Source organism: Chiloscyllium plagiosum, unplaced genomic scaffold, assembly GCF_037043375.1.
Source record: "Chiloscyllium plagiosum isolate Xiang-an unplaced genomic scaffold, Cpla_swu_hap1 HiC_scaffold_27, whole genome shotgun sequence".
Taxonomy (NCBI): Eukaryota; Metazoa; Chordata; class Chondrichthyes; order Orectolobiformes; family Hemiscylliidae; genus Chiloscyllium; species Chiloscyllium plagiosum.
Genome location: NW_028270165.1, coordinates 67,909,969 through 68,054,147, shown reverse-complemented (window position 1 = coordinate 68,054,147; position 144,179 = coordinate 67,909,969). Strand labels below are relative to the sequence as shown.

General features: G+C 46.0%; 1 protein-coding gene across 4 annotated transcripts; it reads right to left on the bottom strand.

Annotated features, from left to right (window-relative positions):
• Nucleotides 1-80,782: 80,782 nt before the first annotated feature.
• Nucleotides 80,783-125,006, bottom strand: LOC148144531 (uncharacterized). 4 transcript variants are annotated; one of them, XM_087974813.1, is made up of 13 exons: nucleotides 123,874-125,004; nucleotides 115,803-116,117; nucleotides 113,730-114,032; nucleotides 108,654-108,956; nucleotides 108,246-108,563; nucleotides 101,597-101,899; nucleotides 101,188-101,505; nucleotides 96,004-96,306; nucleotides 95,600-95,917; nucleotides 89,629-89,931; nucleotides 89,221-89,538; nucleotides 83,846-83,985; nucleotides 80,783-81,241 (listed from the first exon to the last, which is right to left on the bottom strand). In XM_087974813.1, exons 2-13 carry the CDS (start codon nucleotides 116,068-116,070, stop codon nucleotides 81,230-81,232), a joined length of 3,207 nt encoding a protein of 1,068 aa, XP_087830939.1. In that variant the 5' UTR covers nucleotides 116,071-116,117; nucleotides 123,874-125,004; the 3' UTR covers nucleotides 80,783-81,229. The 4 variants fall into 4 exon arrangements, with proteins under 4 accessions (XP_087830939.1, XP_087830942.1, XP_087830938.1 ...); XM_087974812.1 differs by lacking the exons at nucleotides 80,783-81,241; nucleotides 83,846-83,985 and adding exons at nucleotides 84,382-85,987; nucleotides 87,032-87,352 and having other exon boundaries at nucleotides 123,874-124,682; XM_087974816.1 differs by lacking the exons at nucleotides 89,221-89,538; nucleotides 89,629-89,931 and having other exon boundaries at nucleotides 123,874-125,006.
• Nucleotides 125,007-144,179: the final 19,173 nt, after the last annotated feature.

The window sequence follows — 144,179 nt, the reverse complement described above, 5'->3', positions numbered from 1 at the left end:
CGACAGCAACGCCTGGCCCAGAGAGGTCATAAATCAAATAGCTAACCCTGGCCTGCCTAACTCAAACAGAACAGGCAATGCCACCCATAAACATGAACAGAGGCAGTTCCCTCCCTGGACAATCCCTAACTCAAACCCTGGGTCAGCAGGACAGGCTACCAGACATTTACACCCCCTGGAAAGCCCAAGAGATGTGCTTGATTATGTCCCACGCTCCCACACCCCCCCCCCCCCCCATCCCCAACCGAAAGACGAGTCCAGAGGATTTCATTGATTATGTTACAGAGATAATTCAAATGTATCAAGCCACACCTCAGGACCTCTTCAGTCTGTGCTGCTTGGCTTTGACCCCAAGCGAGGGTTCGAGATGGAAACCCCAGCTGGGGGTTACAATGATTGGGAGGCCTTTTCCAGAGCCGTTCACCAGCTCGGGGAACAAATCCAGGCGATAGGGGGGCTCTCGAGAGAATCCTGCAACAACTGGGAGATATAACCAGGGTATTGGAGTGCTGTCTAAAGCAGGAGGAGGCCAGTTCAGACTTTTTGAGATCGGCTTTGCTCCACATACTCCAGCCATGCAGGCGACACCACTTGTCATGCAGGAAATCCCTCCCCTCAGGTTTAATGCACTCCTATTACAATGTATCCCAGAGCGGGTAGCTACTGCTATTCAAACCAATAATATGGATTGGCCGGATAACACCCGCCAACAAATGAGGAGAGCGCTCACTTATTACTGACATAGTCTGAAAGACCCTAAACAAGCAACAGTCAAGCATGAAATTATACAGCACCCTCCCCCCCCCGATCACCCCCTCACAAAGATTCTAATGTCCCTGTTACAGGCCCTGACTCCCTCAGGAACCACCCAATGGACCCCCACCATTGTCCCAGGGGTGGGTCGATGGATATGACCATGCACATACCGCTCACCCGAATGGCCCCAGTGCAACGTTTCATCGTTCCCCTGACACCCCTCCACCCCCTTTCCACAAGTAGCACGGTTGACCTCAACCCCGTAGTGGTCTGCCACCATCCCCCCCCCCCCCTCCACGGACAATGACACGGCCAATGCAGACCTGTTTTCACTGTGGTGTGGATGGTCATTGGTGGTGAGACTGCCCACTGTTACACCTGCGATACGGGACCCCAGATAGGGGTTGAGTTTGCTCTGCTGCCCCCTTTCCCAGCCTGATTATCCTCCTTTCAGCTCTACCCTGTCCTGTCTAAAGACCCCAAGGATGGACCGGTAGTCTGCTTGACTGTTGAGGGTAAAGAAATCCCCTTCATGATTGATACCGGTACCACTGCCTCAACACTTGAGACCTCCTGTGTGCGCCACATGGGTTTGGGCTCACATACAGCTCTGTACACCTGAGTGGTCTAACTGGACAGGAAAGGCAGTGTCCCCAAACAGCACCACTCATGATTCAGTTTGGCCCCTGTACCTGTGCTGTCCAATTCACTCAAACCCCTAGTTTCGGCATTAACCAAGCAGGGAGGGATTTGTTGTGTGCCCTTCGTTGAGATTCTCTGCCTTAATGAGGGTGTTACAATTAGACAGAATTCTACCAACAGACAGTTCTGGGTCTATTGCACCCCCTAATGGTGGGCTGTCACATTACAGCCAAAGGATTTTACACCAAGTCCCTGAACCCCACGTAACCCTTTGTTACGATTCCACTGGAGCCTCCACTGAACAGCCAGCTTTTCCCCCTTCCTCGAGTCCACTGTCACTGTTACTGTAATGGGACACATTGAAGGTAAGCAGGGAACCGCCTTCTTAGTAGACGTTCCTGTCCACCTCTGGTACCAACCAGGGCTGGTTTCTCCCCACATTACCTTATCTGTAAACGAGGGCAACAAAGTAAAGGCCCTGGGATTTTTAGCACACGGCAACAGTCAGACCCCGGGATCACTGACCAGACCCAAATGCTGACCAACAGGAAGTTATCTTGTTTCTCTAGCCCTTACACTGTGGCGGGTTTACTTCACCACTACTAACCCCGACATGACCCCTCAGAAGGACCCTTTCCCGACCTCTGGTCAGCCTCTATGCATGATGTGGGGTGCACCCCTGTGGATCCTATCAAGATCCAAATTACACCAGGAGCAGAACAGCCTTCAATACCTCAATACCCCCTCAGACCAGAAGCCAGAGAGGGGACATCAGCTTTGATAGACTCGTTCCTCCAACAGGGTGATCTAGTCCCCTGCCAATCGCCCTGAAATACCCCCATTCCACCGGTCCCGAAGCCAGAGTGGAGGTTAGTGCAGGATCTCCAACAGATCGACAGAATAGTGCAGCCACTACACCCGGTTGTGTTGAACCCTGTGACCATTCTCAGCAATATCCGTGTCAGTGCCTGCGTTCACCATCACTGACCTGCAGCATGCTTTCTTTGCTCTCCCCCTGGCAGCTGAGTCTCAATATGTGTTTGTTCTCACCTTTAAGGGTCAGCAGCACATTTGGACCTGAGGAGCTGCAGGAGAGTGCACAGCCTAGGCAGGGGCTGGGTATGGAGTTAGTACCTGAGCTCTACAAATAATTTGCCTCTGTGGGTAAAATTTACTCAAAGAACAGGACGAGAAGGGCAAGAAGTTATAATTTTGAGAGATACAGAATCTAACCAGTCGCTGATAGTAAGAGATAAGCTAATTCGCACTTTGTTCATCTGTTCACCCGCGAATGTGGTCATTTGTGGGATAGATGGACAGATAAATGGAAAGACAAGACGATAAAGGAGATATACAGTGGAAACTCGACTATCCGAACGAGATGGGTGGGCACTATTTCGTTTGGATAATCGAATATTCGGAAAATCCATTAAATGCCTTTCCTCAGGAGCTTGGAGTTTTTAAAGTCTGCTCCCACGTTCAGGAGACGAGCAGCAGCACACAATGCAGCCCCCGCCCGCCCCCAACACCACTCTCTGCCTGCTCCCCCGTCCAACACTCCCCCATCTGCCCTCCAGTCCTGCACTGCCCCCAACCCTGTCCAACCCCACTTCCCGGCCCCCCCAACCCCACCTACCCCAGAGCCTGTCCAACCCCGCCCCTCCAACCCATCCAACCCCGGCCCCACAGAACCATGTCCAACCCTGCAACCCGGTCCAACCCTGCCCCCAGCACAAAGTGCATGAGCTCCGCCCCTATCACAGCCCCCCTGCCACTGCCCCAACCCCCCCGTCCACACCCAGCCCCTCTCCGGGGCATCCGGAGTGCACAGCAACAACAAGACTGTTGCTGCTGCAGTTGCCTTTGTGGGACACACACACACACACCATTTGACTGCGAATTGTGCACCAGTTCCACGTTTGCCCAGCACAAGACAATGTCAGAGAGATTATTCCTGGGAAGCGGGGGGATGGTTAGGGTACATCCCTCTGCAGAACTCCAGGGAAAGTGTGGGGAGAGAGAGAGAGAGAGAGAGAGAGAGAGAGGGCATGATGTCAGTCATTTAGAGACGGTGCCTGTTTAATCACTGTAAACAAAAGACACAGTCACTGCTGGAAACATGTCTTTCATGTAATATTTCCATCGGGACCTCGAGATCTCCTTCGGTTAATCTGATTTTCGGATAATTGGTATTCGGATAGTCGAGGTTCCCCTGTATGTGGATGCGTACTCCGAAAAAGATGCAGAGAACATTCCTGAGGGTTATTATCTGAAAGATAGAATCCTGAGATGGAAATGGAGACCACAGCAGATTAGTGCAGAGGAGAAATGGGCTGAAGTGCACCCGATTGTGATGCCGGTAGCATACAGAGATGTGGTGTTACGGGTAATACTTAAACTACCTTTCGGAGGTCACCGAGGGGTACGAGAGACTCAGGCTGAGGTACAAACACATTTTTAGTGGCCTCAAATGCATAAGGAGGTGGTTAACTGTAGCCGTGTATGTCATACATGCCAAATGGGGGGTAAGCCACAGGCGGTAATAATACAGCACCTTTGTTGCAAATTCCCACATTTGAAGAACATTTTACATGGGTTATAATTGATTGTGCAGGTTCCCCTCCCAAGAACTAAAAGTGGGAACCAGTAGTTGTTACCCATAACGGATGTGTCTACCAGATATCTGGGGGCAATTCAAATATGGAATATCAAGGCAAAAAGGGTGGTAGAGGAGTTAGTAGCTTTCTTCACACAGTATGGGCTGCCCAGAGAGATTCAGTCGGACTAAGGGTCAAATTTTACTGCTCGGCTGTTTAAAGAGGTTATGGATAGATTAGATTTACAGCACTTTAAATCCTGAATCCCAGGGAGCTTTCGAAAGGTGGCATCAGACCTTGAAGACCATGTTGAGAGCATACTGTCAGGATTACCTGAATGATTGAGATACCTTTCTCCCACTCATATTGTTTGTCATTAGAGATGCCCCAAATTAATCGACTCAGTTCAGTCTCATCAAGTTAATAGTCAGGCATGGAGTGAGAGGCCCTTTGAAATTAATTAAAGAAAAATTGACAGGACCAAAGTCAGAGATCTCATCCTTAGATTATGTATCGGAGGTGAGGGAGAGATTAATCGAGTAGGTGAGTTAGCTAAACAGCACCAAAAGAGGGCACAGCATAGAATGAAGCAGGTGGTAGATACAAGCTCCGAGACTCGGATGTTTTCCTGAGGGGATGATGTGTTGGACTGTTACCAGTGATAGGTGTTCCCTTCAAAGCCAGGTTTCGTAGTCCCTATCAAATTGAGAAAAAGTTGAGTCAGGTGGACTATCTACTAAAGATGCCAGATAGGAAAAAACAGTATCAGGTATGTGATGTGAACATGTTGAAACCATATTATAGGAGAGAGAAAGAACTGGAGAAACATGTTAGTAGCTGCACTGCAGAGTAAAGAATCAAATCCAGATGGGGTGGATTGGGATGTGCCTCAAAATAGATGAAAATGAAGAAGTCCTTGAGGAGTGGGATAAATTAGTAAACTATCTGTCTCAGGAGCACAGAACGCAGTTAAAAGGTTTGTTACTGCAGTACAAGGACATATGTAAGAATCAGATGAGGAGGACTCATGCTTTGTACATGAAATAGACGTAGGGAATACTGCTCTGATAAAACAACACCCCTATTGACTGAATCCTTTCAAAGCCAGACAGGTCCAGAAGGAGGTGGAGGCCATGCTCGGTAATGATATCATTGAACCGAGCCAGAGCGAGTGGAGTTCGCCAATCGTCTTAGTTCCCAAACCGAACGGGACTCGACGATTTTACGTGGATTATCAGAAGGTCAACGCTGTTACAAAATTGGATTCATATCCAATTCCAAGATTGAAGGACTGTATCGGGAATATTTGCAAAGCCAACTACATCACCAAGTTGGACTTACTGCGCTGTTATGGGCAGGTACCTTTACCAGAGTCGGCAAAAGAAATGTCTGTGTTTGTAACCCCAAATGGGCTGTATCAATTTAACATGATGCTCATTGGAATGAAAAACACACCCGCCACATTCCAAAGACACATGAACAGAGTTGGGGCTGGGTTAACAAACTGTGTAGTCTGTGTGGACGATGTAGTAAATCCTGGAAAGTGCACATGGTACAGTTGGCAAAGCTCTTTAAATGACTACGAGAAGCAAAACTGATAATAAACTTCAACAAAGCTGAATTCACGAAAGTAGAGGTGACGTTCTTGGGAGATAACATTGGTCATGGAAGGTTGATCCCACGGAACACAAAGACAAAGGACTTTCCATGACCAACCTCTAAGAAAGAGGTGCTTCGAGTTTTGGTACTCAACAGATTGTATCGGAAGTGTTTTCCAAACTTCAGCACAGACGTGGCACCGTTAATTGATTTGATGAAGAAGAACACACAGTTTCAGTGGACAGAACAATGCCAGGAGGCATTCAACCGTTTGGAAGCAATATTAGCTACCGCACCAGTTTTAGCTACACCAAACTTTTCAAAACCTTTTAAAGTTGCCATCGATGCTAGTGACGTAGGTGTTGGAACCATACTGCTACAGGAAGATGAGGATGGGATTGAACTGGCAGTTGGTCACTTTTCAAAGAAACTCAACATCCACCAGAGGAAATGCTCCATGATCGAAAAAGAAATATTAAGTTTGGTACTGGCCTTCCAACATTTTAATGTGTATGTCACAAACAATGTGTTGGAGGCAGTTGTGTACACGGATCACAATCTTCTTATGTTCTTGGAGCACTTTAAAAACAAGAATATGCGACTATTTCATTGGGGTCTTATGTTACAGACTTTTAATTTACATATCGTACATGTTGCGGGTGGGAAGAATGTAATCGCAGATGCTTTATCGCTGATTGAACTGATAAAGTATAGATGAGATTGATATTTATTCAATGTTATATTTATGGGGGAAGAAGTTAATCTGAACTTTAATCAAAGTCATATGTATGTCATGATATTGTAGTTAAGCATTAGAGAAAAAAATGAAACCATTCTTTCATTGTGATGGTTCATTTTTTTCTGAAGGAGGGAGGTGTTACGAAGGTGTAGAGGTACTGTACCTTTCAGAGTTGAAAGGCTAGCAAAACTGTCTGACACAGCACAAAGTGTTCTGAACAAGGTAACAATGTAACACACAGTCGACACAAATAGAGTAGCTGGGTTGCCATGAGACAAAAATAAATTCAAATTCGGCCAATCAGTTTAAATAATGCTCCAAGATACCAAAGTCCAATCAAGTTTGAATTTTGTATTTTGATAATATTAAAACCAATGGAATGATCCAATGTTTTCGGGTATGAAACCAGACATTTTGAACAGTTGAGAGAGAACTGCCAAAAGACCAACAGATGTAGGCTGCTAGTTTAAGAGGTCTCTGAGAGGTACCTGTCTGGGGTAGGAGTTTGCACAGCAGAACATCAAAACTGACCTGGAGAGAATCTACAGAGGAAAATCTACGGAGGAAACTCAGCAAAGCTGAATGGTTTTGTAACATGATTGTTTTTGTGAATCTTAATCAGCATTTTCTTTATCAGACCAGCATTGTAGAGTGGGAGGTAAAAGATTGGTTTAAGAGAAAGGAGTTGGAAATAGTTGTTAGTGTCAATGTTCTCTGTTGGACTTCAAGATTAAAGTTGTTAATTTTTACTTTGGGATAACTCTTTGTCTCTCGAATTTTAAGATTACAGCATGGGGTGAATCTTCTCTGTGTTGCTGGTTTGAATTAACAGAGGGGTTTATCCCATTTCATAACACTTAAAGGAAGTTCTGGGATTTACATATTAAAGAAACGAAACTAGCAAACCCATTCTAAAAAATGAAATACTTAATCTAGGTTTATTCAATCTATCATTTTAGTTAGATGACACTGTAATCTTTTGCTATAAATTCTGTGTCTTATCATCCTGCTTCACAACCCCCTGATGAAGGAGCAGCGCTTTGAAAGCTAGTGCCTCCAGATAAACCTGTTGGACTATAATCTGGTGTTGTGTGATGTTTCACCCTGACAGGACTCCTCAGTGAAGTTGACTCTTACCCATCTAAACTACAGCCCCAATCTGTTCAATCATGATAACACCTGCCAATTCCAGGTGTAAACTGTCTCCAGAAGGCTTCAATGGCGTTTACATCCTTCCTTGAATAAGATGACCCATGACCATCAAAGGTAGGGCAGGCTCAAGGAAGCTGTTCCTGGTGCTGGCTGGTCTGCAGCATCCCAGGGAGCCCACCTGAGAAGCTTTCCCCCCACAGGTTGGGTGGTTGGTCAGCCACTGGCGGGAGAGGGGGCCACACAAGGGAGGCTGGGCCATCCCACAAGGCCCCACATGGAGGAAAGGACTCTATCTGTTCCGTGGGGAGACAGATCTGCATGTTTTCTGCCACTGCCCTGTCCCTTCATTTCCTTATTGACCCTGGACCAGTCGCCTCGAGGTGGGTTGGTCGTGGGAAATGCAGGGTTACAGGGATAGGGGAGGGGAAATGGAGGTCTGTGTGGGATGCTCCTCAGAGGGTCAGTATGAAACCATTGGGCTGAATGGCCTGTTTCCACACTGTAGGGATTCTATGATTCTATGATGAAGAGTCAACTCAACTCGAAACGTTAGCTTACTCTCTCTCTCTTTCCATGGATGCATGTCTGACCCGCTATTTTATCCAGCATTTTTCTTGTTTTCAGTCCAAGACAGATTGTCTGTGTGAAAATCTGATAATACCCTCGCAGATCGGGCAGTGGTTACCACCTGGCCACAGATGGACGGGAGATTTGCGGTCATTGTGGGAAGTGGACCGTAGCCCTGTCTCCTGAATGCTGCCCAGACCTTTGGGAAAGAAACAGACCATTTAAACCCTTATCTGTTGGAACAGACTCTGGGAGACTGCCTGCAAAACCTCTTCCTGAAGAGGTTTTGCAGGGAGAGAACAATCACACCATCTGTCCTCTACAGCACTCTTGTGAAGTCCCAAAGAGACATTTTGTGTTCTTGTGAATTTGATGATCTGCTATCCAGAACATGGGTCACAGAATCCCTAATGTGCAAGTACAAGCTATTAGACCCATCAATTCTGCACCGACCCTGCAAAGGGCATCCTACCCAGGTCCACTTCACTCCATAACCCACATTTCCTATGGCTTACCCACCTAACCTGCACATCCCTGGATATGATGGACAAATCAGCATGTCCAATCCACCGAGACTGCACATAGTCATAGAATCATGGAGATGTACAGCACAGAATCAAACCCTTCAGTTCAACTCGTCCATGCTGACCAGATATCCCAACCCAATCTAGTCCCACCTGCTCGCATCCGGCCCATATCCCTCCAAACTCTTCCTATTCATATACCCATCCAGATGCCTTTTAAATGTAGCAATTGTACCAGCCTTCACCACTTCATCTGGCATCTCATTCCATATATGTACCACCCTCTGAAAAAGTTGCCCCTCAGGTCTCTTTTATATCTTTCCCCTCTCACCCTAAACCTATGCCCTCTAGGGACAGAAAATAGACTTTATCTATTTATCCGATCCATGACCCTCATGATTTTATAAACCTCTATAAGGTCACCTCTCAGCCTCGAATGCTTCAGGGAAAACAGCCCTAACATATTCAACCTCTCCCTATCGCTCAAATCCTCCTTGTAACATCCTTGTAAATCTTTTCTGAACCCTCTCAAGTTTCACAACATCTTTCCAATACGAAGGAGACCAGAATTGCACGCAATAATCCAACAGTGGCCTAACCAATGCCGGGTACAGCCACAACACGACCTTCCAACTCCTGTACTCAATGCTCTGATCAATAAAGGAAAGCATACCAAACGCCGCCTTCACTATCCTATCTACCTGCGACTCCACTTTCAAGGAGCTATGAACCTGCACTCCCAGGTCTCTTTGTTCAGCAACACTCCCTCGGACCTTACCATTAAATAAAAAAGTCCTGTTAATATTTGCTTTCTCAAAATGCAGCACCTCACACTTATCTAAATTAAACTCCATCTACCACTTCTCATTCCATTGGCCCATCTGATCAAGATCCTGTTGTAATCTGAGGTAACCCTCTTCGCTGTCCACTACACCTCCAATTTTGGTGTCATCTGCACACTTACTAACTATACCCCTTATGCTCACATCCACATCATTTATATAAATGATGAAAAGTAGTGGACCCAGCACCCACTCTGTGACACTCCACTGGTCACAGGCCTCCAGTCTGAAAAGCAATCCTCCACCACCACCCTCTGTCTTCTATATTTGAGCCAGTTGTATATCCAACTGGCTAGTTCTCCCTGTGTTCCATGAGATCTAACCTTGCTAACTAATCTCCATTGGGGAACCTTGTCGAACGCCTTACTGAAGTCCATATAGTTCACATCTACTGCTCTGCCCTCATCAATCCTCTTTGTTACTTCTTCAAAAACCTCAATCAAGTTTGTGAGACATGATTTCCCACGCACAAAGCCATGCTGACTATCCCTAAACAGTCCTTGGCTTTCCAAATACATGTACGTCCCTCAGGATTCCCTCCAACAACTTGCCCACCATCGACATCAGGCTCACTAGTCTATAGTTCCCTAATTAGATCATGGCTGATTTGCATCCTGATTTCCACTGCTTGGTTCCATTTCCTCTCCCTTGATAACATCAGTCCATGTAGAGAAAGATCCAACTCACTTTGTTCAGGTTTGTCTCTGCTAACCAGAAAATGCCCTTCACCCTGGCACTGGGCAGGCAATACAACTTTCTGAGCTCCTGGTCCCAGCTGTAAAGTTATAATGTCCTGAGTCAAAGTCTGGGCATTGATCCAAAATACAGCTTGATAAAGACATTTGTAACAATGCAGCTATAATCAGATTTGGTAGACTAGGGCCTGTAACTGGCCCGATCGATCAAAACCTGATACTAAAAGATCCATCAGACCTTGCAAGGAAGCCTGCTGTAGTGGTATGGACACTCCATGGAGACCAGAAGGCATTCAACCTGGCTATGAGACAGTGAGTCACATTAAACAACTGATAGCAAAACTGATTTGTCTGACTTGTAATCTGTGATTGAGACCTTTCTTACTCACTCATGTAGCATGGGCACCATTTATTACCCATCCCTAGTTGTCCCCTTGAGAAGATGGTGGTGAACTGTCTTCGTGAACTGCTGCAGTCCACGTGATGTTGGTTGACCCACAATGTCCCTTCGGGAGGGAATTCCTGGATTCTGACCCAGCCACACTGAAGGAACGGTGATATATGTCCAAGTCAGGATGGTGATTGGATTGGAGGGGAACTTGCAGGGGCTGGTGCTCCCATGTATCTGCTGCCTCTTGTCCTTCTGGATGGAAGTGGTTGTGGGTTTGGAAGGTGCTGTCAGAGAATCTTCGGTGAATTTCTGAAGTGCATCTTGTAGATGGTGAACAATGCTACTTCTGAGTGTCATTGGTGGAGGGAGTGGATGTTTGTTGATGTGGTGCCAATCAAGCATGTTACAGCACTTATATTGAAAGCAGTTGTGGTCCCCTATTCTCATAAGACAATGTATGACAGGATTGAAAATTGTGACAGGGGTGGGGTGTTGGTCAGGGCAGTGGGTGGGGGGTGGTGTTGACTAGTCAGCACAACCCTTTCAGCAGGACTTGAAATCAGAGAGCAACTGGCTGGAGCTACAACCAGACAGACAGTTTGTGTTTGACTTCCTCACACTATTCTCACTGAGGGTCACTGAACGGTTTAAACTGGAAAGATGAACACCAAGTGCAAAGTCTTTCAGGTGGACATAAAAGGAGCAAATGGCAGAAAGAGGCAGCAGTTTGATCAGCATGACTGACCACATTCAGCTAGCTGCAGTGCGACTGTCAGCCACACTCACTCTAAAGTTCATACAATAAATTGAATTTTGTAAATTACCTGGACTCGGTCAGTTTTATAAACCCAAAGCGAAAGAACTCATCAGATCACTGTCATGGATTTACCTCGCATGTTGATGTGTCCTTTGTTCTTCTGTAGCCCTTGGCACCATTTCAGCATTGAAGAAGGATTGACTGGAAGCTTGTATCCTCTGCAGCAAATGCAGCCAATGTTTCCAGGTCAGGGGAGGGGTACTGAGTAGGACATAGGAGCACAATCAGGCCATTTGGCCCACTGACCCTGCTCTGCCATTCAATGTGATCACAGCTGATCTGATAACCCTGAACTCTATTTTCCTGCCTTTTCCCCATAACCCTCAATTCCCCTTCATGATTAAAAAATCTGAATATCTCAGCCTTCAATATACTTAACCACACAGTCCCAAAAACAGCTCTGTGATAAAGAATAACCCCTGATTCACTCCTCTCTGAGGGAAGAAATTCCTCTTCATCACTGTCTGGTAATCCGAACACACACACACATACACACACACACACACACACATACACACACACACACACACACACACACACACAAAATCAACACCCATCATCATCTCATGAGGTCGAGGCCTTAAATAACTGATACCCAAAGTTGATTTGGGCATCACTTAAATTAGAAATTGAAACTGCACAGCTTCGTGCAATATGCGGTTTCCTTCCTCACTGTCAGGACGATGTTATGGGACCAAAGCCTTGATAAAATCTATCTTGGCTACATCCAACACACCAGCCAAGTAAGCCTTGTTACCTCATAAATTCAGTTCACTCAGTCAGACAGAACCTTCCTATAAGTTGTTGCAGAGAATTTGTTTCCCATAAATTGTTCACAGCAGCTGTTAATCTGGCTGGCCTGTAATTATTCAGTCTATCCCGTTTTAACTAAAGGTAAAACATTGTCAGTTCCCTGGCACTTTGCCTGTACCCTGAATAGGTGGGACAATCATGGTCAGAGCCTCCGCTCTGTACTCTGTTTTGCTAATAGCCTGGGGTATAGTTTATCTGGGCCTGGTGATTTATCTACTTTCAAAGATGGAAACTGCAATAGGATTTGTTCTCCAACCACGCTTCACATATTGTGGTGTCTCAGCCGTCACATGGTTACTGACGCAAAGTATGCATTAAGGACTATATCCATGCCTTCCAGCTCTGGGTTCAGGTGAGCCTTTTAGTCTCTAACATACCCGAATCTTTCCTTAGTTGTACAAGAAACAGGAGCTAAAGGAGACCATTCACCCTCCTCAGGCCTGCTGCCTGATCCTGCTCTGCCATTTAATAAGATCATGACTGACCTACCTCAAGACCACCTTTCTGCACTGTCCCCATAATCCTTTCATTCCCTTCATACGAAAAGACCTTTGACCTTTGTCTGTATTATGCTTGATGACTGAGAACTCCGAACATTCAGTCCCATCTCCTCATCTCAGTCCGAACTGGCCAACACTTTATTCTGAGCCTGTGATCCTATTTTCTGGATTCCACAGCCCAGGTGAAATATTGCTCAGTGTTGACCCAATCAAGCCCCTATAAAATGTGGCTGAGTCAACAAGTTTTATGGCATGGAACAGGCCTTACCATCCATTGAGTGTGTACCTGCCATCAACCATCCATCTATGTTAATCTCATTTCCAGCACTTGGCCTGTAGCCTAACATGTTAGGGGCTTTCAAGTATCCATTGTATATTTTGAGAGTTCCTGCTGCGTTCTCCCTTTTAAGCAGGGAATTCCATTTCTGCAGCATCCCTCTGGGTGAAAAGTCCCCTATAAAACCTCTTGCTTTTTACCATAAAACTGTACCACTGCGTTACTGACTCTTCTTCAAACAGGAAAAGCTTCTTCCCATCTCCACTGTCCAAGCCTCTGGTACACTGCAATCAGAAGGCCATTCAGCCCTTTCAGATCGAAAGGAAACAACCCCAGCCTGCCACATCTGTGGGGTTTGGTTAGCTCAGTTGGCTGGATGGCTCATTTGCAAAGTAGAGTGATGAGGACAATGTGGGTTCAGTGCCTACATCAGGCTAAGCTCTCCCTTCACCTGAGATGTGGCGACCCTGAGATTAAACCACCAACAGTCATCTCTTTCAAATGAGAGAGTAGCTCTGTGGTGACTTTCCTTTTACCTCTGCATAGCTGAATTGCTTCAGCCCAAACAACATCCTGGTGAATCTTCTCTGTATCCTCTCCAGTGCAATCACATTTTCCCTTTAGCATGGCAACCAGAACTGTACACAGTATTCTATCTGTTGCCGAACTAAAGTTATGTTTCAATTAGAACAACTCCCATTCCTCTCAGCTCCTGGAATTATAACCTTATTAAATCTCTGCTCATTGGACAATACCCTTATCCCAATCTGTTGCTCTTCCTTTAGTCTGGGAAAGTCCTTCTTGAGGTCAGGAGATTAACATATATACTGTACTCGAGGTGGGGCCTCACCAGGGCTCTGTGTAATTGGAGCAAGAATTCTCCACATTTACACTAAACATTCGAAAGGGGAAATGGTAGCATAGTGGCCATGTCAATGTAATCATATGGTTATGGAGAGAGTTAGGTGCGTGCAACAGGGTAGGTTTTACAATTGGGGGAAGGGTAAATACGATGCTGTAAGACAGGATCTGAGGAGCATAAGTTGGGAGCATAGGCTGTCAGGGAAGGATGTCGTGGAAATGTGGAACTTTTTCAAGGAACAGATACGACGGGTCCTTGATATGTATGTACCTGTCAGGCAGGAAAGAGATGGTCGTGTGAGGGAACCTTGGTTGATGAGGGAGGTTGAATGTCTTGTAAAGAGGAAGAAGGAGGCTTACATAAGGTTGAGGAAACAGGGTTCAGAGAGAGCAGTGGAGGGATACAGGATTGCCAGAAGGGACCTGAAGAAAGGGATTAGGAGAGCTAAGAGAGGGTATGAAAAATCTTTGGCGGATAGGATCAAGGATAACCCCAAGGCATTTTATGCGTATGTGAGAAACATAAGAATTACGAGAACGAGGGTAGGTCCGATCAAGGACAGTAGTGGGAGACTGTGTATTGAGTCGGAAGAGATAGGAGAGGTCTTGAATGAGTACTTTTCTTCAGTATTTACGAACGAGAGGGACCGTATTGTTGAAGAGGAGAGTGTGAATCGGACTGGTAAGCTAGAGGAAATACTTGTTAGGAAGGAAGATGTGTTGGACATTTTGAACAACTTGAGGATAGACAAGTCCCCCTGGCCTGACGGGATATATTCTAGGATTATGTGGGAAGCAAGAGAGGAAATTGCAGTACCGTTGGCAATGATCTTTTCGTCTTCACTGTCAACGGGGGTGGTACCAGGAGACTGGAGAGTGGCGAATGTTGTGCCCCTGTTCAAAAAAGGGAATAGGGAGAACCCCGGGAATTACAGGCCAGTTAGTCTTACTTCGGTGGTAGGCAAAGTAATGGAAAGGGTACTGAGGGATAGGATTTATGAGTATCTGGAAAGACACTGCTTGATTAGGGACAGCCAGCACGGATTTGTGAAGGGTAGGTCTTGCCTTACAAGTCTTATTGAATTCTTTGAGGAGGTGACTATGCATGTGGATGAGGGTAGAGCAGTGGATGTAGTATACATGGATTTTAGTAAGGCATTTGATAAGGTTCCCCATGGTAGGCTTATGCGGAAAGTCAGGAGGCATGGGATAGAGGGAAATTTGGCCAATTGGATAGAAAACTGGCTAACCGGTCGAAGTCAGAGAGTGGTGGTAGATGGTAAATATTCAGCCTGGAGCCCAGTTACAAGTGGAGTTCCGCAGGGATCAGTTCTGGGTCCTCTGCTGTTTATAATTTTTATGAATGACTTGGATGAGGGAGTCGAAGGGTGGGTCAGTAAATTTGCAGATGATACGAAGATTGGTGGAGTTGTGGATAGTGAGAAGGGCTGTTGTCGGCTGGAAAGGGACTTAGATATGATGCAGAGCTGGGTTGAGGAGTGGCAGATGGAGTTCAACCCTGCCAAGTGTGAGGTTGTCCATTTTGGAAAGACAAATAAGAATGCGGAATACAGGGATAACGGTAGGGTTCTTAGTAAGGTGGAGGAGCAGAGGGATCTTGGGGTCTATGTTCATAGATCTTTGGAAGTTGCCACTCAGGTGGAAAGAGCTTATAAGAAGGCCTATGGTGTATTAGCGTTCATTAGCAGAGGGATTGAATTCAAGAGTCGTGAAGTGATGTTGCAGCTGTACAGGACTTTGGTTAGGCCACATTTGGAGTAGTGTGTGCAGTTCTGGTCGCCTCACTTTAGGAAAGATGTGGAAGCGTTGGAGAGGGTGCAGAGAAGATTTACCAGGATGTTGCCTGGAATGGAGAATAGTCCGCACGAGGATAGATTGAGAGTGCTAGGCCTTTTCTCGTTGGAACGACGAATGATGAGGGGTGACTTGATAGAGGTTTATAAGATGATTAGAGGAATAGACAGAGTAGACAGTCAGAAACTTTTTCCCCGGCTACAACAGAGTGTTACAAGGGGACATAAATTTAAGATGAAGGGTGGAAGGTATAGGGGGGATGTCAGGGGTAGGTTCTTTACCCAGAGAGTGGTGGGGGCATGGAATGCGGTGCCTGTGGGAGTGGCAGAGTCAGAATCATTGGTGACCTTTAAGCGGCAATTGGATAGGTACATGGATAGGTGCTTAAGCTAGGACAAATGTTCGGCACAACATCGTGGGCCGAAGGGCCTGTTCTGTGCTGTATTGTTCTATGTTCTATGTTATATCAGTGTGCTGATTAGGGGTCAAATCCTACAAAGGTGGAATTGTGCAAGGAAAGTGGTGAGATTTTCCCAAACACAAGCTGTCCCGTGCAGAGATGTTTTACTTCTGGGAACTGTGGATTCAGAAGAGAGTGAATGAGGGAGGCACATGTCGGTTCATAGATTGCAAATTTCAGCAAATGAACCAACTCTGATTGCCCTTAACAGCTCTGATAAGCTGTTGAGAGACTGGATGAAATAGGAGCCCAGGCACAAAACTACATCGTCTACTGTTGTATTGGAAAGAGTGAGTGAAAATCTTTCTGGATATGGGAGAAGAAAACAAACCAGAAACAATTTCAGACAAGGAACTGCAGCAACACAACAAAAGGAATATTTTACTGGAAAGCAACACCTACAAGGGGTGTGCGTTATTTTGCACTTCCTTCAGACAGATCATACACATTGAAGGTGGGAAGAAGAGGAAAGATGGAAGAAAAGAACTTGACATCTGTATCAAAAGCTAAAGTACCATTTAACTCCCTATTCATTTAATGACCTAAAATTGAGCTGCCAAACCTTGAGTGAAGAAGTTCCTTCTCAATTCAGTCCTAAATCTGCTCCCCCGAATTCTGAGGCTATGCCCTCTTGTCCTAGTTTCATCTGCCAGTGGAAACATCCTCTCTATGCCTGTCTTATCCAGTCTCTTCATAATTTTATAGGTATCTATAAGATTCCCCCCCACCCCACTCATTATTCTAAATTCCAAAGAATATAATCCCAGTCTACTCAGTCTCTCCTCATAAGCCAACCCCTCAACTCCAGAACCAACCTAGAGACCCTCCTCTGTATCCCCTCTACTGCTTGTACATCTTTCTCAGGTCAGGAGACCAAAACTGCACACAGTATTCCAGGTGTGGCCTCACTAGCACCCTGTACAGCTGCAATATAACCTCTCTGTTTTTAAACTCAATCCCTTTAACAATGAAGGACAAAATTCCAATTGCCTTCCTAAATAGCTGCTGTGCCTGCTGTGATTCATGCACAACCCTCTGTGATTCATGAACAAGGAAACCCAGGTCCCTCTGCATAGCAGCACACTGCAGCTTTTTAACCATTCAAGTAATAGTCCTTTTTACTGTTACCCTGACCAAAATGGATGACTTCACATTTATTAACATTGTATTCCATCTGCCAGACCTTTACCCACTTACTTAAAGTATCTATGTTCGTCTGTAAAGTTTCACAGTCCTCTGCACACTTTGCTCTGCCACTCATCCTCGTGTCATCTGCAACTGTGACACACTACACGTGGTCCCCAACTCCAAATGGCCTATATAAATTGTAAATAATTACGGTCCCAACACTGATCCCTGACGCACACCACTAGCTACTGATCACCAACCAGAATAGTATTCATTTATCCCCACTCCCTGCTTCCTGTTAGTCAACCAATCCTCTATCCATGCTAATACTTTGCCTGGAATGCCATGCATCTTTATCTTATGCAGTAGCCTCATGTGTGGCATCTTACCCACCTTGCTCGTAATGTCTTCATAGAATTCCAAAAGAATAGTTAAGCAAGACCTGCCCTTCATGAACCCATGTTGTGTCTGCCCAGTGAGACAATTTCTATCCAGATGCCTTGCTATTTCTTCCTTGATAATAGATTCAAGCATCTTGCCCACTACAAACGTTTTGCTAACTGGTCTATAATTCCCCACCTTTTGTCTACCTCCCTTTTAAACAGTGGCGTCACATTTGCTGTTTTCCAATCCCCCAAAGTCCAGCGAATCTGGAAAATTACCACAAGTGCACTTGTTATTTCTCCCACCATCTCTTTTAGTATCCTGGGGTGCATTTCATCAGGGTCAGGAGACTTGTTTATCCTTAGTTCCATTGGATGCATTCCATAGCTTTCCCACCACGACCTCTTCTGTAATACTGATTGTTTCCCAGTCCTCACCTACCTTCGTCTCTTTGTCAATTACTGGCATGTTATTCGTGTCCTCCACTGTGAAGACTGACACAAAAACCTATTCAATGCCTTGGCCATTTCATCATATCCCAGAACTAAAAACCTCTTCTCATCCTCGAAAGGACCAATGTTTACTTTAGCCACTCTTTTTTGTTTTATATATTTATAGAAACTTTTGCTATCTTTATATTCTGTGCTAGGTTTTTTCTCATGTTCGATCTTACTTACGTTTGCACCTCTTTTTGTGACTTTCTACTCACCTTTAAAGTTTTCCCAATGTTCTAGTTTCCCGCTGATCTTGGCCACTTTGTATTCCTTTCCTTTCAATTTGATAGCCTCCCTTAATTCCTGAGACACCCATGGTAGATAACCCCTTTTCTTACAGTCCTTCCTTTTCACTGGAATATACTTTTGCTGAGCACTTTGAAAAATTGCTTTGAAAGTCCTCCACTGCTTGTCAACCTTCCCTCCATAAAGTCTTTGTTTCCAGTCCACTTTAGCCAAGTCCTCCCTCATCCTATTGTAGACTCCCTTGTTTAAGCACAGGACCCTGGTATTGGGTTTTATCTTCACACTCTCCATCTGTATTCTAACTTCAACCATACTGTGATTGCTCTTGCTAAGAGGATCCCGAACGATGGGGTCATTAATTATTCCTGTGTCATTACACAGCACCAGATCTAGGACAGCTTGCTCCCTCATTGGTTCCATTACATATTGTTCAAGAAGACTATTGCGGATGCACTCCATGAACTCCTCCTCAAGGCTACCCTGACTGAGCTGGTTCGACCAATTGACATGTAGATTAAAATCCCCATGGTAACTGCCATACCATTTTTACAGGTATGAGTTAGTTCCTTGTTTACTGCCTGCCCCAACGTGATGTTATTATTTAGTCTACGCCTATCAGTGTCGTTTTCTTCTTAGAATTTTTAATTTCCACCCAAATGGATTCAACCTTCTTCTCCATAGAACCTATGTCATCTCTCAGCACTGCCCTGATGTTGTCCTTGAATATCAGAGCTATACCACCTCCCTTACTTCCTGTCTGTCCTTCCGAATAGTCTGATACCCGGGTATTTAACTCCCAGTTGTAACCATCCTGTCACCATGTCTCCGTCATGGCGACTAAATCATATTCATTCCGGATTATTTGTGTTGTTAACCCATCAACCTTGTTAAAAATGCTACAACCATTCGGGTAAAGTGCCCTCATGATAGTTTTCACACACCCAGGATTTCCACCATCTCTAATAATGTCTCCTGAGATTTCCCTCTTTTTTCAATATTTCATCGTCTGCCTTGTAGTTGCTAAGAGTCATACAGCACGGAAACAGACTCTTCAGTACAACAAGGAGAAAGTGAGGACTACAGATGCTGGAGATCAGAGTCAAGAGTATGGTGCTGGAAAAGCACAGCATGTCAGGCAGCATCCAAGCAGCAGGAGTATTGATGTTTCAGGCAAGAGCCCTTCATCAGTTGAAGAGGTGGGTTTCGAGGGCGGAGGTGCAGGAAGTGGATGAGATGCGCTGAGGGCATCATCGGTACAACTAGTCCATGTCAAGCAAGTTCCTAAACTAAACCAGCCCCACCTGCTTGTGCTTGGCCCATTATCCCTCCAAACCTTTCTTATTCACTCACTTAGCCATCACTGTATCCCTATACAGCACTTTCGCAGACAGTTCATTCCACAAACAAATCATTCTCTGTGTAAAAACGTTGCCCTTCATATCCTCTATAAATCTTTCTCCTCTCGTCTTAAAAATACGCCTGCTAGTTTTGAACAACACCACCCTAGGGAAAAGACCCTTGTCATTCACCTTATCTATGTCCCTTATGATTTTATAAACCTTAAGAAGGTCACCGTTAACCTCCTCTGCTCCAGTGGAAAAAATATCCAAGCCTTTCCAGTCTCAACCCTCAATTCTTGGCAAAATCCTGGTAAATCTTTTCTGACCCCTCTCCAGTTTAATGATATCATTCCTGCAAATGAACGATCAGAAATGGACACTGTCCTCCAGAAGAGGCCTCACCAATGTTCTATACTACCTCAACAAAATGTCCCATCTCTGATACTCAAACGTCTGAGCAATGAAGGCAAAGGTACTAAATATCTTCTTAATCGCCTCATTTATCTGTGATACAAACTTCAAAGACTTATGTACCTGAACCCCGAAGTCTCTCTGTTCTAAAACACTACCTATGGCCCTATTATAGGTAGGGCCCTATCAGTCCTTGTCTTCCAAATTCATAACCTCCACCATGAAAAGGAGATGGCCAGCTGATACATGGGAACACTATCATCTGCAAGCTCCCATTCAACCCACACACCGTCCTCACTCAGATTTCTTCACTGTTGCTGGGCCAAAGTCTTTAAATCCCCTCCCCAATGCCATTGTCTATCAATGTACACCAAATGGACTACAGCATTTCAATAAGGCAGCTCACTATCACCTTCTCCTGGGAAATTATGAATGGCCACAAATGCAGTAACCCACAGAGGTATTAGGGTTACATTTTCAGGATTTTAACCCCACCACTATGAAGGAACAGTGATATAATTCCAAATAAGCATGGTCAGTGACAGAGAGTGGAACTTGCAGGTTGTGGTGTTCCTCAGTAGCTGTTGCTCCCTGTTCTTCAGGGTGGTGGAGTTTGTAATGTTTGGAAACCACTGTTGAAGAAGTCACGGAGGAAGTCAATGTTTCAGGTGTTGGATTGTATATCAATGAAGTACAGCTGCTTCATCCTGGACGATGTTGACCCTCCCCAGTGCTACTGGAGCTGAATCCATCCAAGCAGGTGTAGAGTATTCCCCCATCACACTCCAGGTTCGGGACTTGTATATTGTAGAAAATTTTGAAGAGTCAAGATACGAGTCACTAATTGCAGTGTTCTTGCCAAATAAATTCTGTTGTAGCCACAATTTTTATGTAGCTGCCCTTTACAGTTACTCTTTGCAGTTGGTCGGCACGGTGGCAAAGTGGTTAGCACTGCTGCCTCACAGCGCCAGAGACCCGGGTTCAATTCCCGACTCAGGCGACTGACTGTGTGGAGTTTGCACATTCTCCCCGTGTCTGTGTGGGTTTCCTCCGGGTGCCCCGGTTTCCTCCCACAGTCCAAAGATGTGCAGGTCAGGTGAATTGGCCATGCTAAATTGCCCGTAGTGTTAGGTAAAAAGGGGTACATGTAGGGGTATGGGTGGGTTGCGCTTCGGCGGGTCAGTGTGGACTTGTTGGGCTGAAGGGTTTGTTTCCACACTGTAAGTAATCTAATCTAATCTAAAAAAAACTCTTCATTACAACAGACAATGCTGTGAAAAAATGGGATTTACGCTGAAAAAGAGGTGGGGTTAGTGGAAGGGAGAGGTAAGCCGGTCAGTGAACATGCAGACCAGAGAGAGAGAGAGATATGAAAGGGGTAGACAAACAAGGGGATTATTGACAATAGGCCAAGACAGAAGGGAGCTGAATAAGTGATAATGAGAGCTGAGAGCAGGAAAGAATGGGTTGGCTGTACTGAAAACAACCCGTGTCATGACAGGACCAGGGGGTGGAGATAGGTAAAAAGCATGGAAAGACAAAATCAGACTCTAAAGTTATTCAACTCCATGTTGAGTCCTAGTAGAAAATGACTTGTTGTTTGTTGAGCTGGCACTAAGGGTTACTGGAACACTGCAGCAGGCCTGTGACAGAAATGTTGGTGTGGGAACATGGCATGTAACTGGAGCTCCACCTTTTTTGTCCTTTTTTGCTGATTGCTAAAAGCTACCAATCCTCAGGTTGCTGCTTTTTCTGGTCATTTTATATGATTCCTCTTTGGATCTAATACTGATCCTCATTTTTTATGGAAGCTATGGCTGAGCTGTCTTTTCTCTATTATTTTTGTGCCAGACAGGAATGAATGATTATTGTAATTCATGCGCAAGTTGTTTAAATATTTGTCATTAATTCTCCACTATCAAACCTTTCAGTAAGGTTCTTCAATCTGTTCTTGCCAGTTTGCAATTTATACCCTTGTATTTCCCTTCAATTTAGAATCAGGACCATAGTTTCAGATTCGACTACTTTACTTTCCACATTAATGAAAAATTGTATTATGATTCTCTTCCCCAAGAGATCCTGTGCAGTTATTTCTTTCTCTTTGGACAATATCCAGTTTAGAAAAACCTGATTTCGAGTTAATTCCTCAACATACTAGGGTAAAAACATCCATCTACTCATTCCAGGAAATCCTCCCTCACAATATCATTGCTAATTTGATTTGTCCAATCTACATGTCAATTTGAGTGGACCGTAATTACAGCTGTTCCTTGTTGTATGTATCTCTGATTTCTTGCTGAATGTCTTCCCTTACATTTCTGGGACTGGATGGGGTCCTGTATGTAGCAGGCACCAATATTTTCTAACCCTTGGCATTTCTTATCTTCACCAATACATGTTCCACCTTGTGAACTGTGCGTCCTTGTGTATGAATCACAAAAAAGTCAGCACGTAAGCATACAAAGTGATTGGGACAGGAACTGGAAAGTTGTTTTTTTTTAATTGCAAAGGAGATGAAGTGTAAAAACAGAGACGTTTTGTAATGACTGTACAGGGCATTGGTGAGACCACACCTGGAGTACTGTGCACAGTTTGATCTCCTCATATCGGGAGGGATGGACTTGTAGTTGGAGCAGTGCAGAGAAGGATCACTCAGCTGATTCCTGTGATGAGGGGAGTTTAGTTCTGAGGAAAGATTAAACAGGTTGAGACCTTATGGTTTGAAATTTAGAAGAATGAATGATGATCTTCACGAAACCAATAAGATTCTGAGGGGGTTTGGCAGTATCGACTGATGGTCAGAAGATGTTTGACTCTCCTAGGGGATCACAGCTTAAAACTGAGGTGTTTGTCCATTTAAGTTGAAGATAAGGATGAATTTCATCATGGATTGAGGATGATGAGTCTGTGGAATTCTCTCTCCCAGAAAGCAGTGGAGGTTGGGCCACTGAGCACATTCAAGGCTGAGTTGGACAGAATTTTCATTGAAGGAGTTGAGAGTTGTGCCTGACAGAAAGGAAAGCAATGCTGAACCCAGGTCAACCACGACCTTATCGAAAAGTGGAGCTGGCTCAAGGAGGCAAAGGTCTTTCTCCTGCTCTTATTTCCAATGATCTTTTAATTTTAATAATCACTGTAGAAGGAGCACTGGAATACCTGCCATTTAAATGAGTGGATTCCTGGTTATGGAACACATTAATGTTGTATGTGTATAGAATCATGTAATGTTACAATACATAGGCCATTCAACCCGGTGCAGAAAGAGCTACCCAGCTGGTCCCATTCTCCAGCCCTACTCCTGCACCTCTCGAAATTCATCACTTTTAAATATATATCCAAGTCTCTTTTAAAACATCCTGAAAGAGAATAAGGAGAGAGTAAAAAGGGAAAACCCAGGGAAAGTAGCAGAATAGAAAATAAACTTGTGCAAGCAGTAGGTGGTAGTGCTGAGTGAAATATATCCATATAAGGAAATAGTTAGTGCATGCTTTGACAATCTAACAGCAGGGGCAGAGAAAGGGAACAATCTAACTGAAGGAGTAGCTGTTACTTGTGTTGGGCAAGATGGCCATGCTATATTGATCCCTGGACCAAGGGTTATTGGCATCACACAGTACATCAGTTAGGAACAGGAATACAGGACGTGGAGGACAAATGGGGAAAACAGATTAGCCATGCAAAGAAAGAAGGGAATCGGAGGGTCTGGTGAAAACGTGAAAACCACAATTGGGAACTGACAAGCAATTGATTGATGTGGTACTTAATTTATACTGACGTTGCATGTAACCATTGTAACTCAAAAAAGTATAAATATGCTGCTCTGGACTGGAACTTGCAAAACTTCTCTGAGCCAGACTTTGAGGCTCTCCCACAAAAACATAGTATGTGTTCTTAAGAGCAACTTGGGACTGAAAACCTCCTACCAGTTGGGGCTGTGAGCAGGGTGAGGAGTGGATATGTGGTGAGTACATTCATTTCACTGTCCGTAGTTAGAGGGGATAACCGTGTAGTTACTGAGTGTAAGTTGTGGTACCAAAGGACTCATAGAATTATAGAATCCTTACAGTGCAGAAGTGGGCCATTCTGAATAGCATCCTATTCTATCCCCATTATCATTGCTAATCCAGGTAAACTGTACACCACAGTACAATTTACCATTGAGCACATTTTCAGAGTGTGGGAGCAATCTTGGGCACTCGGAGGAAACCCAGGCAGGCAGACGTGGAGAATGTGCAAACCTCACAGAGAGAGTCTCCCAAGGCTGCAATTGAACCCAAATCCCTGACACTGTGAGGCTGACCACTGTACCGCCCTATTCGAGGCTGAGTCGGACTGAGTAGAATGAAATACAAATTTATTTTAATCTAGGGGTGCGGCCTAGTAGAATATCTGGAAACCTCGAAGTAAGAGATGAGGATTTGTGGGGTAAACTTAAAGCCATCTGAAAGCGAATAAGGTACATCAGGAAGCCATACAAAACCCAATGGAACGTCTGAGGCCAACCTGCGAAACCAATCTGAAGCCCATCTAACCTACACTGTTTCATTCTCATCCATATGCCTATCCAATACACATTAAAACGCCCTTAAAGTTGGCATGTCTACATCTGTTGCAGGCAGGATGTTCCACACCCTTACTAGTCTGAGTAAAGAAACTACCTCTGACATCTGTCCTTTATCTATCACCCCTCAATTTAAAGCAATCTCCCCTATGCTAGCCATCACCATCCAAGGAAAATGGTTCTCACTATCCACCTTATCTAACCCTCTGATTATCATATATGTCTAAATTAAGTCACCTCTCAACCTTCTAACGAAAACAGCCTCAGGTCCCTCAGCCTTTCCTCAGAAGACCTTCCCTCCATAACAGGAAACATCATGGTAAATCTCCTCTGCACCCTTTCCTCGGCTTCCACATCCTTCCTGTAATGCGGTGACCAGAATTGTACGCAATACTCCAAGTGCGGCCGCACCAGAGATTTGTACAGCTGCACCATCGCTCTGATATGTGTGACACCAGTGACCCTCAAGAAACCTGACACCATCCAGGGCTCAGCAAAACACTTGGTTGACACCACATTGCAGCTCCGTCAATGATGTACAGTAGCAGCAGTGTGTACCAACTACAAGATGCACTGCAGAAATTCGTCAAATGTTCCTGACACAGCACATTCCACAATCTGTTCAGAGCCTGCTGAACAGATTTTCAAAAGCTGGTATCGCAATTAAAGATGCAGGTGTATTGGTGGTTGGGGTTGGCCTTCGACCTGACCTGTAAGGAATGTCTGGCAAAATGTAACCACATCATTATGAAATAAAAATGTTTCGTTATTTTAGTTTGGTTATTGGAATTTTGAGTCACGTGTAAAATATTGTTCCAATACTCACACTGAATGACCACCCAGTGAATGACTGCCCATTCCTTACTGGCTTCTATGTGAGATGGTTTCCATTTCCTCAAGGTACTTTTTGTTTAAGTCATGACATTCAGACATTGATTTTGATCCAGTTTTGGTGTAGCCTGTTTGATACAGATCTCTCAGTTAGGATCTGCCATTTTGTTGCATTTCAAGAAGGTGGTCTAAATATGTCAGCCTCATTCTCTTTGCCTTTGACCCTGTTGTACAAGTTTTCAAAAATTGCAACTTGGAACATCATTTCCATGACATCTCCCATTTCATTGACTCCTCTTTCTCTCTAAATCTGAGAGACTGAGATCTAATCACAACACAGTCAGAAAACAGCCCAGAATGTTCCTCCTGTAGCATCTCAGTTGCTGTTACTTTTTCTGGTTACTGCACCACCCTCAATGAGACCAATATTTTTGAACCAGACAGGTCGTAAACTAGGATAAAATCAATTCCTCCTCTTCACAGTTGGTACACTATTCCAATTCCAACGTCTCAACATTTGCTCAGTCATTCTTCAATCCAGCTCTCCATTATGGGACCAGTGTATACCTCCAACTTATATTTCCCTTTTACTGATTCCTCTGGAAATCCACTTGCATCATCATCATCATCCAGCATTGCTGACTGATCAGTTCCAGTTTCTCTCAAAAATCGTAATTCGTTGACATCATTGATTGGAAGAATAAGAAAATACTTCTCTTCTTTGCTCTCCCCCTAAATGAATCCAGGATTTTGAACTGGACTGAACTACAATATATGGCTTTGGGGGTTATTGAGTTCACTCGATGAGAGCAACTTGTGCATTTCTTCATCTTCATCTTCAGCGCCACCGGCACGAACCCGCCAATCACAGCCTCGCTTTGCCGCTCGCGCTCCGGCCGTTGAGATTTAAACCCCCAATCTCCCGCGCCACGCGGCCGCCCCTCCCCCGAGAGCGGAGCGGCCCCGCCAATCACAGCCTCGCTTTGCCGCTCGCGCTCCGGCCGTTGAGATTTAAACACCCAATCTCCCGCGCCACGCGGCCGCCCCTCCCCCGAGAGCGGAGGAGTGTCCGCCAATCACAGCCTCGCGTTTCTGCTCGCGCTCCGGCCGTTGGCGGTTTGAAAAGGCCCGAGCTCGCGCGGGCTGAGGGTGACGCTGCGCGATCTTTCCGTCTCCTGCCGTCAGTCTGCGGAGGGAGGGCTCAGAGGGAGGTCACTCACCCATACCACACAGGGACAAGGGGGTAAAAAACACACAGGGGAATGAATTTGGGGGTGGGAAGGGACATGCCATCGTCATTCCTGGTCAAAACTAACAGTAAAACCCCCCACAGAGCTGGAGGGAAAGACCCCTTTGGGGGGCTGTCTGCAGGACCTCTGGCTGACGACGTCGCGCTGCTTGGCATCTTTTCCCAATTTCTGCCAACACTGTGCATGTGGTGCCCAGGTAACCATCGATCCCACCGGATTGTCCAGCACACACACAAATACTGCTGTTGAAGTTAGTACCTACTGTGACCATCGATAATTGATGAAGTTTATAATCTACTATTGTTGTTTCAGACCTCGGGTTCTAAAGTGTACGAGTGATGAATCGTTTTAAATTTGATCTGTATTTCTACGTGGTTTTAGTTACATTTTCCATTTGTTCTGTGAACGCTGCATGGATCCCTGGAGTTTGTTTACTAGTTTGTGTAGTGCAACGGTTTAATCCCGAGGTGAACAGTTCAGTACATCAGGAAACAAAGTGATCGATATGGACTTGAAGTGATAACTTTATTTCTGTCTCCCCAGATGCTACCAGACCTGCTGAGTTTCTTCAATATTTTCTGCATTTAATCCAGGACGTTAGTTTGGGATTCTGGAATACTAATCCTGTGGCATTACCATAACACCACAACCTCACCTTGCTTTACTGCTGACCAACAACTGTGCAAAGACACCATGGGTTTACAGTTTTAGACCTGGGAGCCCTGACCTCTCGCAGTAGTAAAGCTGGAGGGATAGATGTATGACAGATGGATCCTCCAGCATTCATTCTCATAGTCTCTTTGGCGTGCTGCGCACTGTTCCAAATCCTGAACAGATCATTGACCTCATTGCTGTTTCCAATCACCTCAATGTACCTGGTAAAAAATCTCATAGAGATGTACAGCCACGGAAACAGACTTGTCCATGCTGACCAGATATCCTAACTTAATCGAGTCCCATTTGCCAGCACTTGGCCCATATCCCTCTAAACCCTTCCTAGTCACATACCCATCCAGATGCCTTTTAAAAGCTGTAATTGTACCAGCCTCCACCACTTCTTTGGCAGCTCATTCCATGCACACACCACCCTCTGTGAAAACGTTGTCCTGTAGGTCCCTTTTATATCATTCCCCTCTCACCCGAAATCTATGCCCTCTAGTTCTGGACTCCCCCACCCCAGGGAAAATATCTTGTCCATTTTTCCTATCCATGCCGCTCATGATTTTATCAATCTTGATAAGATCAACCCTCGGCCTCTGATGCTCCAGGGAAAACAACCTCAACCCATTCAGCCTCTCCCTGTAGCTCAAACCCTCCAACCCTGGCAACATCCTTGTAAATCTTTTCTCCACCCTTTCAAGATTCACAACATCTTTCTGAGATCAGAATTGCACCCAATGTTCCAAAAGTGGCCGAAACAATGTCCTGTGCAACCGCAACATGACCTCCCAACTCCGATATTCAATGCTCTAACCAATACAGGAACGCATACCAAATGCCTTCTTCACTATCCTATCTACGTTTTCAAGGAACTATGAAGCTGCACTCTAAGATCTCCTTTTTCAGCAGCACTCCCCTTGACCTTACCATTAGGTGTATCAGTCCTGCTCTGATTTGCTTTTCCAAAATGCAGCACCTCGCATTTAGCTAAGCTAAACTCCATCTCCTCAACCCATTGGCCCATCTGATCAAGAGCCCATTGTACTCTGAGGTGACCTTCTTCACTGTCCATTGCACCTTCAATTTTGGTGTCATCTGCAAACTTAGTATCTACAACTCCGATGATCATATCTACATCATTTACATAAACGACAAAACGCAGTGGACCCAGCACTGATTCTTGCGCACACCACTGGTCACAGGCCTCCAGTCTGGAAAGCAAACCTCCACCACCACCCTCTGTCTTCTACCTTTGAGTCAGTTCTGTTTCCAAATGGCTAGTTCTCCCTATATTCCATGAGATCTAACCTTGCTTATCAGTCTCCCATGAGGAACCTTGTTGGATGCCTTACTGAAATCCATATAGATCACGTATACCACTTTACCCTCACCAATCCTCTTTGTTACTTCTTCAAGAAACTCAATCAGGTTTGTGAGACATGATTTCCCATGCACAAAGCCTTGCTGACTATCCCTAATCATGCCTTGCCTTTCCAAATACGTGTAAATTCTGTCCCTCAGGATTTCCTCCAACAGCTTTCCCACCACTGATGTCAAGCTCACCAGTCTATAGTTCCCCAACTTTTCTTACCACCTTTCTTAAATAATGGCACCATGTTAGCCAACCTGCATTCTTTCGCCTTTGACGTGAGCGATATCATGTTGGACAGATGAATGGTCACAATGTGGTTTTATTGCAATGACAGTGAATACAGTGGTTCCACAGTGAAGATTAAAAGCGATGTCCCATTACCCTTGTCCTAGAAGTCTTTCAGACATTCCAACTATCCTGAGATGTTTTTGAACATTGTTTTTCTCTGGTGGGCAATCCCTATTGGCAGAGGATATTTGTAGAATGAAATTGATTGCATTTGAATAAAGAAGACTCAGTTCAGTGGCATGAATTCTTCCGTCTTCTTCACAGGGATGTGAACCCCTTGGCTTGGAGTTTGGGTTATTTCTGGTAATTCTGGATTGTCAAGCCTTTTTTGTATTGGCATTAGGTGTGAACTGGAGGGAACATTGACTAGTCAGAGAAGAACTCAAATGTTTTTGAAAAATTAGGTTGAAGACGCAGGGAGGTGGGGGTATATTCAAAATAAAGTAAAAGAGGATTCAGCTCAGATCAGACGGGTATCACAGTTGATCATAGCCGAATGATCAAGTTGCTGCTGTCCATTTAGTCGTGCTGCACTCACAGTATAGATAAGGTGGGAGCTCCAGGTCCTTGACCTCACAACACTGAAAGAGTGGCAGTATAGTTCCCAATCAGAGTGATGTGCTCCTTGGAGGGGAATATTTTAGTACACATGGCGTTTGTTAAGAAGATTTTGCTGGAGTGCTGCCGGTTCGAAGCAGCGGATGTGTACTGCCTGCAGGATTTCCCTGGGGCAGGCCATTTTGATGTGACCTTCAGGAGCGTGAAGAATTGTGAGCAGCTCCTGAAGATCTTCAAGGAGAAGGAAGGTTCTCCATCTTGTCAGCAGTCCCGTTGTGTGTGCTTCCTGTGCAGAGGAGTTGAGTTGTTACAATCCATATGTACAACCCCCACGTCCCAGCAGCAGATGTCCTCACCTTCCTGAGAAGATACGTCCAGGTCAAGGGAGAAAGCACCGATGTGGTCAATCCTTTCAGGATCTGGACCAGCAAACGACAGGTCAGGGTAACCCTGAGGGTCAATGCCAGTGGGAACATCTACCACCCACACTCCAGCTTTGCCATCGGAGGAAGCAGAGGTTACCTGACATACGCAGGGCAGCTGAAAGTGTGCCGAACCTGCAGGAGGTCAGGTCACATGGTGGTGGATTGTAAGGTGACCGTCTGTCGAAACTGCAAGCAGGAAGGCCACCTGACCAAGGAATATAAAGAGACCAAGAACTGTAATCTGTTCGGAGAAGCGGACCACATGTACAAGGCCTGCCCAAGACAAGGGGCAGCCACTTATGCACAGATGACCAGAGGTGGCAACACGAGCCGTGGACCGCATCAGACCAGCAAGGTACCACAAAACCTCTTGGGAACGGTGTCTTTGGGCACCCAGAAGGAAGGGCAGGCTGGAATGGATCAGATGGCAGACAGCGGGGAGGTGCAGCAGCTGATCCAAGCTCCTTCACAACAGACGGAGGAAATGGAAGAGGCGGGAACAAAGGTGGCAGAGATTGGATTACTGTCAAAAGCAGGAAGAGGAAACCTCGCAGAGGGATTGAATTCAAGAGTCGTGAGGTGATGTTGCAGCTCTACAGGACCGTGGTAAGGCCACATTTGGAGTATTGTGTGCAGTTCTGGTCGCCTCATTTTAGGAAAGATGTGGAAACTTTGGAGAGGGTGCAGAGGAGATTTACCAGGATGTTGCCTGGAATGGAGATTAGGTCGTACGAGGATAGGTTGAGAGTGCTAGGCCTTTTCTCATTGGAACGGCGAAGGATGAGGGGTGACTTGATAGAGGTTTATAAGATGATCAGAGGAATAGATAGAGTAGACAGTCAGAGACTTTTTCCCCGGCTACAACAGAGTGTTACAAGGGGACATAAATTTAAGGTGAAGGGTGGAAGGTATGGGGGGGATGTCAGGGGTAGGTTCTTTACCCAGAGAGTGGTGGGGGCATGGAATGCACTGCCTGTGGGAGTGACAGAGTCAGAATCATTGGTGACCTTTAAGCGGCAATTGGATAGGTACATGGATAGGTGCTTAAGCTAGGACAAATGTTCAGCACAACATTGTGGGCCGAAGGGCCTGTTCTGTACTGTATTGTTCTATGTTCTTGCCAGGCCCTCAAAGCCACCCAGCAAAGGGGAAAGCGACACCTACACGACGAGGATGCAGGATAAAGAGGATGGGTGCAAGGGGGGTCGGCACCAGAGGAAGAGTCAGAGCGCCATGGGAAAAAAGGAGGGCAGCACCGCCCAAACAGGGAAAGATGATCCCTCTGAGGGGATGGGTAAAGACCGCCCCCTACCCGGTGAGAACCAAGAGGTATCCACTGACCCACAGCTCCAGGTAACTGGGAGCAACGGTCCTATGACAGCCCCGCTGTCATACAGAGAACTGGGCTGTGCAGACCCTGGGCCCGTCCCGAAGGCACCAGAGCGGGGAAATGGCCCCAGCGTGGAGCCGGACAGCTATCTCAGCCCTGGGAGGGTCCAGCAGTTTGCCGTCATCACGGGGATGCACACAATACACCAGAGAGGCAAGACCAGCAGCAAATGTACACTGGTAACCTCGTAAACTGTTAAAATGGGGATAAGAATTGCCAGCATCAATGTGCATAGCATCAAATCGGCTACGTGATGTGTTTCTACGATGGCCTTCCAGGCCAACGTTAAAGCCGATGTCCTGTTTCTGCAGGAGTGTGGGATACCACACCTCAGTAGCTACAGGAGATGGTCGAGCTTGTGGGCCCATGGGCCATCAGTTTGGTCGTGGATACCCTCCGGCCTGGGTATCCTGTTGGGAGGAGGCAACTTCACCATCTCCGAGGTTAAGGAGGTAGTGGGCGGGTGCCTCCTCCTCACCGACGTCATGTACAGGAATGCTCCCCTGAGACTGATTAATGTGTACGCCCCAGTGGGTAAGAATGAACGGTTGGCCGTCCTGCAGCAGCTTCCACTGTTGCCGGCTACATCCAGGCCGGTCATTCTGGCTGGAGACTTCAACTATATCATTGATGCAGATGGACAATCTGGCGGGGGGACAGTAAACTGGTTGCCACGTATGAACGTGGCAACCAGTTTACTGTCCCCCCGCCAGATTGTCCCTGATGGACACTGATGGACACGGTAAAAGATGCCAAGCTGCACGACGTCTTCAGCGCCCCTGCAGGTGGAGCGCAGCATAGATACATCTGGTCACGGGCAGACGGGTCTATCCGCTCAAGGATAGATTACCTGTTTGTGTCCCGAACGTTCTCAGTCAGATCCACCGACGTCAAGCCGGTGTTCTTCTCTGACCACTGCCTCCTGCTGGCTGACTGTCACCTAGAGGACGAGCAGCAGGCTGGTAAGGGAACATGGAAGCTGAACACAAAGCTGTTGACCCCGGGAGACATTGAGGAGCTCAAGAGGGACTACACAGGTTGGAGAACCGTGAAGCCCCTCTTTGAGTCCCCAGCGGACTGGTGGGAAACAGGAAAAGGGAACATCAAAAGGTTCTTCATCCTCAAAGGTGTTCAGGAGGTGAGAGAGACGCGGGGAAAACTGTTCCAGCTCCAGGAAAGTATGCAGAGCCTGTTCCTGCTGCAGGCGATGGGATTCGATGTCACGGAGGATCTCAAGGAGGTGAAGGGCCAGCAAGCCTCGCTCTTTGCCTTGTAGGCCTCCAAGATGATCTTCCGGTCCAGGGTCCGCTCGGTGGAGCAGGATGAGACGTGCTCATGTTTCTTCTTCCAGAAGGTGCACAAAGAGAGCTCAGTACTCAGCAGCCTGAAGGAAGAAGATGGCTCGGTAACGTCATCTCAGGCTGACGTCATGAGAATCAACAAATCCTTCTATGCCAGTCTGTATAACACAAAGCCAACCGACAGCGCGGCCTCCCAGTCATTCCTGTCCTCTACAACGGAGGTCTTAGATGACAAAACACGGGAGAGGCTGGACCAGCCGCTATCTCTGGACGAGCTGACCAAGGCCCTTGAGTCCTTCGAAAAGAATAAAACTCCTGGAAGGGACAGCTTACCGGTCGAGCTCTATTCTGCTCTGTGGGACTTGATTGGCCAGGACCTGCTGGAGGTGCATGTCAGTATGCTTCGGGCAGGTACCATGAGTGAATCCATGAGAAAAAGCATCATGACCCTCATTTTCAAGCGGAAGGGGGAGAGGGAGGAACTCAGAAATTGGAGACCAATCTCACTATTGAATGGGGATTACAAAATTCTGTCAAAGGTTATCGCCAACTGGGTCAGGTCTGCTCTGGGGTCAGTGACTTACCCTGACCAAAGCTGTGCTGTACCGGGCAGGAAGATCACTGAGAGTCTCGTACTCCTCAGGGATATGATCGCCTATGTGCAGGATAGAGGGTTGGACACCTGTCTCATCAGCCTGGACCAGGAGAAAGCATTTGTCAGAATATCACACACGTATATGAGAGATGTTCTCTCCAAAATGGGCTTTGGGGAGGGAATCTGCAATTGGATCAGACTGCTGTACACCAACATTGTCAGTGCAGTCTCAATTAATGGGTGGGAATCAGATAGCTTCCCAGTCAGATCTGGAGTCAGGCAGGGCTGCCCTCTCTCTCCTGCCTTGTTTATGTGCTGCATAGAGCTGTTTGCAGAGTCCATCAGGAAGGATGCGAGCCTGAGAGGTGTGACTATTCCTGGCAGTGGGGGTCTGCAGGTTAAGGCCTCCCTGTACATGGATGACGTCGCCGTTTTCTGCTCAGATCCGCTGTCAGTGCACAGACTCATGTGCATAAGTGACCAGTTCGAACGGGCCTCGGGGGCCAAGGTAAAACGAGGCAAGGGCGAGGCCATGCTCTTCAGGAACTGGGCCGACCAATCCTCGTCCCCTTCACTGTCAGGACCGACCACCTGAAGGTGCTGGGTATTTGGTTCGGTGGGTCTGGGGCGTGCGCCAAGTCTTGGGAGAAGGGTATCAGCAAATTGAGGCAGAAACTGGGCAGATGGAAGCTACGGTCGCTCTCCATCGCGGGAAAAAAACCTGGTCATCAGGTGTGAGGCACTGTCATTGCTGTCATGCCTATTCCCAGAACCTGTGCCGCTGCAGTCTTTCACACAGATCTTTATACATCGAGTCCCTTCGGACCTGGGCCATCTTTCAGTTTATATGGAGATCAAAGATGGACCGGATCCAAAGGGACTCGATGTATAAAGATCTGGGCAACGGGGGAAAAAATATACCCAATGCCACCCTCACCCTGATGGCCACCTTTGTGTGTGGCTGCATCAAGCTGTGCGTGGATGTGCCTATGCAGAAGAAGTCTGGAGAGGAATGCAGTGGTTTTTGTCGAGGTTCGTCCCGAGCATGTATGGCATGAACAATTGTACAGATCACCAAAATATTTTATGAATAAAGTATATTTTTGAAATTTAAAGAAAGGGGATATGCAGGTGATATTGGACCGTTCCGTACCACCTGTCCTTCATGGAGAAATTTATGAAGAAAAATACCTTTGACCACAAATCCATCAGGAGGTGGTCAGCACGTAGTGTCCTTGAGACCCTTCAGGGAAAGGAGAGGGCGGATCCTATCAAGCGGTTCCCTGAGCAGACTATCAAAGTCATTTGGCAGAATGCCTCATCGCCAGAACTTTCCAACAAGCACCGAGACATGGCTTGGCTGGCTGTGAGAAGGGCTCTGTCTGTGAGATCCTTTATGCACGCCCGGACGCTCTGCCCCACCGCACGCTGCCCTCGAAGCGGCTGCAGTGGGGACAAGACTGTCACGCACCTCCTTCTGGAATGTGCCTATGCAGAAGAAGTTTGGAGAGGAATGCAGTGGTGTTTATCGATGTTCGTCCCGAGCAGTGCTGTGATGCGGGACTCCATGCTCTACAGCCTGTTTCCCGGGACGCACACCGACACGAACATCAACTGTGCCTGGAGGATCATCAACTTGGTGAAGGACGCTCTCTGGGTGATCCGAAATCTGTTGATCTTCCAGCTGAAGGAGTTGACCCCGACTGAGTGTTGCAGCCTGGCATATTCCAAAGTCCAGGACTACATGTTGAGGGACGCGCTGAAGCTTGGGGCAGCTGCCACCAAGGAGCAGTGGGGAAAGACCACCATGTAACGTTTGCCTGCCTAAGCACAGGGAGCCTACGCGGTAAGGGGGCTTCGCTGACCCCCAGCTAAATATGTGGGTAGTAATCGTACAGACCTGTATATATGAATGATTACTCTGTCTCTGTATGCAACAAAATGGAATGTTTACGTATGTATGGCATGACCAATTGTACACATCATCAAAATATTTTATGAATAAAGTATATTTTTGAAATTAAAAAAGTGCAGGTGATAGTGTACTTGGGAATCTGCTGCCCTTTCTCTAGGTGGTAGCCTTTGCAGGTTTGGGAAGTGCTGCAGAAACTTTCTTGACAAGGTGTTGCAGTGAATTGTGCAAATAGTACACATTGCTGCCACTTTGTATAGTTGTTTAAAGAACTGAATGGGATATCAATCAAATGTATTATAAATTCCTGGATTGTGTGAAACATCTTGATTGTTGGGTGGAGCTGCACTGAGCATGTAAGTGCATGCAACTTTCTTTTTCTGGATGACTGCACCCTAAGTACCCATTCAGCAAAAGAAATCCAGAATTGATTAGATTAGATTACTTTAGATTAGATTAGATTACTTACAGTGTGGAAACAGGCCCTTTGGCCCAACAAGTCCACACCGCCCCGCTGAAGCACAACCCACCCATACCCCTACATTTACCCCTTACCTAACACTACGGGCAATTTAGCATGGCCAATTCACCTGACCTGCACATCTTTGGACTGTGGGAGGAAACCGGAGCACCCGGAGGAAACCCACGCAGACACGGGGAGAACGTGCAAACTCCACACAGTCAGTCGCCTGAGACGGGTATTGAACCCGGGTCTCTGGCGCTGTGAGGCAGCAGTGCTAACCACTGTGCCACCGTGCCGCCCCAATTGCACGGATCATTCTGACTGATTGCGTCACGGACTCTGCATCCCACTTTCTTCCACAGTTTAAAAGCAGGTAGGAGAGCACATTGCTATTTGCCATAACCATAATCTTTCACAGTTACTTTGATTCAGGAGTTGGACCTCTGGATTAGAAATTTGCTCATGTCACCCTGCTCTTTCAGAATGGTGGCAGAGGGAAAACAGGGTTTTAAAACCAGTTGTCCTAACATCTCTGATGGGAAGATTGTTGGAGTTCACAGTCAATGATAGTGAAACTGATCACCTTGAAAAATTTTGGTTAACCGGAGAGAGTCAGCATGGACTCATGAAGGTTGGTCGTGGAGATTTTGAAAGCTGGTGGAGAAAGGTGAGTCAACGAAAGTTGTTTCTGTTGATTTTCAGAAGACTTTATCAAATGCCCTACACAAGAGTCTATTACTGAGGTGGAAGCCAGCAGAAATGAGCATAAATTAATGACTTGCATTGGAAATTGTTTGAGTGACAAGAAACAGAGAATAATGGGTAAGTTCTCAAATTAGAGCTGAAAATGTGTTGCTGGAAAAGTGCAGCAGGTCAGGCAGCATCCAAGGAGCAGGAGAATCAACATTTCGGGCATGAGCCCTTCTTCAGGAATGAGAAAAGTGTGTCCAGCAGGCTAAGATAAAAGGTAGGGAGGAGGGACTTGGGGGAGGGGAGTTGGAAATGCAATAGGTGGAAAGAGGTTAAGGTGAGGGTGATAGGCCGGATTGGGGGTGGGCGCGGAGAGGTCAGGAAGAAGATTGCAGGTTAGGAAGGTGGTGCTGAGTTCAAGGGTTGGGACTGAGAAAAGGTGGGGGAAGGGGAAATGAGGAAACTGGAGAAATCTGAGTTCATCCCTTGTGGTTGGAGAGTTCCTAGGTGGAAGATGAGGCGCTCTTCCTACAGCCATCGTGTTGCTATGGTCTGGTGATGGAGGAGTCCAAGGATCTGCATGTCCTTGGTGGAGTGGGAGGGGGAGTTGAAGTGTTGAGCCATGGGGCAGTTGGGTTGGTTGGTCCACGTGTCCCAGAGGTGTTCTCTGAAATATTCCGCAAGTAGGCGGCCTGTCTCCCCAATATAGAGGAGGCCACATCGGGTGCAGTAAATGATGTGTGTGGAGGTGCAGGTGAATTTGTGGTGGATATGGAAGGATTCCTTGGGGCCTTGGAGGGAAGTAAAGGGGGAGGTGTGGGCGGAAGTTTTGCATTTCTTGCGGTTGCAGGGGAAGGTGCCGGGAGTGGAGGTTGGGTTGATGGGGGGGTGTAGACCTGACGAGGGAGTCACGGAGGGAGTGGTCTTTTCGGAATGCTGATAGGGGAAAAGACCTATATCTGGTTGGCATGGAAAAGTAAGCATGGGACAACATATGCTGGCCTTGCCAGTGACGCCCATATTCCAGGAAAGAATAAATAAAAACATTATGTCTTTTCTCAGCTGTGCTAGGAAGATTCATTCTCCTCTTAACACAGAGAGCAGTTTAATTGTTTAATTGTTCACCATCACTTCGGACAGGTTGTGGCAGGATTGCAGACTTGGTCTAATCCATTTGTTATGGAACTGCTCAGTATGTCCATTGATTACTGCTTCTGCAGTTTAGCATGTACTTGGAGGATGGTGAATCTGTGGAATTCTTGACCACAGAGGACTGAGTCACTATGTGTATCCAAGGCTGAGATGGCCAGATTTTTAATCAGTAAAGAAATGAAGGAGTTTAAGGAAAAGGCAGGAAAGTAGAGTTGAGGATTAATGGATCAACCATGATCTCAGTGAATGGTGAACCGGACTCAAGGGGCTGAATGGCCTCCCTACTCCACTGTCTTAGGGTCTTATTTCAGCCTGTCTTGGAGTTGAGTCCAAGTGTTACAGAAAATGTCTAATGCGGGAAGATAGATGAATGACAGATGAATGTTTGAGTTCAGTGTTTCATTGGGACTTGAATAAAAGGAAATAAATAAAGGCATGGCAAAGCAATGTGAGTGATACAGTGCTTGTCCAACAGAGGGAGATAGATGAATGTTTGAGTTTGGTGATTCATGCTGACTCCAAGAAAAGGAGAGTGAATGACAAGGAGTGGTTAAGTGCAGGTTTGAGCAGAGGGCTTCACAACTTCAGTGGCCAGAACACAACTGTTTTCAGTAGTTGATAGAAGATAAGAGGTGAACTTGGGGGATACTATTTTAAGAATTGTGTTGTTACAATCTTGACTACACTGCCTGAGAATGTGTTGGTGATTGATTCAGTTGTGGTTTTCAGTGGGGGATTGGGTAATTATTTCAAGAGGTTTGCTGCACTGTGGGGAGATGTATGAGCTAAGTTGCTTGCAGGATAAAAAGACCAAGTCAGAGTCACTTCACCTGACAAAGGAGCATCACTCTGAAAGCTTGTGATTTTAAATAAACCTGTTGGATTATAACCTGATGACTTATAACTTTGTTCATTCCAGCCCAACATTGACATTTTGATACCACTAACACTGGCATCAAAAAAGGGAATTTGCTGGACAAATACAGAAGACCTGGCAGTGACCTTTCTTCATTGGACTTGAGGCGTTCACTTTGTTTTTCTCTCTCCATTCATGACTCTAGATCTGCTGAGTTTTCCCAGCAAATTCGGCTTTAGTTGTCCTTTGTCAAACTTGCTTATTACCTCTCCCAAGAGTTTTCAGACATAACCTCCCTTTGACCAAGCCGTGCAGACCCAGCCCTATTTTGCCTTTTACTTTCAAGTCCTCCACAGTCTCATTCTTAATAATGGATTTTAAATCTTCCCAATGGCTGAGGTCAGGCTAACCGACTTATACTTTTTTGTCTCCTGCCTCCCCCCACCTTCTTAAAAACGAGTGTTACGTTAGCTAATGTCTAATCCTGAACGTGCAGAGGAGATTTACCAGGATGCTGCCTGGACTGGAGGATCTGGTTTATCAAGTAAGTTTGAGAGAACTAGGGCCTTTCTCACTGGAGCAAAGAAGGATAAGAGGTGATTTTTTAGAGGTGTATAAGATGATGAGAGAAATAGATAGATTGGATAGCCAGAGATTTTTTTCACAGACCGGAAATGACGATCACAAGGGGGCATAATTTTAAGGTGATTGGAGGAAGGTTAAGGGGCAATGTCAGCGGTAGGTTCTTGACACAGAGAGTGGTGGGTACATGGAATGCACTGCCAGCAGTGGTAGTCGAGTTGGATACATTAGGGCCATATAAGCGACTCTTGGATAGGTACATGGAAGATAGTACAATGAAGGATATGTATTTTAGTTTGATCTTAGTGTATGATAAAAGGTTGGCACAAGATCGAGGGCCAAAGGGCCTGTTCTGTGCTGTACTGTTCTGTGTTCTATGTTCTCATCCGGGTCAATCTCAGGATATTCATAGTGGAGAATTCCAATGAAAGTAATGTCACTAAATACCAAGGAGTTAATGTTCATTTCTGTTTTGTTGAAGATAGTTATTTCTTGGCACTTGAGTGAATACTACCTCTAACTTACCTACTGTTTTGGATTTTTTTTTGGTGTAGGGAGACCGACCAGGTGAAGACCTCAGCGGCCAGGTCTCTGGCACTGAGCCTGCCTGTGTGGCTCAGAAGGGAAGGGAGAGAAGAGGAAAGTGATAGTGAGAGGAACAGACAGGAGTTTCTGTGGTTCTGAAAGAAACTCCCAGATGGTATGTTGCCTCCCAGGTTCCAGCTTCAGGGATGATGCAGATCGAATCTACAGGATTCTTAAGGGCAATGGTGAATGGCCAGAAGTCGTGGCATAAATCGGTGCCAATGATATATGTAGGAAAGGGGAAAGGAGATGGGGATCTGAAAAAAGAATATAGGGAGTGAGGTTGGAAGCTAAAAGGCAGGCTGAGCAGAATAATAATCTCAGGATTGCTACCGGTGTCACGGGCTAATGAGGCTAGGAACAGAGAGTGAGTGCAGATGAACACGTAGCTGCAGGGCTGCTGTAGGAGGGATGGCTTCAGATATGTGGGTCATTGAGATACTTTCTGGGGAAGGTGGGACCTGTACAACAAGGACGGGATCCACCTGAACTGGAGGGGCATCAATATCCAGGACTGGAGGTTTGCTGGAGCTCTTTGGGAGGGTTTAATCTAGTTTGGCAGTGGGGTGGGAACTGGAGCTACGTATCTGAGGATGGAGTAGTTAGTGAACAGCCAGATATAGCGTGCAGAGAGTCTGTGAGGAGGGATGGACTGTTGTTAGGGCAAAGTTGCAGTCAGTGTGATGGGTTAAAGTGTGTCTATTTTAATGCAAGAAATATCAGGAATAAGGATGATGAACTTAGAGCATGAAGCAGTACTTGGAACTATGATGCGGTGGCCATTACAGAGGCTCGGATATCACAGGGGCAGCAATGGTTGTTGGATGTTCCGGGGTTTAGATGTTTCAAGAGGAATAGGGGGGAGGTAAAAGAGAAGGAGGAGTGGTATTGCTAATCAGGGATATTATTACAGCTGCAGAGAGGGAGGTCATTGAGGAGGGTTTGTCTACAGAGTCAGTGAGGGTGGAAGTCAGAAACAGGAAAAGAGCAGTCACTTCATTGGGAGTTTTCTACAGACCCCCAATAGCAACAGAGACAGAGAGGAGCAGATGGGAATGATGCAGAAGTAACAGGGTTATTGCCATTTAACTTCCCGAACATTGATTGGAATCTCCTTAATTCAAATAGTTTGCATGGAGCAGTATTTGTCAGGTTTGTCCAGAAAAGATTCCTGACTCAACTAGAGGGGAGGCCATACTGGATTTGGTGTTTGGCAATAAACCATACCAGGCGTCAGATCTCTCGATGGGAGAGCATTTTGGTGATAGTGATCACAACTCCTTGACCTTTATTATAGTCACGGAGAGAAATAGGAGCAGACACAATGGGAAAGTATTTAATTGGAGGAGGGGGAATTACAATGCTATTAGGCAGGAACAGGGGCACCTAAATTGGGAACAGATTTACTCAGGAAAATGCATGACTGAAATGTGGAACTTGTTTATGGAGCACTTGCTGATAGTACTGGATAGGTTTGACCCTCTGAGGCAGGGAAGGGCTGGTTGGGTGAAGGAATGTTGGGTGACGAGGGATGTGGAACATCTAATCAAGAGGCAAAAGGATGTTTACTCCAAGTTGAGGAGGCAAGGGCTTGAGAGTGTTACAAGGTGGCCAGGAAGGAACTGAAGCATGGACTTAGGAGAGCTAGAAGGGGGCATAATAAAGCTTTAGCATGTACGCTTAATGAAATCCCAAGACCTTCTACACTTATGTGAGGATCACGAGGATGGCCATTGTGAGGGCGGGGCCAATCAGGGATATTGGAGGGAACTTGTGCCTAGAGTCGGTGGAGTTTGGGGAGGTCCTCAATGAATATTTTGCTTCAGTATTCACTATTGAGTGGGACTTTGACATTTGTGAGGACAGCGTGAAACAGACAGATATGCTTGAACAGGTTGATGTTAAGAAGGAGGAGGATGAACATTTTGAAAAACATAAGGATCAATAGATAAGTTCCCTGTGCCAGGCAGGATACACTCAAGGTTTCTACAGGAAGAAAAGGAAGAGATTGCTACACCTTTGGTGATGATCTCCACTGTTTACTGGTGTAGTGCCAAATGATTGGAGGGTGGCAAACATTTTTCCCTTGTTCAAGAAAGAAAATAGGGATAATCCAGGGAATTATAGACCAGCCAGTCTTACATGTGGTGGGCAAACTATTGGAGAGGATTTATGATTACTTGGAAATCCATAGTTTGATTAGAGATAGTCACCATGACTTTGTGAAGAGCAGGTCATGCCTTACAAGTCTTATTGAATTCTTTGAGGATGTGACAAAATACATTGATGAAGGTAGAGCAGTGGATGAGGTGTACATGGAGGTAGAGGGGTGTACATAGATTTTAGCAAGGCATTTGATAAGGTTCATGGTAGGTTCATTCAGAAAGTAAGGAAGCATGGGCTACAGAGATATTTGGCTGTCTAGATACAGAATTGTCTGGCTCATAGAAAACAGAGGGTGGTAGCAGATGGAAAGTATTCAGCCTGGAGCTCGGTGACCAGTGGTGTTCTGCAGGGGTCTGTTCTGGGACCTCTGCTCTTTATGATTTTTATAAAGGGCTAGGATAAGGAAGTGGAAGGGTGGGTTAGTCGGTTTGCCAATGACACTAAGGTTGATGGAGTTGTAGATAGTGTGGAGGACTGTTGTAGGTTGCAACAGGACACTGACAGGATGCAGAACTGGTCTGAGAAGTAGTAGATGGAATTCAACGTGGAAAAGTGTGAAGTAATTCATTTCAGAAGGTTGAATTTGAATGCAGAACACAGGTTTAGAGGCAGGATTCTTGGCAGTGTTGAGAAACAGAGGGATCCTGGGGTCCATGTCCATCGATTCCTTAAAGTTGCCACCCAAGTTGATAGGATTGTGCAGAAGACGTATGGTGTGTTTTCTTTCATTAGTGGGGGATTGAGTTTAAGAGCTGCGAGGTTGTGCTGCAGCTCTATCGAGCCCTGGTTAGACCGCACTTGGAATATGCTGTTCAGTTCTAGTCGTCTCATTATAGGAAGGATGTGTAAGCTTTGGATAGAGTGCAGAGGAGATTCACCAGGATGCTGCTTGGACTGGAGGGCATGCCTTATGATGAAAGGTTGAGAGAGCTATGGAGTTTCTCATTAGAGCGAAGTAGGATGAGAGGTGATGTGATAGAGGTGCACAAGATGATGAGAAGCATAGATAGAGTGAATAGTCAGAGACTTTTTCCCAGGGCAGAAATGACTATCACCAGGGGCCAGAATTTTAAGGTGATTAGAAGAAGGTTTAGGGGAGACGTCAAAACAAAGAAGATTTAAGCACAGGAAGAGGTCCTTCAGCCCTCCAAGCCTGTGCCAATCCAGATCCTCTATCTAAACCTGTCACCTATTTTCCAAGGATCTATATCCCTCTGCTCCCTTCCCATTCACGTATTGTCTCGGTACATCTTAAATGATGCTATCGTGCCCATCTCTACCACCTCGGTTAGCAACATGTTCCAGGAACCCATCACCCTCTGCGTAAAGAACTTTCCACGCATATCTCCCCTGAACTTTTCCCCCCACCCCTTGAACTTGTGATTCGTAATAATTGAGTCCTTCACTCTGGGGAAAATGCGTCTTGCTATCCACCTTGTCTATACCTCGCATGATTTTGTAGACCTCAAACGGGTTCCCCCATCAACCTCCATTTTACTAATGAAAATAATCCTAACCTACTCAACCCCTGTTCACAGCTAGTGCTCTCCATACTAGGCAACATACCGGTGAACCTCCTCTGCACCCTCTCCAAAGCATATAAATATTTTTGGTAATGTGGCGACCAGAACTGTATGCAGTATTCCAAATGTGACCTAACCAAAATCCCACACCACTTTAACATGATCTGACAACTCTTTACTCAATACCCTGTCGATGAAGGAAAGCATGCCGTATGCCTTCTTGACCACTCTGTCAATCTGCGTTGCCACCTTCAGGGAACAATGGACCCGAATGCACAGATCTCTGCACATCAATTTTCTCCAGGGCTTTTCCACTAATCATACTGTTCATTCTTGAATTGGATCTTCCAAAATGCATCACCTCGTATTTGCCTGGATTGAACTCCATCTGCCATTTCTCTGCCCAACTCTCCTATCTATCTACATTCTGCTGTATTCTCTGTCAGTCCTCTTCACTATCTGCTACTCCACCAATCTTAGTGTCATCTGCAAACTTGCTAATCAGACCGGCTATACTTTCCTCCAGATCATTTATGTATACCACAAACAACAGTGGTCTCAGCACAAATCCCTGTGGAACACCACTGATTACAGGTCTCCTTTTTGAGAAGCTCCCTTGCACTACTACTCTCTGTCTCCTGTTGTCCAGCCAATTCTCTATCCATCTAGCTAGTATGCCATGGAGCCCATGCGACTTCACTTTCCCCATCAGCCTACCATGGGGAAGCTTATCAACGCCTTGCTGAAGTCCATGTATATGACATCTATAGCTCTTCCCTCACCAATCAACTTTGTTACTTCCTCAAATAATTCTATTACATTGGTAAGACATGACCTTCCCTGTAGCAATCCACGATGCCTATCACTAATAAGCCTATTTTCTTCCAAATAGATCCTAGCCCTCAGTATCTTCTCCAACAGCTTCCATACCACCGACATCAGACTCAACTAACTGTAATGACCTTGATTATCCTTGCTGAAAAATATGTTGCTGGAAAAGCACAGTATGTCAGGCAGCATCCAAGGAGCAGGAGAATCGACGTTTCGGGCATAAGCCCTTCTTCAGGAATCCTTGCTCCCCTTTTTAAACAAGGGGATAACATTAGCAATTCTCCAGCCCTTCAGGACCTCACCCGTGTTCAAGGATGTTGAAAAGATATCTATTTAAGACCCGGCTATTTCCTCTATTGCTTCCCTCAGATGAGATAGATTCCATCCCGACCTGGAGGCTTGTCAACCTTAATGCTTTTTAGAATAGCCAACACTTCTTCCCTCCTTATGCCGACTTGACCTAAAGTAATCAAACATCTATCCCTCACTTCAACATCCATCATGTCACTCTCCACAGTTAATGCTGACACTAAATATCTGTTAAAAATCTCACTCATTTTCTCTGACTCCACTCATAACTTTCCTCATTTGTCCTTGAGTGGGCCAACCTTTTCTCTAGTTACCCTCTTGATCCTGAGATACGATTTGGGATTTTCCTTAACCCCATTTTAAGCTATTTCATGACCCCTTTGAGCCCTCTTAATTCCTGCTTTCCTGATATCCTTCCAAAACTTCATCTGTTTTCAGTCACTTAGACCTTACATATGCTTCATTTTTCCTCTTAGATAGTCTCACATTTTCACCTGTCATCCATGGTTCCCTCATCTTGCCTTTTTTATCCGTCATTTTCACAGGGACATGTTTGTCCTGTACCTGAATCAACCTTTCTTTAAAAGCATACCACATATCAAATGTGGATTTACTTTCAAACAACTGCTCCCAATCTACATTCCCAGCTCCTGCTCAATTTTGCTCTAGTTGGCCTTCCCCCAGTTTAGCACTCTTCCTTTAGGACCACTCTCACCTTTGTCCATGAGTATTCTAAAACTTACAGAATTGTGATCGCTATTCCCAAAGTAATCCCCTACTGAAACTTCAACCACGTGGCCGGGCTCATTCCCCAACATCGAGTATGGCCCATACCCGAGTTGCACTATTTACAGACAGCTCTATAAAACCCTCCTAGATGCTCCTTACAAAATCTGCTCCTTCTAAACCTCGAGCACTAAGTGAATCCCAGTCAATGTTGGAAAAATTAAAATCTTGCTTCACCACCAACCTGTTGCTTCTACATTTTTCCATAATCTGTCTGCATGTTTGTATCTCTATCTCATGCTCGCTGTTAGGAGGTCTATAGTACAGCCCCGATATTGTTACTGCACCCTTCCTATTTCTGGGCTCTGCCCAGATTGCCTCACTGCTCAGGTCCTCCATCCTGCCCTCCTTCAGCACAGCTGTGTTATCCTCCCTGACCAGTACAAATCCTCCATCCCTTTTACCTCCCTCTCTATCCCACCTGCAGCATCGATATCCTGGGATATTTAGTTGCCAATCATGCCCTTCCCTCAACCAAGTCTCAGTAATAGCAATATCATCACCCTCCCATGATAAATGATTGGGGAAATAATAGCTAAAAGCCTCCAATTTGTAAGTCTCAATTTTGGAATAACAACTTGCCTTACAAAATGGCCGTGCACAGTGACCATGAGAATGAATTGAGAAATGCATGAATCTTGGCATAACCTTGTGTCTGTCTTTTCCCAGACAGTTTCCATAATGTAATGACTAGAATGCTGATCATAGCTTAGGTATTATCTGCATTGCTGTAAGTGGAACCACATTTAGGAAACATTTTTAGCTTTGTTTTAATCTATGTGAACAACAGTAAATGCATTAATTACCTAATTCAAATTATGGGAACTCAATTAAAGTCAGAAACATTGTATTGTGGGAACTGGAAATAAAAACAAATTTGTTAGGCACATCAGGACTATAAAATATGCTGCCTTTTTACTAGATATCAGAGACCTATCAGAGATATCAGAGACCTATCAGAGATGCCTTTTTACTAGATATCAGAGACATTCAGAGATGTCTTGATTGATACTCTGGATTTCAGATTATTGATCTCTCACCAGTTTTGTTACAATAAAGTGGGTTTAATTTGTAACTTATGTGTGGTCCGAGAATTTCTGAGACAACACCCAGGTACTAATCCAAGCCCTAAGTTCATCTGCCTGACCTACTACACTTCTTGCATTAAAACAAATGCACCTCAGACCATCTGTTGCTTTGTGTTCATCATCTACTCCCTGTCTACTCTTCCTCTTAGTCACACTGACTTCATTATCTAGTTCCTTACAGGCTTTAGTTACTACCTCCTTAATGACCACTAACCTCCTCATTTGGTTCCCATTCCCCTGCCACATTGGTTTACACCCTCCTCAACAGCGTTAGCAAAAGCAACCCCGAGGACATTGGTTCCAGCCCTGTCCAGGCATAGACTGTCTGATTTGTAATAGTCCCACCTCCCCCAGAACTGGTCCCAAAAATTAGAATCCTTCTCTCCTGCACCATCTCTCAAGTCATTCATTCACTACTATTCTTTCATTTCTTCCCTGACTAGCACGTGATACTGGTAGCAATCCTAAGATTACCACCTCTGAGCTCCTGCTTTTTAACTTGGCTCCTAACTCCTTAAATTCTGCTTGTAGGACCGCATCCTATTTATTACCTACATCATTGTGGCCTATACGCAACACGACAGCTGGCTGTTCACCCTCCCCCTTAAGAACATCCTGCAGCCGATCTGAGACATCCCTGACCACTGCACTTGGGAGGCAAGTTACCATTCAGGAGTCTTGTTTTCAGCCACAGAAACACCTATCTGCTCCCCTTACAATTGAATCTCTGATGACTACCACCCTTCTGGACAGCAGAGTCAGCCACAGTGCCATGAACCTGGCTACTACTGCCTTCACTTGGTGAGCCATTCCCTCAAGAGTATCCAAAATGGTATACCTGTTTTGGAGAGTGATGACTGTCGTGGAAATTAAATTGACTTGACTTATCTGCTGGCAAGAGCAAAGAAAGAGCTTTATTTAAAAACTGCATGCAGGGCCAAAACACTTGGCAAAAATGACTCGTGTAATGGCAATGAACATAATTCACATACTCTTATACCATTCTTATCACACTCTGAAGGACAAGGACTAGGAAGACTCGAGTTGTTACTTTCTCATTCCCTTGCCGTGGACATAACTGTCCTTATGGTTTCCCTTAGCTTTTCTCTGAATTCGACTGTTCGCAAGGTCAGGTTGAATGTTTACAAAGTTCAACAAAGTCAAGTTGTCTCCTCGACTGCAGGGAGGAGAAAGTGAGGACTGCAGATGCTGGAGATCAAAGCTGAAAATGTGTTGCTGGAAAAGCGCAGCAGGTCAGGCAGCATCCAGGGAACAGGAGAATCGACGTTTCGGGCATAAGCCCTTCTTCATTCCTTCTTCATATTAAAACAGCATTAGGTAGCTAACATTTTGAAGACGCTCCCTCTCTCGGCCGTCAGTATGTCTACACTAATCGATTTTGTATCAATGCTTCCCTAACTGCTGTTAACTCAGTATTAATGAGTGCTAGGCCTTCCTCCATCTCATTTGCTAACAGTAATACACTGTATGCAAGGCCATTAATCTTGTTTATTGGCACCATTGTCCCTGCTTCTAAGAGAATGGACCACTCAATATTCGCTCCTGGTGTAGTCCAGGGGTCTGTGAGTGTGTACCCTTTCCAATGCCGTGGGACGTCCCTTCGGGTGCTCTGTTACCGGGCCTTGGGACAAACACTGTTGTGCCAGTGGACAGTATCGCAGGGTAGCAGCACCCCTTCCATCCTAGAGGAAGGTGGTAGTATCCTTTCTCTCCACAGGCCCATATTATACCTACCATCATGGTCTGATTATTGATAAAGGAACAAGCAATGTTTATGATCGTACCATTTGCATAGGTTGCTGAGCAAGAATCGTTATTCAAGTACAGCGTCGTAGTACACTGGGAGATCCCCAAGTTGAGTCTCGCCCGGTTGGTGCAAATGCACGTTTCTCCCCTGCCTTCCACTATTTGGAAAGCTGTGGTCGGGAGCGTGTCAGCCTTGGGACTGCAGTTAGCCTTGAGTTCGGGTGGTGGCGCGAGATTTGCCCTAATTGCTCCCCCTATCAGGGTCAGGGTAGTCGCTGCCCGCGGAAGCAGACAGCTAGCATTTCTTGCCAGGCTCTCTGTGATTGGTTCAGCATCCATCATTGGGTTGTGTGCAAACACGTCCAACAAGGATAGCCAATGTCTAATCTCTGGTGTTGTATTAGGGCCAAAGCACATGCTCTGTTCCCATCACATCTAGCAATGGCCCTTTGCACCTCACAACCTACTGGTGTTGCATTTACGCCATTTATCTCCTGCAGGGCCAATTCCACCACTGAGTTAGACTCGCTCTCGAGCCCCGGTCAACTCCCTTTGGATTTGAGCGTGACATTAATGCCCTCTGCCCTGCTTGGGGTTAGGTCCATGATCTGGTTTGGTTGGTTGCCATGCCCCGGTGCTACTATCTTCTGTAGGACCTTCTGCACTGCATCTTGGTGGGGGGGGGGGGGGGGGGGGGGGGGTGACTGTACCACTACGTTCACCTGCCTATAGATGTCAGAGAAGAGTCTATCTATTCCACACCACCAGACTCCCTCATCGCTCTTCTGAGTCTTGGATATTATCACCCATCCCCTGACACCTCCAACCTGATCATAGAATATCTATTTCCCGTATCAGGTGTCCCTTTGACCATGGTGGCTACTACTAAGTGCCAGTCACCGGCACCACAAGGATCCCTGCATAAATATTTATTATCCCATTTATAGTCGTCCTGGTTTCTAAACAGCCAAGGGTCGCATGTGAAGGTCCACTTATCACCCTCAGTTAAGATTACCATCTGCGGCTGTATCCCAAATGCCCCTGCCCTTATGAAAAGTTCTACCAGGGTGCTTGCCAACAATGTGAGCTGGGGAAGCCCCATATTCGTATGAGGCATCTAATAACTACTTGCACTTAATGGGTTCCGGTGTTGTCCAATGTCTCCTCAGGCCCAGCTACACGCTTGCAATGGCTGGCGTGTAACCACGTGATTCTTTCAGCGATCTTAAAAGCTGTCTGTGTTGTAAGGAGTGCTTGAAACGGTCCCAGCCACCTCTTCACCTTCCAGTTTTTCCTCCTGAAGTCTTTCACCACTATCCAGTCTCCAGATTCTAGATCATGGAGCTTCCCTTCTGCTGGTTGGGGTCGTGCTACTTTCACACTGGCACCACCTCCCACCTTTTCCTCCGCTACATCGATGACTGTATCGGTGCTACCTCGTGCTCCCATGAGGAGCTTGAACAGTTCATCCACTATACTAACACCTTCCACCCAGACTTCAAATTTACCTGGACCGTCTCAGACTCCTCCCTCCCCTTCCTAGACCTCTCCATTTCTATCTCGGACGACCGACTCAACACGGACGTTTATTATAAACCGACTGACTCCCACAGTGACCTAGATTACACCTCCTCCCACCCTGCCCCCTGTAAAAATGCCTTCCCATATTCCCAATTCCTTCGCCTCTGCTCCCAGAAGGACCAGTTCCAATACCGAACAACCCAGATGGCCTCCTTCTTCAAAGACCGCAATTTCCCCTCAGACTTGGTTGAGATGCTCTCCTCCACTTCCCGCTCCTCTGCCCTTGAACCCCGCCCCTCCAATCACCACCAGGACAGAACCCCACTGGTCCTCACCTACCACCCCACCAACCTCCAGATACATCCTATCATCCTTCGTCATTTCCACCACCTCCAAACAGACCCCCACCACCAAGGATATATTTCCCTCCCCTCCCCTATCAGCATTCCGGAAAGACCACTCCCTCCTCGACTCCCTTGTCAGGTCCACACCCCCCACCAACCCAACCTCCACTCCCGGCACCTTCCCCTGCAACCGCAAGAAATGCAAAACTTGCGCCCACACCTCCCCCCTCACTTCCCTCCAAGGCCCAAGGGATCCTTTCATATCCGTCACAAATTCACCTGCACCTCCACACACATCATTTACTGCATCCGCTGCACCCAATGTGGCCTCCTATACATTGGGGAGACAGGCCGCCTACTTGCGGAATGTTTCAGAGAACACCTCTGGGACACCTGCACCAACCAACCCAACCGCCCCGTGGCTGAACACTTTAACTCCACCAAGGACATGCAGGTCCTTGGCCTCCTCCATCGCCAGACCATGGCAACACGACGCCTGGAGGAAGAGCGCCTCATCTTCCGCTTAGGAACCCTCCAACCACAAGGGATGAATGCAGATTTCTCCACCTTCCTCATTTTCCCTCCCCCCACCTTTTCTCAGTCCCAATCCTCGGACTCAGCACTGCCTTCTTGACCTGCAATCTTCTTCCCGACCTCTCCGCCCCCACCCCCTCTCCGGCCTATCACCCTCACCTTAACCTCCTTCCACCTGTTGCATTCCCAACGCCCCTCCCCCAAGTACCTCCTCCCTACCTTTTATCTTAGCCTGCTTGGCACACCCTCCTCATTCCTGAAGAAGGGCTTATGCCTGAAATGTCGATTCTCCTGCTCCTCTAATGCTGCCTGACCTGCTGCGCTTTTCCAGCAACACATTTTTCTGTCTTGGGCCAATTCCTGTGTTGGGCGGCCTACCAAACAACATCTCAAATGAGCTAGGATTAGCTTTTCCTCTCCTCCTAGATCTCATATGCATCAGCACAATCAGAAGTGCCTTTGTCCATGTTACCCCTAGTTCCCTGCAATATTTTGTCAATTTATTTTTAAGGGTAGCATTTTCTCTTTCCACTGCCCCACCGCCCGCTGGCTGGTAGGCACAGTGTTGTCTCATGTTTATTCCCAAATAATCACTGATCTGCAGTAAGGCATTATTGACAAACGGTGTCCCATTATCACTACTAAGCTTTTCAAGGATGCCCCATCTCAGAACTATCTCAGTTAGCAAAGCCTTGGCTACTGCACTGGCATCCTGTTTTGACGTGGGGAACGCTTCCACCCATTTGGAAAATATATCAACTATTACCAGACAATACCTTTTCCCTTTACTGGGCGTTAATTCAATAAAATCCGTCTGTAAATGTTCAAAGGGTCTTTGGGGTTGGGGTGTGCTGCCTGACTCATCTGTATTCCCCTCCCCACATTATTAGTGGCACAGATAACACAACATTCACAATATTTCTGGGAGTAATGCGTAAATCCCTTAGTGACCAGTGTGACGAAATAATGTCATACATCCCCCCCCTTTTGACACATGGTCCTTAATGTGTGTCAGTTTGGCATAGAATGGAAATAATGATCATGGTAGGCAGGGTTTACCATTGGGGCCACACCACACTCCTTCCCGCACACTGCAACCTGCTTTTTTCCGCTCGTGTTTTTCTTCTGGCATGGCCTGTGACTGTAACTCCTTATGTCTGCTGTTGGGGTACAATTTTTTGTCGTACGCATGTCAATCTGATCACTTGACGGCTGCTGGGCTGTCGTTCTTGCCGCTGAGTCTGCTCTCACATTGCCTTGAGTAATAGAATCATTATTTTTCATGTGGGCTTCATATTTACATATAGCAATTGATTTAGGCAATAGGACAGCTTCTAGGAGGTCAGAAATCAGGCCATGGTGTGTGATGGGCTTTCCGGTGGATGTCAAGAAGCCCCTGTGTTTCCACAGGGTTCCAAAATCATGTACAACCCCGAATGTGTATCTGCTATCGGTGTCAATATTCACTGTCCTTCCCTCAGCCAATTTACATGTCTCAGTCAAGGCAATCAGATCCACTTGCGCTGACAGATGAGAAGGGAGTGATCCCGCTATGACTATCTTGTGGGTAGTCACTACAGCATACCCAACCCAATTCTGGCCTGTCTCCTTGCTCCTGAATGCTGACCCATCCACAAAAAAACTCCATATCTGGATTCTGAAGTGCTGAATCCAGCAAATCTAGTCTAGGGCTGCAAATGTCATTAGTTACAGCGACACAATCATGTGGGTCCCCACCTCCTTCTGGTGGGGAGAAGGCTGGCAGGGTTAAGGACACTATAAGACTTTATTGTAATGTCAGACATCTCCAATAACACAGTATTATATCTGAGCCAATGTGCTGCCGACATGCGTGCGGTCTTTTGCTTGGAAAGCAGTAAGGATACTGTATGTGGGACCAGAGGGTTAATTCACCATAGCCAACTATATCCCTGGATGCTACAACAGCCTTTTCAGCTGCGGCCACAGCTAGCAAGCATTTAGGCAATCCTGCCACTACGGGGTCTAGTTTAGCCGAAAAATATGTTACGGCCTCAATTTTCCCCCATGATCCTGCAACAGCACAGATGTCATGCAGCCACGCTTCTCATCTACTGTTTTACAAAAGGCTTGTTTGGATTCAGAATTCCCAGTGTAGGTGTAGTTTGGAGCACCTTTTTAAATTCAACAAAAGCACTCTCGGCTTCTGGGGTCCACTGCAATGGACTCTGATTCTGCAACCCTTTGCCATGGGCAATGTCACTTAGGGGCGCCTCAAGGGTTGCATAATGTGGGATAAACATTCTACAATCGGAGCATATGCTCAAAAAGGATAGTATTGTTTCTTCATGCGAGGCTTTGGATTGCTTGAACTCTGTTTTGACCAATGGCCTTCCCGTGTTCAGATATTAAGTGACCTAAGAACTTCACCTGTTGTTGCACAAATTGTAGCTTTGCAAGTCTGGCTTTGTGCCCTTCCCTCGCTAGATGGCAGAGCAACGCAAGGGTATCCTTCTCACATTGTTCCTCTGTCGGTGCTGCTATCAACTAATTGTCCACATACTGCAGAAGTGGGCGGTACGGTGGCACAGTGGTTAGCACTGCTGCCTCACAGCGCCTGAGACCCGGGTTCAATTCCCGCCTCAGGCGACTGGCTGTGTGGAGTTTGCACGTTCTCCCCGTGTCTGCGTGGGTTTCCTCTGGGTGCTCCGGTTTCCTCCCACAGTCCAAAGATGTGCAGGTCAGGTGAATTGGCCATGCTAAATTGCCTGCAGTGTTAGGTAAGGGGTAAATGTAGGGTTATGGGTGGGTGGCGGGTCGGTGTGGACTTGTTGGGCCGAAGGGCCTGTTTCCACGCTGTAATGTAATCTAATGTAATCTAAAAAAAAAAGTGCTGACCCCGGGGTTAGAACAAGAGTCTCCAGGCTCCTGCGTAGAGCCTCATTATATATGGTGGGGGACTCACAGTAACCTTGACAAAGTCGTGTGAAGGTATACGATTTCCCTTTGAATGAACAAGCGAACCAGAATTGACTATCTGGGTGCACCGGTTACACTAAAGAAGACATTTGCTAAATCCACAACAGAGAACCATTTATTATCCAGTGGAATTTGAGCTAATACAGTACAGGAGTTGGGAACATTTGGGGCACATGGGACAACAGCGTTATTGACTGCCTGCAGGTTTTGAACAAACCTCCATTCCTCCGGTTCACTGGGAATGTTTGCCTTTTTGACTGGAAAAATGGGGGTTCTCACCGGTGAGTTTTCACAGGGGGATTATCATTCCAGCCTTTAGGAGGGATTCAAAGACTGGAGTATTTCCTTCTATGGCCCTCGGGTTTTAACGGGTATTGTGCTCTGCAAGTATAATACTCAGACTTCGGGGTTATCCTTATGGGTTCACAGCCCTGTATGAGCCCCACATCATGTTTGCCTTTAGCCCACAACTCAGTAGGGGCCTTTTTTAACTTTGGGTTCTAGACTTCTATCTTAGAGAAACACCAGGCTACCCTCCTAGGCTTTTCAGGGCTAGTGGGGTTACCTAGACTGTCCTATCTGCCTGAGTTAGCCTATTTAGTTTCTTCTTATATGTTCACATATCTGCATTGAACCAGATACCCACATCGTCCCTGAAGACCCAATCTGTCGTTCTTTGTACCTTTAGCACCCATGATACCAAATCCTGCCACTTGTCACTGGATGCCTTCGCCAGTGACACGTGAGGAGCGGAGTCTTCCACATCAAAAAGATAGGGTCTGCTTGCTGTTACAGATACCTTAGATAAGTTCACACTGACTGCACATCTGTGATCACTCCAATAAAATTCCCACAATAACAACTGATCTGGTTTAACCAATCTCCTGAACCACTCCTTCTCATATGGTTCGTCAAGGCCATCAGGTGTATGTGTGCTGTGCAGTGCAGCATGCCCCCAGCAAGAAAATCGGTGTTAACAGGATTAACATGGTTGCTTTCTTCTAGGGTGAGTGAATCGCTCACAACCTATTGCTCTCTGGCTTAGTCGCTACTCATAGACATACATCAGGGGTCGTGGGTTGTATTTTACAGCCTGCACTGGTAAATCTGCCCTTTGGATTACCTGCAAGCCCGTCGGAGTAAGGAGCAAATCCAACCCCAGTCTCCCTATGAGATCCCGATCCATCAGATTGAAAGGACAGAATTCCGATAACAAGAATGGGACTTGGAATGTTTCCCTATTACTAGTTTTGCACAATAGGGGTGCAGAAAATCTCTCTCGCACCACAACTCCTGATGCACCCATTGTGTTCAGAACCTTCTAGTCATCTTTATTTGCATCGATTGTCTAAACTGGCTTAATTTAAGGACTGAATATGTTGCCCCTGTATCTACCAAAAAGGTGACTGGTGTACCTTCCGCATATAACATAGAGGAAGGCATCGACTTATATGCATCATTGTTATATTGAACATATTGTCCACACTTCGCAATCTCAGTGCTCAACGTAGAGGTGGGACATGTCTCAGTGCCCATAAGGTTAGTAGAAGAGATTAGCATAAGCGAGTCTTCGTTGCCAAGCATAAAGGAAAGAGGCTTACCTGTATCTTGCGGGCTGCCCACCCAGGGCTGATTGAGGCTGTCTTTGCGGGCACTGTCTCACCCAGTGGTCCATTGCTCCGCAAGATCTACCTCTGCCAGTACCTCTTCCGCAACCCCTTCCTCTTCCTCTTCTGCGACCTCCACCTCTGCCTCTCTCTCTTCCTGCAGCACCTCCCTCCAACGGCTGGGTGACCATTTGCATCATAGTAAGCTGGGCTTTATGTGCTTGCTGTTCCATCTTTAGTTTCCACTTATCCTTCTCTTGAGTAAGCAATTTTTCAGCATGGATCGCGTGTTGTTCTATCAAGTTCAGCTTTTCCGTGTCCCAAGTGTGTCTTTTACCTTTTTCGCTATTTCGTCCTTCATTCCATTGATGAATCTGTTCCTCAGGTGTACCTCATACGGTCTGATTTCTGCTGTTGTTATGTCATCGGGTGGTCTCAGTCCACTATAGATGTTATGGACTTCAGTGAGGCGCGTAAGGTACTGGGACACTGTCTCACCTTCTCGTTGTTTACACATTGCTATTTTGGTCATGTCCATTCTCACTGGGAATGCCTGGCTACAGGCGGCTGCCAGCGTTGCAAAAAAAGCATTGAAATCTCCGTTCCCTTCCGCTTGCAGGTCGGTTGACCTGGCATGAACATTTTCGGCTGACCAGTTATACTTGATTTTGGAGACATCGACACCCAGTTTTCGTCCCAGGAGACATCTCATCTCATGTGACGTGGGACAGAAACCGGTGAACTTTGTCACCTCGTCAGCGAACCTATTGCCTCCAACCTCACATGGGTCAGGCAACTGCCCATAGGCACTTTCGAAATCCTTCATGATCCATGGGCGGTGAACCAGCACTGGGCGTCCTTCTGGATCTGCAACTTCAACCATTGGGGCTTGCAGAACTACCTGGTTAGATGATTGTATGCCAGTATTCTCACTGTCTGATTCATCATCCGTCGGGGGGTGATCATGGATAGACCCTGAATGCCTTTCCATTTTGGAATGGCTGTCCTTCTTTTATGCTTCTTGCTTCAATTGATTGTAGGTATGGCGTGCTATCTATCTTTTACTTGAGATTTCCTTTCTCTGATATCAGCCTCAGCCTTCCACATGTTATTAGCACTCCAATTCACAGGTTCTATCTTTCCCTTCCGTTTCTCCTTCTCTCTCTCCTCCAACCTTGACCTCAATATTTCCAACTGCCTTTTACTAAAACCTCCTCCTTCTGGAAATCCACATTCCATAATCCACAAATCTAACTGCTTTACAGACTCTGGGCCGTAATTATTTTGCATGTATTGTAGTTTTGGTTGGCCATTCCAAGTTCTCCGCGGACCCTCTTTTTGTTTGCTCTTGCCGGAGCCCATTTTCAGCGTTACTGGAAAAGTGTTCAGCTCTCTCTCTCTCGCGGTACCGTTATCTTTTCCCTTTGACTTGCTTTTTACCTCCGGAGGTCCCCTCTTGCATTGGGCGTGTCTGCCTCAATGCCTTGGTTTTTGTAAACCAAGAAATCACGTACCCGGTATGTCTTTGGCGAGTCCAACTCAGCCAGTGGTGGCTCCAAGTCTAAAACCATCCTTAGACTCGCTGTCTCTTAAGCACTCTAGAGATGGCAATCCTTTCCCTTGAAGTTTGCTCAAATACTGCGCGAGAATTTACTGAAACCCTCTTCCTGATTCATTTATTCTCTTAGAATGAGTTTCTATGTAGGATTATTTAACCACGAATCTTACCCCGACCCTATTCAAATCGAACCTGGTGCTGGGGCAGATGCCCGATTCCCAGTCCTCTCACGCAAAGGGGCCAATTCAGCGCTTGAGATGAAGCGAAAGACCTTCAAGGTGTTGGCGCTTGCGCCTCCTGGGAATCTTCAGAATCTCACCCAGTCGCGGGTCCCGGGACGAGCCCCCAAATTTACTGTCAGGGAAATTAAATCGACTTGACTCATCTGCTGGTAAGAGCAAAGAAAGAGCTTTATTTAAAAACTACATGCAGGGCCGGTACACTTGGCAAAAGTGCCTCGTGTTAGGGCAATGAGCATAATTCACAAACTCTTCTTATACCATTCTTATCACACTCTCAAGGACAAGGACTGGGAAGACTTGAGTTGTTATTTTCTCATTCGTTGCCGTGGACATAACTGTCCTTATGGTTTCCCTTAACTTTTCGCTGAATTCGACTGCTCGCAAGGTCAGGTTGAATGTTTACAAAGTTCAACAAAGTCAAGTTGTCTCCTCGACTGCAGAACTCAGCAAAGTGTTTGCAAAGCTCAGCACAGTATTAAATTTAGAAAAGCATTCTCTTTCAGATTTCACAGTAAATGTTAAATTTGTTAATTTTCCATTACAATGACTGCAAGGGACACGTGCACTGCCTTTCTGCTCTTTGTCTGCCTTTTCTGTTTCTCCCACAGCAATCTGCAGTGTGACCAATTGGCTAAATGTACGCTCCACAACCTCCTTAGCATCAGAGATGCTCCAAAGTGAGTCCATATGCACCTCCAGAGCCATCATGTAGTCTCACAAGAGCTGCAGCTGGACACACTTGCTGTACGTGAAGGAGTCAGGGATATCAGCCGTGTCCCAGAGCAAGAGGAGCACAACACAGGTCTGGGTTCCTGCCATTTTTATTATTGAGCTTAACTTAGCCCAATTATAATATCAAATAATAGATAAATTAAATAAAATAAATAAATCACAGTATTTACCAGCATATGATAAAAGAAAAAAAAGAAAACCCTTCCCTAACCATACACCAGAGTCTTTTATTTTCTGTTAGAGGAGGAGGGTGGGTGAGAGGCACTGCATGTGTAGTGTCTCAGGGTTTCACCACTGCCCAAATATATCAGTTCACTCACCTTCCCAAAGTGCAATTTGACCACTCCCACTCAGCTCTGCTGCCGAAATGAAAGCCGAATGTTAGAGGTTGGTTCTTTACACAGAAAGTGGTGGGTGCATGAAATGCACTGTCAGCAGTGGCAGTAGAGTCAGACACATTAGGGAGATTTGAAGGACTCTTGGATGATAGTAAAATGAAGGGTATGTAGATTAGTTCGATCTTAGAGTAGGAGATAAAGTCGGTACAACATTGAGGGTCGAAGGGCCAATGCTGTGCTGTATTGTTCTATGTACTGTGTATCCAAAACTGGATTTTTGTTCAGGTCTTGCTGCAAATGAACACAGGCTGCTTCTGTATCAGAGATGGTGTGAATGCTGCTGAACATCATGCAGTCATTAGAGAACATTCCTACCGCTGGCCTTATGATGGAGGACAGTTCTTCAGTGAAGCACTTGAAGTTTGCAGGCCGAGGGGATTAGTGTCCATACCTAGATGGCAAGACATCTGAGTTCAAGTGTCACATACTCAGAGGTGTGTAATAACATCTCCCAACAGGTTTATTATACATCATCTACTCTGAGAAACTTCAATAATCAAGTCCTCGGAATGTGGTGAATGGCTTCCAACAACCATTTATCCATTTTCCTTTGTGCTAATGATGACTCCAACTCGTGGAAGAGATTGCTTACTTTGAATCCCTTTGACTGTCGGTTTGACACCAATGCTTGATATCACATTCAGTAAAATGCAGGATTAATGTCAAGGGCAGACCCCATCAGTTTCCCCTCTTCTTTTCAACTGTTTTGTGAATGTTTGAGCCAAGGCTGCAATGAGATCAGAGCTGAGTAGGTCCAAATGGAAGACAAATTGAGCAGGGGTGAGGCTGTTAGTGTTGAGTCAGTGTGACTTGGTCGAACTGTTGACCACACCTTCCGTCACCTTGGTGATGATTGAGAGTATATTGAAAGGGCTTTATTTGTGTGAGTTGGATTTGTGCTTTTTGTGATCAGGATATACCCATGCGACTTTCCACATTGCTGGGGGATGGCAGTACTGTAACTGTGCTAGAAAAGCTTGGTTAGGGGCAGATTAGTACTGGAGCACAGGTCTTAAGGTACAACTGAATGTCTTGCTTGGTCATTTCAGAGGGCATTGAAAACTCAAGGACAATTCTATGAATCTGCAATGACATACCAGTCATTACAGAGGATCACGGATATTCATTCCCAAATGGTCATTTGTGAACCAGATGAATTTGTATGATAATCATCAATCTATGGTCACTATTAGCCGAGCTTATCATTATTAGATTAGGTTACTTACAGTGTGGAAACAGGCCCTGTGGCCTAACAAGTCCAGACCGACCCGCCAAAGCGCAACCCACCCAGACCCATTCACCTACATTTACCCCTTCACCTAACACTACGGCAATTTAGCATGGCCAATTCACCTAATCTGCACATTTTTTGGATTGTGGGTGGAAACCGGAGCACACGGAGGAAACCCACGCAGGCACGGGGAGAATGTGCAATCTCCAACCAGTCGCCTGAGGCAGGAATTGAACCTGGGTCTCATCTGAACACACTTCACAAAAATGATGATATTTGAACTTGTCTCCCAGAACATTAAACTGGGTTGTTGAATGATTGAGTGGCAACCCCACTATCTCAACATGACATTAAAGAGGTTAGAATGAGGAATCACAGGTTAAGCTTCAGGAGCTGTTTATTTACAACTGAGGTGAGGTGAAATGTCTTCATCTGAAGTATTCTGATCTTTTCAGTTGTCTTCCTGAGAGTGCTGTGCATTCTGAGTTATTGAATAAATTCAAGATTGCTTCAATAGGTTTACGGGTATGAAGGGATGTGATGATAGTGTGAGAAACTGAGATTTGGGAGAAAGCAAACAGGTTTTTGTTGCAACATGAGACAAGCTCTCAGGAGTCAATGGCTGACTCCTTACAATATTTCATACTTTCTTAGGTTTGAATTTTTTTTCTCCCTGTTTCCATCTGTCTGCCACTTAATCTGACACACAATCTGGCTGCAGTGTATACAAACAGACTGCCATTTCTCCCACTTTCTCCCTCCTCCCTCTCCATGTTGCACAGAAACAGAAGCTGGCACTTCCAGGTTCTCTGTCCATTGTTTGAGCTGACAGCCTTTACAATTGACTGAGACGAGAGAAACAAGCAGCTCAAACAGGAAGCAGAGGACCAGCCTGTTCCTTATGAGCAATTGTGTGTGTAAGGTAACTGTATTAACTGAATTTACAGATGGGTGACCTCAGGGGTGGGAGGAGCTTCTGTTGGTTAGTAGCAGATTCTGTTTTCTGGTAGAAATTCTGCAGCTGCATGGTACACAGACTGCTGTGATAAACAGGAGAATATGGGGGCGAGAGAGAGAGTGTGAAAAGAAAGAGGGACAGAGTATGTTCTGGAGTGGGAGAGAGACCGGGGTAATTGGAAAAGGGGTCAAATGGAACTGCATGTGGAGAGCAAGAGAGGAAATGTTGGGTAAAAGTGCGTTTTGAAATGGGACAGAGAAAGAACAGGAATTGTAGTGACATTCTGTAATAAGTGGAAAGGAGATAGAAGGAGAAATGAATTAAACAGGAAAAGAGTAAGTGTCGGAGAGAGAAAGATTCAGTGATGACATTAGGAGTTGAAAAGCGTTGAGTTGTGCATTTTCCAGAGTGGTTTGGGAATGTTCTTTCTCATGTGATGTGGAATCTCTGGTCTGTGATTTATGCCTCAATTTCTTAATTCATACTTCAGTCTTAAATGACAGTAAAAATCCCCTAATAACTGATCTAACAATTGTGTTCCCCCAGGTATCTACTTGTGTTCCTGGGATGTACTCACATAATGTCTTGTCCTGGGATGTACTCACATAATGTCTTGTCCTGGGATGCATGTCTTCAGTGTCCAGTTCTGACATATTTCCAAAAACTTACATTCAGGATGTTGCCCCGACTGTAGAATCAGTTCCCTAATAACCTGGCAGAAGAAATCTCTTCAATTATCTGTTCATATTCCCTCAATATCTAGTCCTGGGGTGTAAATTCTTACAGAAAATTTACTGGTGTTGTAGCTGTCAGTAACCAGGGAACACACAGTTTACCCACACCCTGGGTATGCTCTCCAGTATGAAGCTCTCAGGCACACGGAAACAGAAATTGCTGGACAAACTTGGCAGGTCTGGCAGCATGTATAGAGAAAGAGCAGAGTTAATCTTTGAAGTCCATTGATCCTACTTCAGAACTGATAGCTAGGGAAACCTGACTTTTATGCTGATCATGAGGAGTTAAGGTGGGGCGGGGAGGTGGAGGAGGGAGTGAATAGGTGGAGAGGGAGGGCAGACAGTGACAAACAGTGGACAAAGGCTAAAAAAGGGGAGTTGATGGCCTAGTGGTCTTATCTCCCCACATCTGATCCTCAATACTCTGCCCCGTTCCCACTCTATCTTCCGGTTCCCCTTTCTCTCTCCTTTCCTTATTCCGCTTTCTCCCTTCTCCCTGCTATCCCAGCTGACCCTACACAGGGTAGACGCTGTCTCTCAGATGCTGGCTGCACTTTGTGCAAACAGGCTGCCTGGACAATGACTGATGGGAGAGAAGCGAACAGTCTCAAAACAGGAAACAGAGGCCCAGGCCGTTATTTGCAGTCATTGAGTGTGAAAATTATACTGAGGACAGAGGGTTTCAGCATTCGCTCACTGAAGGAGAGTTAAAGAAAAGAACTGTCCATGCCTGGGAGCTGACTCAAATATACTGCAGTGACACAGTCAGGGAACCATTTATTCCTCTCTGAGAGTGGGTTTGTCGATGGGCGAATTGTGGAGCAGTGGGCGGGGTATTGTTTCTCGCTTGGGAACATTGCTAAAGCTGCATGTATGCACGCAGTACAATGAGGTGGAGGGGAATAGTGTGTTATAAAGCAGGAATAAGGGCAGGAATGTGATAGATTGGGAGAGATCACAAGCGGAAGTGAATTGAATGTGGTGTTACAGAGTAGAAGAGGTGGTGATTGAGAGAAGGGAGATATATGTGCCTGGATTGCACTGCCATGAATTTACACAGTATATTATATCTGATTTATGATTTCATAGGATGTGGGCATCACTGCCAAGGACAGCATTTGCTGCCCCCTTCCTCATTGCTCATGACCTGAGTGGCTTGTCTATCCATTTCACATCAGAATCAGTCACATTGCTGTGGGTGTGGAGTCACGTGTAGACAAGAGCAGGTAAAGAGAGCAGATGCCCTTCCCTGAAGGGAAGTTGTGAACAAGATGGGATTTTACAACTATACAACAATACCGTAACTAGCTTTTAATTCCAGATTTAACTCACTGAATTTGAGTTCCATCAGGTGCTGCAGTGCAACTTGGAGTCCATGTCCCCAGAGAATTAAAAACAGAAAATGCTGGAGAGACTCTGTATCTCAGATTTTAGATGTAAACTCTGTTCATTTTCCACAGATGCTGCCAGACCTACTGAGTTTCTTCAACTCTTGCTGTTTTATTTCAGATTCCTGACATCTGTATTATATTACTTTTCCTCCCCCAGTGAATTAGCCTGGACACCTAGATTACTAGTCAAGTGACATTATCACTCTGCCACTCTACCGGATGAGGTCAGTTACTAGGAATCTCTCCTGGCTCCCCAAGGCCTGTCCACAATCGACATTGTTGATAAAGCGTGGTGCTAGAAAAGGCACAGCAGGTCAGGCAGCATCCGAGGAGCAAGCAGGACCCTTCTTCAGGACGTTGCATAAGTCAGGATTAGAACAAAGAACAGTGCAGCACAGGAACAGCCCCTTTGGCCCTCTAAGCCTGCTCTGACACACTTTGCCCTTTCGCATTGAAACTATTTTCCCTTACAGGATCCACATTGCTCTACTCCCTTCATATACGTGTATTTGTCCAGGTATTTCTTGAACGCTGCTGTTGTGTCTGCTTCCACCTCCTCCACTGGCAGTGCACGCCAAGCACTCACCACACTTTGTGTGAAAAATGTGCTTCACACATCTCTTTGAACCTTCCCCCCCCAGCACCTTGATCCCTCCACCTGGGAAGACGCCTCATGCTTTCCACTCTATCCATGCCATTCACAATCTTATAAACTTCTTTCAGGTCGCCTCTGAAACAAACCTTGTCATCCTTTCTTCAAAGCTAAAATCCTCCATTCGAGGCGACATCCTGTTAAGTCTTTTCTGTACCCTCTCTAAAGCATCCACATTCTTCTGGTAGTGTGGTGACCAGAACTGCACACAATATTCCAATTGTGGCCCAATTAAAGTTCTATAAAGCTACAGCCTGACTTGTTTATCCTTATACTTGATGCCCCTTCCATGAAGGCACGAATGCCAATGGTCTTTTTAGCTACCTTGTCTACCTGCACTGCCACCTTTAGTGATCTGTGGACCTGTACATCCAGATCTCTCTGCATATCAATACTTCGAAGGGTTCTGCCATTCACTGTATAATTTCTACCTGTACTTGACCTTCCAAAATGTATCACCTCACATTTGTCCAGATTAAACTCCACCTGCCATTTTCTGCCCATGCCTCCAACTGATCTGTGTCCTGCTGTATCCTCTGACATATAAGAATGTGATAGAATACTTCCCATCGTCTGATAAGTGCAACTCTAGTGGCACTGAAAAAGCTCGACAACATCCAGGACAAAGTAAAACACTTAGCTGACACCACATTGCACCCTCTGCCTATGATGCACAATCGCAGCATCTACCACGGACAGGATGCACTGCAGAAATTCACCAAATGCTCCCTTCACAGCACACTCCAGATTCCACTTACCATCCTGGTTTAGGATTATATCAGTTTTCCTTCGGTGTTGCTGGGTCAAAATCCTAGAATTCCCTCATTAACACCATTATGGCTGCTGTATACTCAGAAATATCACCCTCTTTTTCTGGGCTATGGGAATGTTTCACTCATGACCGTACTTGAGAAATGGATAGAAATGGAATGCAATCATATGGGAAAAGACAGGAGATTAGCTGAAGACTTGTGCTCCAGAACTTGCCACTCCCCTAGCCAGGTTCTTCCAGTACGATTACATCACAAGAAGCTAGGTCAAAGCCAACCCAGCCCCAGCCTAATACTGCCCCATTAGTCTCCCCAATCATCAGTAAAATGATGGAAGTGTCACCAATAGTGCTATCAAACTAACCTTTGTAGCAATAACCTGCTCAGTGATGTCCAGTTTGGGTTTTGCCAGGGCCACTCAGCTCCTATCCTCGTTCATGTCTTGGCTCAAACATGGACAAAGGAACTGAATCCCAGAGGTGAGGTGAGAGTGACAGGTGTTGCCAGCAAGGCTGCATTTGACAGAGTGTGGCATCAAGGAGCCCGAGCAAAATTGGTATTAATGGGAATGAGGGGGTTAAATTCTCCACTGGTTGGAGTCATACTTGGCAGGTAAGAAGATGGTCGTGGTTGTTGGAGATCAGTCATCTCAGCTCCAAGACATGTCTGCAGGACTTCCTCAGGATCGTGTCCTAGCTCCAACCATCTTCAACTGCTTTATCAATGACTTCCTTCCATCATAAGGTCAGAAGTGAGGATGTTTGCCGATAATTGTCACAATGTTCATTACCACTCATAACTTCTCAGGCCCGCACCCCAGCAGCCCACACCCCACTCCTGGCACCTTTCTCTACCACCGGAGGAAGTACAAAATCTGTGTCCACACCACTCGCCTCACCTCCTTCCAAGGCCCCAAGCTACCCTTCCACATCTATCAGAAATGTATCTGTACCTCTACAATGTCATTTACTGCATCCGTTGCACCCGGCGTGGTCTTCTATACATCGGGGAGACAGGATGCTTTCTTGTGGATCGTTTCAGATACCCACACCCACCACCCCGTGGTTGAACACTTTAACACCCCCTCCCACTCCATCAAGGACATGCAGGTCCTGGGTCTCCTCCACCACCAAACCATTACCACCCGACGCCTGGAGGAAGTGCGCCACATATTCCATCTTGGGACCCTGCAACCACACAGGGATGAATGTGGATTTCATCACCTTCGTCATTTCCCCTCCCCCCACATTCTCCCAGTCCTCAGCTTCCAACTCGGCACCGCCCTCCGGACCGGTCCATCACTCCCCACTCTGACCTATCACCTTCTCCCTCACCTCCATCCACCTATCACTTTTTCAGCTACCTTCCCCCAAACCCCATCCCCTCCCATTTATCGTTCAGCCCTGACCCACAAGCCTCATTCCTGATGAAGAGCTTCTGACCGAAACGCAATTCTCCTGCTGCCTGACCTGCTGGGCTTTTCCAGTACTCCACTCTTGACTCTGATCTCCAACATCTGCAGTCCTCACTCCCCTCTTGTTTAACTGCCCCAGACAGGAACTGATATACTATGAGTTCTACCTGACTGACCTCATTTTAAATCACAACATCCCTCCCCTTCTGAGTGCAAGGACATAAGTCAGTCTTTTTTTTGTCGTGCCTCCTTGGGTGTCTGAGCACCGGGTTCGGTTCCTCCAACTCTGTGTCAGATCTGAGTGCAGTGTGTAATGCACAGGAACTCGCCTTTTTGCCCAGAGCACTTCGAGAGAATTCACTCTTCTTCTGATAGCAAAAGTGTTGATGGGGTGAGATTCACCGTGTCCATCTCAGATTCAGAGGTCTCTTCAACATTTGATGGAGAGGGAGAATCTAAGGTTTCTGACAGTCTTCCTAACTGTTCTGAGGGAGTTCGTAGCTCAGATCCGTCACTCCTATCTGAACTTTCTGCATCATTGGTCCTGACCTTGTGGTTCCTACACTGAACTTCATCTCCTGTGGTAAACCGTCTCTCACTTATTGGAGTCTGGCCCAGGATACTGGCATTCCTCCTGCTGTTTCACCATCCCCAACTAGTCCGGGAAGATCAGATTTAACCTGTTGTGGAGTCTTCTCCCTATTAGCAACTTTGCTGGTGTTATCCCTGTAGTTGCATGACGGGTGGTCCAATAATCAAATAGGAAGGAGGACAGTTTGGTATCCAGTGAAGCTGTAGGCTGTTTACTTAAGCCTGTATTCAAAGCTTGGACTGCTCCTTCCACCAGACCATTGGACGATCGATGGTATAGAGCTGTATGCCGAATGCCTTTCAACTTGAGGAAATACATGAATTCCCTGCTGCTGAATGACAGCCCATCGTCTGTGACCAATACTTCCGGGGGCCTGTGTATTGCAAAAGCTGCTTGTGACATTTCAATCATCTTCCCCATGGTTGACGAATGAACTCTATGCACATCCAATCACTTTGAATGGGGCATTCACAATGACGAAGAACGGTGAGCCCATGAAAGGCATTGTTGACATGTAACTGAATCCAGAGTTTACCCGGCCATTCACATGAATATGGGGGAGCTTCTGGGTGTAACGTTTGTCCTTGTTGGCATTCTGGGCACTGCCCACCAATTCAGCTATGTCTGCATCCACTCCAGGCCAGCAGATTCACCAACATCTTCATTGTGGACACCTCTGGATGACCTTGGGGTTCAGCCAGCATTTGATGTTCCCTTTGCTCGGGATAATCACTGGTGCTATCCATAATACAATGCTGTTCCCCACTATGATCTGGTCTCACCCCATACCTTGAAAGGTTTCAATGCTAGTTGTGTTTCCCCCATTTTCATCAGCTGTTTTAGCTTTGCCAGGAATGAATCTACAGTCTGATATTGTCAGCATTGACCAGACTGATATCCAGAAAGTAGGGGGCTCAAGGCATCTGCATTTGCTACTTGGCCTCCCAGTTGGTATTCCAAATTTTAACTGTATGCATTTAGAATGAAAACCCAGTGCTGAATTCAACCTGAAGCAATGGGGAGCACAGCCTGGTCCCCACAAAAGCAAACCGATCCATTGGGCTTCATAATCGATATGACCGGTGCTGCCCATTCCACAAACTGGACTGGTTTGATGATTCCTTCACTTTCCAACCTCCTGATTGTTGCACGTAAGGCAAATGGCACTGGCTCGGCCTTGCAAGTTTGTGGAATTGCTTTTTGGTCAATATGCAAGGTGGCCTTGGCTCCTTTTATGGTCCCTCGACATTCCTGAAAAACCTCTCGGTGTTAGTAGGATTTCACGCAGGCAGCCATATTCTAATCAAAAAATGTTGAATCAATCTGGGTGAATCTTTCTCAACCAATTTCACCCCATCAAGCTTGGGGACTGAGCTTTTTACTACAATCATTGGGAACTGAACCAGCTGCTTCTCATAAGACACCGGAATGTAAGATGTCTCCTTAATCTATAAAGGTTCCCATCTGCAGGGTCTCTGTATCACCGAGGTCATACATAACCTTAAGGGATGGAGGAGAGAGTGAATTTTGTTAAAGACTGGTTCTGCAATCACTGACACAGCTATGCCAGTATCAACCTGCATTAGAACTGGGTGACCACTTCACTAGATGTTCATTTTGGTGAATCCTGATTTGGATGTTCCGAAGTAATTTAACTGTTCCAAGCCAGATGTAGGTGGACTTTCCAGGGTGTGCACTCTCCCAGGTATCATACAATGATTTCTCTTATTCAGATCAGGCCGCGTAGGACTCTTTTGCTGTCTTGAGTCTGTATGTTGGCAGCAAGTACAATAGCTTGCTAGCCCAGAATCTGAAGAAATCCACTTTCCAGTAAATATATCACTAAAGCAGCAAACTGTACTTGCTTAAACAGGTCCTTGACCTGACTCACATGTATCACTTTATACCACAATATCATTTAAGGATGGCACGGTGACTCAGTGGTGAGCACAGCTGCCTCACAGTGCTAGGGACCGCGGATTCGATTCCATCCTCAGGTGACAGTCTGTGTGGACTTTGCACATTCTCCGTGCGTCAACATGGATTTCCTCCACAGGATGTGTTTTCCTTCCATAGTCCAAAGAGGTGCAGGTTTGGGGTGGATTGTCTATGGGAAATGTTGGGTTACAAGGATAGTGTAACTGGTTAGGTCTGGGCGGGAGATGCACTTGGAGGGTTGGTGTTGACTCAATGGGCCAAATGGATTGCTTCCACATTGTAGGGATTCCATAATTCTAAATCTGGAGTTATGAACTTTAGCTCCAATTTGCTTCATGTGCCTCAGCAATGTAAACAGGGCATTAGATAAATCTTCAAGAGGACTGAGGCACTCTCAGCCCATTCAATGCAGGCTTCCAACCATGGACTTTGGTGTGAATCTGTCCTTGTGACAGCATTCACATTTTTATAATCTATACACAAAGTCGAGCTAATCCATCCAGTTCAGGAAAGAACACTACTGGTTTGCTCTGATTGAGTTCAATCATGGGTTTTCCAGCATGTACTGAATCTCTGTTTCCATGTGAGCTTCTTTTTCTTGGTTCAAGGATGTAGTTTCACCAGTCCTGAATTTCCTGCACATCCATGTCATGTCCAGCTATTGTGGTACATCTGGGTTGATCTCTACAAATTACCTCACACGTCATTAGCAGTCTTAAAAGATTTCCCTGTTGTCCTGCCTGTAAATGTGATAATAAGCTAGTTCATTTGTAGGAGGTTTGATTTGAGAAATATCTCCTTCTAATTTTATCATCTTCCACTATCCTTGTTATCTGATACACTTGTTCCTCTTGTTTACATGTGGAGGTTCGTCATCTCTCGGAGCTCCTCCTCCCGAGGGGTATCGTGGAGTACCAATTTCGTTGGAGGTTTTCCATGGTAACACTCGCTGCTGGCACAGTCAGTAGCACCTTACAGCAGAGCTTTAAGCACCCGAGGCGCACACATAATACCAGTATGTGTGCAATGAGGAGAACTATCCCGTGTGCCAAATTGGGTACCCAAGATTTACCTATCAACCAATTTAACCGGCTGTCTGTAATTGTGGCTCCCTGTCGAAAATGTTCGAGCTGGTCTCGGATATTCTTGATGGTTTCTGTCATGTTCTAAGAGGCATCAATAACATGGGTGATACATTGTCACCAATAATTGTACAAACTCTCCCTTGCTGTGCTAGTTGATAATCCAGCGTGTGACTTGTCTGCTGTGTGTAGAGTCTGAGTTCAGCCAGCTCTGTATTAATTGTTTCCAGAACTTTTGAGCTATTATTGCCTAAGATAGTGAGGCCACATACAAGGTAATTTCGGTTTTTAGCACTGACGACCCCTGCTGTGCCCCCAAAGATAGAGATCCCAAGGATCAATATCCCAATGATGACCCCAAAGTGGTGGGGACCTGCCAGTCAGCACAGAAATCCTTCTCTGAACATATCCCCCTCTGGGGAATGGTACAGTGAGGGGTGCAATTGTCCCCACCGTGAACAGGTTGGGAGGTGTGGGGTGTCTGTCGCATATGTCCCCTTAAATAGAAAAGCAAAACCCTTCGCCGCTCAGTAACATACATTGTCCTGTCTTTCCGCCTGTCTGTCCACACATGTCGCCCCGGGTGCCCCCCCTGCTGGTGAGTGTCGAAGGGGTATGTCCATGTGGCAGAGGGGTCCACACTGGGGTGGCCACAAATAGGGATTCTACTGATTGCGCCAGTGGGTAGCAGGCAGTTCAGTTCCCATGTAAACTTAGGTGGGTTTTATACAAGAGGTTATCTTCAAATCCTGACAGGCTCCCGATAGTCGCGACACTTAAACACATTAAAATATGTACAGGTATTAACATTTGGCAGTTAAAATAAAATTATCAGTCAAAGTCTTTGTTTTTGTCAGGAGGTGCAGTCGTGCTTCTGTGTGGTTTGTTCTATTGTGTTTTCGGTATTCCCCCAGGGATGACTGTCTTGTCCGCCATTCCTGTCTGTACCTGGGGAATGGTCAATGACATTACTTTGGTCGTAGGAGTCTTTAACGGTTTTAGTTGGGTCCAGTGCTTCCATGTGCCTTTTCCTTTAATATCTATACAGGTACAGGTGTCCTCACTTATTACCACGTTCTATGGCCCTTTCTGTTTTGGGGCAAAGCTTGGTTTGTCGGGCAGTACCCAGGACACGGCTTCCTGCTGCTGGGACCTCAGGGAAGATTTCAAGTTTCCCTGCCTTGTTCTTTTTACCCTGTTTATCAATTATAGATTTCCACATCCCTTTGAAGTGGGTGCTTAATTCTGTCACAAATCACCGAATTTTGTCTTTTAGTGGACCCACACCGGTGCCACCTGGGATTATTGTCTCTGGGAATTGTGTTGCTTGCCCGGTCATTAATTCTTATGGTGTTGGCCCGGTTGCCTGATTCGTGGTGGCTCTTAATTTTATTAGTTTGGCTGGCAGCACTTCAGCCCATGTTCTGTCTGAGGGTTGCATTGTCTTAGCTGAAGTATTTTTGAGCGTTCTATTCATTCTCACCACCATCCCTGAGCTCTGGGGGTGATAGGGAAAGTGAAATTTTTGTCTAATGCCGAGTAATTTGCAGATGGTCTTCATGACCTTGCCTGTAAAATGTGTCCCTTGGTCAGAGTTGATCTGGAGGGGTACCCCCTACCTCCTACCTTGGGATTACCTCCTCCACTAATGTTCTGGCTACAGTGGTCGCAGTGCAGCTTTTGGTCAGGAATGCCTCTACCCACCGGGTAAATTGGTCTGTGATGACCAGGCAGTATGTTTGCTCACGGGCAGGTGGTAGTGGCCCTGTAAAATCTATCCGAAGATGTCTCCAGGGTCCCCTAGGTCTGGGATGGTGTCCCATCTTAACTTTTATGGGTCTCCTGGGTTATATTGTGCACAATCCATTCATCTGCGGCAGTACTTGGCCACGTCTCTTCCCATTCCCTTCCACCACCACTTTCTCCCTGGGCTTGCTATCATGGCCTCTCTACCTGTATGGGAGAGCCCATGGTGCTGTTCAAGCAATATGTTCTGTATACACGCTGGTGCTACCACCTTGTCTGCTCGCCTCCAGACACCATTCTCCCCTTTGAATGCCCCCTGCAGTTTCTATTGCTCTCTCTCTTTCTGTGGTGTCCTCCCGTAGCTGCTGAATTTGGATAGCGTCTTTTGCTAATTCAGTAGTGGCTATTGCAGCCTTGACAATGGCTTCTTGTTTTAGGGCTTTCTGAGCTGTTCAGTCTGCTGCCTGGTTTCCTTTGAATTTTAGCCAACCAGGACTCGCTTTTGCTGGTTCCTTTTGATGGGCTATTATTTTTATAACTGCAGCCTCTTCAGGCTGTTCACTGGCACATAATAGTGCCTGAATTCTTAATTGGTATCTGATAGGGTTCTCCTACGGTGGTGAACCCTCTGCTACCTCATGCCACCATGTAGTCATGTGCTACACAGAAGGCACATTGACTGTCCATATATATATTCACGATTTTTCCTTTTGCTAGTTCCAGTGCTTAGATGAGTGCTATCAGTTCTGCTACCTGCGCTGACTGACTTCCATCAATCCTTCCGGACATAACTGTTTCTAACTTATAATTTACCACAGCCCATCCTATTTGGGGCGACCCTGCTACATATTTTCATGACCCCTCCACGAAGAGCGTCTCCCCCGCTGTGTCTCGGGGGGATATCCTTTATTCTCCCCCTATCTTCATCCCCATCTATATCCCCACAGTTGTGCAGTTCCCCTATGTCTAGAATTCCCTCAGCTGGGTTTTCTCCCATATCCCTAACTGTTACCACGGACTGACTTGGGGATAAAAGAACTGCCTCCCACTTTGCCCTTCTCATATTGGAGACGGCCCTCAGTTTCCCTGTGTTTAGCATCTCTACTAGGGTGTGTTTGGTGTGGAGGATGACATTCCCTGTCATTACGATGGGCTCACTAACCCTAATGGCCCAAGCAGCACAGTCAAAGGCTGCTATGCATCTGGGCAACCCGGTGACTGCTGGCCCTTCTGTAGTTGAATAGTACCCTACGTGCCTTCTCCTGCTACTGTGGTCTTGGATGACCACTGCAGAGTAAAATCCTCCCTCATTATTACAGTGAATGTGAAAATCCTTGCTGGGATCTGACAGTCCTAGCCCAGGGGCTGATATGAGTCAAGTTTTAAGCTGACTGTATGTCTCCTCCTGTTCTGGCCCCCAGGTTATAGGTTCCAAGACAGGCTTGCCTCTTTTAATTAACCTTTGGGTCAGTTCAACCAATTTTGTGAATTCGGGTATAAAGCTCTGACTGCAGTTAATAGCCCCAAGACCTTTCTGACTCCCCTGACAGTGGCAGGTTGTGGCATCTGTTGGATTGCCTTCTTGGGCATTTCTTTGAGTCCCTGGGATATAAGGTGTCCCAGGCATAAGACTTGTGGTTTGCCAATTTGTGCCTTTGTGAGGCTAACTTTTAACCCTGCAGTTGCCAATTCCTGTAATACTAGACATAAAGCTTCCTGGTGTCCTGACTCAGACTATGAGGCAATTAGGATATCATCTACATATTGGAGGGCAGTGCTACCCTCTAGTAAATCTATTCTCTTCAGAATGTCGCTCATCCCCCGGTGAAAAATAGTGGGGCTGTCGTGGAACCCTTGTGGCAGGCGAGTCCATGTATACTGTCTGTCCCTTCCTGTAAAAGCAAATTTATTCTGGGACTCAGGGTGTAAAGGGATAGACTCGAATCCGTTGACTACATATAAAACAGTAAAAATCTTGTGTTTGGCGGGCAAGCTGTTTAAAATGGTGGAGGGGTCTGCTACAATAGGGTGCAATTTGGGGGTGACCTTATTTAGTCCTATATAATCAATGGTGAGTTAGTACTCATGGTTGCTTTCAGGATGTTTCACTAGTCCTGTCACTATCTCCACAACTGCTTTTTCTGCTTCAGGCTTTATTGGGTTTTGTGGTAGGGCCTATGCTCCGCACCAGGAACCCTTATCATCCTGTGAAATATAGGATGTCCCCGTGCTCCGGGGATAGAGGTGCAGGTCACTCCGAATCTCCCCTTTTTGAGGTTTGAGTCCCTACTGGTGGCTGTAGCTCCTTCATTAGTTTCAAGGTGACTTGTAAGTTTCCCAATCCCAGGCTTTCGACAGTCCTGTCTGGGCCAAACCAATTTCTCTTTTGCATAATCGATTAGAACATTATATTCCCTCATGAGCTCATTGCACATTTTGGTACATTCATTATTTTGGCATACATAGAATTTCATGGAGGTGTATGTATTGTTTATTTCTACCAGGGTAGTGTCACTTAGGTAAGCTGATGTTTTAACCCCTCCTACCCCATTTTATTTGTGTGGGGTCAGGGTAAGTTTGTGATGAATGTGTCTACTAGCATTTCATATTTCCTCCCTCCTATCACTGCGGGCACGTAAATTCTCCCCTCTCCCTTATCCTCACAAATAGGGGCAGCTGGTTGTCAGCTCTGCTGACCTCGGATTCCCCATGGTTCTGCAGTGTTTTGGATGGTGTTTGGGAATGTCCCATGCTTTTCCTAGCACATTGCTGCTATGTGTCCTTTTCTGTTGCAGTGGCTGCAGTATTTTACATTGTTCCCTGCTCTATTCCCTACTCGTGCGACCCTACATTCTCGAGCAAAGTGACCCTGTCGGCCACAGTTGTGGCGGGATAGTTTTATTCTGCTCTTGCCTCCATTCTGGTTGGCTGCTTTGTCAGGTCTTGCCTTTATCAGGAGCTCCTGCCTCCTGGACCCTACTAGCCCACTCAACTAGATCTTCATAATCCTAGGACATTATTACTCCCATTTTCAGGGAGTAGGGTAGACGTCGAGAGGAGAAAGTGAGGTCTGCAGATGCTGGAGATCAGAGATGGAAATGTGTTGCTGGAAAAGCGCAGCAGGTCAGGGAGCATCTAGGGAACAGGAGAATCGACGTTTCGGCATTAGCCCTTCTTCAGGAATGAGGAAAGTTGGTCCAGCAGGCTAAGATAAAAGATAGGGAGGAGGGACTTGGGGGAGGGGCATCGGAAATGTGATAGGTGGAAAGAGGTCAAGGTGAGGGTGATAGGTCAGACTGGGGTGGGGGCGGAGAGGTCGGGAAGAAGATTGCAGGTTAGGAAGGCGGTGCTGAATTTGATGGATTTGACTGAGACAGGCTGGGGGGAGGGGAAATGAGGAAACTGGTGAAATCCGAGTTCATCCCTTGTGGTTGGAGGGTTCCTAGCCGGAAGATGAGGCGTTCTTCCTCCAACCGTCGTTTCGCTGTGGTCTGGCGATGGAGGAGTCCAAAGACCTGCATATCCTTGGTGGAGTGGGAGGGGGAATTGAAATGTTGAGCTACAGGGTGGTTGGGTTGGTTGGTCCGGGTGTCCCAGAGGTGTTCTCTGAAACGCTCCGCAAGTAGGCGGCCTGTCTCCCCAATATAGAGGAGGCCACATCGGGTGCAAAGGATGCAATAGATGATATGTGTGGAGGTACAGGTGAATCTGTGGCGGATATGGAAGTTTCCTTTGGGGCCTTGGAGGGAGGTGAGGGGGGAGGTGTGGGCGCAAGTCTTGCACCTCCTGCAGTTGCAGGGGAAGGTGCCGGGAGTGGAGGTTGGGTTGGTGGGGGGTGTGGATCTGACGAGGGAGTCACGGAGGGAGTGGTCTTTACGGAATGCTGATAGGGGAGGGGAGGGAAATATATCCTTGGTGGTGGGGTCCGTTTGGAGGTGGCGGAAATGACGGCGGATGATGCGCTGTACATGGAGGTTAGTGGGGTGGTAGGTGAGGACCAGTGGGGTTCTGTCCTGGTGGCGGTTGGAGGGGCGGGGTTCAAGGGCGGAGGATCAGGAAGTGGAAGAGATGCGGTGGAGGGCATCGTCGACCACGTCGGGGGGGAAATTGCGGTCCTTGAAGAAGGAGGCCATCTGGGATGTGCGTTTTTGGAACTGGTCCTCCTGGGAGCAGATGCGGTGGAGTCGAAGGAATTGGGAGAATGGGATGGCGTTTTTACAGGGGGCAGGATGGGAGGAGGTGTAGTCCAGGTAGCTGTGGGAGTCGGTCGGTTTGTAGTAGATGTCCATGTTGATTCGGTGGCCTGAGATAGAAATAGAAAGGTCGAGGAAGGGGAGGGAGGAATCTGAGACTGTCCAGGTGAATTTGAGGTCGGGGTGGAAGGTGTTGGTGAAGTGGATGAACTGTTCAACCTCCTCGTGGGAGCACGAGGCGGCGCCGATACCCTATCTCTAAAAGCTTCGATGAATGCCTGGGCCCCCCAATCTGAGTTTGCTTGCCCTGGGCATTCCTGATAGACCCTAAATAATCATTCCCCATATTCAGAGACTCCTTCCCCTTTAAATTGCTCAGTGGTTGTGATCTTGCTCCAGTTTGTGGGAGCATTTCCTAGCACCCTCTGGATTTCTTTATTAAAATCAGCAAAGGGGCCTGCTGGGCATCTATATCAGCTGTAAGGGAAACGGCATGTGCCCACCATCTTCCCCTAAAGTCTCAGGCTGCTGTGGCATCAGGTCCACCAGTTACCTGTCTCCACTTGTCTGCTGGGCAAGTTGTCCAGACCTGCTGGTGTATTTCTCTCAGGTGTAGTTGGTGCCCTACCCATACACTATCCAGCTCATCTCAGAACCTGGTGTTTGTGCTCCGGGGTTGTAAGTTGCCTTGGGAGGCCATAATTTGCAGCCTCTCCCCTGGAGTGAAGGGTTTATAATTCGCTTTGGGCTGTGAGTCTGTTCCTCCTCTGGTAACGGGCGCTCAGTTATACTCTTGCATGGTTCATCCAAAAGAGGGAGCAGTTGGTCCCTGCTGGTTGGTTTTGTAGGAGGGGATAGAGTCAATCTCCCTTTCCTCCCGTACTGTTTCTAATCTTTGTTCTAGCTCCTTTATCCTGTCCTCCAGATCCCCAATTCGTTCTTGGCCTTTTCTCCACCTGCTAGTGGAGGCACCTACTTGTTCAATTAGGCCTGTAATTGGTATACTAACATTACCCCTATCTTTTTAGTTTTATTTCATTTTTGTTTATCTAGCCACATTCTCTGTTATACTAATGTTTGGGATGGATCCCAAACCCTTTTCTTCATATGCTCTGTCAAACCCTTGTCTGTCTGCCTTGTATTTCTCAATAAGGGAACCTGCAGTATCCCCCTTAAAACTTTGATCTGCCATTTAGCAGATTGTGTAGCCTGGATAACACCAACAGTAAAGTGTTCCTAACCAGTGGGGACTTCTCTACCCCCTGGCCAATAATACTGTCCCAGTACCATCCGTACGGCCGTAACAGCCTCCTAGCAAGGTGTGCTCCCTATTCGTGGGACTCTTTACCCTCCCGGCCACCATCACTATTCAAGCTCTGTTGTTCTACCATGGACTGACAGAGTATCATAGTTACTCACAGTGTCCATGCTCCTCAGCTTGGTAACATGGGCTCCACTGAGATTTGGCTCTTGGTCAGAGTGATCAGCTCCTCTTCCTCACCACATTGGAAATTGCAAATATAAACAGCACCCAACTTTTAACTTAAACTCTAACTGGACTCTGCGTTGCTCGTCCCTACAGAGTCCAATGTTACCTGGATTTGCCACTTGTGCTTCACAACTCCGAGTACCTTTGACGCCACAATTCCCACTTCAAGTCCCAAACTTCACGTGGGAGGGGCGAGCCCTCTTAACAACTGGTTTAGGACAGGATTTTTGAGACAGGCGCTACCTTGTCCTCTGGCTGTTTCAGCGCAATCAGCAGGTTCTTACAACAGTTAATACAGTTACCACTTATTCTCCACGGACATGCACTTAATTTTGTTTTAACTCAGTACTGTAGCAAGTTAGACATTGCAATTGGTATACCTTTTAAACTGTATCCTTAACCTGGTCACACACTTCCTGTTTGCAGGTACAAATTGGTTCTTACCCCGGTTCCCTGATTGTGGCCTTTGACCAGGGCACCTGCTTGCAGCGCCAATTATTGTGGGGAAAATCACCAGCCTCAGCATCAGAGTCAGGGCTCAACGACAGAGTTTATTGTACAAGGAAATACTGGAGCTCCAGGGAGAGAAAGACACCAACAGCACAGTGGTCAGCTGTGAGTCTTCTCTCAACCCGGAGCACAGGTCTAAATACTTTTATATATTTTGTAATATAATAGGTCAGTGATGAGGTCCTTGTCTCTGTAACATAGTTAGTATATTATAAACATTGCAGAATCGTTGTCAGTTTCAGTGCAGACATTGTCAGTTTCAATGTCTGAGCAGAAGTCCATTGCTGTAGTAATTGCCGCTAATTGCTCTTCCTGAGAAGGACAATTACTGCAGCCCTGGCTATTAGCACTTTGTCTTGAGTCTGTATCAAACTGTTAGCATTTCTATCAAAGGTGTTGGCTGGACCCAGACACTTCGGCGGGGACTATACACTACTCGTGTATTCTCTCCCCAACCTGCCTTAAACTAATCAGATAGGTTGTGAGTGCATTGTGCTGGCATTCTGGTGGCCCCAGGCAGTGTCTGTGTTTGCTCTGCTGTCTCTCTCCATATTGTGGTCTAGTGGCCATCTTGTGTGTTAAGTGGCCAACTTATGGCTCAGCGGCCATCTTGTGTGTCCATGTGCCTAGTGTCACACTGCACCGTGCCACCTCCCACTTCACTTCTTATTCTTTTCCTAATGATAATCCCATTTCAGAATGTTTGTGTAACATAACCAATTCTTCTTCCTATGATCAGGATTATTTATCCAATCAATTACTTTCCTAATCCTCTGAACATTTTTATATGAACCACAGAATTTTGCTTTCAGTTGTTCATTTTGTAACAGCAGCGATGCTAAACCTTCGCCATCCTTGAAACATTCCAATTGCTGAATGTTTCCTTGGCCTTTCTTTCATTTTCACCTGTCAAACATTCAAATACCTTTGTGCTACCCAACATGCTCTTGGCAGTCTTTCTTGAACCATAGACACATTAACCATTATTGAGGAATCATCTTATTTGTTCAAGAATTTCTCCCCAATTAACTTCAATAGACCTCTAATCTCATGACCAGAAACCAACTCAAACCAATTCAAAACCAGTGGATTGATCTGTGACCCTCTGGGAGCAAATAGCAAGAATCTAATTCTTTATCCTAATCCTGTGAGTATCCATGACAGTATGCCTTGATTATGCTTTTGAGGGTCTGGCAAACATTGTCTCCGTGTTGTTCCTGACAATTTTATTGCATGACCTATAACTTTCCTCGTAGATCTGTTGTGTGTCACTGTTTGAACTATCTTCCAAAAGAAAAATATAGAAATTGTTGGAAAAGCTCAGAAGGTCTGGCTGCATTTGTGGAGAGAAATCAGAGCTAATGTTTCAGGTTGAGTGCCCCTTCCACAGAAGAGATAGTCGCGAGGAAAATGTTGGTTTATATGGCAAGGATAGAGTGCAGGGAGGGGGTAAGGAGTATGCAATAAGTGGGGACAGCGCCCAAAGAGAGAGAAGAACTGTAAGCCAGACAAAGGAGTTGATAATGATCTGGCTCGGAGGTTTGTTAGTGGTTAACAATGGGTGGTGTGTAATAACAGGCTGTGTGATAAGGACATGGGAGAGTTAAAGCTTTAAAATTATTGAACACAATATTGAGTCCAGAAGGCCACTGGGTCCCCATGCTAAAATGAGATGCTATTCTTCTGACTTGCAGTGAGTTTTGCTGGAGCACTGCAGCAAGCCTGAGACAGAAATGTTGGCAATGCTACAGGGTGGTGTGTTGAAGTGGTTGGGTCTTTTTTGCAAGCAAAACGCCAGTATTCTTCAAAGCAGTCAGCTAGTCTATGCTTCACTCCCCCAAGACAGAGGAGACCACATTGTGATCAGTGAATGCAGTAGACTAGATTGTGTGAACTGCTGGTAAAGTGCTGCTTCAGCTGGAAGGTGTGTTTGGGCCTTTGGATACTGAGGAGGGAGGAAGTAAACTGACAGATATTACAGCTTCTGTGGATGCAGCGGAAGATGCCATGAGGCTGTGGAGGTATGGTGGGAGTAAAAGAAGTGTAAACCAGGGTATCCCAGAGGGAACAGTCCCTGCGGAAAGCTGACAAGGGAGGGGAGGTGAGTATGTGTCTAAAACTCTCTTCTACAAGTCTATGTACATCACATCAACAGCATTACCCTTATCAAATCTTTCTGTTCCCTTTCCAAAACCTTTCCCTTCAGCAAGATAGTTAAACATGATTTTCCCTATGGGAATCCATGTTGACTGTTCTGGTCAACCCATGCTTTTCCATGTTTATTCCATTTTCCCAAATATCTCTATTTTGGGAAATTAGCTCTTTCATTTAACCAACTTGTCCATGCTGCCCAGTTTTCACATTTCAACAAGTCCCATTTACTTGCTTTTAGTCCACATCCCTCCTTGCCTACCCCTTCCATGTCCTTGGCTAAATGTTTCTTAAATGATGAAATTGTATTCACTTCCACCACTATCTCTGGCAGCCCATTCCAAACACTCACCACCCTCTCTGTGAAAAAACTGTCCCTCTGGAGCCATGTGTATCCCTCCTCTCTCACCTTAAACCTTAGCTTTCTAGTTTTAGACTCATGTAACCTGGGGAAATGCTGTTAGCTCTCTACCTTATCTGTGCATCTCATGATTTTCTCGACCACTACAAGGTCAGCCATCAGTCTTCTATGCCCCAGGGAAGATGCGTCCCAGACTATCCAGCCTGTCCTTTTAACTCAAACCTTCCAGTCCAGGTAGCATCTGTGTAAATCTTATCTTCACTCTTTCTAGTTCAATAATATCCTTTCAATAGTAAGGTGACCAGAACTGCATGCAGTACTCCAAATGTGGCCTCACCAATGTTTGTACAGCTGCAACAAGATGTCCCAACCCCTACACTCAGTGCTCTGACCAATGAAAGCAAGCATACTGAGAGACTTCTTCACCACCTTATCTGCTTGTGACTCCACCGTCAAGGAGTTATGAACCTGTATCCCGGATCTCTTTGTGCTATAATATGGCCCATGATATCTATTTCTTCATTATGTTCCTCCTGTCACACATAGATGAGATTTTCCCAGATTTTCTTCTGTTCCATAATGCCTACCAATACTTGGCCTTGAAGTGGGTGCCACAGACATCCAGATCTTGAGTCTAACTATCTGGACCAGACTAACGATCAGGACTGCATACAATCTAGTCGACTGTATTCGCTACTCACAATGTGGTCTACTCTACGTTGGGGAAACAAAGCGTAGACTGGGTGACTGCTTTGCAATACATCTGAGTCCTGTTCGTGAAAAACGCCCTGATACTGGATTCTTTTTCCCCGAGTTCATAGCTTTCCTGGTTTTCATTCTAACCTTAATTCTAGTGCCTGCCATGATAGGATTCAAACCCATACCCTCAGATATGGATTCTGGCTTAATACTCCAACGATAATACCACCGGGACAATACCCTCCCTCCTCATCAGCCATCTTCAACCTTCATTCCCTTCAGAACCAACACACAGTGGCAGCAGTGTGTACCATCTACAAGAACCATTGCGGCAACCCACCAAGGCTCCTTTGACAGTCCCTTGCAAACTCACAATCTCTACCAGCTAGAGGTACAAAGGCAGCAGAACCATGGGAGTGCCATCACCTGCAATGTGGTGACCAAGGTGCACACCATCCTGATTTGGAGTCAAAGCACCTTTCCTTCACCGTCTCTGTGTCCAAAACCTGGAACCGACTTACAAACAGCTCTGATACTCAAAGAATTGCAGTGGTTCAAGACGATAATTCATCTGCACCTTCTCCAGAGCAATTAGTTCGGCAAAGAACACCGACCGAGTCAGCATCAGCCATACCCCATTAACAAATGAATAAAGAATTCACCAAATATCTATTTCTGGGATATAACACTCCTGTGGTTATAAAGCTGTAATATTCCCATAGCTTTTCTTAACAGGGGTTTCCCGCCAATATCTTGCCCTGGTTGTGTGACCTTGTTTACTGCATTAGACACAAACCCTCAGTCTGTCACCTACACTGTAGAATATTCACTCCTTCATCAGTTTGTGGATCTCCGATACCTGGTTCTGGGGACTGTGTCCCTCAATAACTGGGGTATTTGCTCATACACTGGGTTTTAGTTCTCCTCCAAAATCAAGTCCTTGGGTATATTTGCCCAGTGACTGTAGTCATTCAGTCCAGTACTAATTTCATTTCACCTTTCATTTTTATTGATTTCATTTCACATCAAAACTTTTACATCAATGAAAAGACTTTTTAAAAAGCTGCAGGCCGTAATCTGAATAACTTTTATTTCTACAATATTTTTCACAAGACCCAAGGGATCAGCCCTCCACCATCCATCCCATTCTTCCACTCCATCCTGATTCACCTTCCACTCTCCCCCATTCCTCATTCCATGCTCCCAATCCCCATTCCCTCTCCTTAATGTCAACTCTCCTGTTTTCTCCCAATTCCGCTTTTCAATTCTCCTGAGTCCATTGAAGTTTTATCTCCCTGAATGAGCTGTTGCAGTGCAGTAGCTGAGTATTTTCCATTGAAAGTTGGAAAGCACCATTCTCAAACATGACAGTGACATTTCTGGACAATTCACATCTTGAATTCGTCTGAATGTGAGTCTTATCCATCTGTTGGTCACTGCTGAACCTGTAATACAGACAGCAGAGTAAGGTACAATTGTGTGCCTTACAGGCAGTCTGAGCCAAAAATACAGATAGACACAAAAACACAGGTAGACTTTCAGACCCCAAAGGCGAGATAGTCGTTCCTTATTCTGGGAGATTGTCCCTAAAGGAGAGATGGTCATTCCTTATTCTGGGAGATTGTCCCTAAAGGAGAGATGGTCATTCCTTATTCTGGGAGATTGTCCCTAAAGGAGAGATGGTTGTTCCTTATTCTGGGAGATTGTCCCTAAAGGAGAGATGGTCATTCCTTATTCTGGGAGATTGTCCCTAAAGGAGAGATGGTCATTCCTTATTCTGGGAGATTGTCCCTAAAGGAGAGATGGCCATGGCTTATTCTGGGAGATTGTCCCTAAAGGAGAGATGGTCTTTCCTTATTCTGGGAGATTGTCCCTAAAGGAGAGATGGTCATTCCTTATTCTGGGAGATTGTCCCTAAAGGAGAGATGGTCTTTCCTTATTCTGGGAGATTGTCCCTAAAGGAGAGATGGCCATTCCTTATTCTGGGAGATTGTCCCTAAAGGAGAGATGGTCTTTCCTTATTCTGGGAGATTGTCCCTAAAGGAGAGATGGTCATTCCTTATTCTGGGAGATTGTCCCTAAAGGAGAGATGGTCTTTCCTTATTCTGGGAGATGGACAAATTAGCCCACAAAAGGTTAGGTCATAAAATAAGTGCCCATCGTGTTGGAGATAGTAGATTAACATGGATAGAGAGTTGTCCAAGGGACAATAAACTGCAAGTGGGGATAAAGGTTTCTTTTTCAGGTTAACAACTTGTGACCAGTGGGGTCCTGCAGAGGTCAGTGCTGGGGCCACAACTGTTTACAATATATATTCATGACTTGGAAGGAGAAAGCAAATGTAATGTAGCTAAATTTGCAGGTGACACAAAAATGGGGAGAAAGGCAGGTTTCAAGGGGGTTACAAATAGTTTAAAGAAAAGTATTGATCGGTTAGGTAAATGGGCAAATAAAGTGTGATCTGACAAAATGTGAAGTTATTGTTTTGGAAGGGACAACAAAAGATCAAGCAAATGGAGAAAAACTGCAGAAAGCTGCAACACTGAGGGACTTGGGGATATTTATGCATGAAACACAGAAAGTTAACACAGTCACTCCTGATGAAAGGTCCCAACCCGAAACATCATCTCCCCTGCTCCTCCAATGCTGCCTGACCTGCTGTGCCTTTCCAACTCCACATTTCATTGACTCTGACTTCCAGCATCTGCAGTCCTTACTATCTCCAAACCACCACACAGGATTCAACAGGTAATCAGGATGGCGAATGAAATATTGGCCCTTATTTCAGGAGGGGGGTTAAAGTGTAAGGGTAGGGGCGTCTTACTGCAACTGTACATGGTGCTGCTGAGGTCACATCGGGAGCAGTTTGTATGGTTTTACTCTCCTTATTGAAGGAAAGAGATTATTTCATTGGAGGCCGTTCAGAGAAGGTTCACTTGGATGATTCTCTTCTGAGCAAAGTTTAAACAGTTGGGACTCTACTCGCAGGAGTTTAGAAGATTCAGAGGTGATCTTATTGAATCATGTAGCATTCCTCTGGGGCTTGACAGGGTAAATGCTAAGAAGATATTTCCCCTCATGGGACAGTCTAGGAGCAGTGGACACAGTCTCAGATTAAAGTGATGCCAATTCAAGATTGAGATGAAGAGGAAATTCTTCTGTCAGAGGGTTGTGTGTCTTTGGAACTCCTTACTGCAGACAGCTATGGGGGCAGAGTCCTTGTATGTACTTAAGGCTGATATAGATAGATTCTTGATCAGTTAGGGAATTGAGGATTATGAGGAAAGGGCAGGAAAGTCAACGTGAGGGGTGTTGGATCAGCTATGATCCTGTTGAATGGCAGAGCAGGTTTGAGGGACCAAATCCCTCGAGTTCACTAATGCTCTTTAGGAGAAGAAACTAGTATCCTGACCTGGTCTGGTATAAAAGTGAGTCCAGGCCTGCAGCATTGTGGTTGATATTTAAGTGCCCTCTGGGCATTGAGGAATAGTCTAGCCAGCGATGATCAGATCCATGAAGTTTTTTTAAAAATGTCTGTCAATTCAAGAATTTGATGGATAAATTTGAGACCATCTGCCCTTATCCGAAGAGATGATGGCTACAGAATAAATTCTTGGTTGTGATCAGGGCCATAATTATGCAGGACTGTGTTGTTCAGGTACATAACTGCTGACTTATCTTTCAGATGATGGAATATGCTGTGTAACCCAACAGAACAAGCTGTCCTTATTCTCAGAGATGGGTTCTTTAGGTCAGATCATCTGACCTTATTGTGGGAGATAGACTTAAGTGCTGTGATGTCTGAGCTTATTCTGGAACACAAGGCCTATGGGCCTGACCCCCTTCTATGGGGGATGAAGACCCCGGGACCCAGTGATCAGAAAAACTTCAAAGTATGAAAGGATCGACATTCAACTCTTAGTTTGTTTCTAATGTGTTAGCGAGAATCTCAGAGTCAGGTCAGAAATTATGGTGATAAACTGAACATAAACCTTACACATATAGGCAGTATATGTTATTGTTCATTTGGTAGTGAAAGTTCCAATTACCTTAACAACAGTAACAAAGGTGCTGTAGAGAAAACTTAGAATAAAGAGAATGGCAAAGGCAGCAACTGTTAGTGCGTTGTCATCTCCATCCATATCTTCCACTTCTTCCTTCCCTTCTTCTCCTTTCACATCGGGAGGGACTGCGAAAATAGAGAGATATTGTGGCTGTTAAGGTTGACTGTGAACATATCATTAAGGTCACCAGCATCTCAATAATCTGAGGATAATACAATTAAGGAGGAAACCATGGTACAGCTGCACTCGGAGCAGGAAACCTTTAGGAAAGCTTTCTCTCATTCTCAATCTGTCTGATTTTGTCTCGATCATTGCCTCTATCTTCCTCCCTCTTTCACTGCCTTCCATCTGGCCTTCGCTGATTCTCTCCCTTCTTTGTTTCATTGTCACTCTCATTGTTTCTCTCTCTCTCTCTTCGTCACATTCATTGTTTCTCCCAAAGGAATGCAGAAATAAACAACATGAACATTAAATTGTTTCCAAAATCGTAATCTTTCCAACTTTGTCAGTTCTCTGTTTCTCTGGTGCATTATCTAATCTACAGGCTGTAACACTCAAGTTTCTGCCTCCTTGGCACTAATAACACTCAATGACCAGCAAACAAACAAGTCTCTTGTGCAGCACTCTGAGATTATCCCCACAGTCAGGATGATATCCTTTATAACTTCAAACACGTCTTTCTTTTTGATTCTATAACTACCTTGTAATATCAATTGTAGAATAGAACATCTGCTCAATGACACAAAGACTTGTAGGTGGTGAAGTGAGGGATGAAATGAGTCTGAAAGCCTACAATTCATGGATCACCGTGATGTGGTTTTGTAGCAAGCACTTTTGTTTCTGGGTCACAGGATCGTGGGTTCAAGTTTCATCACTGATCCTTGTGGTCCTCAGCTAAGTTGACACTCCAATGTAAGATTGAGAAAGTGTTGTGAGTATCGAAGAAGGTATCTCTTGATGAGATGATAAACAATGGCCCTCAGGTTGATGTATATGATCTCATGGCCATATTGAAAGAGCTGGGCGATTCTCTTCAGTGTCTCAGCCAGTCACCATTTATCTCTCAACCAACAGCAAAAAGCAGATGACCTGGTTATTATCAAGTTTTTATTGTAGAAACTTACTGTGTGCAATTTGAAATGGAGAAATCAAGAGACCAAAGGCAAGTACTGCTATGACATGATGATAATCAAAGTGTGGACTAATCACAGCAATTGACCACATCAATTTGTCTAAAATAAACCAAGATGTAAGTCAAGGAAATCACAATGGAGTGGGAGAGCTTTGTCAAGTAAAGATTCAAAAATGCCTTTCACTCTGAACATGCTGCATGCACCACAGCTCATGTCCCAAGTTATTGATTTATTTTCTCCCAAACCCATCAACAATGATCACTCTAAACTAACACTCAAACTTTTCATGTCAGGTTTATTGAAATTTGATCAGTACATTGACATACAATTAACATTCTGCGGAGTTTTACACATATTTCATACATAATCAGGGCAGCACACAAAACATTTCAAAAAATCCTGAGGATCTCAGGTATTTGGAAAAAACAATGTTGGCTGATTTGAAGATTTATTTTTACTCTCAAGTTCTGAGCAATGTTGGAATTTGTTCATGTTTGAAGCACATTGCTACCAGGAGAGAGGTTTCAAAGTGCTCACAACAGTTTTCCGGTTGTGTTAACCATCCATTTACAGGGATTATATAAATGGGTGATTGAATAAATCAGCAGATGTTATGAACAGGAGTTATAGCTATCAGTTAGAACAAGTGAGACATTAACCAGGTTGGGTTTACTGTGAGATTTATTAATGCTTCTGAACACATTTGTTGTAACTGACTCGTGTCCCACCACACAGGAGTATGTGGTGCCGCTGTTCCACTCCTCTGCAGAGACCGTCAAGTGACTGCCTGAATTCCAGCCACCTCTGCCGTCCTCAGTCACTGGCTGATGCATGAACCCTGTCTTCAGAAGGGTATCATTGGCCATCCAAACCAGGTCGATCTCTGCGGGAGAGAATCCAGTGACCAGGCAAACCAGGGTCGCAGTATGAGCAGTCTCCATCTCATCCGGTGAAGGGGGCAGGAGAAAGACTTGAGGGTGAGTCTTAACATCAACTGTAAACAGAGAAAATGGAGGTTAGACTTCATATTTCACTCAGTTTGTATCTACCTGACATGTTTGTCTATTAACACAAAACTAAGCAACTTCTGCATTCCCAGGAATTCCTCTGAGATCAGAAACTAAAAGCATTTCTTTTCCTGTTGATGTTTTGGGGAGGTTGTGCAAGGATGGGATCTTCAATCTTGTTCATTGTCTCACCATGAGTGAGGATCACCTTTTCAGAAAGTGTCCAAATCATTAATGGAGCTGTGCTGTTCTTCAAATTAATTAAATTCCTTCAAATCATGAGTGATTTAAAGGGATTAAACATGGAGAAACTGTTTCTAATGACAAGCGAGTCAGAACAGACATTTCAGAGGAGTGGCAAATGAACTGGTGGGTTATTAATTGAATTTGATTTGTTCTGTTCATTATGACAACTTGGAATGCACAGTGTGAAAGAGGGTACAAGCAAATTAAAGAGTAACATTCAGCAGGGAATTGGACATAAAATTGACAATGGTAAGGTTGCTGAAATGGAGCTGATGATTCATGGGATCATTTGAAGAGCTATTTCAAAGAGCTGGCAGTGACAAGATAGACCAAGTGGCATCTTTTCAAAGTGTACTGTTTCTGAGATAAACCATGGAGAACCACTTCCTGAGGTCAACAGGGAGGGTTCAGGCATTATTCTCTTGTGGTGCTCTCTGCTCTTTCTCCTTTTCCTCAAGGTGGATTTGCTCAGATCCAGCCTCCACCTCAGACTGACCAATCTCCCTTACAGTTCAGTATTGGATTGATGGGATGTTCATGTTGAAAATACTGCTAATCCCTCTCTGTCTATCCTATTGCCATCAATCCATTCCCTAGGAGCTGGTGTGATTCACACCAAGGCTGCTGTGGTGATTTCAGGTTTCATCTGTTCAGTTTTTTGATGGGGCTCGCACACATCACTGGGCTTGTAACATAGTCTGACAACCTGTGTTAGGCTGCTCAGCATCATGGAATTAAATCACTTCATTTGCTAAGATTAGATGCACAGTTCCATGTACACGTACCTTGGGCTTTCCTGATTGACCTCTTCTCTGGCGTTGGCAAACTTCTGTCCTCCACCAAACACATACACTCTACCCCACTCTCCCACTCTGCAGCAGGGACTGTAAGTCTACTGAAGATGATCTCTTTATGTCCATTCTTCTTGGGACCCTGGGTCTTCACTCCATCTTGTCTCATGATTCCATCGACTTTCCAGGTTACCCTGACTCCCTCTAAATCAATGTGAAGTACCTCACAAAGAATGGTTGCTGTTCTGTTCCTCCAGATCTCTTCAAATGGAGGCTTGCTTATGGTGACCGAGATTCTGGAATCCAAACATTCATCTGGGAGGACAATGACAATGATTAATTCCTAACTCCCCAGTGGGATGTGCGTGTCACTTGCAAAGATGACAATTCATGCTCACCACCAGACATACAACTAATAACTTCCTCAGCTCTTTCAGAGGGCAGTTATGACTCAGCGACATTGTTGTGTGCATGGAAACACCAGTCAGAGGGTCAAAGAGCCATACAGCACAGAAATAGACCCTACGGTCCAACCTGTCCATGCCGAACATAATTCCAAACTAAACTAGTCCCACCTGCCTGCTCCTGGTCCATATTCCTCCTCACGTTTCCTATTCATGTACTTCTCCAAATGTCTTTTCAACATTGTAATTGTACCCACATCAACCACTTCCTCAGGATCTTCATTCTACACACAAACCATTTTGCCTCTCTTGTCCTTTTAAAATCTCTCTCCTCTCATCTTAAATATATATCACACTCTTGAAATCCCCCATTATTGGGAAAAGATAACTATCATTAACCCTATCTGTTCCCCTCATTATTGTATAAACTTCTATCAGGTCGCCTCTCAACCTCTGACAGTGGAAAAATTTCCTGCCAATCCAGTCTTCTTTTTAACTCAAATCTTCCATACCCGGCAGTATCCTGGTCAATCTCTTCTGAACCCTCTCCAGCTGAATAATACCCTTCCTATAACTGGGTAACCAGAACTGGACACAGTATTTCAGAAGTGATCTCATGAGTGTCCTATACAACCTCAACATGGCTTCCCAACTCTGAGACTCAAAGGACTGAGTAATGAAGGCAAGAATGCTAAATATCTTTTTACCAACCTGTCTCATGTGACGCAAACATCAAAGAATTATGTACCTGGACTCTTCAGTTCCTCTTTTCTACAACATTACCCAAGGCCCTCCCATTCATAGCATCAGCCCTACCATTATTTGTTGTACCAAAGTGTAATATCTCGTATTTATCCACATTGAACTCCAGCCATTTTTTCAGTCCATTGACCTATTTGATAAAGATCCCTTTGAAACCTTAGCAAACCTTCTTCACTGTCTGATGTACTACTAATTTTACTAACCGTGCTTTCCATATTCTCATCTAGATCTTTTATGTAAATGTCAACCAGACGAGGACTCAGAACCGGTGCCCTCGGGAACCCCGATGGTGACAGGCCTCCTGCAGGGTTGAAGTATAAGAACAGCTAGTATCTGTCCCTAAAGAAAGAACTACCAACCAAATTCCCACAGCTTCAGGGTTAATTTTTCTAATTCTGACATTTTATTTCCAATCTTTAGTTGAATTCAAATTCTGAAACTGCCTGAAATTTGAACCGTATTCTCTGGATTACTAACTGCACTTGTCTACCTTTGAACATTGTCAGGGATTTCTCCTTTCTCAACAAAGGTTTTATTTTCAAACCCCACTCAAAAGACCTGAGCTCATCATCCCGACTGATCTCCCCAATACCAGTCCTGAGGGAATGTTGTGCTGCCAGACATGCCGTCTTTTTACACAAAACAGTAAACATAAGGCCCCTCATCACATCACACATACCAAAGAGATCTTCTGGCTGCAAGTTCAGACAAGAGAAAGGGAGGTCTCCTCTGTGGCCACTCTCCCTTCTCTCTGGTTATTATGATATTGCTGTTTGTGGGCACTTATTGTGCAGAAATTAGTTCATATATTTCTTACATTGGAACAATAACTGCACTGCTAAAACACATTTGATCAACAGTGAAGTATTTTGGAACATATTGACTTTGTGAAAGGCACGACAAACCTGCTATGGCTATGACATGTACATTGTTCATGTTGAACTTGAGTGGTCCTAATAAAGTTTACAGCAGTGAGGATAAATGATTTCAATGTTGGAATTACGCCCAACACCCTACCTTCGATGTTCTTCAGTGTGGCACTGATGGTGGAATTGGAGGAGGGATGGAACACTGTACAGACGACAACTGAGCCTTTCCTCCACTCCTCTGCACTCACAGTCAGGTAATGCCTGACACGAAATGTCTGTGCCTGTTCTAGAGCAGTCAGTCCAGCGCTGGTGTTGGAGGAGATCAGAGTGCCGTCTTTCTCCCAGGAGACGTATACGAGGTCCGGGTAGAACTCAGTGATCACACACTCAAATGTGACTGTGTTTTTATTCTTGCTCTCTTGCGGTGGTACAAGCAGCAGTCTGACCTTGGGACTTTTTGGCTCAACTGGAACAGATGGGCAAACGAGAAAGCTATTTCATCATTTCTTACAGGATTAACAAGTTCAGGCATTTAAGTTCTGATCTGATTGCCTACCTTTTACTCCACGTATTTGCTTTGACATCGGTGAGGATGAGGAAGCACTTTGGGCAGAGCACACAAAATCGACCCCACTCTCCCACTCCTCAGCACTGGTTTGGAGTTGACTGATGACCGTGGGTAAGCTTCCTTCCTGTATTAACTGCTGATTCTTAATCACTTCACGTCTCTTCTTACCGCTGACTTCCCAGGAGATCTGAACCTGGCTTGGATCAGAACAGACCACTGCACACTCCACAGTAGCAGTCTTATTGATCCAAATCTCCACAATAGAAGGATTTCGGATAAATATAGACATTTCTGGGAATGAGAAAGGAAAAGTCTCAGAGGAATGGATATTGGTTGTTGTCAGTAACCCTCACAATTTTACTGAAGACAGTTTTGCATTGATCATGATCAATATGAAGTAAGGACAAGATGGAATTTAATTTTGAATCCTTTTTAACCAGTAAAATCTCCGGCTGATATTGATTGAAGCTACACTGCAGCTAGAACATTAAAAATAGAAACTCGGAGCGGGAACATGCCATTTGGTTCATTCAGTCTGATCATGCTGATCCTCTATCTCAATGCCATTTCCCTTCTCTCTTCCCATTCCCATTTATACCCTTAACCTCTATTTTCTTGTTAACCATGTTCAGTGACACAACCTCCCCAGGTTTCTGAGGATTCTGAGAACTCCACAGGTTCACCAGCCTCTGAAGAAAGTTCTTCTCAGTTCAGTCCAAAATGGCCTACCCTGTATGCTGAGACCATGACCCCTTGCTCTCCTACAATTCAGCAGTGGGTGTGAGTAACTTTTCGAACCTACACTCCAAAGTCTCTTTGTTCAGCAACACTCCCTAGGACCTTACCTTTAAGTGTATAGTCCTGCTAAGTTTTGTTTTCCCCAAATGCAGCACCTCACATTTATCTAAATTAAACTCCATCTGCCACTTCTCAGCCCATTGGCCCATCTGGTCTAGATCCCATTGTAATCTGAGCAAACCTTCTTTGCTGTCCACTCCACCTCCAATCTTGGTGTCATCTGCAAACGTACTAACCGTACCTCTTATGCTCACATCCAAATGACTTATATAAATGAAGAAAGGTTGTGGACCCAGCACCGATCCTTGTGGCACTCCACTAGACACAGGCCTCCATTCTGAAAAGCGACCTTGCACCACCACCCTCTGTCTTCTACCTTTGAGCCAGTTCTGTATCCAAATGGCTAGTTCTTTCTGGATTCCATGAGATCTAACCTTGCTCACCAGTCTCCCATGAGGAACCTTGTTGGATGCCTTACTGAAGTCCATATAGATCACACCTACCGTTCTGCCCTCATCAATCCTCTTTGTTAAATCTTCAAAAAACTCAATCAAGTTTGTGAGGCATGAATTCCCACGCACAAAACCATGTTGACTATCCCTAATCAGTCCTTACCTTTCTAAATATATGTACATCCTGTCCCCCAGGATTCCATCCAACAACTTGCCCACCAACAAAGTCATGCTCACCGGTCTATAGTTCCCTGGCTTGTCCTTACCACCTTTCTTAAATAGTAGCACCACGTTAACCAATCTCCAGTCTTCCGGCACCTCACCTGTGACTATCGATCATATAACACCTGATCAGGTCCTGGGGAATTTATCCACTTTTATGCATTTCAAGACATCCAGCACTTCCTCCTCTGTAATATCGACATTTTTCAACATGTCACCATCTATTTCCCTACATTCGAAATCTTCTATGTCCTTTTCTAAAGTGAACACTGATGCAAAATACTCATTTAGTATCTCCTACATCTCCTGCGATTCCACACAAAGGCTGACTTGCTGATCTTTGAGAGGTCCTATTGTCTCCCTCGTTACCCTTTTGTCCTTAATGTATTCGTAAAAACCTTTTGGATTCTCCTTACCCTATTTGCCAAAGCTATCTCATGTCCCCTTTTTGCCCTCCTGATTTCCCTCTTTAGTATACTCCAACTGCCTTTCTATTCATCTGAGGATTCACTCGATCTATCCTGACATACGCTTCCTTCTTTTTCTCAACCAAACCCTGAATCCAGCATTCCCTACATCTACCAGCCTTTCCTTTGACCCTAACAGGAATATACTGTTTCTGGACTCTTGTGATCTCATTTCTGAAGGCTTCCCATTTTCCAGCATCCCTTTACCTTCGAACATCTGCCCCAATCAGCTTTTGAAAGTTCTTGCCTAATACCGTCAAAATTAGCTTTCCTCCAATTTAGAACTTCAACTTCTTTACCCTTTTCCATCACGATTTTAAAACTAATAGAATTATGGCCGCTGGCCCCAAAGTGTTCCCCCACTGACACCTCAGTCACCTGCCCTACCTTATTTCCTAAGAGTAGGTCAAGTTTTTCACCCTCTCTCATCGGTACATCTACATATTGAATCAGAAGAATTTCTTGTACACACTTAATAAATTCTTCTCCATCTCAACCCTTAAAACAATGGCAGTTCCAGTCTTTGTTTGGAAAGTTAAAATCCCCTACCATAACCACCCTATTATTCTTACAGATAACTGAGATCTCCTTACAAATTTGTTTCTCAATTTCCCGCTAACTATGAGGGGTTCCATAATACAATCCCAATATGCTGATCATCCCTTTCTTATTTCTCAGTTCAACCCAATTAACTTCCCTGGATGTATTTATGGGAATATCCACCCGCAGTACAGCTGCAATGCTTTCCCTTATCAAAAACGCCACTCCCCCTCCTCTCTTGCCTCCCTTTCGGTCCTTCCTATAATGTTTTTATCCTGGAATGTCAAGCTGTCAGTCCTGTCCATCCCTGAGCCATGTTTCTGTAATTGTTATGATATCCCAGTCCCATGTTCCTAACCATGCCCTGAGTTCATCTGCCTTCCCTATTCGGCCTCTTCCATTGAAATAAATGCAGTTTAATTTATCAGTCCTACCTTGTTCTCTGCTTTGTCCCTGCCTGCCCTTACTGTTTGACTCGCTTCTGTTCTCAACTGTACCAATCTCAGATTGATCTGTTTCCTCACTATCTCCCTGGGTCCCAACCACCCACCTTACTAGTTTGATTCCGCCCAAGAAGCTCTAGCAAATCACCCCGCCAGTATATTATCCCCCTTCCAATTCAGGTTTAATCCGTCCTTCTTGTACAGGTCACTTCTACCCCAGAAGAGATTCCAATGTCCCAAAAATGTGACTCCTTCTCCCATGCACCAGCTCTTCAGCCAAGCATTCATCTGCTCTATCCTCCTATTCCTATCCTCACTAGCTCATAGCACAGAAGTAATCCAGATATTACTACTCTTGAGGATCTCCTTTTTACATTCCTGCCTAACTCTCTATATTCTCTCTTCAGAATTTCATCCACTTCCCTTCCTATGTCGTTGGTTCCAATGTGTACAATGACCTCCTACTGGGCCCTCTCCCCCTTAAGAACATTCTGCATCCTCCCTGAGATATCCTTGATCCTGGCACCAGGGAGGCAACACATCATTCTGATGTTTTGCTACTGGCCACAGAAACATCTGTCTGAGCCTCGGACTAGAGAATCCCCGAACACAATTGATCGCTTGGAACCTGACATACCCCTCATTGCATTAGAGCCAGTCTCAATACCAGAAACTTGCTGCTCGTGCTACATTCCCCTGAAAATCCGTCACCCCTTACATTTTCCAAAACAGCATACTTATTTGAAATGGGGATAGCCACAAAAGATCCATGCATTACCTGCCTATCTCTTTTACCTTTCCTGGAGTTAACCCATCTATGTGACTGTATCTGCAACTTTTCTCCCTTCCTATAATGGCTATCCATCACACCCTCTTGCTCTTGTTAATTCCTCATTGCCTCTAACTGTCTCTCCAACCGATTCATTCGATCTGATAGGATTTGCAACCAACGGCATTTATTGCAGATATAATTCTCAGTAACACGTAAACTCCCACATCCGACAAGAAAAGCACATCACTCTACTAAAGGCTATTTTTGCTTTTTTCTATCTACAGACCCAGAAAATAACTTTGTCTTATTCCTCTACAAAACACTGCTCCAGGTTAACTTAATACTTATGGCTTCTATATTTAAGTTTAATCAAGAGACATATCTCAATAAAACATATAATCAAGAAAGAACCCACTCTTACTCACAACTGCAGACTTACTGTAAGGCCACACTTAAATCTATTTACTTATCTGTTTCTGTCTGTGACCTCTCCAAACAGGTTCCTCCAAGATCAGTTGTACATCTCACTGTTTGTTAATTTTCCTAGACGCACTCTAATGTCCAGCGATACAGGAATTCAAACAGCAAAGGCAGTAACTGCGCAGTTTCACTGCTGTCTCACGGAGTGGTGTGGGTTTCTCTCTCTCTCTCTCTCTCTCTCCCTCTCCTGCACTGCCTGACCATGTGCTGCCTTTGTCTGTTCTTCTCCCTTTGAAAACTGCTGTTGTTTTGACTTTTCTTCTCTCCAAAGTTCCAAAACAATCCAACAGCATATCAAACAGCCACTGCTGCTCCTGGAATTCGAGGAAATCACCTCTAACACCTAAAACACCTCAAAAAAGGAGCAGCCTGTTACAGCCAGAAATTTTTCCCATCCTCAATATTGGATGCTGAATCAATGTGAATGTCTCTTTTCCAGGTACTGGGATTACTTCAATTTTAAATGTGGTATCCTTGTTCAAATGTCTGTGTAGTCTCACCTCCTTCTATCTCTGTAACCTTTGCCAGACCTAAAACTCTCTCTTTATCCAAGTCAGTGATGTAGATTGTAAATAGCTGCAGCCAACTGGTATTTCTCTTATCCCTGCACCTTGCTTCCTGTCCATTCACCAATGCCTTTTGTATACAGAACACACTGCTGACATTGTGTCTTGGTTCAACATTTTTATCCTCTCTTTTTGAAATGAAGCATTTTGGTAAGCTTCATTCTATTTAAATGCAAACTCAAGCTTTCACGCCTTGAGCAGAATAGTCAGACTAGAGGACTTGCCCCGGATGTGGGTCAGGGGTCAATTCAGAACTAAAATGGGGAACCAATATTTTGATGAGTGGTCAACTTCTGGAGCAGGTTCTCATGGGAAATTACAAAAGCAGATCATGGCAACAATGTAAGTAGATGCTGAAAGATTTCTTGCACAAGTCAAAATTTTGGAGGCAGTAGGAAAGGAACAAGTAGCAGCTGACTTGAACTTTGGACACTATCATGTGCTGCTACAGTTTCATACCATGACCCATTTCCTGCAGTCACAGAGAGTCTAGTCACGTAAGAGTTAAAGTAAACTTCCCAGTCTGTTTTACTGATGTCAACTTTTTCATTTCCAACCTTAATATGAATTCAGATTGTCAAAATGTCTTGGAGAGCATTCATATCAGTTCTCTGGATTATTAGCTGAACATTTCAGCTTTAACTCCTTGGTTGGACGTTCTCATCCAGATCACTAGGTTATATGTGTCCAAAGTCCACTCTCCGTCTAAGTGTGTTCAATTTGTACAACACATCGGTATCAATATTGAGGCAATGCTGCACTGCTGGATGTGGCAATGCTATGTCTGCCCAATCAAGTGGAACAAGAAGATCCCACAACCATAAACTTGAAGATAAGAACTGGGAGATCTCATCCATATCTTAGATAATACAATACTCTTCAAACAACAGCAATAAAGCTCTCTTTCCTGATTGTCTGAATATTGCTGGGTGCAAAGTAATTGACTGTACCATGCATGAGAAGAGTCATTATACTTCCAAAGTACCAGTGTTGGTTGTATTGTCAAGTGCTTTGGAGTTCTGAACTTGTGAAAGGAGTTACACAAAGAGCAATTGTGTTTTTCTTTCTTCAGTTGCCCTGATCTCAAGATTGGTATCTCACTCACGTAACTACAACAAAGGACATCTATACTGTTAGCATTAAACATGACTGGCCCAATTACAGGTTATAGTAATGAAGAGAAAAGTGTGTCAATGTTGGAGTCAGGTCCAGCACCTACCTTGGACATTCTTCACCTCCTTCCTGCTGTTAAAGTTGGAGGGTGGATGACTCACTGCACAAGTGAAGACTGAGCCTTTCCTCCACTCCTCTGTGCTCACAATCAGGTAGTGCCTGACACTGAATGTTTCTGTCTGCTCCAGAGCAGTGGAGCCAGCACGGGTGTTGGAGGAGATCAGGCTGCCATCCTTCTCCCAGGAGACCTGTATGCTGTCCGGGTAAAATCCAGTGATCACACACTCGAGTGTAACTCTGCTCTGATTCTTGATCTCTTGGGCTGAAGGAGGCAGCAGTCTGACTTTGGGACTTTTTGGCTCAACTGGAACCAACAGACAAAAGAAGGTATTAAACTCTTTCCTTTGAGTTTGACCAGGTCATGTATTTTTTTTTTAGTCTCTTACTTACCTTTTAAGCTCCTTGTTCGTTTTGACACAGTGGAGGAGGAGGGAGCACTTTGGGCAGAGCACACAAAATCGACCCCACTCTCCCACTCCTCAGCACTGGTTTGGAGTTGACTGATGACCGTGGGTAAGCTTCCTTCTTGTATGAGCCGCTGAGTCTTAATCACTTCACGTCTCTTCTTACCGCTGACTTCCCAGGAGATCTGAACCTGGCTTGGATCAGAACAGACCACTGCACACTCCACAGTAGCAGTCTTATTGATCCAAATCTCCAAAATAGAAGGATTTCGGATAAATATAGACATTTCTGGGAATGAGAAAGGAAAAGTCTCAGAGGAATGGATATTGTTTAGTGTCAGCAACCTTCAGAATTTAGATAAGACTTTTCCATTGATAATGATCAATATGACGTGTGGACATAAGAAACTTGAATTGAGAATCCTATTTAACCTGTAACATCTCCAACTGATGTTGTTTGAATCTGTACTGAAGCTGAAACATAAGAAATAGAAACTTTGAGCAGAGTCAGGCAATTTGGTTCATTCAGTCTGATCATGCTGATCCTCTATCTCAATGCCATACCCCTTCTCTTCTAATACCCATTTTCACCTTTAGCCCCCAGAAATGTATCTATTTCCTTGTTAACCATATTCAGTGACAATGACCCCTCCAATCTCTGGGGCAGAGAATTCCATAGGTCTACCTCCCTCTGAAGCAAGTTCTTCTGATCTCTGTCCAAAATAGCCTTCCCTGTATCCTGAGACCATGACCCTTTGGTCTCCTTCAGAACAGTTCATCCCAGACTGGAAACATTAATGCTGTTTTTCTCTCTCTGCGGTTGCTGCCTGAACTACAGAGTTGCTCCAGAATTCTCTGTGTTTATTCCTCCAATCTGTCCAGCTTGTCTGCATTGTACATGTTGTAATGAGATCATTCTTAAATGGGAGTAAAACAACATTAAAAATTCCCAGGACAGTTGAAACATTATCTTGCATTTCTTTGATTTTACATCTTATTCTAGAAAACATTGTGCAGGCAAAAAGATCACGGCAGAAATCATTGTAATCTGTTCCCTGTAAGTATGGTCAGTGCATTCACAGTGGGGATTACAGTTGAGCTGTGGGTGTGAGTGACATTTTGATGTGACGATGTTAATCAAAGGCATCTGTGATTTATTAAGTGCAGTAAGAGAGACAGATATAAACTCATTAGATAAAGGAACAATTGAATCAAGACTTGTTTGAAGGGCTTGTGCCCAAAACGTCGATGCTCCTCAGATGGTGCCTGACCTGCTGTGCTTTTCTAGCGCCACACTCTTGACTCTGATCTCCAGCATCTACAGTCCTCACTTTCTCCTTGTTTATTCACAGGCTTCTTGTGATTCTGTGCATCATGTTGTGATGTGGAACATACTGAATCAATGTCTCTTTTCTAGTCGCACTGAGCTAGGATTGCCTCAATTTTACATGGTGTATCTTTGTTCATGTGTCTCTGTTGTCTCACATCCCCCTATCTCGGTAATCTTTAGCAGGCCTACAACTCTCTCTTCATCTATGTCAGTGATACAGATCGTGAATAGCTGCAGCCACCTGGTTTTTCTCTTATCCCTTTGCTTTCTGTCCATTAACCACACCTCCATCCATGCTGGTATATGAGAGTGCTTTTTCATCGTTTCGTGGTGGTAAGCCATGTTCATCAAAAGCTGCAGTACATCTGGGGTAGGTCGAGCTCCAGTCTAGCTGTTATGAAATGAGTCCCTGAATTGTGACTGTGCAACATTTATGAAGTTTCAATGTAGATGCAGGTCAGACGTGTGTGGCTGGGAGGGAATTGACAGGGCACTGTTCTATCGCTCTGCTTTTTTTGGCCTTCCAGCTGGTAGACATTTCTGGGATGGAGGCTTGTTGAGATGTTGCAGTGTACTTTGGACACAGAACACACTGCTGTCATTGCGTCGTGACCTAACATTTTTCTTCTGTATGTTTGAAGTGAAGCAGATTGGTACACTTCACTGTATTCAAGGCACTATTTAAATCCAAACTCCTGTTGATTTTGGACACAGAAATTAATAATCTTGGCATTTTCAGTCCTGACAATCTGTGAAACAGAGGAAGCAAGAGAAGCTCATGCCTTGCTATGGTTGGGAAACATTTCTCCACAACCCATACATTCCCCTCTACTTCACACCAAATACTGGACGAGCAAAAGTGTGATTTTATTCAATTCTTCCAAAGTTTTATCCTTTACATCCGTTTCCCAAAGGATCATCATCAGATATCACAAAACTCACTGGATGTCCTGTGCCTGTTTCATGCACACATTCACAGTGCAGGTCATAAATGTGCTGTCTGCTTTATTCCACAATCCTGGTTTTCCCCTTGTCACATCCGATTAATACTTGGGTCTGGGCCAAAACCATCAATGAACACTGGGATCCACTGGGTTTCTTCAGTTGATGTTCAGCACACAGTATCAGCCTGACAGGAATAAGTACTTTTTGAATTTACAAGGTTCTTGCTTTTCCCCCTGGCCTTTTATTAAAACAAATGGTGAACACTTGTTGGTTCAGAAGATATTTACAAGAATGTTGCCAGGGCTGGAGTGTTTGAGCTATAGGGAGCGGCTGAATGAGCTGTGGCTGTTTTCAGTGGAGCATCAAAGGCTTATAGGGGTTGATAAAATCATGAGGGGCATAGATAGAGTCAATAGTCAAGTCTTTTCACTAGGGTGGGGGAGTACAGAACTAGAGGGAAAAAATTCAAAAGGGATCTGAGTGGTAACTTTTTCATGGAGAGGGTGGTGCCTGTATGGAATGATCTTCCAGAGGAGGTGGTGGAGACTGGAACAATTACAACATTTAAAAAGCAACTGGATGGTCATATGTGCAAGAAGGCTGCTCACAATTACCAAGGACAATTCGGATTAAGCTACAAAGGCTGGCTTTGACAAGCAATGGTCACATCCTGTCATAGAATAAAAACTAATTTCCTTTCAACTTACTGATGGATTGAGATTGATTGTGTTGAGGCTTGTCATAGGATATCGTTGAAAGTTTTTAAAACATATTTTGATGGGCATTCAATGATTTTAGACTGAGTTTTGTTTTGCACTGTGTTGAATTCAAACATTCTAATGTTTATGAGTTGCTCATCCCTGCTTTCCACTATGGCCATGTCTGAACATTTCACAGCCCCCCATTACAGGCTACCTCCAATGATAAAGCCTCAATGAGTGAAATTGAGAAATGCTGATATTATTGGGTAATTGTAACTAATTAAATATACCATTCCTAAAAATTATTTAAAAAAAGGATTCCACCAGCATCTTTCTTGTGGACAGGGAGTGCCCTATCATTGACTAATATTGTCCCAGGAGACGGACAAACGATATTATTTTCATTTCTACTACACAGGAATCTCGCCCTACACTTGCTGAATTTGAATTTCTGTGTTCTGCTTCATTAACCTTTCTCAGCACCACATCACTGAAAGGGTTGAACCTACTGGTTCAATTGAAGATATCTGGCTGTTGTATCCCTGTCCATCCCTTTCACCCATTTCCAATTCTGCAGTCTTTCTGAGTCAGAGGATGCATTGTAAGTCTTGGCTACTAGAATCATACCAGAGAGGTAATGGTCAAGCTGTGAGGCTGAATCCAATCCAAACTGGCCTGGTCAAGTTTACAAACCAAAATGACTATATAGATAAGGATTGGATTGGTTGGGAGAATTTCAGATAGGTCTGTATCTCTTCCGTATTTGCATACTTTAATTAAGACAGTCACCACAGACTGATTTGCAACCCAAACAATTTGCAATAAAATTCAACGGACCATTTGATTCATGATCAATCACTTTATTTCACAGATTTGTTGGTGGCATTTATATTGGTGTTGTGCACCATCAGGGAGTGTCAGGTTTAAATTAGTCTGAAACAGGAACCTTGGCATACACCCAGAACAAGAGCAAGGAGGGCAAGAGCAAGCAGCATTTCCACCTGGAACTGGAAGATTTGCATTTCCACCTGGAACAGGAAGAGTTGCAGGTTTAAGATTTGTACATTTTCACCTCCCAATCCCTGTGCTGGGAATGTGGGAGCTCCACCCAACCCCTGAATACTGCAACACCCTGTTTATTTAGGAAATTCAAGGCACACCACCATGTAAACCATGACAAGCGTTTGCACCTTGACCAGAATAGTCAGATTAGAGGAGCTGCCCTGCACTTTACGTGGGTCAGGGGTCAATTCTGAACTAAAATGGGGCACCAATATTTCACTGAGAAATCAACCTGTGGAGCTGGTTCTCTCGGGAGGCTGTGGAAGCAGATCAGGGCAGTTCATTGAAATGAAATATTCACAAATCAATATTTGGAAGGCATTAGAAAAGGGACAGGTAGGAGCTGAGTTGAACTTTAGACACTCCCCATATGGCACTACAGTTTCAGGCCGTGCCCCATTTCCTTTCCTGCAGTCACAAAAGGTCTTGGTAGGCAAGAGTTCAAGTAAACTTGCCAGTCCCTTTCACTGATGTTAACTTTTTATTTCCAGCCTTTATATAAAGCCAGATTACCAAAGTACTTTGGAGGGAGTTGATCTCAGTTCTGTGGCTAACTAGTTAACATTTCAGCTTTATCTTCTTGGTGGGACTCTCTCATCTAGATCAGAAGGTTGTGTGTGTCCAAAGCCCACTCTCTGTCATCGAGTGTATAATCAATGCAACACATCAGTGTCAACACTGAGGCAGTGCTGTTGGATGTGGCAATGCCCTGTCTGTCCTGTCAAGTGAAACAAGAAGATCCCACAGCCACTAACTTGAAGATGACAACTGGGAAATCCCATTCATGCCCTGGATAATACTACAGCAGTAAAACTCCCCTTCCTATTCACCTGAACATTGTGTGTGCAATTAATTGACAGGAATCATGCACCACAATAGTCATTAAACTTCAAAAAATTCCTTGTTGGCTGCATTGTAAAGTGCTTTGGAATCGGAAATTGTGAAAGGAGTTACACAAAGAGCAATTGTGTTTTTCTTTCTTCAGTTGCTCTAATCTTAAGATTAGTTTCCCATTCACATAACTACAGTAATGAACATCATTACTGTTAGCATTAAACATGACTGGCCCAATTGCAGGTTATAGTAATGAAGAGAAAAGTGTGTCAATGTTGGAGTCAGGTCCAGCACCTACCTTGGACATTCTTCACCTCCTTCCTGCTGTTAAAGTTGGAGGGTGGATGACTCACTGCACAGGTGAAGACTGAGCCTTTCCTCCACTCCTCTGTGCTCACACTCAGGTAGTGCCTGACACTGAATGTCTCTGTCTGCTCCAGAGCAGTGGGGCCAGCACGGGTGTTGGAGGAGATCAGGCTGCCATCTTTCTCCCAGGAGACCTGTATGCTGTCCGGGTAAAATCCAGTGATCACACACTCGAGTGTAACTCTGCTCTGACTCTTGATCTCTTGGGCAGAAGGAGGCAGCAGTCTGACTTTAGGACTTTTTGGCTGAACTGGAACCAATGAACAAAACAAAGATGGTGTTAAACATTTTCCTTTGAGGTTAGCAATGTCAGTTATATAATTTTTCATTCACTTGCCTACCTTTTATGCTCCTTGTTCGTTTTGACACGGGAGGAGAGGAGGAACCGCTTTGAGCAGAGCACACAACCTCCATCCCACTCTCCCACTCCTCTGCTGTGGTTTGGAGTTGGCTGATGACCATGTATTTGGTGCCTTCCTCTTTCTGTTGCTGCGTTGTAACCCCTTCACTTCTCTGCTTCCCATTCACATTCCAGGTGATCCGGACCTGGCTGGGATCAGAACAGACTGCCGTACACAACACAGTAGCAGTCCGGTTAATCCAAACCTCTTCCTTAGAAGGATTGCGAATAAAAACTGATATTTCTGGGAATGGGAAAGGAAAAGTTCAGAAGAATTGAAATTGTTTTGTGTCGGGAGTGACATGCCAGGACAGCAAATGTGGTAGGAGACTGACAGGACAGGAGGTGTCAGGAGGATTCAGAATGTTAAGAGAGATTTTGCTGTTGATGAGAAATGGTGACGGATCAGCACAGAGGAGAATTTTGTCTTCAGTATTTTATAATGTGCAAAATCATCAGCTGATACTGGATGAGATCACACACCGGTTAATCTCACATTGAATTGAACATTAGATAATCTCAAGATTGTTTAAACGTTGTCACATAGACCTTGGCTTGCACTCTGACTGCGAAAACATAATCAGAGCATCAAGGTCCTGCTACATCCTCTTTGAATGCATTTGCTGTGATTATGACCAATAGATTCACAATGAGGACTGCGATTGAGTTGTGGGTTTAGACAACATGTAACTGTCACAATGTTAATAAAATGGAAACTCTGTGAAATGCAGTGAGATAAATGCAGATGCTTCACAAAAGATACAACTGAAAAATGGCTTATTCACTGAAAGCACCTTCAGCCCAGTCCCTGATTTGTGACATTGAGCAGATTGAAGCAATGAGGACCTCTCACCTCTTTTAGAAACAGCCTTGGAATGTCTCAATTTTAAAATGCTTATCCTTGTGTTTATGCCTTTCCTTAGTCTCCCATCTCCTTATGTCTGTCACACTTATCAGCTGCACATGTGTCAGTGAACTCTACATTCCTGCAAATCTGACCCTTTCTACATCTCCCACGCCTTTCACTCCAGCACTGGTAGTTGTTCCTTCAGGCACTGAGGCCCTGACTTCTAGAAATCCATCCCTGAATCATGAGTACATGTCCAACTCTCAGTCCTGTAAGGTGCTCCTTAAAAACTATTCCTTCTCCCTGATATCTGCTCCATTGGCTAAGTGTCAGTTTCTGATTGATAACTCTCTAGTGCAACACTTTAGGACCTTTTCCTGAATGGCAGCTTATTGTAGGTAACACTCTGTGAAGGAAGATGATTAGTTTGCAACAAACACAACAGCCCATAAATTCAGAGGGAGTGTCAAAAATCCCCCTTGTGCTAGTGTTTGGGGGTCATTTGGGCAAAGCATGTACATCCTGCCCCACACTGGCATGTCTGAGTTGTGGGAGTAGGAAGTGGATGGTTTACCAAACGCTTCACACATTTTCCCCATTACTACTAAATTTCCAAACACTCATTGTCATTTCAGATATCCCACACTCAGCACGTGTTCTGAACACTGTTTAGGCACATTGCACCCAAAAATCACAACTCCCTTATATATTATGATGTTAATTGTTGACTGCAATGTAAAACATAACTGTTATTGCATCAAGATGAAGTCCTCAATGAGCTTTGAGAATCAACTCCCCGGCTGCATTTTCAGATAATATTCAACACACGGTGTCCACCAAGAACATGATTTTTATTTCCTTGAGATGGGTTTGGTTTCTCTCCCCTCCTCACTTTTTACGTATGATACTGAACAGTTCCAAGACAAAAATATTGACAAATTGAGAGATTGATTACATTGAAGTTAATCACATTCTGTTGTCAGTAAGTTGTAATCATTGGTTTAATGTACACAATCCATAGGCAGTGTGTATAAACATTGGGTGTGGTCAGCAATTTGACAGCTTGGATTTAATATTCACATTGGTAATGAGAAATATTCTGATATTTGTAAACTGCTCAGCCCTGCCTTCAGAAATGACCAAATGTCACCATCTAACTATCCCTAATGATCAGTGATCTCTCAGCACATAAGCTCTCAGAGTAGTAGAGAACACGCCTTGTTGTAAAATCCTGATACTGTTCAGCAAACAAGGTTCAATTTCATTTGCTCCTCAAAACCCATAAACTTTCTGAACTGGCTATTCTGTGCAGATTGAAGTGTAATGGACTGCGGTCAATAACTGGGTAATGGGTACATCGGCAAGATGGCAGCAGAGTGGACACTCCAGCTGGAGCTCCTCTGCTCCACCAGTTCCTTTTCTCTTTCCCTTCTCTTTGCTGCAGTTTTTGTTTCTTCCAAAACTTTTAACTTCTAAAATTACACAGAGGGAATAGAGGAATTGACTGCCAGACTGGAGGGTGTCGTTGGCGAGTCCTGGAGGCGAGTCCAAGACCAGGCCGGCATGGGAGGCGAGTCCAAGACCAGGCCGGCATGGGAGGCGAGTCCGAGACCAGACCCACATGGGAGGTGAATCCGAGACCAGACCCGCATGGGAGGCGTGTCCGAGACCAGACCCACATGGGAGGCGAGTCCAAGACCAGGCCGGCATGGGAGGCGAGTCCGAGACCAGACCCGAATAGGAGGTGAATCCGAGACCAGACCCACATGGGAGACGAGTCCGAGACCAGACCCGCATGGGAGGCGAGTCCGAGACCAGACCCGCATGGGAGGCGAGTCCGAGACCAGACCCACATGGGAGGCGGGTCCGTGACCAGACCCGCATGGGAGGCGAGTCCGAGACCAGACCCACATGGGAGGCGGGTCCGTGACCAGACCCGCATGGGAGGCGAGTCCGAGACCAGGTCCGAATGGGAGACGAGTCCGAGACCAGACCCACATGGGAGGTGAGTCCGAGACCAGACCCGCATGGGAGGCGAGTCCGAGACCAGACCCACATGGGAGGTGAGTCCGAGACCAGACCCACATGGGAGGTGAGTCCGAGACCAGACCCACATGGGAGGTGAGTCCGAGACCAGACCCACATGGGAGTCGAGTCCGAGACCTGACCCACATGGGAGGTGAGTCCGGGACCAGACCCACATGGGAGGCGAGTCCGAGACCAGACACACATGGGAGACGAGTCCGAGACCAGGTCCGAATGGGAGGCGAGTCCGACACCAGGTCCGAATGGGAGACGAGTCCGAGACCATACCCGCATGGGAGGCGAGTCCGAGACCAGACCCGCATGGGAGGCGAGTTCGAGACCAGACCCACATGGGAGACGAGTCCGAGACCAGGTCCGCATGGGAGACGAGTCCGAGACCAGACCCACATGGGAGACGAGTCCGAGACCAGACCCACATGGGAGACGAGTCCGAGACCAGACCCACATGGGAGACGAGTCCGAGACCAGGTCCGCATGGGAGGCGAGTCCGAGACCAGACCCACATGGGAGGCGAGTCCGAGACCAGACCCACATGGGAGACGAGTCCGAGACCAGGTCCGCATGGGAGACGAGTCCGAGACCAGACCCACATGGGAGACGAGTCCGAGACCAGGTTCACATGGGAGGTGAGTCCGAGACCAGGTTCGCATGGGAGACGAGTCCGAGACCAGGTTCGCATGGGAGGCGAGTCCGAGACCAGACCCACATGGGAGGCGAGTCCGAGACCAGACCCGCATGGGAGGCGAGTCCGAGACCAGGTTCGCATGGGAGGCGAGTCCGAGACCAGACCCGCATGGGAGACGAGTCCGAGACCAGACCCGCATGGGAGGCGAGTCCGAGACCAGGTCCGAATGGGAGGCGAGTCCGAGACCAGACCCGCATGGGAGACGAGTCCGAGACCAGACCCGCATGGGAGGCGAGTCCGAGACCAGACCCGCATGGGAGGGGAGTCCGAGACCACATGGGAGGCGAGTCCGACACCAGGTCCGAATGGGAGACGAGTCCGAGACCAGGTCCGAATGGGAGACGAGTCCGAGACCAGACCCGAATGGGAGGCGAGTCCGAGACCAGACCCGAATGGGAGGCGAGTCCAAGACCAGACCCACATGGGAGGCGAGTCCGACACCAGGTCCGAATGGGAGGCGAGTCCGAGACCAGACCCGCATGGGAGGCGAGTCCGAGACCAGACCCGCATGGGAGGCGAGTCCGAGACCAGACCCACATGGGAGGCGAGTCAGAGACCAGGTTCACATGGGAGGTGAGTCCGAGACCAGACCTGCATGGGAGGCGTGTCCGAGACCAGACCCGCATGGGAGGCGAGTCCGAGACCAGGTTCACATGGGAGGTGAGTCCGAGACCAGGTTCGCATGGGAGACGAGTCCGAGACCAGGTTCGCATGGGAGACGAGTCCGAGACCAGACCCGCATGGGAGGCGAGTCCGAGACCAGACCCGCATGGGAGGCGAGTCCGAGACCAGACCCACATGGGAGGCGAGTCAGAGACCAGGTTCACATGGGAGGTGAGTCCGAGACCAGACCTGCATGGGAGGCGTGTCCGAGACCAGACCCGCATGGGAGGCGAGTCCGAGACCAGGTTCACATGGGAGGTGAGTCCGAGACCAGGTTCGCATGGGAGACGAGTCCGAGACCAGGTTCGCATGGGAGACGAGTCCGAGAGCAGACCCACATGGGAGGCGAGTCCGAGACCAGACCCACATGGGAGACGAGTCCGAGACCAGACCCGCATGGGAGGCGAGTCCGAGACCAGACCCGCATGGGAGGCGAGTCCGAGACCAGACCCGCATGGGAGGCGAGTCCGAGACCAGACCCACATGGGAGGCGAGTCCGAGACCAGGTCCGCATGGGAGGTGAATCTAAGACCAGGTCCGCATGGGAGGCGAGTCCGAGACCAGGTCCGAATGGGAGGCGAGTCCGAGACCAGGTCCGCATGGGAGGCGAGTCCGAGACCAGGTCCGCATGGGAGGCGAGTCCGAGACCAGACCCGCATGGGAGGCGAGTCCGAGACCAGACCCGCATGGGAGGTGAGTCCGAGACCAGACCCGCATGGGAGGTGAGTCCGACACCAGACCCACATGGGAGGTGAGTCTAAGACCAGGTCCGCATGGGAGGTGAGTCTAAGACCAGACCCACATGGGAGATGAGTCTAAGACCATGTCCGAATGGGAGGCGAGTCCGAGACCCGACCCGCATGGGAGGTGAGTCTAAGACCAGACCCACATGGGAGGTGAGTCTAAGACCAGGTCCGAATGGAAGATGAGTCCGAGACCAGGCCGGAACAGGAGGCGAGGCCGAGACCAGGCCGGAATGGGAGGTGAGTCCGAGACGAGGCCGGAACAGGAAGCAAGGCCGAGACCAGGCCGGAACGGGAGGTGAGTCCGAGACCAGGCCGGAACGGGAGGCGAGGCCGAGACCAGGCCGGAACGGGAGGTGAGTCCGAGACCAGGCCGGAACGGGAGGTGAGTCCGAGACCAGGCCGGAACGGGAGGCGAGGCCGAGACCAGGCCGGAACGGGAGGTGAGTCCGAGACCAGGCCGGAACGGGAGGCGAGGCCGAGACCAGGCCGGAACAGGAGGCGAGGCCGAGACCAGGCCGGAACAGGAAGCGAGGCCGATACCAGGCCGGAACGGCTGGTGAGTCCGAGACCAGGCCGGAACAGGAGGCGAGGCCGAGACCAGGCCGGAACGGGAGGTGAGTCCGAGACGAGGCCGGAACAGGAGGCGAGGCTGAGACCAGGCCGGCATGGGAGACATGTCCTTGTGGTGAATGCTGAACTGAAGGCCGTCATGGGGAGATGAGTCCTGGAAGCAGGTCCCAGACGGGACACCAGAGGGAGGAGGCAAGTCCCACGGGAAAGTCACGGACTGGAGGTTGTCACCGGGGAGGAGAGGCCCTTGCAGACTGGAAGTGAGGCTCAAGTTCTGAAAACTGATCTGGTCTGTAGGCTCGATACTGGCAGTGACTTGGTGAAAAGGATTGAAATTTGATTACGGTTTAAAACCTTCTTATTCTTATGCTGGACATTAAGTAACCTTTGTCTTCCTATGCTAGACTTTATTTATTATTCCTTTAATTCCGTGACAAAATATTAAGTATCTGTACCTTGGTTTCTTGCACCTAAGATGGCAGCATAAACAGCTACATCACACATTTTTCACTGAACTCATTCGAGTGCACATGGCAATAAAATCAACTCTAATTCTAATTCAAATAGAATAGTTTGCATTTCAATAATCAAAGGTTCTCAAAGTTTACTGGGCCGTATTGGGCCTCCATAGGTTTCTTGTGTTCTCTCTCAGCAACTCCACTGACAACCAACATCTTTACAATAGAACAACCTTCTTTTACCAGATCAATGTGATTCATTCACAACCAACCCATCAATGGATTCCAGACATTTGTTGGTCACATTTATATTGCCTTCAGAGAGAATGATGTCAAAGTTCTCTACACACAGGAACCTCGCCACACAGTGAGAACAAGAGCAACCACCATTCCCACCTGGAACAGGATGGGTTCTGTTCCTGTCTCAAACTGGAAGAGTAATTCCACCTTCATTGCCCTGCAGTAAAGAGTACGGAACTACACGCAGACGCAATATTTTGTCTTTTTGAACTGGCAGGAGGAGAGTTTCTATGAGGATGAATTATGTCAATCTTGGCATCAGGCTGAGAACTTACCTTGGACATTCTTCACCTCCTTCCTGCTGTTAAAGTTGGAGGGTGGATGACTCACTGCACAGGTGAAGACTGAGCCTTTCCTCCACTCCTCTGTTCTCACACTCAGGTAGTGCCTGACACTGAATGTCTCTGTCTGCTCCAGAGCAGTGGGGCCAGCACGGGTGTTGGAGGAGGTCAGGCTGCCATCTTTCTCCCAGGAGACCTGTATGCTGTCCGGGTAAAATCCAGTGATCACACACTCGAGTGTAACTCTGCTCTGATTCTTGATCTCTTGGGCCAGTGGAGGCAACAGTCTGATCTCTGGATGTTTTGGCGGAACTGGAACAGACAGGTAAAACAAAGGAAGTGTTAAACTCTTTCCTTCGAGCTTGGCAAAGTCAGATATATAATTTTTGATCTCTTGCCCACCTCTTACACTCCGTGACCGTTTTGTAACTGGTGAGGATGAGGGATCATTTTGAGCAGAGCACACAACCTCCATCCCGTTCTCCCACTCTTCTGCTGTGGTTCGGAGTTGGCTGATGATGATGTACTGGGTGCCTTCCTCTCTCTGTGGCTGAGCTGTAACCCCTTCACTTCTCTGCTTCCCATTTACATTCCAGGTGATCCGGACTTGGCTGGGATCAGAACAGACTGCTGTACATACCAAGGTGGCAGTCTTGTTGATCCAAAGCTCTTCCATGGAAGGATTTTGGAGAAATAGAGACACTTCTGGGGAAGGGAAAGGAAAAATTTCAGAAGAATTGGCATTTTCTGGTATCAGCAGGTGTTAAATGTTTAGGGAAGGCTTTGTTATCATTAGAATCAATGAAACATGGAGACAGAAGTGGCCTGGAACTGGAATTGTTTTTAATCCAGAACTTCTAGAGCAAATACCTGACCATTAGAAAATCGAAGGGCTATTTAAAGCATGTTTTACAAGTTTTGACCAAGAAAGTACAATCAGTGCATTAAGAAAGAGCCAGATCCATTTTGAATGTGTTTACCAAGTGATCAAGAATCCACTGCGAGGACTGTAATTGAGTTGTGGGCTGAGCAGTTTTCAGAGACAACAGTATTAATAAATGTAATCTCTGATTTGTGAAATGGAGTGAGACAGAGGTACAACAAAATGAACAACTGAACAAGTTCTTTTTCACTTTTCTGTGACAGTGGATTGATTCCTGACGTCGAGTACACCAAATCAAAAAGAAGCTCATTTCTTTCAACCAAACACTGTTGCTGGCACCTCTGTGTTGGCATTGTTGGCTCATATCCCACTTGGGTACAAATCTCAAAGCTGGCAATTCAGGGCAGACCAGAGGGAGTGCTGCACTGTCAGAGGTGTTGTCTTTGGATGAGAAATGAAAATGAGGTCCTGACTGCTGTGTCAAGTGGAAGGTACAGATGGCAGAGCACTATTCTGCAGAAAAGCAGGAGACTCGCCTCCCAATGTCCTGGCCAATCTTATCACTCACTCATCATCACAAAAGGCAGATTACTAGGTCATTCTTGGATTGACTTTTGTGGGAGCTCGGTCTGTGCAGGTTGGCTACAATGCTTCCTACATTGCAAGAGTCACTTCCCATTTAAATACTTAATTGGCTGTGAAGCACTTTAGGATGTCTGATACTTTTTACCTCATTGGAGTCAGCACTGGAAGCCTCTGTTTTATGACTCTTATCCCAATGTTTTATTGCCATGGGCTTCCCTCGCTCTGTAATCTTGGTTTGCAAATTCATTGGTGGCCAGGTCCGAATCTATGCAATTCACTGCCTACCCGCTCAGTGACTTGTTCTCCCTCTCTTTCTCTCTCCTCCTCCAAGACACTGTTAAAAACCAGCTTATTGGCCAAACCTTTGGTCATATCCTTGTCTTACCATTTTTAGACTCAGTTTCAATTCCTCTCTGGTTTTTCACCATCTTGGGATGTTCTATCACATTTAAGAAACTCTATAAGTGCAAGATGTCATTGATGTTACCACCTGCTGAGGAAGTTGATTCATTTTTACATTGCAAGAGCAACCCTGATGTATCACCAGGTGTAATGAAAGCCCACTGTTGTTGCAGGTTGGAGGTCATTTGTATAGAATATTTCCCCACCCCCTCCAACTTTGCTCAGAGCCATCAGTTGGGAGGGTAATGATTCATTGAATTTGTCATATGCTCTTCTTTTTTCTTGACTCTTGAAGAATTATCATCACTTCAGATATCCTGCAGTGCCCTGTGTTCTGTACGCAATTTGCGTACAAACACATTCACTGTGCAAACCACAACTATGGTGCCTGCTTTGATCCACACTGATTGCTCACTGTCCATATCATATTGAGTTAATATTTGCAGAGAGAATAATGACTCTGTCTGTGTCCTGGTCAAAACCATTCATGAACACTGTATACCAACTCCTCTGGCTGCAGTTTGAGCTGATGTTCAGGACCGTGTCTAACAGGGTCACGCCTGTTATTAGCTTTAGATGTTCTGCTTCCATCACCTGCCATTCAGACAGGATGATGAGCAACTTCCTTCCGGATTAACATTGATCATTATATTAGTAACCAAGACTTAATGTTTGCTCTCCCACAATCAATCTTCATCGGTCAAAATAATTCTCCTTACCATTGTAAAATGGTGAAATCACAGGGTTAGGGACAGTTCACTCCATATCCTCTCATAGATACGTTAAAAAGAACTTAGTTAATTTGAATTCTTTGTGAACATTAAGTACCTTTCATTGGCTGTTGTCAGTATTCAGGATTGAAGGGAACTTCTCCAATTTTACTGTTGTATGTTTCCATCCAACACCAACACATTGTACAAGGCACTAGATAAGACCTTATGTCCTGAATTACCAACTTGTCTCAGAACCAACATTATTGAAGATAGAGACCAAGTCCTACTTTATTAGATCAAGTTGACAGCCCCAATGGGTGACAAATAATCTTCAAATTCTTGTCAATTCAAGTCAGAGCCAAGACGCAAGGGTCAAACATTGAGATTGGGACCTTGCAACCCAGCCCGATTCAGGCAACCAAAAAGTGACCACTTCAAGAAGGAGTAGATTTGGCTGGGAAACACAGACTAGGGTCATAGATAGAGTCATAGAGATGTACAGCATGGAAACAGACCCTTCAGTCCAACCTGTCCACGCCGACCAGATATCCTAACCCAATCTAGTCCCACCTGCCAGCACCCGGCCCATATCCCTCCAAACCCTTCCTATTCAAATACCCATTCAAATGCCTCTTAAATTTTGCAATCGTACCAACCTCCACCACATCATTTAGCAGCACATTCCATACACATACCACCCTCTGTGTGAAAACGTCAGCCCTTAGATCTCTTAATATCTTTCCCCTCTCACCCTAAACCTATGCCCTCTAGTTCTGGACTCCCCGATCCCAGGGAAAAGACTTTGTCTACTTATCCTATCCATGCCCCTCATAATTTTGTAAACCTCTATAGGGTCACCCCTCAGCCTCCGATTCAGCAGGGAAAACTGGCCTAGCCTGTTCAACCTCTCCCTGTAGCTCAGATCCTCCAACCCTGGCAACATCCTTGTAAATATTTTCTGAACCCTTTCAAGTTTCACAACATCTTTCCGAAAGGAAAGAGGCCAGAATTGCACGCAATAATCCAACAGTGGCCTAACCAATATCCTGTACAACCGGAACATGACCTCTCGACTCCTGTACTCAATACTCTGACCAATAAAGGAAAGCATACCAAATGACTTCTTCACTATTCTACTGACCTGCGACTCCACTTTCAAGGAGCTATGAACCTGCACTTCCTGGTCTCTTTGTTCAGCAACACTCCCTAGGACCTTACCATTAAGTGTATAAGTCCTGCTACGATTTGCTTTCCCAAAATGCAGCACCTCGCATTTATCTGAATTAATCTCCATCTGCCACTTCTCAGCCCATTGGCCCATCTGGTCCAGATCCTGTTGTAATCTGAGGTAACCCTCTTCACTGTCCACCACAACTCCAATTTTGGGGTCATCTGTAAACTTACTAACTGTACCTCTTATGCTCACATCCAAATCATTTACGTAAATGACAAAAAGTAGAGGACCCAGCACCGATCCTTGTGGCACTCCACTGGTCACAGGCCTCCAGTCTGAAAAACAACCCTCCACCACCACTCTCTGTCTTCTACCTTTGAGCCAGTTCAGTATCCAAATGGCTAGTTCTCCCTTTATTCCATGAGATCTAACCTTGCTAATCAGTCTCCCATGGGGAACCTTGTCGAACGCCTTACTGAAGTCCATACATATAACATCTACTGCTCTGCCCTCATCAATCTTCTTTGTTACTTCTTAAAAAAACTCAATCAGGTTTGTGAGACATGATTTCCCACGCACAAAGCCATGTTGACTATCCCGAATTACTTCTCACAGTATTTACATTGTCATTCTGGCAGACACCATGGGCTGGGGATTTGAACCTGCCAGGTGACTTGTAATGAAATTCGAAAGCCAACTCCATTCATAAAGAATTCACAACTTTATTTGACACTTTTGTTGGGCACATTTATATTGGTACTTTTCACCATTTCTGAAGGTCACATTAAGGTTGGTATGGTAGAGCAGTTCTGGTGGAATTGAACAAGGAGGACAAGTGCTCGCAGGATTTTGACATGGATTTTCACCTGGAATTAGAAGAGTTACGAATTTATATATTATACATTTTTACCTCTCCTTCCCTGTGCTGGGAAATTGGGAGCACCACCACACAGCCTTGAAACTCTGCTATATCGTGTTTATATAAAATCTTAAATGAACCAGATCATGTCAATGATGAAAAGTTCGCTCACATTTTCCAGATGGTTAGATTAGAGAAAAAGACTCGAGCTTGAAGAGGGCAGGAATATCATTTCAAAACAAATGTTCGGCTATCAATTGATCAATCTCTGGATCAGCCACTGTCCAGAGATAGTGAAGCAGATCTAGGCAATTCCTTCAAATGCCAAGCTGTAAAGGATCCTTCCCCAAGACGGCACTTTGGAAAAGGGAAGATAAGGAGGCGAGTTGAACTGTGAATGGAATCAGTTGGGATATCCAAACAACACGGACGGAGAGTATTTTGTTCGGATAATCGAATGTCAGATATTTAAATGTCAGATAACATAGTTTAGCCAAGCATCAGGATCTTGTAATATTGTTTGGATAATCCAAAATTTGGATAATTGACGTTCGAATAATTGAGGTTCCTCTGTATTAGATGAGCCATTCAAACACCCAGCCTCACTATCCTCACTATTGGATTCACACAGAGTCAAACTGAACAAGGGTGAATAGCTAATTCAGTGCTGGCTGTTTCCCTGTCCAATGGATTGGATTAAAACACTATCTTTTCAATATTGGTTCCCTATCAAAACACAAAATACTGAGCATTACGTCTTTTCCAAAAGCTGCAATATTAGGGACATGTCTCATAGACTGAGGGGAGGCATTAACATATTAAATTAACTCAGGATATCTTTCTCCCACGCAGATCCACTTACCCTGTTGGTATTTCATGCTGATCAGCTTCTTGAAATTCGAAGGTGGATGCAAGACTTCACAAGTGTATTCATTGCCTTCCTTCCAATTCACCATGGATACAGTCAGGTAAGAGATTGTTTCGAAGGTAGCGTCACCTCTCCGTTGGGAAGAGAGAAGAACACCCCTTTGGTCCACTTGGCCTTTCTTCCAGGAAACCTGGATATTGTCAGGAGCAAACCCGGATATAACACAGCCCAGGACAGCATTTTGATTGGAGATAAAATCCGCAGGTGGGACAAGGCTGGTGATGTTTGGCTCTTGAACTGTAACACATTGCAATGTTGCAGATCACACAATGGTTTTGCAACTGGAAAGATTTCCTCTATTCCTTCTATATTTAGAGAAAGGCTCTTAGTGTCAACCCCCTTCACAAATTCCTCTTGACTTCTCCTGAAATCCTTGGTTCCTGATAGTGCTAGGTGCTGACCAATGGGCCAAAGCTTTTTAATATTTTACCTTGAGCCAATTGCTGGAGAATTTCCTGTTAGTACTTTAAAATCCTGCAGTGCCAATTAACGGTTTGAGATTAACACCTTTATGGCAGCACTTTATAAAATTGTTGTTGACCCTTTCGGGGGTCAGGTAGAATTATCAATTCTCCACAACAATTGAGAGAAGATCAGTTATTCCTCCCTGCATTAGCCCAATTCAATGCTATAGAAATTAATCTGGGAGGGGCATGGTGTAACTCTAAGCAGACATCACTAAAAAGCAGCCTCTTACTTATTTACCATCCATCCATCTTCAATGTCCATTGACTTTAATGGTGGAATGAAAGCATTGTTATAAATTAAATTCGCTAATTCTATAAGGGATGCAGGAACTGAGAAAACTGGAGTTGCAAATCAAAAATATTTAAGGGTTCTCAGATAAGTTGTTAAGTCTGCTTCTAAAATACCAAAGAATGTGGTGCTGGAATATCTGAGGAGCAGGAGAATCGACGTTTTGGGCATAAGCCCTTCATCAGGAATCAAGATGAATGACATATGCCCACAACGTTGATTCTTCTGCTGCTTGGATGCTGCCTGACCAGCTGTGTTTTTCCAGCACCACACTCTTTGACTCTGATCTCCAGCATCTGCTGTTCTCACTTTCTCCGGCTTTGGAAATACCAAATGCTTTCTGAGGGCAGAGCAGCAAAGAATTTAGTCATAAACCATTGTAAATCACTGATCAGGCCTTAAATTGGGGTTTTGTCTCCTGTTCTAGGTACCACACTTCAGAAAGGGTGGAAATAGTGCAGTGGATATTTCGTGGAATGTTCCAGGGATGGAATACTTCAGTTATACTGTGCGGATTGGAGATAATAGGCTCGTTCTCCTTAAGTCGAGCAGAGAAGGTTCAGGTGAGATTAAGTGGATGGGTTCAAATTCATGTGGGTTTTGGTGGAGTAGATGGGCAGAAATCATTCTCAAGCCCAGATAGAGGACATAGATCTAAAAAAAATGGCAAAAATGGAAGCTAGAGTGTAGAAGAGGAGGATTTTAAAAAATAGAAACATGATAATGGGCAATTTGAAAGGGAATGATGGAGGCAGATTCAGTGTTACTTTTCAAAACAGAATTGGATAACTGCTTCAACCTATGAGGAAAGGACAGTAGAACTGGGACTAATTTGGCACCTCTTTCAAAGAGCAGACAGGCACAACGGACCAAATGGCCTTGACCATCCCCACATGAATCTGTACCAATATCTGATTGAGACGAGAGCTCCAAAATTAGGCACAAACTGGACTGAATTGTGCCAAACACACTTTGCCCAATATTCACTTTCATTGACTTCTCTAGAACTGAATATTGAGTGAGTGGTATCACAGGTAACAGCAGTTCACCCTGCCATTACCATGTATTGCAGGATTCCTCTGTACATGTTTATCTTATTACTGCCAGCACTGCTGGTGTACAGGGATAAAATCCACAGGCACAACAATTTCTGGGGTTCTGTTGTGCAATAATCTCCTATATCTGTTAATGAAGGTTTCTTTTCCAAATTAATCTTGTGATATCAACAGTTAAATAATGACAGTTACTAACTTTTCGGTGTTTCAAATTGGTATTCCACCATGTTGTTTGAGTTGTAGCCTGCCTGGCAGTAGTAGAATCGATTGGTTTTCCAATCCGCTGCAGAGACTTTGAGCACACTGCTCATTGTGTACTTCTTATCATTCCCCTGGACTGCAGGATACTTGCTGATTCCAGTGGTAATGACCCCACTGTCACTGGACCATGTCTGACGAATACTCCTGGGATGAAAGTCCTTGACCAGACAGAGGAGGCTGATCTCAGCTTGGTTTGAGTTCATGCCACAGGAAGGATTGGGAATGTAGACCAATGGTGCAGATTGGGCAACTGAAATATAAATATTTGCACACAGATTAGAGCAACAACAAATGCAGTTTGGTCAGGCAGAGCTCAAGAGATTTTCTGATGTATAAAACCAGCCGATTCCTAAATGAGTTACAAACAACATGGAGGAAATGAAGGGTAAATTGAAGGACAGCAGTGAGTAATTTTAACCTGCAACAGAGAGAGGCAAGTACAATGGATTGGGTGGAATATAAATTTTACTCTCATCAAAAAGTTATTCACTATCAGCATCAATCAACTCTGATGTCAAGTGGGATGTGAAACCAGCTTTGCACCAAGTTTGGTCAGTTTCTCAATGGCAGGATAAGCAAAAAGTTTCAGCAGAAAGTCAAAAACGTACAAGAGTCCTGCAGAGCAGGAACACTGACTGAAAAAACAGCAAATGTCAGGATAAACCGGAGCAAGTGAGGAACGAATATGTGAAAATAAGACAATCAACAATGACACACAGGCATAAAGCGAAAGGAGGTGGGTGCTTAAAACTGTGAAGAAAAGGGAACCCAATATTTGCTGTCAAATGATTAGTGGAATAATCATGTATTTACTTTGCAAGATATAAATAAATTGTTGAAACCTTGTTTTCAAATACAAGATATGATTAAACAAAGCAGTCAACATTTACAGCTAAATTGTTAAATATCCTTTTCACAATTTAGACAGTTTGCCAAGAAAGTTACAGTGGTCATAAAGTGTATGTGATTTACAGAGAGAGAACTGAGGGTAGAAGAGGAAAGTTGTGTCTGTACAATATTGCATCAAAATTACTGAGGCTAAATCTGACAGGACCAAAGCTATAAATTCAAAATGTACTTCTAACCACTGGTGAAACAGATTCTATAAAACAGCTACAAACCAATCCATGTCGAGAGGAAAGTTTCACAGGACAGAACCATTTAATATGGTCCTGGATTGACAGACTGGAAACAGACGGTATCTATTGATGTGTTTCCAGGTTTAACTTGGCTGATGAAAGGGATATTCAGTTACTGATCTTCCAAAATCTTGCTATTTATCATTGACATGAAAGGCTTTGGATTGTTGAATATCCTAGTCCGTAACAAAAGACCAAGAACAATTGAGGTGACCTGCTCCCATCCTGGAAGATAGCATCAAGGTCCAAAGCGATATGGTCCTCCCAAGCACACTACACTCACCACATATTGCATCACAGATAGCACATTGGTTCTCTCCCAAACTGTTTTCCAAAAGAAACACCCGAAAGCTGTGAATTATAAAAAGGAATGAAGGTTTTCTTATTCATTCACGGGATGAGGGCATCACTGGCTAGTTGTAACAGGTCGTCTTTTTTCAGAAAATAGTGAAACAAAATCAATCAGCTGTAGGTATTAGAAATCAGAGTAAAAACACTTGATAGAGTATTAATTCTATTTCTCCCTCCACAGACGCTGAGGGAGCTGCTGAGCGTTTTCAGTGTGGGTGACAGGATCATATCAGTCAATATCGTTTTCAGGTGACAGTCTTTCACATCCTGCAACCAGTTGGCAGTAAGTCTAGTTCATGATGGATCAGTGGATCAAACAGTGTTGGGAAGTGGTGGTCAGGAGATGGATCTGGGGATAACTTTGATAAATTCCTGAGACTGTCAGTATTGTGCTGAAGTACAGCAGTAATGAGGAGAATGATGAGCGTAACTGTATTGGCTGCAGAGAGCTGGAATTTATCAAATGGTATTCGGGGTGAACCTGGCCTTGAGTGATTCTGGTGAGAGTGAATCTCCGCCCAGGTTACAATCTGCCCTGGCCTCTTTCCGACTGTACTCAATGGGATTGAAAATCTGAGCAGCTGTAAAACACACAGATGATTCACTGTAACCTGATGTGTTCTACAACCAAGACTAAATTCACCCTCAGTGTATCCTCAGTGAAACCTCATGTCAGGTCTGTGGGTAATCCTGACTCAGCCAGAGGCAAAGGACTCTCTGGTCTATGACAGCTTAAGGTGCAACAGATCCAGCATGGTTCAGAGTTTTAGGAAGTGAAGTGGGGGGTGGTGGGGGGAGATTAAGCAGCCTGGGGTTATTTTCTTTGGAAGAGTTGAGTTGGTTAATGTTCTCTTTTGGCCCTGGTGTAAAGCAGACAATAGCTATTCACTCAGCAGTGGCTCAGTGGTCACAGTCTCACTTTAAACCTGAAGGTTGGGGGTTTAAGCTGATTCTTGGAACACCAAATCTAGGTTGATATTACTGAGGGAGTGCTACACTGTTGGAGGGGCTGGTCTTTTAGATCAGACATTAAACTGACTCCTCAAATGTCGTGCAGTATTTATACCCAACCATCATCATTATAAACTGGTCAGTGTCTTATTGGTCTTGGGGCCCTGGTTTAATGACGTATTCACTGCTTCCCAAAACTGACAGCACTTCAAATTTACTCAAAAGCTATAAACTGCTCATGTATGTCCTGAATTCATGGAAGTTGCTATATAAATACAAGTTATTTCCTTCACACCTACTTTGAACACATGACAATGAGTATTGGCTAATATAATAAAGGAGCTTTGATAGCTAGACAGAAGATGCAGCACAGGATGTGTCCATTCAGCCCAACCGGTCCGTGCTGGTATTTCTGGTCCACTCAAGCCTCCTTTTATTGTATTCATTCCTGGAGTGAGGGGTCACTGTCTGAGGCAGCATTAACTACCTCTCCCTAATTGCCCCGGAGAACATGATGGTGAGATGTTTCTTGAACCCCTGCTGACCATTTAGTATATGGACACCCACGCATGTTCGAAAAGGTGTTGCAGCATTTGAGGCCAGTGACAGTAAAGATCCAATAATATAGCTCCAGGTCAAGATGCTGTGTGGATTGGAAGGGAACATGTAGGTGGAGATGTTCCAAAGTATTTGCTGCTGTTGTCCTTCTAGATGGTGGTGGTTGTGGGTTTGGAAGGTGCTGTTGAAGGAACCTTAGTGAGTTGTTGCAGTAGATAGTACACACTGCTGTCACTAAGTATTGATGTTGGAGGGAGCAGATGTTGAGGGGTTGAATGGGATGCTAATCAGTTCTGTCATATTTTCTCATCTAAACCATCATAACCATCCATTCCTTTACTCCTCACGGCCTTGTCTAGCTTCCCTTGAAATCCATCTCCACTCTTCACTTCAATGACTCCATCCTTTAACAATTTCACATTCTCAACAAACTGTCGAGGGTCTGTCATTACGTATATTCAATATTGGCATAGACAGATTTTTAATCACCATGGGGATCTAGGATTATGGGAAAAAGGCAGGAAAATGGAGTGGAGGATGATCAGGTCAGTCATGATCTCATTGAATCAATGGGCTGAATGGTCTACTCTGTCTTAGATCTTCCCCATAAGGTGAAACATTCGCCTTCTACTCCATTTAATCAAAACCTTTCAGAACATTAACGATCTTGATTTAGTCACCCCTCAGCCTTCTTTATCCAAGAGAGAAGACACCCGGTGGCCTGTCAATCCTTTCATTGTGTGTCAGTCACACACAGGAACTTAGGAACAGGAGTGGGCCACTGAGCCTCTCAACCTGACCTGCCATTCTAGATCATGGCTGACCATCCCCTCAATTCCATTCTCCTGTTTTATCTCCATTTCCCGTAATGTCATCAGTCTCCAGATCCAGACTGATTTCTGTCTTGAACCTGATCAATGATTGTACTTCCACAGCCCTCTGGGTAGAGAGTTCCAAAAGATTCACCATCCTCTGAAAGAGGTAGTTCCTCCTCATCTCAATTGGAAATGGCCTGCCTCTCATCCTAAGATTTTTGGTTCCCCCGGCTCTAATCGGCAGCCAAGGGAAACATCCTGTTCACATCAGCCCCTGTAAGAATTTTGTATATTCAGTCAGATCACCTCTCATTCTTCAAAACTCCAAATAATACAGACACAGTTTCTACAGTTTCCTCAATCCCTCTTCATTAAACAACCCTGCCAGGGATTAGTCTGGTAAACAACCATTGCACTGCCTGTACAGCAAGTATATCTGTTCTTGGATAAGGAGACCAAAACTGTACACAATGTTCTGGGTGTGGTCTCACCAAGGCCCTATACAACTGCAGTAAGGCACCTTTCCTTGTGTACTCAAATTCCCATGTAATTAATACCAACATCCTGTTTGCTTTCTTCGGTAATTGTGGCACCCACCTGCTAGGTTTGAGTGACTCATGAACAAGATCACCCGGATCCCTTTGGACACTCGCACTTCCAAATCAGACTTTCTGATTCTTCCTGTCAAAGTGAATAACTTCAGACTTATTTATGTTATGCTCTATAAGCTCAATTCTAGCCCATTCACAGAGCCAGTCCAAATCTTCCTGAAGCCTGTTTGCACACTCCTCACAAATCATGTTCCCAGCCAGTTTGATGTCATCAGAAAATTTGTAAATATTCCCATTGATCCCCACATCCATGTCATTTGTACAGATTGTGAGCATTTGTGGAACTAGCATTGACCCTTGTAGTACCCCACCAGTTACAGCCCACCTTCCTGAGAATGATCCATTCATTCCAACTCTCTGCTTCTGTCTAGTCACCGATTCTCCATCCAGACTTGTATATTCCCCCAAGTCTAATTTATTACCCCCACTGTTGGGACTTAGAGTCATAGAGATGTACAGCACGGAGACAGACCCTTCGGTCCAACTCATTCATGCTGACCAGATACCCTAAACTAATCTAGTCTCTGATCCTCCGGGGAAAACAGCCCCAGCCTATTCAGCCTTTCCCTATAGCTCAAATCCTCCAACCCTGGCAACATCCTTGTAAATCTTTTTTGAACTCTTGCAAATTTCACAACAATCTTCTGATATGCGGAGACCACAACTGCACACAATATTCCACAAATGGCCTGACCAAAGTCCTGTACAGCTGCAACATGACCTCTCAGCTTCTATACTCGATGTTTTCACCAATAATGAAAAGCATACCAAACACCTTCTTCACTATCCTATCTATATCTGCAGCTCCACTTTCAGCAAACTATGAACCTGTGCCCCAAGCTCTCTTTGTTCAGCAACTCTCCCCAGGACCTTACCATTAAGTGCATAGCTCCTGCCCTAATTGGCCTTTCCACAATGCTGTCAAAGGTTTTCTGAAAATCCAGATGTCACATCCACTGGCACCCCTCTGTCTATGCTGCGTGTATCAGTGTATGGTGGCTCTTTGGTGGAACAAACCACTCAATCCACCCCCCTGTTACTGTCCCAGAGGGCTGTCAAATGTTTTCCTTTCAATATTAATCTGAGGTTGATCTTTACAATAGAATCTGATTCTTCTGTCCTTTCAGCCAGAATATAACAGATCACAGGAATGTCTGAGTAAATGAGGTTGCTTTAAATTTTATCCTGAATTACTAACTCTAAAAATTTCCTCAGTTCCACCATCAGACTGACTGGACTGTGTCAGTGATAGGTTTGTTTTTAATTTATTCCCTTTTACCCTTATATCCTCCATCCACTTTCTCACTGTCATTGAGAATTTAAACAGCTTTTCCCCACCACTGAGCCAATCAGATTAAAAGCTCCAAGATCCTCAATAATGAATGCTGAGAGATTTGAAATGTCTGTTCAATGCTGACGGGATCTCGCACCATACAGTGTACTGGGCCTCATCCAGTATATTACAGTCCAGCATCAACATCCTACTGCAGACCTCACCCCCTCACACTGAACTGATCCTTTCAACATCTTTCCAGAATGTTCCAGCTTTAACCCCATTGATGGGGGATGGGGGGGGACTGTTCTATTGGCATTGTAGGTCACAGAGGGAGAGAGAGAGAGAGGAGAAAGGTAAAGGTCACGGAGTGAAAGCGGGAGAAGAAGAGAAATAGAGACCAAAGGAAAGGGAAGGAACTGACAACAAAGGAAGGAAAGGTAGTGGAATACAAAAAGAAAGATGAGAAAGGAGGTAGAGCGCACCCAGTGAGTAAATTCAGACAAGAGGTTGAACAACGACAACTGCAGAAACACGCCTAAAGCTACCCAAATACAAGAAATATTTTTCCAGCGTTTTGTATTTTCCTGAGGAGGAAGAATGGGAATCACACAGACCGCAGTGTTTCACTCCAGTTAAACTGCCCCCTCACTCAGTGTTTGTGATCAGGGATGTTCCCACATACGGTCTACACTGCAGCCAAGAAATTCCTTTCGGGGAGGTGAGGGAAAACTGGGGTATTCAGATCGCCTGCCTGTTCCACACAGTGCCTGGTATTCAATTCCAGGTCAGTCCCTGAAATTCAGGATCAGGTGCTGGGCAGGAGGAGTGGCAAGTCGGAAACTGCCCGTTTTGTCTCACTCCCCGGGAGGAATTTCTCTCCCAGTGAATCCAGGGAGATAGAGGAGGTGCAATGAAACTTTACTGTGTGCTTTTTGTAAAATTCATCTTTCTAGGTAAATGTCCTCAGGGGGACATGTTGAAATCACCATTGTCCTTCCTGTTAATTCAGTTAACGATGTTATTAAAATAAATTCATTTTAAAAGAACAAAGAAAACTCATCGTAAAAAGCACACAGGAGAATATCATAGTGCTCAGGAATAATGATTGTATCAGTTTCCTTCACAAAACTCTTGCCCGGCAGGAAAGTTGTGAAATATCAATTCAAGCTCCTTGATCTCGAGTGGATATTAACCTGTCCCTGAAAAAGGATCATCCCCTTCCTTTCCCATAAGCCTCACTTCCATCTGAGGGACCGTCTCCACTAAAAGGAGCAGTGGTCAGAACTGGCTGAATATCAATAACCTTGTTCCACTGACACTGTAATAAGAAACCATATTCCTGCCCTTTGGACTTAGACTCATGGTGAGATTTAATCACTGTCCGGTTCATATATTAGGGTGAAGTTTCCTTGTCAAATGTTTTAATCCAATGATTGTAAACTTCGCAACAGTGAAGAGAAAAATATGATATCCATGAATTTAAAAATAATAAATTCCATGCTATTATTGCCCAAGAACGATTTCAACCAAGCAGAAACTCTTCTGTTCTCAACCTTTCAGCATGGGTCCAGTTAGAGATTTCAGAGTGAGAGAGGACTTAAAATCTCACAGATAATTAAACCATTCATGTCAAAGCACACCCTAAATCCTGTCTCAATCAGACACAACTTCATTCCACACCCACAGCCTGTTTGCTGTCTGCCTGGACAACTCACTGGAATATGCTGCAAATTTGTTGGGATGAGGTATTTTTAATAAACACTCATCCCTGTATCTCACTCTGTCCAAATCACTTCTCTCTGTTTGCAAAATTATCAAGTGAAATCTGGAACTTAACACTTTTAAAACTGTTCAACAAGGTATGAACTATAAAAAAACAAAAATGTAAAAGACTGTAACACCAATTTTACATCACAACAGAATTGGATCCTGTCTTTTAACTCCGATTATAACAAAATCCCAACCTGGCTCCAAATATCCAACCGTTGAAAATCATTGAACCTACCCCAATACAGCAAGTATCCTGAATAATGTAATCTGGATCAAGCTGAGCATGTTAAACAGATCCCAGAACCTTTATTAGGTTTTCTGAGGTTCAATGTTAACTATTGAGAATAAATCTAGTCTCGGGTTTCAGCTCCAATTACTGGGTATATTCTTGACTCTGCAGAAATTCACCTCTCTGGGATGGAATCATGTAATTGTCCAAAATATCTCACTGATTTTACTGAATTATCAAATTCACTAAACACACATTAAATACAATAAATTGTAGAAAATAGTAGAATTGGGAAGTTTGTCTTACCTGAAGTCACTTCCAGGAAGGTCCCACTCCCCCAGTAGTCAAGATAATACCACTGTGCTCTGTCTCTTCATTCACCCAATACAATAACTGACCCTGAGCTCAATATATAATAATCCCCAGGGAATTAACCATAAACTGTGTTTTAACCTGGAGCAGCAACTTCCTGTATTTTCATTTGAAATTCCATCCTGATCTTGTCCCAAATGTATCTATAAATGAGGTGTTTTTACAGTTTTCCTGTCTGTGGTACACCAGCTCCTGCAAGTTATCCATAAAAAGAATCGCCTCCTTTTTCTCTTCTTTTCTCCCAGGAATCGACATTTTCCCTGACAATCCCAGTCAGTGTTTAGATATTTCACTCTGGGAAACAGGAATGTGAAATCCATGGATACACACTGTCATTAGGAGAGGGGCAGTTTGTGTCAGGTTTTGTGCTGCTGTGGTAGTATATCCATCACAGTGTTTCAGCCGGGCTCAGAAACCACAGCTACAGGATCCAGCCCGAAATCAAATGTCCCAAACAACTCCCCAGTCTGTATCCGGGTGTCTCCCACACTCCAGGAGTCAATGCCGGGGTTTTCAGGACTGTATGGGAAGCTGGGGGAATCCACAAGGAGTTTTCTTTCTCCATCATCCTCTCTCTGTTCCTCACTGCTCTTTGCATCTTTCAAGTGATATCTTCACAGAAAGTTGTTCCCACGCCCAGATTGTTGAATTGGATCTGATTTATATCCACAGCTCAGGAAGTAAAGCCAGTGATAGCACCCGGAGAGAGCAGTTTAAATAGGTTTCCAGTGGCAGGTTTTTGAATGGGGAGATCCCCCATCTCTCTCACTGTGCCACTCCAGTATATAGACACTGTGATAGGGAGCTGTACATGAACCTCCTCCCCTTTCCCTGACACTGAGTCCAGTCACTTCACATTTAACCCGATCGCACTGACACTGCTCCAAATGAGCAATGCTGCTCTGATTCTCCCTGCCCAGGGACTGCCCTCTCCCCTGTTTCAGTCCAGAGAGATCTTTGTTCATGTCCCGAACTCCTTTTCCCATCGTGTCGCCAGTGCCAGGAATCAGCAGTGAATAATCCCATTTCCCCATTCCCAGAACCAGCAGATCCCAACACAGTCAGGATGGGAATGAAGCTGTGCTGGTAGCTGAGGGGTGGTGTGTGATAGTTCCTCCCTTTTCACTGATTCCCCTGACTGTCAATTCTCTCAGTGAGTTTTTGTACCAGGCCAGCCCCACTTGCTCTCAGTGTGTCTCTTGCACAGTAATACATGGCAGTGTCATCCACTCTCAACTGGCTGATGTCGAGGTAGGCGACTGTGGTGGAGCCTCTTGAAGGGACGAATCTGCCTCGAATTCCAGGTGCGTAATCACTGTTTTGACCTTGCTTGTAATCAAGTAACCATTGCAGCCCTTTCCCAGGGACCTGTCTCACCCAGTTTATCCAGTAGTCATCCAGGCTGAACCCACTCACTGTACAGGTCAGTCTGACAGACTTCCCCGGCTTTTTCACAACTGATTCAGGCTGTGTCAGCGCGATCTGAGAGCGGACACCTGTGAATAACAGAGAAACAGAAGATAAGCCGGTCAGAGAAACAGAGAGTCCCAGAATCTGGGAAGAAGCAGCCTCACTGTGTGGGGAGAAAGCCCTGGGAACTCTCACCTGTCAGACAGAGCAGGAGGACACAGAGATAAGGAGTAATCCCCATCGTCATGTGGAAGCAGAGACAGAGTCAGACACTCCAGAGATCCGGCTGCTTCAGGGCACCTTTGTCTGGAGCTGGAGTCAGTGCTGTTTAAATAGGGGAGTGAAGTGAGTGTGGGTTCACCAACTTCCCCAGCAGCTCCACCCACTGAAACCAGAAACAGAGCTTCCTGTCCCCGCCTCCAGCAGAGATTTCACTTCTCTCCAACAGGCAACAGATCCACAGCAATAATCAGGTTAAAGATCCTGTCACACATTGTCTTGGTTCATTATTTCAAAATTAAAGAGCTTGTGAACAACAAACAAACTGAGAGGCACTAGTCTGCGTATAAACAGCCCCCTGAGAGAGAAGGGACTGAGAGACACCAGTCAGTGCACAGATATCCCCCTGAAAAAGAGAGGACCGAGAGACACCAGTCAGTGTACAGATGTCTCCCTGAGAGAGAGAGGGGACTGAGAGACACCAGTCAGTGTACAGATATCTCCCTGAGAGAGAGAGGGGGGGGGACTGAGAGACACCAGTCAGTGTACAGATATCTCCCTGAGAGAGAGAGAGAGGGGGACTGAGAGACACCAGTCAGTGTACAGATGTCTCCCTGAGAGAGAGAGGGGACTGAGAGACACCAGTCAGTGTACAGATATCTCCCTGAGAGAGAGAGGGGGGGGGACTGAGAGACACCAGTCAGTGTACAGATATCTCCCTGAGAGAGAGAGGCAGCAGAGAAAAGTGGCCGAGCAGAGGCTGATAGCTAAGTTCAGTACCCATAGGGAGGGCCTCAATCGGGACCTTGGGTTCATGTCACATTACAAGTGATCACCATTGCACTACACACACACTCTCTCACATACACACGGACACAGGTACACACAGACGCGCACACAGACACCCACACACACCCTTATAGACACACACACTCACACATGCACCCCCTCACAGACTTAAGACACTCTGCACTCACTACACACACACACTTTCTCACACTCACAACCCCCACCCCAGACAGACACACACACACAGACAAAGACCCACATGCGCACATATATTTTATGGGGTGAATTTGTACTTGCAGAGTTACATTGTACTTTGCTCTGGGTGAAAATGGGGAACTTGGGGATATTATAATGTGCAGTGAAGTTGTGTTGGAGAGATTAATGCAGCTTAGTGTCAGAAACTATGATTAGGGATGCAGCAGCAGCGTGAACTGAGGGAATTGCTGACACTGGGTCTAAAAGGAAATCTATTGGCAGATTTGGATTATAATGAAAAATATGTGATAATGATAAAATAAGCAATGATCAAATAACAATGATCAAATAAGCAAGGTGAACATCAATAGTCTGTTCCCATTGGCGGGAGTGTATGTATCATTGTAATACCCCGAAGTATTTCAGTGAATATCCTGCTTCAATAACACAAAAGGTGTCAAAATAATTCACTGACACCAGTAACATAGTCTGTAGTATTTGTACTCTACCTGTATCAGAAACAGCACTGACTGACTCTGTATGCTCACCACATTGTTACCTCACTAATAACACTGTACTGGCACCACTAACAGTACTGAGTGTCTCTGTATCACCCTCACCAGTAACACTGTCTGAACTATTAGGACTGACCTTGTAGCAGGAAACAGTATGAGTGAATCACTCTGTCTGTCAATATCTCTGTCTTGTCCTTTCTATGTATTTACTAATGTATATATACATCCATGAATGAATTCATAACATGTGGATTTGTTTATTTCTATCTCAATCAATATATACAAAATATGTGTCTTTACTTCGGCTTAATCATGAAGGTGGATATTCACAATGTCAGCTTCACAGTTGAAAGGCCAATCCTTGTTTCTGATTTGCAGAGTTGAGCAGTGGATGAGGCCAGGGCCTCAGTGTGAGGGAGTTGTTCAGTCACTGATGGGATTGAAGGAGTGTGGTGGAGTTGTTTACTGACCACTCCTCCCCCAAACCCCACAATCCCATCCCTAACCCCAACACCTATCCAGCACAGGTCAGTGGGTTGCTCACAGAACCGGCCCACTGCTACACTCGAGTTAAACAACGGAAATGGCTTTTTTGACTGAGCCCTTATCAACAACAAGCAGTGTTACACACCCAAAAGTAATCTCACTTCATCATCAATGATTGATGGAAACCGCACTCGAAATGTTTCACTGACTATCAGATCCACATGCAGCAAATTGTTTCTGAGCTGAGAACATTGTCCAGCCTTGAATGTCCCCCTCCTGTGATTTCCCTCCTGTTTTCTCCTTCACTGTTTACCCCCTGACCTCACTCAGTAAGACCCTGTTGTGAAACCTGGCCCTGGGCTCACCAAGGCCACACTGACCTTGACGGACTCAGTCACTGAGGGGATTGAAGGAGTGTGGGGGAGTTGTTCAGTCACTGATGGGATTGAAGGAGTGTGGGGGAGTTGTTCAGTTACTGATGGGATTGAAGGAGTGTGGGGGAGTTGTTCAGTCACTGATGGGATTGAAGGAGTGTGAGGGAGTTGTTCAGTCACTGAGAGGTTTGAAGGAGTGTGGGGGAGTTGTTCAGTCACTGATGGGATTGAAGGAGTGTGGGGGAGTTGTTCAGTTACTGATGGGATTGAAGGAGTGTGAGGGAGTTGTTCAGTCACTGATGGGATTGAAGAAGTGTGGGGGAGTTGTTCAGTCACTGATGGGATTGAAGGAGTGAGGTGGAGTTGTTCAGTCACTGATGGGATTGAAGGAGTGTGGGGGAGTTGTTCAGTAACTGATGGGATTGAAGGAGTGTGGGGAAGTTGTTCAGTCACTGATGGGATTGAAGGAGTGAGGGGGAGTTGTTCAGTCACTGATGGGATTGAAGGAGTGTGAGGGAGTTGTTCAGTCACTGATGGGATTGAAGGAGTGTGGTGGAGTTGTTCATTCACTGATGGGATTGAAGGAGTGTGAGGGGGTTGTTCAGTCACTGAGGGGATTGAAGGAGTGTGGGGGAGTTGTTCAGTCACCGATGAGATTGAACGAGTGTGAGGGAGTTGTTCAGTCACTGAGGGGATTGAAGGAGTGTGGGGGAGTTGTTCAGTCACTGATGGGATTGAAGGAGTGTGGGGGAGTTGTTCAGTCACTGATGGGATTGAAGGAGTGTGAGGGAGTTGTTCAGTCAGTGATGGGATTGAAGGAGTGTGGGGGAGTTGTTCAGTCACTGATGGGATTGAAGGAGTGTGGGGGAGTTGTTCAGTCACTGATGGGGTAGAAGGAGTGTGGGGGAGTTGTTCAGTCACTGATGGGATTGAAGGAGTGTGGGGGAGTTGTTCAGTCACTGATGGGATTGAAGGAGTGTGGGGGAGTTGTTCCGTCACCGATGGGATTGAAGGAGTGTGGGGGAGTTGTTCAGTCACCGATGGGATTAAAGGAGTGTGGGGGAGTTGTTCAGTCACTGATGGGATTGAAGGAGTGTCGGGGAGTTATTCAGTCACTGATGGGATTGAAGGAGTGTGAGGGAGTTGTTCAATCACTGATGGGATTGAAGGAGTGTGGGGGAGTTGTTCTGTCACTGATGGGATTGAAGGAGTGTGGGGGAGTTGTTCAGTCACTGACGGGATTGAAGGAGTGTGGGGGAGTTGTTCAGTCACTGAGGGGATTGAAGGAGTGTGGGGGAGTTGTTCAGTCACTGATGGGATTGAAGGAGTGTGGGGGAGTTGTTCAGTCACTAATGGGATTGAAGGAGTGTGGGGGAGTTGTTCAGTCACTGATGGGATTGAAGGAGTGTGGGGGAGTTGTTCAGTTACTGATGGGATTGAAGGAGTGTGGGGGAGTTGTTCAGTCATTGATGGGATTGAAGGAGTGTGGGGGAGTTGTTCAGTCACTGATGGGATTGAAGGAGTGTGGGGGAGTTGTTCAGTCAGTGATGGGATTGAAGGAGTGTGGGGGAGTTGTTCAGTCACTGATGGGATTGAAGGAGTGTGAGGTAATTGTTCAGTCACTGATGGGATTGAAGGAGTGTGAGGGAGTTGTTCAGTCACTGATGGGATTGAAGGAGTGTGGTGGAGTTGTTCAGTCACTGATGGGATTGAAGGAGTCTGGGGGAGTTGTTCAGTCACTGAGGGGATTGAAGGAGTGTGGGGGAGTTGTTCAACCACTGATGGGATTGAAGGAGTGTGGGGGAGTTGTTCAGTTACTAATGGGATTGAAGGAGTGCGAGAGAGTTGTTCAGTCACTGATGGGATTGAAGGAGTGTGAGGGAGTTGTTCAGTCACCGATGGGATTGAAGGAGTGTGAGGGAGTTGTTCAGTCACTGATGGGATTGAACGAGTGTGGGGGAGTTGTTCAGTCACTGATGAGATTGAAGGAGTGTGGGGGAGTTGTTCAGTCACTGATGGGATTGAAGGAGTGTGAGGGAGTTGTTCAGTCACTGATGGGATTGAAGGAGTGTGGGGGAGTTGTTCAGTCACTGATGGGATTGAAGGAGTGTGGGGAAGTTGTTCAGTCACTGAGGGGATTGAAGGAGTGTGGGGGAGTTGTTCAGTCACTGATGGGATTGAAGGAGTGTGGGGGAGTTGTTCAGTCACTGAGGGGATTGAAGGAGTGTGAGGAAGTTGTTCAGTCACTGATGAGATTGAAGGAGTGTGAGGGAGTTGTTCAGTCACTGATGGGATTGAAGGAGTGTGAGGGAGTTGTTCAGTCACTGATGGGATTGAAGGAGTGTGGGGGAGTTGTTCAGTCACTGATGGGATTGAAGGAGTGTGAGGGAGTTGTTCAGTCACTGATGGGATTGAAGGAGTGTGGGGGAGTTGTTCAGTCACTGATGGGATTGAAGGAGTGTGGGGAAGTTGTTCAGTCACTGAGGGGATTGAAGGAGTGTGGGGGAGTTGTTCAGTCACTGATGGGATTGAAGGAGTGTGGGGGAGTTGTTCAGTCACTGAGGGGATTGAAGGAGTGTGAGGAAGTTGTTCAGTCACTGATGAGATTGAAGGAGTGTGAGGGAGTTGTTCAGTCACTGATGGGATTGAAGGAGTGTGGGGGAGTTGTTCAGTCACTGAGGGGATTGAAGGAGTGTGAGGGAGTTGTTCAGTCACTGATGAGATTGAAGGAGTGTGAGGGAGTTGTTCAGTCACTGAGGGGATTGAAGGAGTGTGGTGGAGTTGTTCAGTCACTGATGGGATTGAAGGAGTGTGGGGGAGTTGTTCAGTCACTAATGGGATTGAAGGAGTGTGGGGGAGTTGTTCAGTCACTGATGGGATTGAAGGAGTGTGGGGGAGTTGTTCAGTTACTGATGGGATTGAAGGAGTGTGGGGGAGTTGTTCAGTCATTGATGGGATTGAAGGAGTGTGGGGGAGTTGTTCAGTCACTGATGGGATTGAAGGAGTGTGGGGGAGTTGTTCAGTCAGTGATGGGATTGAAGGAGTGTGGGGGAGTTGTTCAGTCACTGATGGGATTGAAGGAGTGTGAGGTAATTGTTCAGTCACTGATGGAATTGAAGGAGTGTGAGGGAGTTGTTCAGTCACTGATGGGATTGAAGGAGTGTGGTGGAGTTGTTCAGTCACTGATGGGATTGAAGGAGTGTGGGGGAGTTGTTCAGTCACTGAGGGGATTGAAGGAGTCTGGGGGAGTTGTTCAGCCACTGATGGGATTGAAGGAGTGTGGGGGAGTTGTTCAGTTACGAATGGGATTGAAGGAGTGCGAGAGAGTTGTTCAGTCACTGATGGGATTGAAGGAGTGTGAGGGAGTTGTTCAGTCACTGATGGGATTGAAGGAGTCTGGGGGAGTTGTTCAGTCACTGAGGGGATTGAAGGAGTGTGGGGGAGTTGTTCAACCACTGATGGGATTGAAGGAGTGTGGGGGAGTTGTTCAGTTACTAATGGGATTGAAGGAGTGCGAGAGAGTTGTTCAGTCACTGATGGGATTGAAGGAGTGTGAGGGAGTTGTTCAGTCACCGATGGGATTGAAGGAGTGTGAGGGAGTTGTTCAGTCACTGATGGGATTGAACGAGTGTGGGGGAGTTGTTCAGTCACTGATGAGATTGAAGGAGTGTGGGGGAGTTGTTCAGTCACTGATGGGATTGAAGGAGTGTGAGGGAGTTGTTCAGTCACTGATGGGATTGAAGGAGTGTGGGGGAGTTGTTCAGTCACTGATGGGATTGAAGGAGTGTGGGGAAGTTCAGTCACTGAGGGGATTGAAGGAGTGTGGGGGAGTTGTTCAGTCACTGATGGGATTGAAGGAGTGTGGGGGAGTTGTTCAGTCACTGAGGGGATTGAAGGAGTGTGAGGAAGTTGTTCAGTCACTGATGAGATTGAAGGAGTGTGAGGGAGTTGTTCAGTCACTGATGGGATTGAAGGAGTGTGGGGGAGTTGTTCAGTCACTGAGGGGATTGAAGGAGTGTGAGGGAGTTGTTCAGTCACTGATGAGATTGAAGGAGTGTGAGGGAGTTGTTCAGTCACTGATGGGATTGAAGGAGTGTGGGGGAGTTGTTCAGTCACTGAGGGGATTGAAGGAGTGTGAGGGAGTTGTTCAGTCACTGATGAGATTGAAGGAGTGTGAGGGAGTTGTTCAGTCACTGAGGGGATTGAAGGAGTGTGGTGGAGTTGTTCAGTCACTGATGGGATTGAAGGAGTGTGGGGGAGTTGTTCAGTCACTCATGGGATTGAAGGAGTGTGGGGGAGTTGTTCAGTCACTGATGGGATTGAAGGAGTGTGGGGGAGTTGTTCAGTTACTGATGGGATTGAAGGAGTGTGGGGGAGTTGTTCAGTCACTGAGGGGATTGAAGGAGTGTGAGGGAGTTGTTCAGTCACTGATGAGATTGAAGGAGTGTGAGGGAGTTGTTCAGTCACTGATGGGATTGAAGGAGTGTGGGGGAGTTGTTCAGTCACTGAGGGGATTGAAGGAGTGTGAGGGAGTTGTTCAGTCACTGATGAGATTGAAGGAGTGTGAGGGAGTTGTTCAGTCACTGAGGGGATTGAAGGAGTGTGGTGGAGTTGTTCAGTCACTGATGGGATTGAAGGAGTGTGGGGGAGTTGTTCAGTCACTCATGGGATTGAAGGAGTGTGGGGGAGTTGTTCAGTCACTGATGGGATTGAAGGAGTGTGGGGGAGTTGTTCAGTTACTGATGGGATTGAAGGAGTGTGGGGGAGTTGTTCAGTCATTGATGGGATTGAAGGAGTGTGGGGGAGTTGTTCAGTCACTGATGGGATTGAAGGAGTGTGGGGGAGTTGTTCAGTCAGTGATGGGATTGAAGGAGTGTGGGGGAGTTGTTCAGTCACTGATGGGATTGAAGGAGTGTGAGGTAATTGTTCAGTCACTGATGGGATTGAAGGAGTGTGAGGGAGTTGTTCAGTCACTGATGGGATTGAAGGAGTGTGAGGTAATTGTTCAGTCACTGATGGGATTGAAGGAGTGTGAGGGAGTTGTTCAGTCACTGATGGGATTGAAGGAGTCTGGGGGAGTTGTTCAGTCACTGAGGGGATTGAAGGAGTGTGGGGGAGTTGTTCAGCCACTGATGGGATTGAAGGAGTGTGGGGGAGTTGTTCAGTTACTAATGGGATTGAAGGAGTGCGAGAGAGTTGTTCAGTCACTGATGGGATTGAAGGAGTGTGAGGGAGTTGTTCAGTCACCGATGGGATTGAAGGAGTGTGAGGGAGTTGTTCAGTCACTGATGGGATTGAACGAGTGTGGGGGAGTTGTTCAGTCACTGAGGGGAATGAAGGAGTGTGGGGGAGTTGTTCAGTCACTGAGGGGATTGAAGGAGTGTGGGGGAGTTGTTCAGTCACTGATGGGATTGAACGAGTGTTGGGGAGTTGTTCAGTCACTGATGGGATTGAAGGAGTGTGGGGGAGTTGTTCAATCACTGATGGGATTGAAGGAGTGTTGGGGTGTTGCTCAGTCACTGATGGGATTGAAGGAGTGTGGGGTGTTGCTCAGTCACTGATGGGATTTAAGGAGTGTGGGGGAGTTGTTCAGTCACTGATGGGATTGAAGGAGTGTGAGGGAGTTGTTCAGTCACTGATGGGATTGAAGGAGTGTGGGGGAGTTGTTCAGTCACTGATGGGATTGAAGGAGTGTGGGGGAGTTGTTCAGTCACTGATGGGATTGAAGGAGTGTGGGGAAGTTGTTCAGTCACTGAGGGGATTGAAGGAGTGTGGGGGAGTTGTTCAGTCACTGATGGGATTGAAGGAGTGTGGGGGAGTTGTTCAGTCACTGAGGGGATTGAAGGAGTGTGAGGAAGTTGTTCAGTCACTGATGAGATTGAAGGAGTGTGAGGGAGTTGTTCAGTCACTGATGGGATTGAAGGAGTGTGGGGGAGTTGTTCAGTCACTGAGGGGATTGAAGGAGTGTGAGGGAGTTGTTCAGTCACTGATGAGATTGAAGGAGTGTGAGGGAGTTGTTCAGTCACTGATGGGATTGAAGGAGTGTGGGGGAGTTGTTCAGTCACTGATGGGATTGAAGGAGTGTGAGGGAGTTGTTCAGTCACTGATGAGATTGAAGGAGTGTGGGGGAGTTGTTCAGTCACTGATGGGATTGAAGGAGTGTGGTGGGGTTTTTCAGTCACTGATGGGATTGAAGGAGTGTGGGGGGGTTGTTCAGTCACTGATGGGATTGAAGGAGTGTGGGGGAGTTGTTCAGTCACTGATGAGATTGAAGGAGTGTGAGGGAGTTGTTCAGTCACTGATGGGATTGAAGGAGTGTGGGGGAGTGGTTCAGTCACTGATGGGATTGAAGGAGTGTGGGGGAGTTGTTCAGTTTCTGATGGGATTGAAGGAGTATTGGGGAGTTGTTCAGTCACTGATGGGATTGAAGGAGTGTGGGGGAGTGGTTCAGTCACTGATGGGATTGAAGGAGTGTGGGGGAGTTGTTCAGTCTCTGATGGGATTGAAGGAGTATGGGGGAGTTGTTCAGTCACTGATGGGATTGAAGGAGTGTGGGGGAGTTGTTCAGTCACTGAGGGGATTGAAGGAGTGTGAGGGAGTTGTTCAGTCACTGAGGGGATTGAAGGAGTGTGAGGGAGTTGTTCAGTCACTGATGGGATTGAAGGAGTGTGGGCTAGTTGTTCAGTCACTGAGGGGATTGAAGGAGTGTGGGGAAGTTGTTCAGTCACTGATGGGATTGAAGGAGTGTGAGGGAGTTGTTCAGTCACTGAGGGGATTGAAGGAGTGTGGGGGAGTTGTTCAGTCACTGATGGGATTGAAGGAGTGTGGGGGGGTTGTTCAGTCACTGAGGGGATTGAAGGAGTGTGGGGGAGTTGTTCAGTCACTGATGGGATTGAAGGAGTGTGGGGGAGTTGTTGAGTCACTGATGGGATTGAAGGAGTGTGGGGGAGTTGTTCAGTTACTGAAGGGATTGAAGGAGTGTGGGGGAGTTGTTCAGTCACTGATGGGATTGAAGGAGTGTGGGGTAGTTGTTCAGTCACTGATGGGATTGAAGGAGTGTGGGGGAGTTGTTCAGTCACTGATGGGATTGAAGGAGTGTGAGGGAGTTGTTCAGTCACTGAGGGGATTGAAGGAGTGTGAGGGAGTTGTTCAGTCACTGATGGGATTGAAGGAGTGTGAGGGAGTTGTTCAGTCACTGATGGGATTGAAGGAGTGTGAGGGAGTTGTTCAGTCACTGATGGGATTGAAGGAGTGTGGGGGAGTTGTTCAGTCACTGATGGGATTGAAGGAGTGTGAGGGAGTTGTTCAGTCACTGAGGGGATTGAAGGAGTGTGAGGGAGTTGTTCAGTCACTGATGGGATTGAAGGAGTGTGGGGAAGTTGTTCAGTCACTGATGGGATTGAAGGAGTGTGGGGGAGTTGTTCAGTCACTGATGGCTTTGAAGGAGTGTGGGGGAGTTGTTCAGTCACTGAGGGGATTGAAGGAGTGTGAGGGAGTTGTTCAGTCACTGATGGGATTGAAGGAGTGTGGGGGAGTTGTTCAGTCACTGATGAGATTGAAGGAGTGTGGGGGAGTTGTTCAGTCACTGAGGGGATTGAAGGAGTGTGGGGGAGTTGTTCAGTTACTGATGGGATTGAAGGAGTGTGGGGGAGTTGTTCAGTCACTGATGGGATTGAAGGAGTGTGGGGGAGATGTTCAGTCACTGATGAGATTGAAGGAGTGTGGGGGAGGTGTTCAGTTACTGATGGGATTGAAGGAGTGTGGGGGAGTTGTTCAGTCACTGAGGGGATTGAAGAAGTGTGGGGGAGTTGTTCAGTCACTGAGGGGATTGAAGGAGTGTGGGGAAGTTGTTCAGTCACTGATGGGATTGAAGGAGTGTGAGGGAGTTGTTCAGTCACTGAGGGGATTGAAGGAGTGTGGGGGAGTTGTTCAGACACTGATGGGATTGAAGGAGTGTGAGGGGGTTGTTCAGTCACTGTTTGGATTAAAGGAGTGTGGGGGAGTTGTTCAGTCACTGATGGGTTTGAAGGAGTGTGAGGGAGTTGTTCAGTCACTGAGGGGATTGAAGGAGTGTGGGGGAGTTGTTCAGTCACTGAGGGGATTGAAGGAGTGTGGGGGAGTTGTTCAGTCACTGATGGGATTGAAGGAGTGTGGGGGTGTTGTTCAGTCACTGAGGGGTTTGAAGGAGTGTGGGGGAGTTGTTCAGTCACTGATGGGATTGAAGGAGTGTGGGGGAGTTGTTGAGTCACTGATGGGATTGAAGGAGTGTGGGGGAGTTGTTCAGTTACTGATGGGATTGAAGGAGTGTGGGGGAGTTGTTCAGTCACTGATGGGATTGAAGGAGTGTGGGGTAGTTGTTCAGTCACTGATGGGATTGAAGGAGTGTGGGGGAGTTGTTCAGTCACTGATGGGATTGAAGAAGTGTGGGGGTGTTGTTCAGTCACTGATGGGATTGAAGGAGTGTGGGGGAGTTGTTCAGTCACTGTTGAGATTGAAGGAGTGTGGGGGAGTTGTTCAGTCACTGATGGGATTGAAGGAGTGTGGGGGAGTTGTTCAGTCACTGAGGGGATTGAAGGAGTGTGGGGGAGTTGTTCAGTCACTGAGGGGATTGAAGGAGTGTGAGGGAGTTGTTGAGTCACTGATGGGATTGAAGGAGTGTGGGGGAGTTGTTCAGTTACTGATGGGATTGGAGGAGTGTGGGGGAGTTGTTCAGTCACTGATGGGATTGATGGAGTGTGGGGGAGTTGTTCAGTCACTGAGGGGATTGAAGGAGTGTGGGGGAGTTGTTCAGTCACTGATGGGATTGAAGGAGTGTGGGGGAGTTGTTCAGTCACTGAGGGGATTGAAGGAGTGTGGGGGAGTTGTTCAGTCACTGGTAAGATTGAAGGAGTGTGGGGGAGTTGGTCAGTCACTGATGAGATTGAAGGAGTGTGGGGGAGTTGTTCAGTCACTGATGGGATTGAAGGAGTGTGGGGGAGTTGTTCAGTCACCGATGGGATTGAAGGAGTGTGGGGGAGTTGTTCAGTCACTGATGGGATTGAAGGAGTGTGGGCGAGTTGTTCAGTCACTGATGGGATTGAAGGAGTGTGGGGGAGTTGTTCAGTCACCGATGGGATTGAAGGAGTGTGGGGGAGCTGTTCAGTCACTGATGAGATTGAAGGAGTGTGAGGGAGTTGTTCAGTCACTGATGGGATTGAAGGAGTGTGGGGGAGTTGTTCAGTCACTAATGAGATTGAAGGAGTGTGGGGGAGTTGTTCAGTTACTGATGAGATTGAAGGAGTGTGGGGGAGTTGTTCAGTCATTGATGGGATTGAGGGAGTGTGGGGGTGTTGTTCAGTCACTGATGGGATTGAAGGAGTGTGGGGGAGTTGTTCAGTTACTGATGGCATTGAAGGAGTGTGGGGGAGTTGTTCAGTCACTGATGGGATTGAAGGAGTGTGGGGGAGTTGTTCAGTCACCGATGGGATTGAAGGAGTGTGGGGGAGTTGTTCAGTCACTGATGGGATTGAAGGAGTGTGGGGGAGTTGTTCAGTTACCGATGGGATTGAAGGAGTGTGGGGGAGTTGTTCAGTCACTGATGGGATTGAAGGAGTGTGGGGGAGTTGTTCAGTCACTGATGAGATTGAAGGAGTGTGGGGGAGTTGTTCAGTTACTGATGAGATTGAAGGAGTGTGGGGGAGTTGTTCAGTCACTGATGGGATTGAAGGAGTGTGGGGGAGTTGTTCAGTCACTAATGAGATTGAAGGAGTGTGGGGGAGTTGTTCAGTTACTGATGAGATTGAAGGAGTGTGGGGGAGTTGTTCAGTTACCGATGGGATTGAAGGAGTGTGGGGGAGTTGTTCAGTCACTGATGGGATTGAAGGAGTGTGGGGGAGTTGTTCAGTCACTGATGAGATTGAAGGAGTGTGGGGGAGTTGTTCAGTTACTGATGAGATTGAAGGAGTGTGGGGGAGTTGTTCAGTCACTGATGGGATTGAAGGAGTGTGGGGGAGTTGTTCAGTCACCGATGGGATTGAAGGAGTGTGGGGGAGTTGTTCAGTCACTAATGAGATTGAAGGAGTGTGGGGGAGTTGTTCAGTTACTGATGAGATTGAAGGAGTGTTTGGGAGTTGTTCAGTCACTGATGGGATTGAGGGAGTGTGGGGGAGTTGTTCAGTCACTGATGGGATTGAAGGAGTGTGGGGGAGTTGTTCAGTTACTGATGGGATTGAAGGAGTGTGAGGGAGTTGTTCAGTCACTGATGGGATTGAAGGAGTGTGGGGGAGTTGTTCAATCACCGATGGGATTGAAGGAGTGTGGGGGAGTTGTTCAGTCACTGATGGGATTGAAGGAGTGTGGGGGAGTTGTTCAGTTACTGATGGGATTGAAGGAGTGTGAGGGAGTTGTTCAGTCACTGATGGGATTGAAGGAGTATGGGGGAGTTGTTCAGTCACTGATGGGATTGAAGGAGTGTGGGGGAGTTGTTCAGTTACTGATGGGATTGAAGGAGTGTGAGGGAGTTGTTCAGTCACTGATGGGATTGAAGGAGTGTGGGGGAGTTGTTCAGTCACTGATGGGATTGAAGGAGTGTGGGGGAGTTGTTCAGTCACTGATGGGATTGAAGGAGTGTGAGGGAGTTGTTCAGTCACCGATAGGATTGAAGGAGTGTGGGGGAGTTGTTGAGTCACTGATGGGATTGAAGGAGTGTGGGGGAATTGTTCAGTCACTGATGGGATTGAAGGAGTGCGAGGGAGTTGTTCAGTCACTGATGGGATTGAAGGAGTGTGGGGGAGTTGTTCAGTCACTGATGGGATTGAAGGAGTGTGGGGGAGTTGTTCAGTTACTGATGGGATTGAAGGAGTGTTGGGGAGTTGTTCAGTTACTGATGGGATTGAAGGAGTGTGAGGGAGTTGTTCAGTCACTGATGGGATTGAAGGAGTGTGGGGGAGTTGTTCAGTCACCGATGGGATTGAAGGAGTGTGGGGGTGTTGTTGAGTCACTGATGGGATTGAAGGAGTGTGGGGGAGTTGTTCAGTTACCGATGGGATTGAAGGAGTGTGGGGGAGTTGTTCAGTCACTGATGGGATTGAAGGAGTGTGGGGGAGTTGTTCAGTCACCGATGGGATTGAAGGAGTGTGGGGGAGTTGTTCAGTCACTAATGAGATTGAACGAGTGTGGTGGAGTTGTTCAGTCACTGATGGGATTGAAGGAGTGTGGGGGAGTTGTTCAGTCACTGATGGGATTGAAGGAGTGTGAGGGAGTTGTTCAGTCACTGATGGGATTGAAGGAGTGTGAGGGAGTTGTTCAGTCACTGATGGGATTGAAGGAGTGTGGGGGAGTTGTTCAGTCACTGATGGGATTGAAGGAGTGTGGGGGAATTGTTCAGTCACTGATGGGCTTGAAGGAGTGTGGGGGAGTTGTTCAGTCACTGATGGGATTGAAGGAGTGTGGGGGAGTTGTTCAGTCACCGATGGGATTGAAGGATTGTGGGCGGGGTTGTTCGGTCACTGATGGGATTGAAGGAGTGTGGGGGAGTTGTTCAGTCACTGATGGGATTGAAGGAGTGTGGGCGAGTTGTTCAGTCACTGATGGGATTGAAGGAATGTGGGGGAGTTGTTCAGTCACTGATGGGATTGAAGGAGTGTGGGGGAGTTGTTCAGTCACTAATGAGATTGAAGGAGTGTGGGGGAGTTGTTCAGTTACTGATGAGATTGAAGGAGTGTGGGGGAGTTGTTCAGTCACTGATGGGATTGAGGGAGTGTGGGGGAGTTGTTCAGTCACTGATGGAATTGAAGGAGTGTGGGGGAGTTGTTCAGTTACTGATGGGATTGAAGGAGTGTGAGGGAGTTGTTCAGTCACTGATGGGATTGAAGGAGTGCGGGGGAGTTGTTCAGTCACCGATGGGATTGAAGGAGTGTGGGGGAGTTGTTCAGTTACTGATGGGATTGAAGGAGTGTGGGGGAGTTGTTCAGATACTGATGGGATTGAAGGAGTGTGAGGGAGTTGTTCAGTCACTGATGGGATTGAAGGAGTGTGGGGGAGTTGTTCAGTCACTCATGGGATTGAAGGAGTGTGGGGGAGTTGTTCAGTTACTGATGGGATTGAAGGAGTGTGAGGGAGTTGTTCAGTCACTGATGGGATTGAAGGAGTGTGGGGGAGTTCAGTCACTGATGGGATTGAAGGAGTGTGGGGGAGTTGTTCAGTCACTGATGGGATTGAAGGAGTGTGAGGGAGTTGTTCAGTCACCGATGGGATTGAAGGAGTGTGGGGGAGTTGTTGAGTCACTGATGGGATTGAAGGAGTGTGGGGGAATTGTTCAGTCACTGATGGGATTGAAGGAGTGCGAGGGAGTTGTTCAGTCACTGATGGGATTGAAGGAGTGTGGGGGAGTTGTTCAGTCACTGATGGGATTGAAGGAGTGTGGGGGAGTTGTTCAGTTACTGATGGGATTGAAGGAGTGTTGGGGAGTTGTTCAGTTACTGATGGGATTGAAGGAGTGTGAGGGAGTTGTTCAGTCACTGATGGGATTGAAGGAGTGTGGGGGAGTTGTTCAGTCACCGATTGGATTGAAGGAGTGTGGGGGAGTTGTTGAGTCACTGATGGGATTGAAGGAGTGTGGGGGAGTTGTTCAGTTACCGATGGGATTGAAGGAATGTGGGGGAGTTGTTCAGTCACTGATGGGATTGAAGGAGTGTGGGGGAGTTGTTGTGTCACCGATGGGATTGAAGGAGTGTGGGGGAGTTGTTCAGTCACTAATGAGATTGAAGGAGTGTGGTGGAGTTGTTCAGTCACTGATGGGATTGAAGGAGTGTGGGGGAGTTGTTCAGTCACTGATGGGATTGAAGGAGTGTGAGGGAGTTGTTCAGTCACTGATGGGATTGAAGGAGTGTGAGGGAGTTGTTCAGTCACTGATGGGATTGAAGGAGTGTGGGGGAGTTGTTCAGTCACTGATGGGATTGAAGGAGTGTGGGGGAGTTGTTCAGTCACTGATGGGCTTGAAGGAGTGTGGGGGAGTTGTTCAGTCACTGATGGGATTGAAGGAGTGTGGGGGAGTTGTTCAGTCACCGATGGGATTGAAGGATTGTGGGCGGGGTTGTTCGGTCACTGATGGGATTGAAGGAGTGTGGGGGAGTTGTTCAGTCACTGATGGGATTGAAGGAGTGTGGGGGAGTTGTTCAGTCACTGATGGGATTGAAGGAGTGTGGGGGAGTTGTTCAGTCACTGATGGGATTGAAGGAGTGTGGGCGAGTTGTTCAGTCACCGATGGGATTGAAGGAGTGTGGGGGTGTTGTTGAGTCACTGATGGGATTGAAGGAGTGTGGGGGAGTTGTTCAGTTACCGATGGGATTGAAGGAGTGTGGGGGAGTTGTTCAGTCACTGATGGGATTGAAGGAGTGTGGGGGAGTTGTTCAGTCACCGATGGGATTGAAGGAGTGTGGGGGAGTTGTTCAGTCACTAATGAGATTGAACGAGTGTGGTGGAGTTGTTCAGTCACTGATGGGATTGAAGGAGTGTGGGGGAGTAGTTCAGTCACTGATGGGATTGAAGGAGTGTGAGGGAGTTGTTCAGTCACTGATGGGATTGAAGGAGTGTGAGGGAGTTGTTCAGTCACTGATGGGATTGAAGGAGTGTGGGGGAGTTGTTCAGTCACCGATGGGATTGAAGGATTGTGGGCGGGGTTGTTCGGTCACTGATGGGATTGAAGGAGTGTGGGGGAGTTGTTCAGTCACTGATGGGATTGAAGGAGTGTGGGCGAGTTGTTCAGTCACTGATGGGATTGAAGGAATGTGGGGGAGTTGTTCAGTCACTGATGGGATTGAAGGAGTGTGGGGGAGTTGTTCAGTCACTAATGAGATTGAAGGAGTGTGGGGGAGTTGTTCAGTTACTGATGAGATTGAAGGAGTGTGGGGGAGTTGTTCAGTCACTGATGGGATTGAGGGAGTGTGGGGGAGTTGTTCAGTCACTGATGGGATTGAAGGAGTGTGGGGGAGTTGTTCAGTTACTGATGGGATTGAAGGAGTGTGAGGGAGTTGTTCAGTCACTGATGGGATTGAAGGAGTGCGGGGGAGTTGTTCAGTCACCGATGGGATTGAAGGAGTGTGGGGGAGTTGTTCAGTTACTGATGGGATTGAAGGAGTGTGGGGGAGTTGTTCAGATACTGATGGGATTGAAGGAGTGTGAGGGAGTTGTTCAGTCACTGATGGGATTGAAGGAGTGTGGGGGAGTTGTTCAGTCACTCATGGGATTGAAGGAGTGTGGGGGAGTTGTTCAGTTACTGATGGGATTGAAGGAGTGTGAGGGAGTTGTTCAGTCACTGATGGGATTGAAGGAGTGTGGGGGAGTTGTTCAGTCACTGATGGGATTGAAGGAGTGTGGGGGAGTTGTTCAGTCACTGATGGGATTGAAGGAGTGTGAGGGAGTTGTTCAGTCACCGATGGGATTGAAGGAGTGTGGGGGAGTTGTTGAGTCACTGATGGGATTGAAGGAGTGTGGGGGAATTGTTCAGTCACTGATGGGATTGAAGGAGTGCGAGGGAGTTGTTCAGTCACTGATGGGATTGAAGGAGTGTGGGGGAGTTGTTCAGTCACTGATGGGATTGAAGGAGTGTGGGGGAGTTGTTCAGTTACTGATGGGATTGAAGGAGTGTTGGGGAGTTGTTCAGTTACTGATGGGATTGAAGGAGTGTGAGGGAGTTGTTCAGTCACTGATGGGATTGAAGGAGTGTGGGGGAGTTGTTCAGTCACCGATGGGATTGAAGGAGTGTGGGGGAGTTGTTGAGTCACTGATGGGATTGAAGGAGTGTGGGGGAGTTGTTCAGTTACCGATGGGATTGAAGGAATGTGGGGGAGTTGTTCAGTCACTGATGGGATTGAAGGAGTGTGGGGGAGTTGTTGTGTCACCGATGGGATTGAAGGAGTGTGGGGGAGTTGTTCAGTCACTAATGAGATTGAAGGAGTGTGGTGGAGTTGTTCAGTCACTGATGGGATTGAAGGAGTGTGGGGGAGTTGTTCAGTCACTGATGGGATTGAAGGAGTGTGAGGGAGTTGTTCAGTCACTGATGGGATTGAAGGAGTGTGAGGGAGTTGTTCAGTCACTGATGGGATTGAAGGAGTGTGGGGGAGTTGTTCAGTCACTGATGGGATTGAAGGAGTGTGGGGGAATTGTTCAGTCACTGATGGGCTTGAAGGAGTGTGGGGGAGTTGTTCAGTCACTGATGGGATTGAAGGAGTGTGGGGGAGTTGTTCAGTCACCGATGGGATTGAAGGATTGTGGGCGGGGTTGTTCGGTCACTGATGGGATTGAAGGAGTGTGGGGGAGTTGTTCAGTCACTGATGGGATTGAAGGAGTGTGGGGGAGTTGTTCAGTCACTGATGGGATTGAAGGAGTGTGGGGGAGTTGTTCAGTCACTGATGGGATTGAAGGAGTGTGGGCGAGTTGTTCAGTCACTGATGGGATTGAAGGATTGTGGGGGAGTTGTTCAGTCACTGATGGGATTGAAGGAGTGTGGGGGAGTTGTTCAGTTACTGATGGGATTGAAGGAGTGTGAGGGAGTTGTTCAGTCACTGATGGGATTGAAGGAGTGTGGGGGAGTTGTTCAGTCACTGATGGGATTGAAGGAGTGTGGGGGAGTTGTTCAGTCACTGATGGGATTGAAGGAGTGTGAGGGAGTTGTTCAGTCACCGATGGGATTGAAGGAGTGTGGGGGAGTTGTTGAGTCACTGATGGGATTGAAGGAGTGTGGGGGAATTGTTCAGTCACTGATGGGATTGAAGGAGTGCGAGGGAGTTGTTCAGTCACTGATGGGATTGAAGGAGTGTGGGGGAGTTGTTCAGTCACTGATGGGATTGAAGGAGTGTGGGGGAGTTGTTCAGTTACTGATGGGATTGAAGGAGTGTTGGGGAGTTGTTCAGTTACTGATGGGATTGAAGGAGTGTGGGGGAGTTGTTCAGTCACTGATGGGATTGAAGGAGTGTGGGGGAGTTGTTCAGTCACTGATGGGATTGAAGGAGTGTGGGCGAGTTGTTCAGTCACTGATGGGATTGAAGGATTGTGGGGGAGTTGTTCAGTCACTGATGGGATTGAAGGAGTGTGGGGGAGTTGTTCAGTTACTGATGGGATTGAAGGAGTGTGAGGGAGTTGTTCAGTCACTGATGGGATTGAAGGAGTGTGGGGGAGTTGTTCAGTCACTGATGGGATTGAAGGAGTGTGGGGGAGTTGTTCAGTCACTGATGGGATTGAAGGAGTGTGAGGGAGTTGTTCAGTCACCGATGGG

Coding starts and splice junctions, on each gene's coding strand:
- LOC148144531 (XM_087974812.1), bottom strand. CDS start 116,070: ATGAACTCAAACCAAGCTGAGATCAGCCTCCTCTGTCTGGTCAAGGAC. Junction 101,900..108,245: donor GGAGGTGAAGAATGTCCAAG/GTAAGTTCTCAG, acceptor TCCCATTCCCAG/AAATATCAGTTTTTATTCGC. Junction 85,988..87,031: donor GTCAATCAGGAAAGCCCAAG/GTACGTGTACAT, acceptor CTCTGTTTACAG/TTGATGTTAAGACTCACCCT.